The 122,518-nt window shown below is 45.0% G+C and overlaps 3 protein-coding genes across 10 annotated transcripts in view; 2 read left to right on the top strand and 1 right to left on the bottom strand.

Moving 5' to 3' along the window:
- Positions 1–1,169: 1,169 nt before the first annotated feature.
- Positions 1,170–45,166, bottom strand: HEPACAM (hepatic and glial cell adhesion molecule). Its single transcript, XM_028708188.2, has 7 exons — positions 45,019–45,166; positions 15,522–15,863; positions 13,890–14,171; positions 12,177–12,270; positions 10,016–10,089; positions 8,471–8,541; positions 1,170–5,755 (listed from the first exon to the last, which is right to left on the bottom strand). Exons 1-7 carry the CDS (start codon positions 45,104–45,106, stop codon positions 5,450–5,452), a joined length of 1,257 nt encoding a protein of 418 aa, XP_028564021.2. The 5' UTR covers positions 45,107–45,166; the 3' UTR covers positions 1,170–5,449.
- A 4,748-nt stretch (positions 45,167–49,914) lies between these two features.
- CCDC15 (coiled-coil domain containing 15) lies at positions 49,915–67,345 on the top strand. Of its 4 annotated transcripts, none has more exons than XM_028708183.2 (11): positions 49,915–50,062; positions 51,366–51,594; positions 52,503–52,652; positions 53,668–53,874; positions 55,605–55,721; positions 57,507–57,662; positions 59,234–59,338; positions 61,619–61,722; positions 63,568–63,834; positions 64,654–64,802; positions 66,243–67,345. In XM_028708183.2, the coding sequence occupies exons 2-11, from the start codon at positions 51,412–51,414 to the stop codon at positions 66,359–66,361; spliced, it is 1,557 nt and encodes a 518-aa protein (XP_028564016.2). In that variant the 5' UTR covers positions 49,915–50,062; positions 51,366–51,411; the 3' UTR covers positions 66,362–67,345. The 4 variants fall into 4 exon arrangements, with proteins under 4 accessions (XP_028564016.2, XP_028564019.2, XP_028564015.2 ...); XM_028708186.2 differs by lacking the exon at positions 49,915–50,062 and adding an exon at positions 50,069–50,188 and having other exon boundaries at positions 57,510–57,662; XM_028708182.2 differs by lacking the exon at positions 49,915–50,062 and adding an exon at positions 50,069–50,188.
- Positions 67,346–95,608: 28,263 nt separating this feature from the next.
- SLC37A2 (solute carrier family 37 member 2) overlaps positions 95,609–122,518 on the top strand; it is a 61,027-nt gene continuing 34,117 nt past the window's right edge. Inside the window, exons 1-4 of one of the 5 annotated variants that reach the window (XM_077919234.1) lie at positions 95,609–96,023; positions 116,624–116,705; positions 118,941–119,028; positions 121,051–121,129. In XM_077919234.1, the coding sequence (XP_077775360.1) occupies positions 95,965–96,023; positions 116,624–116,705; positions 118,941–119,028; positions 121,051–121,129 (308 nt within the window). In that variant the 5' untranslated portion in view covers positions 95,609–95,964. The remainder of the gene's footprint in view (positions 96,024–116,623; positions 116,706–118,940; positions 119,029–121,050; positions 121,130–122,518) is intronic. The other 4 variants (XM_077919232.1, XM_077919231.1, XR_013390801.1 and 1 more) reach the window with 4 other exon arrangements.

Below are 122,518 nucleotides of genomic sequence, written 5' to 3'. Positions count from 1 at the left end.
AGCTTCAGGAGCTTTCTTCAGCCCGAACATCACAGCGACCGATGGCAACCGACACCGGCACACTTAAGGATCCGCAGAGTTTGCACAACTTGCGTAACAGACCTCAGCAAGTCAGCATTTTGGCTAATCTACTTTATTTACATATAAACACACACGGAGCACTGCAACATGGCTCCCTCTCTCTCTAGCATCAGACAGCAAAGAGGAAAAGAACAAAGGACAATAGTCCCACTTCACGGAACACAGTAACACAAACATCCTGTCTCCGTCACTTCCCACTTGGTGGAGTCAAAACATATACCGTCATGTGAAAGACAACAACACCATGACTACAATCACGGAGCAGGAATTCTAACAGATATGTGCAAGGCACAGCTTGGCAAAAAGCTTTGACACCCCCTGGCCCATCTGCTCCTATAACTGTGAGCCGCTGATTCGTGGTAAGTGCCATGAATTTAGCACATACGAATGTATGAACAAAGCAAACATCCACTTATTCTAACATCCAGTTTCCCAGTGGCCAATCAGACACCTCCTGGGAAGCCTACAGCAACTAGTATTCAGAAGCATGCTGCCTTAATCCCTAGAAGTTGGACAGCCCTGCCCATTAATTTGTGCAACATTGCCACCTACTGTTGACCAGCGATGACTGTGGTGAATGGGCAAGTGTGTGTGTGTGTGTGTGTGTGTGTGTGTTCAGAGCAGAGAGAAATTGAGTGCTGCACAAACACACACATATGAGGGATAATATTTAATGCACCTGATAAAGAAGACTCAGGTTCACAAAATGGTTACACCACAATACAGGTGAAACTCGAAAATAGAATATCGTGGAAAAATTCATTTATTTCAGTAAAATTCAACCTAAAAGGTGAAACGCCATAATCATCACAATTATAACAAATAAAGGCTTGACATATCTTGCTTTACATGTCATGAGTCTATCTCATATACCGTATTTTTCGCCCTATAAGACGCACCAGACAACAAGACGCACCTAGTTTTTGGAGGAGGAAAACAAGAAAAAAAATATTCTGAATCTCAGAAGCCAGAACAGCAAGAGGGATCGCTGCGCAGTGAAAGCAGCAATCCCTCTTGCTGTTCTGGCTGCTGTGATAGCTGCGCAGCCTGCATTTGCTCCATACATTTCCCCTTACTTGTTAGGAGGGGAAAAGTGAGTCTTATAGAGCAAAAAATACGGTATTAGTTTCACCTTTTAAGTTGAATTACCGAAATAAATGAACTTTTCCACGATATTCTAATTTTTCGAGTTTCACCTGTACATTCGTTCACTTCTAAGGTGCCACAAAAGGTATCTATCTCCACAGTCAGAGGCAGCGATGCTTCTGAATATCAGTGGCTGGAAACTGCAGGAGGAAAGAGTGTTATTGTGTGCAGATCTTGTTTGCAGGTTTTCCAAGGCATCTGCTTGGCCACTGTGAGAACAGAATGCTGGAATAGATGGGCCATTGGCCTGATTCAGCAGGCTGTTCTTGTGTTCCTGATCTTCATACAGCAGATGGCTACCACTTTGGGATTTGGCACTTACTGCCAAGGCTCGCTAGCAGAGCAGTCCCTCAAACGAGGCAAAGGGAATTGCTTGACCTTTTCATTACATGCTGAAGTCGGCACAGATCGAATCAGCCTACAGTCTCGATACACCAACTACGTCATAAGGATACACTAGAGCCTTTTGCACCACAGGTCTGAAGGCAGCTGGTTTAGGCAACTTTCAGTGGGAAAATATGGACAATGGGGACAGGGTTAAGCATCTCTCTCTGCTGCTTTTACACTCCTGGTCGTAGCCTCCCAAGGTTACTTTTCAATTTTAATAAGTTTCTCAAGGAAAGGTTACATGCCTAGTTCGGCCCTTACAGCCACATCACACCAAGACAACTTAAGGATGGATAAACTGGGACATGTGCAGAGAAGGAGGACCAATATGATCATTGAAGCAGAAACCAAGCTTTTTGAGGAAAGGTTGAGGGAATTGAGTATGTTTAGCCAGTGTCAGGAGTGCGTGCAGGAGCCAGGCCCTGTGACCAGTAGGACTTTGCAGGACTGGGGCCTTCCTAAGCTTGTTCTGAAGAGGCAAGGTGCGACCGCACAGGTGAGGCCGATTGGTAACTCACAGCACCTGGTGGCAAGAGCCGGGAAGGGATATAAGGTCAGCATTTCCCTTCGGCTCTTTGCCACAGCAACACGTTCCCTGCCTTGGGCTCCTTGACTCCTTGATCTTCGGACCCTTGACTTCATGACTCCCTGCTTCCTGGCCCTCGGACCCCTGGCTTCTGGACTCTCATTCCTGCTTCCACCCTGCCATCTTGCCCCCAGCCCTGACGTCCTCAGACAGGACTTTGATTGCCCATAGACCGGACCGCGACAGCCTGGAAACGAGCAGAGTGAGAGCAGATACTACTATAGCCATCTTCAAGTATCTCAAGGGCTGTCACGTGGAAGATGGAGCAAGCTTGTTTTCTCGTGCTCTGGAGGTTAGGGCCCATACCAATGGATTCAAGTTCCAAGAAAGGAGTTTCTTACTTAACATCAGGGGAAACTTTCTGATAGTAAGAGTTGCTCAACAATGGAACAAACTCCCATGAGAGGTGGTGGAGGTTTTTAAGCAGAGGTTGGATGGTCACTGTCATGTATGATTCAGAGGTTCTTGCATTGCAGGGGTTGGCCTAGATGACCCTTGGGGTCCCTTCCAGCTCTACCATTCTGTGATTCAAAGACATTTCCCCTGTGTGCATCTTTCAGTCACAAAAATGAGATCTCACAGGCACTTTCTTCACTAAGGTTTAATGCAATGGACAACTTATTTCCATCTGACATAACACTGCAAAACCCATGTCTTCTTGATATTTCATTCAAGCTAATGCATGCCCTAGGGTGCTTCCTCCCAGAGTGGAGTTGGGGAAAATAAGCACTGCTGTGGGGTTTGCTACACCGACCACTGCATGGCTCTAGGATCAAACCTGCTCTTCATTCCTGCATCCCAGGCTTGCTAGCACAAACTGACTCCTGCAGAGCGATGCCTTCTTCCCCTTCACTACAGACAAACCCAAGGGTACCGTGAAATAGGTATAAACAGAGACCGGTTAGACAGTGGTGGCTGGTGCCCATTGGAGCTGATAGGGCAGAAGGCACAGAGCCCTATAGTGGGTGGATTCAGAGCCAAGGAGAGGCAGAGCCAAGTCATTCCAGATTTGTCTCTATTTTCCTCGCTGCTGAGTTCTGAGACTCATGGACTAGCCTGGATTTATTTGAGTACATGAAGCTGCCTGGAACTCTGTAAGCATTTAGCCTGGCATTACCTACCAGGGCTGGCATCAAGGCTCAGCACGCTCAGGCACCCCTTCCAGGGACCCACGGTGAAGGGTCTCAGCTCCTCTCTGCAGCCATCCAGCACAGAAATCAGCATGCACTGTGCTGTCCACACCGCGGGCATGCATGCACCCGCAAAAGTAAGCATTCACACATAGGCTGTCAAATAAAACTTCCTCACCCGCAGTCTGATGGGTGTGTGCACACACACACCCAGGCCATATACAGGCCACCACACTTTCAGAAATGCCCCTTATGTTGGACTATGACCAAGGGATTGCCACGTGGGGAGACCTTGCAGCGATGCACAGAGTGTCAGGCTAGGACTAGGCTTCAAATTTCCACTTAGAAATAAGGGTCAATGGCTAACCTCTGGGCCTGACTACCTCACAGGGTTGTTGTGAAGATGCTCTCCCAAGTTTTTTGGAAGCAAGGCAGGGGGTGGGGAGGATTTAAAAAAATGGCAAATATTAATACAAACATGATTTCAACCTGACAGCGTGGTGTAAAATCAACTACTTTTAAAAATAATATTTTACCTTTTGGAGTATGAGTAGAAAAATAGAAGCTGCCAGTTAGACTATTTGTCCCAGTTAGGCTGTTATTGCCTGCTCTAACTAGTCAGTGCCACCCCCTAGGCTGGATGTAAATAAGAATGTGGGTGAATGGGAACTGGCAGAGATTCTTAGGGCAGCACCAGGTTCTGTAGCCAAGTTCCTTCCCATCATCCGGCCCCTGATGCCTTAAAAAGAAACAAACAAACCTGGAGATGCCAGGGGTGGAATCTGGAACCTTCTGCATGCAGTCCATGTGCTTTTCCATTGAGCTATGATCACCTCCTGTTCAGTGCTTGTAAGGTATGACAAATACTTGGGATGTCCTGTGCAGAAGAACAACTGAGTGGGGATCTGTTTGAAGAGGCTTTGGAAAGCTGGGTACCTCTAGCCTACGGCCTGGGAACATTCTGAAATGTACTATGTTTCCTTAACATCCTTCTGAGAAAGGGTAGGACAAACTTAGAACTTGGAAGGTGTTCACATGCAAGTTTCACAGGGGACAGCGGCAATGGTTTGTAGCAGCCAGCCAGGGTTAGCAGCATGCCACCGGCTCGCAAGCAACTCATAATGAGCAGGAGCTCATAATGTCATGCAGGAATCTTACAAGGCTTAAAGAGGGATCCTAGCCTTGAAATGCAATTAGGTTTAACGTTAGGGCATCCCTGACTACACTGAAGGCCACAGATAGCCTTCGAGACATGTGACTTGTGGATACGTTCCCATTGGCTGCATTAGGGTAAGAAAAGTAAAGGACCCCTGGGCAGTTAAGTCCAGTCTAAGGTGACTATGGGGTTGCAGTGCTCATCTCACTTTCAGGCCAAGGGAGCCAGTGTTTGTCCACAGACAGCTTTCTGGGTCATGTGGCCAGCATGACTAAACCGCTTCTGGTGCAATGGGACACCGTGACATAAACCAGAGCGCTTGGAAACACAGTTTACCTTCCCACCACAGTGGTACCTATTTATCTACTTGCACCGGCATGCTTTTGAACTGCTAGGTAGGCAGGAGCTGGGACAGAGCAAGGGGAACTCATCCCGTTGTGTGGATTCGAACCGCCAACCTTCTGATCGACAAGCCCAAGAGGCTCAGTGGTTTAGACCACAGCGCCACCCATACCCCTTTACCTTTTACCTTGGCTGCATTATCACCACCCATACAAAAGTCTCCAAAGGCTTGGATGGAAACATCAGGCTTTAAAGCAATTAGTTGGGCATCGTTCCCAAAAGCAAAAGTTTTAGCGACACCAGTGTGCTAACTCCCCGGGTGCTACAAATAGCAAGTTAGTCCCTTTAAAACGTATGTATGGAAGCAGGAGCGTTGAAACTACTGTAAACCATTTAAAGTGGGTCCATCCAGCCTGTGGAACACTGCGTGATTCACTTTTTTACCTAAAAGCAGAGCCCGGGCATCTTCTTTTGAATAGGAAACATGCATTTGCGTGTGCAAAGAAACAAAACAACGCCCGGCGCAAACTCACTGCTACCCCAGGAAACATTCACAAGCACAGCAAGGCTTCCTCGCTGCACACACACAGAGACAAGACAGATGCACACTGCCGGCTGCCTTCAGGCATTGATTTCCACAGTGCTGGCCTCCCCCTGCTGATCTCGGATGATATGAACTCCAGCAGTCCGCACCAAGCGTGTGGTGTTTTGGGTGCGCCCTGGCGGGGTTGGGGACCTGGTAGGAGATATGTGTGTTCTGGAGGTGGCCGGAGACCTGGCTGGCGAGCGATGGTATCGGCGAGCAGACCGAACAGGGAGTCCAGGTGATCTTCCAGGAGGAGGGGGAGAGCTGGAGTAGCTGGGCGGCGAGGGCTCGGCAGCGTTTCGGGACTCGGTAAGGGATTCCTCTTCAGCTTCTGGAGAGTCCTTGGGGGAGCAAGTAAAAGCAAGCAGCCATGGTCAGAAGATGAGTGTAGTACCACAACATACTGCAATGAACTTCAAAAGCACTTTGGAACTGGGCCGGCCCTACCATCAGGCAGAGTGCTTCAGGAAGCAGATTTTGAGTGTCGTGAAAGAGCAGCAAAGTGTTAGTTATTTTACTTTGTTATTATGGTATTTTTACTGCCAGGGAAGGGGAGAGGTGGTTGTGCGACTATCTGCCTAAAGGCCCAAAATACTTTTTTTGGTTTTTTTAACGTGGTTTATTACGCACTTTGACTTGATAGGAGTATCATTTTCTGCTCCACCCCAGGCAGCAAAATGTCTTGGTTTAGCCCTGTATTCTTGTGCCTGGCCCCAGAGGGGGGGGGGGGGGTTGGGAGGGGGGACTGGGTGAGAGCCAGGAGGCTGAGAGGGGAGGTGTGCCAGAAGGAGAAGGATCTCGGTCTATATTTATTAGTAAATAATATTAATTGTTTTTACTGTGTGTTTTTTGTAGCATGTATTATTGCTCGTTGTTTTAGTTTGCTGTACACCACTTACAAAGATTTTCTTCTATATTAAGTGGTATAGGTAAAGGGTAAAGGGACCCCTGACCATTAGGTCCAGTCTCAGACAACTCTGGGGTTGTGGCGCTCATCTCGCTTTATTGGCCGAGGGAGCCGGCGTACAGCTTCCGGGTCATATGGCCAGCATGACTAAGCCACTTCTGGCGAACCAGAGCAGCGCACAGAAACGCCGTTTACCTTCCCGCCGGAGTGGTACCTATTTGTCTACTTGCACTTTGATGTGCTTTCGAACTGCTAGCTTGGCAGGAGCAGGGACTGAGCAATGGGAGCTCACCCCATCGCAGGGATTCGAACCGCCAACCTTCTGATCGGCAAGCTCTGTGCCCCAGAGGCACCATTCACCTGGGGAGCTTGTAGCCAGGGCTGCTGCAACAAACAGCTGTGCAAGCCTTTGGGAAGCAGAGACGTGAGAGGGCATCAGAGGAATAGAGGGAAGGAAAGAGGGACAGAGGCCTGTGTTGCCCACGGCACCTCTGACTATCTTTCAAGGCATCCCAGGGTGTCAAGGCACACTGGTTGAAAACCACTAGTGTATTGGTTAGGGCACTTGACTAGGGCTTGGGAAATAAGGGATGGAATTCCCACCCAGCTATGAAGTTCGCTGGGTGACCTTGGGCCAGTCGCAGTCTCCCAGCCTAAATTTCCAGGAGGAAATGTGTTAATGCCACCTTGATATCCTTGGAGGGAAGGTGGAGCAAATATGTAAATATAAATACTAGGACTCTGGGCAGGAAAAGCAGTAACTCCACGAGCTATTGAAAAATATTCTCTCCCCCCCCCCATAGTAATATTATTTATATAGTGGTTAGACCAGGGTAGTCCAATATGTGGCCCATGGGCTGTATGCAAAGCGTTGGGTTTTGGGAAGAAGAAGAGGAGGAGGAGGAGGAGGAGGAGTTTGGATTTGATATCCCGCTTTATCACTACCTGAAGGAGTCTCAAAGCAGCTAGCATTCTCCTTTCCCTTCCTCCCCCACAACAAACACTCTGTGAGGTGAGTGGGGCTGAGAGACTTCAAAGAAGTGTGACTAGCCCATGGTCACCCAGCAGCTGCATGTGGAGGAGCGGGGAATCAAACCCGGTTCACCAGATTACGAGTCTACCGCTCTTAACCACTACACCACACTGGCATGAGGATGCTGACAGGGTCCTAGAGTCCTCCCGTCTCCTTCCCAAAGCCTAGTTAGCACTTTCCTAGCTTGGGAAAGGAGGTGGGAGGGCTCTAGGATCCTGCCAAAGCCTCACGCCTCACTTAACCAGCTTTGGGAAAGCAGTGCAAGGACTGGAGGGAGGTATAAAATTTTGGCCACCCCCATGCAACATGGTAAGACATTGCAGAGCCCGCAGGTTTCGTGTCAATGTACTCCTGTGGCCCACTTTGCAGGAAAAGTTGGTCCGCTTTGACTTAGGCAATGTTACCACATGCACACACGTAACCATCGAGTGAAATATGTTACTATTATTCCAATTTTCTATGCGGCGCAGCAGCACAGGTTGTGGTCAGCCTGCGTTCAGCACAGTAGATGGCTGTAAAAATTGCTACCAGAAGATGTCGCTCATGAGTCGTGGGAAAGTAACAGGCAGCAATTTAGTGAATGGAAAGCCAGTTCCTAAGATTAAGGACACCCTATTCAAACAGACAGGCGTGCCAGAAAGTATACAGAGCTACTATAAAAATACGGACAGATGGAGAGCTATCCATGTACTGCAGGCAGGGTAGTGCCCAGAGGACCACAGGCTGTCACTTGTGCAAGAGAGAAATAACACAAATCCCATTTATCATAGATATATCAGTTGGTATTTTTAAAAAATAAATAAATAAATAACTTGTTCTCCACACATTCTAATCTCCCTTACAAGTCATTACTCTAGTATTTGCATTTATTTATTTTTTGTACACATTATTTGGGTGGACAACTATATTGCAAAACTGTGAATTTCAACGGACAAATGTGTTTGGGTTTATGTTTCATTTCAGAAAGTGTAAATTAGGTTGGTTCCCCCTTGAAATGTGAACTGAATCAATTTTCTCCCTCATCGTTACTTAGCATTTTGCCCTTTGGCCTGAAAGTTATTTAATTAGCAGAATACCAGGCTGAAGCATCCCCGAAGCATGACACTTGAAACTTACTTTGTCCTTCAAGATGTACAAAGCAACGGGATTCTTGCGCTCATGTTCTCCACTCCTGGGAACAATCTCCACTGCATTAAAGCGAGAATGGAAATGAGTTATTCCTTTTCAATCAAGTCTGAAAGGGGTTCTGCTATGCGAGTGAGCATGGGAGAAAGAGGCAGGCAGAAGAGCCTTGGTAGATTAAACCAAATGTTATTTATTTAGAGATTTATGGATCCCGTCTTTTGGACTGAGGAACTTTAAGAAGAGCCCTGCTGGATCAGACCAAAAGTCCAGCCCCTTGGTCCCGACAACGGGCAGCTAAATGCCTTCTCTTATTACGTGTTCCCCAACAACCAGAGGCACACTGTCTCCACTGAGGGAGACCCCATTTTTCAGCTGACATCGCTAAGATCCTTGCTAAGCCTGACCACCACTCCACTTACAAAGCGCTGCACACATGTGGCTGTGCAATGGGACAGCGGAGCTCTGATCTTGCTCCAGGAAGGAGCAAGTGGGAACTGAGTGCTTATGTAACAGTAGCAGCAGGCATAGCGTGATTGTTAACACCACCTGGGCTGCAAGATGCAGCCTCACTTTAAGGGCCCCATCCTGCGCCAGTAATCTCCCGCAGTAATGCAGCAGGAAAGTCTCTGGTCTGACCAGGTCTTTGGCCCTGTAGTCCTCCAAGGATGGTAATGCTACACCCTCGGGCATCTTGTGGACATGTTTCTGGGGCTGACCCTGCATGCCTTTTCAGCTCCTGAGTCCTCACCCCCTGAAAATGAGGAATATAACTTCAGCACTGGTGGGAGTTGGGGTCTGTGTTACATTCCTGCTTTAGCCTTTCAGTGTAGGTTCCCCATGATCTACGATACAATGGCACCTTGGTTCTCAAACTTAATCCAGTCCAGAAGTCTGTTCCAAAACCAAAGCGTTCCAAAACCAAGGTGCGCTTTCCCATAGAAAGTAATACAAAATGGATTAATCTGTTCCAGACTTCTAAAAACAACCCCTAACACAGCAATTTAACATGAATTTTACTATCTAACGAGTCCATTGATCCATAAAATGAAAGCAATAAACAATGTGCTACAGTCACACAATCAATCAATCAATCAGTAGCTGAACTGGGTTCCACACAGTCACAGAAACAAAGAAAGAGCCGCCCAAACAAAAATGCAAAATAAATAGCAAAAACAGACAGACCTCAGCGTAACACTCAAAACGGAAGTGTGGCACTCAAAATGGAAGTGTAGCACTCAAATCAGTAGCGTAACACTCAAAACGGAGCATGTTTGGCTTCTGAGAAAAGTTCGCAAACCGGAACACTTGCTTCCGGGTTTGCAGTGTTTGAGTACCAAGGCACTTGAGAACCAAGGTACCACTGTATTCCAAATTGCAAATTTGACCCCCTGGCTCCCAGATCGTGGCTGCTTTCAGACTACTGCCTACAACTTAGCATTGACAACAATAAACCCGGCTCAGCAAACAAAGCACTGCCAGCTCCTGGAAGACGCCAGCCCGAGAGTCAGAATTCAAACGCAGAGGTTCACGGTTTACCATCCTGCTTCAACTGTTCCTCATTCTGGTCCACATATTCAGAGGAGTTTTGCTTCTCCATTTTCCGTTTGTTTCTAAAACAAAACAAAAAAAGGCATAAGACCATAAGAAAGTGAGAAGAGCCTTCTGGATTAGGCCAATGGTCCATCTGGTCCAGCAGTCTGGGATAGCTCGGTTGTTAGAACCTATGACTCTTAATCTCAGGGTTGTGGGTTTGAGTCCCACATTGGGCAAAAGATTTCTGCATTGCAGGGGGTTGGACTAGATGACCCTCGTGGACCCTGCCAACTCTACAGTTCCATGATCCTATGATTCTATCCTGTTCTTACAATGGCCAACCATATGCCTGTGGGAAGCCCACAAGCTGCCCCTGAGAACCACAGTACCTGCAATTCTCAGCAACCGTATTCAGAAGCATATTCGTCTGAGAGTGGAAACTGAACATAACTGTTGTGGATGCAAAAGTTTGCATGAGTTTGCTCAGAGGCTCCCTCACAGCCCACTTGGAATGGAAGGGGGCCAGCCCTACTTGGTCCTGGCAGCCTGCAAATCAACCCCACATGTGATCCTCTCCTAGCAAAGGAGAGTTGCCCAAAAGTGAGTCGAACTGTCATGTTGTGCGGTAAATGCAAGGCGAGAAACAGGTCAGGTAAAACAAAGCCAGGCTGCTTTGTTAACACACTGTACTCTTCACAGAACCAGTCCGTGCACCTCCTCTTTACACCAACTGGGACGTAAGGGCCAAATGACATGGGCCACACATCTTTTCCCATCAGGAGCAACAGCAACAAAAGCTGCGAAGGGGGAAATGGTCAGAGTGAAAAGGGTTAAGAAAACCTCCACCACTCTAGTCTTCTGCTACAGGTGGAAATTTCTGCAGCTACATTTTGTAATGGAAAAAGAAAATTACGGGGGGGGGGGGATAACTATATACAACCGAGTATCAGTGCTCAAATCAGCTGCCCCAAACTCTCAACATTTTGTATCAGTTACTGTTTGCCGATCAGAAGGTCGGCGGTTCGAATCCCCGTGACGGGGTGAGCTCCCGTTGCTCGGTCCCAGCTCCTGCCAACCTAGCAGTTCGAAAGCACGTGAAAGTGCAAATAGATAAACAGGTACCGCTCTGGCGGGAAGGTAAACGGTGTTTCCGTGTGCTGCTCTGGTTCGCCAAAAGCGGCTTAGTCATGCTGGCCACATGACCCGGAAGCTGTACGCCGGCTCCCTAGCCAATAAAGCGAGATGAGCGCCGCAACCCCAGAGTCGGTCACGACTGGACCTAATGGTCAGGGGTCCCTTTACCTTTATCTTACTGTTTTTAAGAAAACGATGGAGAGGCATCATCACGTAAAAACTGCAGGAGCTGGGGGGGGGGCATAATTTGAGCACTGGTAAATGTCCTGGGTACATGTGCCCTCAAACACAGCTGTTCGTACAAGCTGTAAGGAATTTGCCAATGATAAGAGGACCAGCGGCTTGTAAGGACACTGTTTTAGCCAAGGCTGACTCAAACGCAACAAGCCCTCCATGGCACCAATTAGGCACCTTGCTCTAAACTACAATTTTCAACCACCTGCACTATACATTTAATGCAGTATGGCTGCCCTCAGAGAATCTTGGGGAAGTGTGGTATGTTAAGGGTGCTGAGACTCCCTGTTTACCCTCACAGAGCTACGATTCCCACAGCAGTTTAAGAATCCCTTTTCCCAGAGAACTTTGAGAATTGTAGCTCTCAGTCGAACTCTCATTTCATTTCACTTTTAATTTATGTACCTCCTTTCTATACAAAGAAACAACAAAATCACACACCTTATAACGATCTGATCCAATTCAAAAATGCCATAATAAAAACATCACTTTAAAATAAGCAACTTATATCAAATAAAGTAATATTCAATAATCCATTAGAATATAATCAGCACCCTCAGCAAACCACAGTTCCCAGGATTCTCTGGGGGGAGCCATGATGGTTTTAAACAGTATGATGCTGCTTTAAACATGTAGTGCAGCTGCGGCCTTTGTTACAGAGAGAGAATGCTACACAAATCTTTGGGGAGGGGGCACAGGGAACCCTGAAGGTGCCTTTTGGTGTTGATTTACCCCAAATAAGCATAGAACATTTCGTTCAGGTTACAAAACACACATATAATTTTAAACGTCATACTTCTTGGATGGTTTCCAACAGGCGCAGACGGTCACTAAGGTAACCAGAAGGAAAATTCCCCCGGTCGAAAGGATTATATAGAGGGAGCTCCTTCCTGCAGAGACACAAAAGACAAGGCAGATGTTAGAGCAAGTTTCACCTGTTTTGCTGGAGACCTGCAATGCAAGATTTGGAAACATGCCCATTTCAGCAGATGGCGGTGTTCATGTACTGTTTGGCTAGGAAAGCACAAACCAGGGAGGTTCATCTTTCTGTCCACATGCAGAGGGTCGCAAGGCCAGCTGACTAGCCCAGCTGGGTCGTCTCCTTCCAGCCGTCCCGCTGCGAAGACTCATCGGCCTCTGCTCCGATGTAAATCAGCAACCCAGGCTTCAAAGCCAGGGCACACTATCCCAGCAGATAGAAACTGTGCACACAGAATAGGTGTGAGGCTTGTGGAAGCATAATACAACTACGGATTTAGTAATCATAAATCAGGACAAAGAAACATGTCGTCTCTCTCTTTGTCTTCTCAGAGAGACAGGGAAAAGCAAAAGCTATACACACAACGGAAGTTCCCAGCAAGCTGTGCTGGTATGTAAACAGGCATGTGACATGCAACTGTTCCATGTCTGCAACTAAAGGTGGAATGGAATTTTCCAACACTTTCAGCATAAACTGAGTGGTATTTCTCCCCCACCCCTAGTTATAAGAAGCAGCACATAACACTTATTTTAACAGCAGTGAGAGAGTGTCAACTGCTCTTCCCACATCACCAAGGCAACGGGTCAAAAGGATGGGTAGATACCAAGAGAAAAGGGATTGGTTGTTAACCCTCTCTGGGAATTATAACACTGCAAGGGGAAGAAGGGGCCTCCTAACAACGCCCAGAAACCTTTACAGGTCCCAGGATTCTTTGGAAGAAGACATGGCTCTTTAAAGTGGAATGATACATGCTGCTTTAAATGTATAGTGCAGATGTCAATTAACTTCAATAGATCTACTCTAGCACTGGATAAAAACCTGAATAAAAAATCTGGAACACCCATAAATTTTCGGAAAGTAATGGAATGTTGGCTTCAGCAAGGCCAGGACATTTTCCGCCTTTGTTTCCAGTTCTGCTACATTTATTATTATTATTGATTTTATTTATTTATTTGGTTTTTCAAATTAAAATTTTACAGTCACATATCCAACTTACAATGTAAAAACAAGATTCCAAGGAATCTCTTGTACTTCCCTCCTCCCCTTTGTGGGTCCCATTGTTAATCATTTCCTCCTGCATCTTTTATGATAATCCAAAATCTTTTGCCTCTCCATTGTGTCCAAAATTCACCATTAAACTACAAGTGAAATTCCAATCCTACTAACTATTTTAACTGTTTGCAATGGTTTTTAAGATAAGTTATAAATTTCTCCCGTTCCTTATTAAAATTTTGGACTTCCTGGTTTCTGATTCTTCCAGTCATTTGGGCCATTTTGGCATAATCCATCAACTTGAGGGTTAGGGTTAGAGACTTTATCTTCTTTCCATCTCTGGGCCAATAACATCTGTGCAGCTGTGGTCGCATGCATAAACAGTTTTTTCTGCTCCCTTGTGATTTTGGCACTTAGAATTCCTAAAAGGAAGGCTTTGGGTTTTTTCACATGACAAGGTATATAATAATTAAGGCAGACCCAGTCTCTGGTTGTCCGTTCTGTGTACGGTATCTGCGTTGACCATACTGTACTTACTGTACACGGTAAGTTTTATGGGGATGCTGCGCCCGTTGCTGATGGGGTTCTCCACCAAACAACTGTAGGTGTCATCGTCAGACATCAGGACTCTGGTGATGGTCAGCACCTTCTGGTCATGGGAGAGGATCAGCCGGGAGTCATTGCTGAGGGGCTTGCTGTCCTTCAGCCATGTATAGCTGGGCTTGGTGCCATTTTCATGGGAGCAGTTCAGAGTGAAATATTCGCTGAGCTCCAGCACAGTGGAAGAGGCCAGGGCCACATGAGGCTTTGAAATTGGAACTAGGAAGACAAAGACAAAACAAGCAAAGATTAACAGTAAAGAGGAAGTGAAGAAAATGATAAAACTATGGAGCTGAAAAAGCCCTAGCTCTGATTGAGGCCAGCCTAACCTCCTTGTGGCCCGGGACATCCAAGTTGTTTTTGTTTGAAGACCGTAAGGTCCTCCATGGGACATACCAGGAGAGGTGGTCCCGTAGAAAGCAATGGAGTTATAGGAGAGGGCTACATGGCAAGCAAGGCAAGCCTAGAGAAAAGAAAAGAGCATTTGTCACATGATGGCTGTTGTGCTTTGAAAATGACACTGAAATCCAAGCCAGCTGGCATGAGACAATGCAGCACAGTGTCTCCAAGCTCTCCACTGGATTTGAACTTACAGGGTATATACAGGAGAAGGTTTCATTTATAGTAGCAACTGCGGACGATGTTTTGCAAAAGGTTTTCAGCAAGGCCCAAGCTTGGCATGAGGGAGATTTTTTTAAAATCCAATTCATGTTTGAAAGTGAACTTACCTGATTCTCATTTTCTGAAACGGGATGTGAACCGAAACTCAGCCATCCCTCTGAAATTCACACTTCTCTGAATTTTGAAATGCAGTCCTGCAGCCCACTAAGGCATGCAACAATGTGCACACACCAGGGTCAAATTTGTATATAAATTAGTGAAAATAACAAACAAAAACAGTGTACAAAAATTAGGAAAAAATGCCTTGCACAATTGTGCAGATTAGGCAAAACTGCATTAAAAATGTATGTATGAAAAGAAATTTGCACTGAAATGCTTCTGATTCTCTCTCTCTCTCCCTCTCTCTCCATGCAAATTGGTGGGGAAATGAATTTTAATATGTGGAAAAGGAGGAACTGAAATTGACAGATTTGCCCATTCCTAGTCCAAACCATGTGTTATTATATGTCGAAGCTGCATGAAAGTCTCTTTTCCCACACCAATAGAATAAATAAATACCTTTAACTAATGAACTTTTTACGGGACGTGGGTGGCTCTGTGGGTTAAACCACAGAGCCTAGGGCTTGCCGATCAAAAGGTCAGCGGTTCGAATCTCTGTGACAGAGTGAGCTCCCGTCGCTCGGTCCCAGCTCCTGCCAACCTAGCAGTTCGAAAGCATGCCAGTGCAAGTAGATAAATAGGTACCGCTCCGGCGGGAAGGTAAATGGCATTTCTGTGCACTACTCTGGTTCGCCAGAAGTGGCTTAGTCATGCTGGCCACATGAGCTGGAAGCTTTACACCGGCTCTCTCGGCCAATAAAGCCAGATGACGACTGGACCTAGTGGTCAGGGGTCCCTTTACCTTAATGAACTTTTTTTTAAAGTTCATTTTTTCTAAGGCTCACTTACCATCCACTGTAAGGTTGATGTTCATCTCCCCTGTAAAAGTGTCGTCCGTAATGGAGATTTCCACTTCATACGTCCCCTCGTCAGAGAGCTGCAGCTCGTTGATCAGCAAGGAGCCATTCTCAAAGATTCTAATCCGGTCCCTGTACTCTGGGCGCAGGTTACCTATGATCCCGGTGCCGATGGACTGGACCACCGTCACAGCCTTGTCACGCTTCACCTGCCATTTGATCACGGGTTTGTCGCGGCTGGTGCTGGTGTATTTCACGGAGAGCAGGGCAGACTTGCCAACAGTCCCGTGGATTAACAGCACCGGGCTGGTGATATTGACTCCTTCCAGCAGATCTAGCAAGAAGAAGAGGAAGAAGCAAAGGACACTCAGCATTAGCATTAAGGGGTAGAGATCACTTGGTGGTATGAGCATGGCTCTCTGGTGCTGGAAAAGCCAGAATTGGAAGCCGTCGGTTCGGCGATGAGAGTCCTCACCAGAGCTATAGGTTAGATAATAATACAGTGGTAGCTCGGGTTACCTACACTTCAGGTTACATACGCTTCAGGTTACAGACTCCGCTAACCCCGAAATAGTACCTCGGGTTAAGAACTTTGCTTCAGGATGAGAACAGAAATCGTGCTCCGGCGACGCGGCAGCAGCGGGAGGCCCCATTAGCTAAAATGGTGCTTCAGGTTAAGAACAGTTTCAGGTTAAGAACGGACCTCCGGAACAAATTAAGTGCGTAACCAGAGGTACCACTGTAATAATAATAATACAGTGGTACCTTGGGTTACATACGCTTCAGGTTACAGACACTTCAGGTTACAGACTCTGCTAACCCAGAAATAGTACCTCTGGTTAAGAACTTTGCTTCAGGATAAGAACAGAAATTGTGCTCCTGCGGCACAGCGGCAGCGGGAGGTCCCATTAGCTAAAGTGGTGCAGCGGCAGCAGGAGGCCCCATTAGCTAAAGTGGTCTTCAGGTTAAGAACAGTTTCAGGTTAAGAACGGACCTCCGGAACGAATTAAGTACGTAACCCGAGGTACCACTGTAACAACAACAACAATTTTATTTATATCCCGCCCTCCCCAGCCGAAGACAGGCTCAGAGTGGCTAACAACAATAAAAGTAACACAGCATTCTAAAATAATTTCTTTCTAAAATCAATTCAAAATCAGATTAATGGCAACCATTGGGCTAGAGTTCTGTGAGGATTACCAAAGGAGGGGGGGTCAGATTGTGCCTTGACCAAAGGCCTGGTGGAACAGCTCTGTCTTGCAGGCCCTGCGGAAAGATGTCAAGTCCTGCAGGGCCCTAGATCAGGTGTGGGCCCTCCACATCTTTTTTTAAATATGCAGATATAACAGAATGGGGTAGAGTCTGAGACCTCATCAGCTGACGTTAACAATAGAAATAGCCCATCAATTCTGGTGTGGATGTGATCATAATAATATCTGCAATATCCTATGGCTCTATGGGTGCCACCCTGAACCCTCGGATTGCACCTTTAAACAGTATTTATTTTTATTTATCACATATATCAGTGCTTTTTGTGACAGTATTCACTGCTATAGAGTCCCTCCAACCTTTTAATAAAGATTTTTACTGCCCATAGTAGAAGTGATCTTGTGCTGGCACCCATGGCACTTTGTTGTGAATCAACAAAGTCAACACTTCATTGTATGTCCAAGGAACTCAAGGTGGCGTTCATGGTCCTCCCACCCCCCATTTTATCACAACAACCCTGTGAGGTAGGTGAGGCTAAGAGGCAGTCATCTACCCAACAGCACCCAGTGAGCTTCACGGCTGAGTGAGGATTTCAAACGAGATCCTAGTTCGACACTCTAAGGGTGGATCTACACACAGGGGGAAAACGCTATGAATAAGTCATAAATTAAATCGCTATAACAAAAGGGGGGAACCGCATGTAAAATCGCATAGGAAAGTTTTGTGCTCTACAGCACCATCTGGTGTTCCATGTATATAACACATTTAAAACGCTATTTTTTGTTCATGTAGCTGGGTCCTAAGTCTGTTCTAACTACACCACACTGGCAAACTATTAAGTACTAAGCATTACTATGATTAATCAGTGGTGTCAAAACTTTTTTCACAGAGGGCCAGATCTGATGAAGTGAAGGGTTGAGAGCTTTTTTTAGGGTTGAAGTTGTTGAGGTTTTTTTAGGATTTTACCCCAGGAAATAAACTGCCACAGGGGCTGGATTAAACCCACTGGCGGGCTGGATTAGGCCCCCAAAATGGACTTTGGACATGCCTGGATTAGATGATCAAGTCTCTTGATGACCAACAGCAAACAATTACAACAAAAATAAAGACGGCGTTGATTTCCCCCCAAAAAACAACAACACACTTTTAATCGTCTAAATATTGGATTGAATTGACAAGAATAAGCGGCGGAGGCTGGACTGTGCTTGTAAGGACAGGACACAGTTAATTCACTGCGTCTGAGTACAACACAGCAGTCAAGCAGCTAATGCTCCCAGCCCTGGCTCTAAATGGCATGAGGCAAGGCGGATGGTGATCTAGGCCTCACAATGGTTAACTTGGAAACAACCTCAAATCCTTGCCCTGACATTTCACTGGGACCCAGGCAAGGCAGCGGAGGGAGGCACAGCTTGCGTGCCCTTTCCTCTCCTTAGCACCCAGGAGAGCAAGAATGTCTGAAGGACTGCTATGGCTTCACGTTGTTGATTCAGAAATGTGCTCCTGTGCATAGGAATGAACTCATCGGCATTTGGGCTAATGCCGGGGTGGTGCTGAAAAAACAAAGGAGAGCGCAGAAAGAAAGGTTTCAGTTTGCAAAAGGAGCAACTGATGCCAAAAAGGGGGTGAAACTTTTTTTAATTTTTTTTTAATTTTTATTGATATAGCAAGAAAAAAGAAAAAAACACAAATACCAAATTACACACAGGAATAACCATAGACACATAATTTTCTTAACAAACAATAAAACATATGTTGGTCTTAGCACTAAAAACCCAACCTCCCGTCTATTCCATATTTCGATTTCATATTACTTATTGTCAATGCACGTAAAGGTAAAGGTAAAGGTAAAGGTACCCCTGCCCGTACGGGCCAGTCTTGCCAGACTCTAGGGTTGTGCGCTCATCTCACTCTATAGGCCAGGAGCCAGCGCTGTCTGGAGACACCTCCGGGTCACGTGGCCAGCGTGACAAGCTGCATCTGGCGAGCCAGCGCAGCACACGGAATGCCGTTTACCTTCCCGCTGGTAAGCGGTCCCTATTTATCTACTTGCACCCGGGGGTGCTTTCGAACTGCTAGGTTGGCAGGCGCTGGGACCGAGCAACGGGAGCACACCCCGCCACGGGGATTCAAACTGCCGACCATGCGATCGGCAAGTCCTAGGCGCTGAGGTTTTACCCACAGCACCACCCACATCCCTTATTGTCAATGCACACTTTTATCATAATTAAACTCAGAAAGGGGTGAAACTTAATCAGAAGCAAGGGTGTAGAATCTCAGGTTGGAGGGTGGGGGGAATGTGGCCCCACAATACTCATTATGCAGGCCCACATCCTCCCCACAAGCCACACCCACTCTTCACACGCTCTCCACTACCCCTGCTTTTTACCCATGCTCTCCTTGATTATTTTTGCCCGGCAGGAAAGTGTGCATGAATTCTGACAATACTTGCTTGCCTGGATGGATAAGAAGATAGATAAGGAACTATAATCGTGTATAGCAGGCAAGGGGAGCATCCCCTCCAACATTTCTCCGATGAAAATAGGGGTGTCCTACTCCATAATAAGAATATCTATACATCGGACTGGGTTGCTACATAATAAAACATTAAAAAACCCTTCCCTATACAGGGCTGCCTTCAGATGTCTTCCAAAGGTTGCATTACAGTGGTACCTCGGGTTACAGACGCTTCAGGTTACAGACTCCGCTAACCCAGAAATAGTACCTCGGGTTAAGAACTTTGCTTCAGGATGAGAACAGAAATCGTGTTCTGGTGGCACGGCAGTAGCTGGAGGCCCCATTAGCTAAAGTGGTGCTTCAGGTTAAGAACAGTTTCAGGTTAAGAACAGACCTCTGGAACGAATTGGTACCACTGTATTACTTATCTCCTTGGCTCAGGGTTCACACCATACCTTCCAACATTTCTCCAATGAAAAAGGGGACGTCCAAAGGGAAAGCGGGACATTCTGGGATCAAATCAGAAACCGGGATGGCTTCTGTAAAATCCAGGACTTTCCCTGGAAAATAGGGACACTTGGGGGGTCTGGGGGAACCTTGGGATCTGGTGCAAAATGTGGCCTTCCAATCCCCTCTCTCTGGCCCTTGGTCCCCTTCCCAATTGCCACACGCCAGACTGGTTCTGCTCTCCTGGAGTATTTTCCCCTGGCTGGAATGTGTCCTTGAATGCTCTCAGTGACTCCTGCTTTGCCGGGAAGAAGGGTAGAGAAGGGTGTGTGAATCTTTACAGATACTAGTCTAATGCGCCTGTTTAAAAGGTAGTGCGCCACCCCCAATCTCTGCTGAGCAGCAGTAAGTTTCCAGGGGCTTCCAGGCACTCCCTATGTTTTCTGCTGGGCATTAAGGCACAGCAGAGCTTAGTGTCTTCAAAAATATATGGTTTATTGTGCATATATTTACACCCAGGTCTTGCGCAGAAAGAGTTCAGAGCATTACATCTCCAGAGGGGCTTGTTCCCCAGACCAGTGCAGCATTGGAGTCTGAGACATCCTGCCTGCCATCTCTATGATTCTGCCCCGGCCTGCCAAGGTGGTTCTGGCCTTCATGGCTGCTCATGGAGTTCTGCCCACTTCCTTTCTGCTTCACAAAAAAAGCCCTGCTCCGGGTAACTCCTTTCCATCTATCTGCTCATTCCTCTTACCCAGACCTCTGTTTTCCTAAAGGACATATTTTTCCTGTGTGATATCACGCTTCCCCATCACCTTGGTGGCCTCCTCCCAGCACCAACACAGCCTCCTGCCTGGTTGATGGTTAATGACTTGCGGGATTGTAATGAGCTCAGGGTTTCTAAATGGTGGTTCATTTCCACCAAGACACGCAGCCGAGACTTTAGTGTCTCTGCTAGTGGTATGAAAGGCTCATTCACAGGTATCTGAGTGAAAATACGTTTTGTGGACCTTAAAAGATTATTGGCCAGGACTTCCGGGACGCCGCGGCCGCGTGAAGGAGCGCGAGGCAACCCTCCGGGGAGGTCTCGAACAATACGGAGTCTTGGAGGGGTCACGAGGGCTCCGTGAACCCCGAAACCACAGGTGGAATATCCTGTGGGACGAGGTACCCAGCGTGGCTGCGTGTGCTCGCCCGTGTTGCCGGCGTTTAACAGGGCTGGAGCCGCAGCGTGAAGGGGAAGCAACAGACTCCATATTGTGAAGCCTCAGGCTCCGAGGGAAAGCGGCGGACCTCCAACAGCAGCAGAAAAGCTGGGAAATTGCTGCTGGCCATTGCGGAGAAGCAGTGGGAAATAACTGGATAATATTGAGAAACAAAGGAATAAAGACTAGAAAGATACTTTGTGGCAAGAACCCAGCGGAGACCAGACATAGATGAAAGGAGGAGGAATCCACCACCGGCGGTAAGGGGTAAAGAGAGTACAACAGAAGGCTGGTGGAGAAGAAAAGATCTGAAGCTTCACCGCTAAGTGAGAGTGGAGGAGAGACCTCAGACACGAAGTACAAGGAGTCAGAGGTAAAGTAACAACGAGATTTCTTGATGGACTAAAATATAGAGAAAAGAGAAGGAGCACCCCTAACATACTGGGACGGAGAATGTTATAACAGGTTGGGGGGGCTTCACAGACACACCTTTTGCTCTTAACTGCTCATAGCTGGATACAAACTTTCTTAAGGCGGTGTATAGGAGGGGAGTACTTTATCGACTGAGCGGAACCCAGGCTTTCACTCTAAATCATAATATTAATCACGTAGGGGGCAAAGGACAGAAACTGTAGAGAGAAAGTTTTTGTTTGGAATCTCTACGTGAGCGCTCTGCTGGAAGAAGCAGGGGAGGAAGCAAAACGGCCTGGGATTTAGTTCTGATACTCTGCTCTACAGCGTCCTTGATTTAAATGGAGTAACGCATGCGTTCTTTACCTCTATGATTTAAAGAGACATACCAAACTTCCGCTATATAGCGTTTGCAGGGGAAGAAGCAAACGGCTTGGGACTTAGTTTTGGTACTCTGCTTTACAGCGTCTTTGATTCAAATGGAGTAACGCCTTTGTCCTTTACCTCTGTGATTTAAAGGGACATACCAAACCTCCGCTATATAGCGTTTGCATTTGAAATTGAATAATGCCTTTGTCCTCCATTGACAGGATTTAAGGAGACACACCAAACCTTATACCAAACCTTTGAATAAGGGAAAACTGGGGAGGACTGAACCCAGCTTTCAACTTAAAGAGAACACGTTTTTTGCAGAAGTCTATTGTTTTCCTTGAACGTACCATTTTGCCTTTGTGGTTTGAGGCCCTCACTACATTTTCACTCCCAAGGTATTAAAGGCTAAAGTACGGGTTACCATCCAGTGGTAGTTCTATTCTAACACCACTTCCTCCATTCTATTGACTAAGTAGCTAAATCGTGGGTAAAGACTGTCTGTTATCTGGTTAACTAATCTTCTTGGAGTTAAAGGAGAAACAACCTCAAGCAGACAAGATGCCAAATGGATTGAAAAAGGGTCTGGCAACACCAGTGGAAAGGAGGCCATCAAGACAAGAAGAAGGCAAAGATACAAGAGAAATTAGAGACTATGATACCTTGATGGCAGAAATAAGAAAAGAATTTAAAAATAATGAACAATATATTGAAAAAAAGTTAATAGAAGTACAAAACATCATAGATAAGAAACTGGAGGGGGTGGTGGGAGAATTGACAGGAAAGGTTAAGGACCTATCGGTAAGAGCAAAAACCCTTGAGGACTCAATGAAAAGGGTGCAAAAAGATACGAAAGACAGTAAGAAGGAAGTGGACAGGATGAGAGTAGAAATTAAGGAACTAGGAAAGATACAGGAAGAATTGTTGGACAACATGGCTATGACACAGATGAGACAAAATCAAGCCAATTTAAAATTCAGAGGTATACCGGAAAAGCTAAATGAGAATATCAGGGCTAAAGTGGTGAAAGAATTGGCAACTTGGTTAGGCAGGAAGGAAGAAGAGATAAATCATCACTTGATAAACACTTTCCGAATAAGAGCAAAATCGGCTAAAGCCAAAGAAAAAAAATTGCCAGGAGATGTAATAGCCATGTTTAACTCTTTTGAGATAAGAAATGAAATACTGAAACAAAACTTCATCAAAAGGCTATATATCGAGGGAAACCTAATTATTATCTTTAAAGAGATTCCTTCGAGATTTCTTCGAAGGAGAGAGCCTTATAAAAAATTAACAAACCAATTGAAAAAAAACGGGATATTGTATAGATGGGAGTTCCCGGAAGGTATTTCATTCCACTTTAAGGAAAAAAGGTTCAAACTGTCCACTACTCTAGAACTGCAAAAATTTGCAAGGAGATATGAGAAGGATTTGGGAAAGATGATGGGGGGGAAGAGGTAGAGGAGCAGCAAGGGGAGGAGGGGGAGGGTGAAAGGAGCGAAGAAGAAGAAAGAAGGGAGAGCTCAGCAGAGGAAAAGGAAGAAGTAGAAGAAAGAGAACAGTAGACTCTATCGAGATTTGAGAAGCTAAAACTAGTTAACAGATGACCTTAAAAATACTAAACTGGAATGTGAATGGGTTGAACAATAAAAATAAAAGGAACCAGATTGTACATATACTATTAAAAAAGAATTGTGACCTAATTTGCCTACAAGAGACTCATGTAGCGAACAAACATAAGAGGGTATTGAAGAACAAGAAACTAGGAATGGATTTTGTAGCTTCGGACAAGGTAAAAAAAAGAGGGGTGGTTATATATATAAAGGAAAAACTCAATCCACAGTTATTGTACAAAGACGAAGAAGGAAGATTGATAGTAGTTCAGATGGTGTTTCATGGAGAAAAAATAATAGTAGTTGGAATATATGCACCAAATGACAAAAAGTCAGCCTTCTATTTAGAGTTAGACAATAAGTTGATGGAGTGGATGGATCAAAAAATAATATTGATGGGAGACTTTAATGGGGTGGTTTCCCCAAATTTAGATAGATTAACAAAATCCCAGGAGAAGAACCAAGGCAAGCTACCTCGATCTTTTTTTGATATGGTAAATAACCTAGGATTAAACGATGCATGGAGATATAAAAACCCCACGACAAAACAATATACTTTTTTCTCAAACCCAAATCAGAGCTGGGGGAGAATAGATAATATTTGGATATCGAAGGAATTGATACAGAATCTAGTTAAGTCTGAGATTCTCCCACGAACTATCTCTGACCATAATGCGGTCTTCATGGAATTAAGGGGTAAAGACCTCAAAACAGGAAGATGGAGAATGAATGAATTTTTATTTAATGACCAGAAGATTGTAAATAAGGCTATAGAAACTATAAACGATTACTTTAGATGGAACCTAAATGGGGAAACTGAAATAGGGACGGTATGGGACGCAGGAAAGGCTGTGATGAGGGGGTTCTTGATTCAGAAAAATAGCCAATTAAGGAAAGAAAAGGAGTTAAAGAAAGAACAGGTCCTAATACAAATTATGGAAAATGAAAGAAAATTAATTGACAACCCCAGTGATGAGACCGCAAAACAGAATTTAAAGATATTACAAGCCAAATTTTCCATGATAATTAATCAAGAAATAGAATGGAAAATTAAAATGATGAACCAGAGAAATTTTGAGTCAGCAAATAAGATAGGCAAGTATTTGGCGTGGCAAATAAGAGAAAGGAGGAAACAAAATACTATTAATAAGATAAGAGAGGGAGAAAGAATTGTGGAAGAACCAAAAGAAATAAAAAGGATATTTCAAAAATTTTACAAGGATTTATATAAAAAAGGAAAAGAAACAGAACAAGAAATAGACAGCTTCTTGCAAAAATACCACCTAAAACCAATTTTAAATGAAGAAAAAGAGACACTGGATCAGGCAATTACACAAGAGGAGATAGAGAAAGCTATTAGAAAGATGAAAAGTGGGAAAGCGCCGGGGCCGGATGGCCTTCCGGCAAAATACTATAAAACACTAAGCAACCAACTATCCCCAGTGTTAGGTGAGGTGATGAATAATATACTAAAAGAAGGAAGGATCCCCAATACCTGGAAGGAAGCATATATCACGTTAATCCCAAAAAAAGATGTTGATACCTTGGACGTCAAGAATTACAGGCCAATTTCATTATTAAATAACGATTATAAAATATTTGCACCTTCCCTTCAAAACTCCAAGTATTACCTGAATAGAAATCTTTATGGATTTCTAACAATCACTCCCAGATGACCCCAGATCTGTAACAGTACAAAGGTGAAATTTGCACTTAGGTAGAATTTAGTTTTTCCACCCACTTCTGCCTCTAGCCCCACATGTCACTGACATGCATGTGGCCCTTGGAAATCTGCCCAGGCCCTTGGGTGCCTTCCTTCTTCTTTGTTTCAACATTGGATGGAAACCAAATTAGTTGACTCTTCCTGCCATTGCTTCTGGCTCCACCTATGGTTAGCCTCCCTGCCTTACCTGCCCTACCTGGCAAAATGGGCACCAGCCACCACTAAGGTTCAGTGAATGCAGCCAGGGGCAAAAGAGGACACAGCAGACGCTCAGTATCAGACGAGCTGCTTCCAAAATGGCTTCAGCCTGCAGCCTGGGTGCTGAGGTCAAAACAAAACCAGTATTGATATGCAGTGGAGGGGAACATGAATCATCTGGGTGACAATTAACTGCTAGATTAGGAGCTGCGAGCAGAAGCACAAGAAAGAGCTTAAACAAGTCCCGAAGTCATGAGATCTATTAGTATGCAAACCTCTCTCTCGCTCTCTCTTTCCCTTCGCCTGATGCAAACAGAAGGGGAAACCCAGGGCTTTTCACCAGCCATAACTTGCCAAAACTCAGTTCCGGCACCTCCTACAGTTAAAAGGATTGGGAAGCAGGAGATGGTAGCAAGTCAGCCCTACTATTAGGCAGAGGGAGGTGGTTAACTCTGGTGGCATATGCTGGTTAGCATGGCAGCCATTCCTCTTGAGTCTCCTAAGATAGCATATCCTGCACCCTCAAAGCTAGCCTGCTGTCATTGGATGTGGTGGAAGGGCTTCCTGTTCCCAGTATTGAAGTAAGGTCCCATCCGCACTATACATTTAAACCAATATCATACCACTTTAACGCTTACGGCTTCCTCCAAAGCCACCTAATTAAGTTAATTAAGGGTGTGGTTAGAGTTGTATGGAGACCTCTGTTCCCTACACAGAGCTGCAATTTTCAAAGCAATTTAACAGTCCACCTGTCTTTCTCGGGGAACTCTGGGAATTGTAGCTCAGTGAGAGTGGGCAGTGTTAAAAACTCAGATATATAAGTTAGGCACCAAATGGCTCCTTAAACCAGGGCAGTGGCGTAGCGTGGGGGGTGCAGGGGGGGCTGGCCGCACCGGGCGCAACATCTGGGGTTAGGGCAAATCCACAGGTTAGGGGGCGCAAATCCACGGGTTAGGGGGCGCAAATTACTTGCCTTGCCCCGGGTGCTGACAACCCACGCTACGCCACTGAACCAGGGTGACAGTCACCGAAGCAGAATGCCTAGTTGCTATTTGGGGGCCAAGAGGATCAAAAGTCATTTTTTTAAATACGATTTTTGGGTTCCAGAAATTCATTCTGATTGGGCAGATAAAATATAATGGACAGAACTCTACAGGATGTGTTGCTAGCTGGGGGGTTTTCAGCCAGAGGGAGGGAGGTGTTCATTGTCAGTTCTGGCACCCTTTTTCCTACAAAAATAGCACTGGTTACTAGTTTGTGAAAACATGCACCTCCAGATGATGCAGACATCAGGCGCCATCCTGGTGCCTGGGCAACTTCTTCTCTTGGTCGCAAATGGCCAATCGCCAGGTGCAAAATGTGCCTGGCACCTGGCTAATTTTGAACGCTGAGAGTGGGTGAAGACTTCTTAATCCTTCCTGCCATTTCTTTGCTCCCCACCCCCCAGTCAGTTGGAATGCAATTGGCAGAGACATTTGTGCTATACAATTAATGCAGTATCCTATTGCTTTAAACAGTTTCTCTGCTACCAAGCTCAGCCTTCCAAGGCTGCTTTTCCTTAAAAAGATATAAATCACTGGGTTAAAGAGACACTGAACTCTCCATTCCCTGTCTAATTCGTAGCTAGGCAAACACTGGCCCTGTATTCACCTCCCAGCACCATGTACAAAGAAAGTGTGAGAACAGAAGCAAAGCCAAGGAAATGTGGTATACTGGGCATCAGGATGTTCTGTAAGGAGGGCTGCCAGGGAATGTCTGCCAAGCAACCATTGTGATCTCTGATCACCTGCAGAGAGTGCATCTTTGTTTTGCTTTTGGAGGATGTAGAGATACACCATCAACATGCAGAGCCAAGCAGATTCAGCCAGCCACACACGGTGCTCACATGCCACTGAACTGTTCCACCTCCAATGACATGCGGTTGGACTAGTTATGGTTGCTTTCGCAGTATCACAGCTGGAGAAGGGCTAGGTAAAATCACCCACAAATGTCTTCTACAATATGGTGCCAGAGGGCTGATTTGCTTCTTTTTGCCACCATCATGTATTTCAGCCCATTCTTCCATAACCAATTTTTGATGCTTTATGGTAAAGCTGGGCTGGTTTGCCAGGAGAAATCCCCACCCCAGAATACAGGGAGACAGCACACTGGTAGGAGAACATACCAGAGGTGTGCAATGGATTCAGAAGAATCTCAAGTCAAACTGGGCTGATTTGGAGAGATTCGGGAAGTTGGCTCCACGAGAATTGCTCTAAATTGAATCCAGGTTTTCTTGTAAGTGAAATGGAAATTTAGAGTCAAACAGAACTGCAAACGGCATGTCTGCAAAAACTCCAATCTCTCCCCCACCCCCCAGCTTTCATATAAGGAAAACACCAGGATGGGAAGAGAGCCCTTTGTGGCTGACAGGTCCTGTTTATAATAAGAAGGAATCACTTTACCTGGGCTTTTGGGAAGAGATGTTCAAGGAATGCAGGGTTGGAGACCTTCTGGCTGGCAGGCCAATCTTGGCCTACAAGGCCATTTCCCCAAAACCACAACAACCCACCTATCAGGTGACATCACAGATGACATCGTCTGATGGGCAAGACGACTCCACCTTGAATTTAAAAGCTTGGCAGGAGAGGTGCCCCAGCTGTTGGGACATCTTCGTAGCTTCCATTTGGCTATTAATCCTTTCCTTCACTCATGGGATTCTTGACTTCTGGACCTTGTGCTTGCTATTAACCTGAATAAATATCTTGACCTTACTTTCAAACAAGTGCTGCTGGCGTTGTTGTTTTTTTGGATGGAAGTACAACAGAGTCTCTGGGTGACTTTGGGCCGGTCATCACTCTCAGCCTAAATAAGCTCACAGTGTTGCTGCAAGGATTAAACAGGAAGAACAATTCCCATTGTCTTGAGCTCCTTGGCAGAAAGGTGGGATATAAATGTAATAAATAAGTTAAGGACATAAGAAGAGCCCTGCTTCATCAAAAGAAAGGTTGATCTTTTCCAGAATCACGTTTCCACATTGGCCAATCAGCTGTGGAATCAGGGTTTGAAGGCTCTCTACTCTTATTGCCTGGTATGGCCTTTCAAAGGCAGGCCTATTGGAATCAATGGAAGAACTCTGTCCTTCTTTTATTGTCGCATGAGATGTTACAGCAAATGTATCCATTTACTTCTGCAAAAGGTCAGAGGATCTATAGACTCTAATGCAATTACCTCTCAATCTTCTTTTTCAGCTGCGAATGCACCCCCTTCACACTCTGCATTAATGCAGCTTGCACTCTGAGGAGTCCCTTAGTCTCAGGCACTGGGTTTGTTTTTGTTTTCTTAAAGCTCTTCCCACCCCTATTATGGAAGTGTTGGCAGTGGCTATTAAGAAACTGCATTCAGTTTCCCCAGTAGAGCAGGCACAGAGTGTCTGTGGCCAGATCTAATTTATCAGAGTGGACATGATATTTAAACAATGCCACGCATTGGTTTCAGTTGTAAATTCTAGTTTTTACTTCCTGGGAAAAAAAACAGTTTCCAAGTTCTACCAGCTGCATATGTGAGGTAAAAACAACAAGCTTGAGGGGAGGGATGGTGTCATGAACCTTAAATTAATTACTTAAAATATATTGACTTGGGCCCCAAGGTAACTTAAAGAAGTTCATGGAAGGAATGTTTCCTGTCCTCCTTCCCTACCAGTGCCCAAAGGGCTTCTCTGAAGGGTCAGGGTCCTTCCTGAACAATGGTGGCTATTGGGAGATGGGGGAATTGCCTAAAACTGGGCCTTCCCCCAGCAGCAACCCCAGAGTTAGTTCTCTGCTGAGACAATATATCTTCATCACGTGTAATAGCTGGGAGAACAAAAGTCCACAAGGTTGACTGAGAGCTTTCCATGGTCCTGATTTCAGTCCATTAGCAGAACAGGATATACAGAATATCATATTGGGATATAGAAATGCTTCAGAGAAGATTAAAAATACTTTCCTGACCATGAACAACTCAGTGAACTGGAAGATCTAATAACAACAGGGAAGTTTATTGTTGCACCACAGTCCATGAGGATGGAAATCCAAGACTGTATCCACCAAGAACATGAAGTTCAAATGAAATCCAGCAAATAAGCCAAGCAGACACTCTTGAGTTATATCAAATTAACTTCTATTCAGAGCGAACACATTGAAATTAATGGGCCTGAGCAGCATTGGAAATGACATAAGGAGCAAACTCTTATACTGTGACAACGGCAGAAGAAACAGATCAAGTGAATGGGTTATCTTCAACAAAATGATACACAGGCTAAACCAATTGAAATAAACGGTATTAAGTTCCTTAAGTCCATTGATTTTAATGGGCCTGGTCTGATTATGACTGATATAGGGCATTGCCAATTGGAAGACCCCTCTAACCGCTACATCTTTACCCAACAGATCAGGAGTTGCGGACACTTTGGGGGCATTTGGAATTTTTAGAACGTGTCATGGCTGCCAGTCACAAAATGGCTGCTATGGAGGTGTGACTTAACACTAAATGACTGCTAAGTCTTAGAGAGGGGGAAAAGGAGACAGGACCACAGATTGGTATAGCTATGCCCCCTCTACAGTTGGGAGGGGAGAAATCACCTACATTAGCTATGACCATTGCTCACAGACAGAAGCTCTTTGCACATCACATCTGTTCTGAATCTGTTCTGGTGGCCAGTCCTGACATCCAATGAAATATGGGCATATTGAAAGGGAAGTGTTAAATGCAGGAGAGGCTGAGCCAGTGCAAGCAAACAAATATACAGATATCCTTCTTGCCTGGTACTGCCTATTGCATTTGCTCAACTGAAGAATAAATTTGTTTGCATTCCAGATGAACATTCACATTCCATTTCACATTTCACATTCCAGAGGAATGGCAATGAACCTAATTTAGGGTCACAGAATCCTAGTCATTCCATATATCTCACAGCTGTCCCCACATGACCATATTGTTGCCCCCAAGCAGTCAGGGAAGCCAAAAGAGAAGGATACCCTGCTAAGAAAATACTGAGGCAGAATAACCTATATACAGTGGTGCCTCGCAAGACGAAAATAATCCATTCCGCGAGTCTCTTCGTCTAGTGGTTTTTTCGTCTTGCGAAGCAACTCTATTAGCGGATTAGCGGATTAGCGCTATTAGCGGCTTAGCGGCTTAGCGGCTATTAAAGGCTTAGCGGCTAAAAGGCTATTAGCGGCTTAGCGGCTATTAAAGGCTTAGCGGCTTAGCGGCTAAAAGGCTATTAGCGGCTTAGCGGCTATTAAAGGCTTAGCGGCTTAGCGGCTAAAAGGCTATTAGCGGCTTAGCGGCTTAGAAAAAGGGGGGGAGCGAAAAAAATCGCAAGACTCGCAAGACGTTTCCGTCTTGCAAAGCAAGCCCATAGGGAAAATCGTCTTGCGAAGCACATCGAAAAACGGAAAACCCTTTCGTCTAGCGGGTTTTTCGTCTTGCAAGGCATTCGTCTTGCGGGGCACCACTGTAGCACACTTTTAAACAACATATCAACACCACTGATAGCTACTGAATATAGCCAAGAAGACAAAGCAGAACATGCATTCCAGCCCTAGAAAAAAACATTCATTTCAAAGTGGCCTGGTCTGGAAAACGTTGCTGTCTCAGATTACCAAAAGGTTATGAACACTTCTTTAATCTGTATCTGAAGAAATGCGCATGCACAAGAAAGCTTATACTAAGAAATAACTTAGTTGGTCTCTAAAGGGCTACTGGACAATTTTTTATATATATTTCAACTGCGTCAGACCAACACGGCTACCTACCTGAATCTGTAATCTGTGCAGTTTGCATTCAGAACTACCCAACTAACACATTCAGAACTAACACTTAATGGAGAAAAGACACGATGGAAACCAGCTACTGTAAAATGAAAACAAATGAAACACCCAGTTCATATTTGTTAGAGACTAAACATGGAACGCTTAGCAGAACTGATATTTTCTTCCTATTCCAGAGAAGCTACCTTTGCTAAATGCAAAAATAATATCTGCACACCCAGATCCATTTACAGTCATACCTCAGGTTACAGATGCTTCAGGTTGTGCGCTTTCGGGTTGTGCACCGCACTGAACCTGGAAGTACTGGAATGGGTTACTTCCGGGTTTCGGCACTCGCGCATGCGCAGAAGCACCGAATCACTTCCCGCATGTGTGCAGACGGGTTGTGAACACTGCGAGTTGCAAATGTGCCTCCCACACGGATCACATTCGCAACCCGAGCATCCACTGTAATGATCTTCCGGAATGCCGGTGTTTTGGCGTGGTGTCAAATCACATACCAGTAAATTCAGGTTGCACAACTAGAGCTGATTAGGCATCATGCAACAAACCCACTTCCTCAAAAGATCAGACTTTTTTGAGATATGGAAAGTGAAGGGGACATGTAATAGAAAATGCATCAGTCACAGCAGCTGCCCAAAGGCGCCAGATGCTGGTGCGAATCCTGCTTCGACCCCTTATGATGGTGATGAGAGAAGAATTGTCTGGGTGGTCTTGCCTCACACAGCAGGTGGGTTAGACTAGATGTTCCTTTTGGGGAACTCTTCCACTGCTTGGATACTGAGAAGAGAATCCAATGTATTATTTCCTTTAAACCGAGGGAGTGAGGGAATAAGTGTTGGCAAAGTGTTTAGGACGACTGTTTTGGAAGGCTGGCTTCTTCTTTCAGTACATTTTGTATCCTGAGCCTAGTAACTCCCTGCAGGAAGAGGGAAGGTGGGGGCAGGCTGGTCTCCTAGGCACCAGCTCCCGCTTATGGGGGGCAGAAATGAGACTGCCAGGAGCCGAGGACAAAGCTTGCGGTTGTTGGGCTTTAGTTCCTTCCTGGCCCAAGTTTAAAAGCCTGCAGTGTAAGGAAGATCAGCATTTGTGATTCACCAGGCTGCATCAAGGACCTGGCAAATGTAATAATCAGCAGCTGGACAAAGGCAGCGGAGACAGCTGAGCCTCCCCAGACCCCCGAGAGTGGCACTTCTTGCCTGGCACAGCCTGAGCAAACCCCCAGAAGAGACCTTCATTATTGCCTTCTCCTTAGAAACGCACCTGATTTGCTTTGCTTTTTGCTTTTATCCCCCATTCTCAGCGAGGGAGGCAATTGTACATTTTTGGACTCTCGGGGCCACTTAACGCACCGTCTCGGACCCTCAAGTTGATATCGCCCTTCGGATGTGGTGCCAGAGGGGAGTGAGGGGGCAAAAAGCCCTCTGGACAAGGAGAGATGGAGGATCAATTCTGGTTTCTTTTCCTTTCTCATGTTGCCCACCTTAAATTCAGAGCTCCACATTGCCACATCACTCTGTGATTTTCTTTTTTAAGCCCTCCTGAAAATTTGCCAGTGTTTCAATGCACATTTCTCCTAATGCACTCGTTTTTGTATGCAGTTTTGCCTAGTCTTGTCATGCCCAGGGGTGCCAAGTTGAATAAAATATGGCGGGGAGCCCCGCCCCACATAATCAATCACATGATGCAGTGCATGCACACAATTTGAATGGCAATGCCTGAATTCAATGGTGAGGATCCACCCTCCAGGTTGATACATGATGAAGAACCCCTGGGACTCTAAGAGGAGGAAGGGGTGGAGCCACCCTACCTAGGGTCCCTTGCATCCTTGGCAAGGAGGTGTAGTAATAATAATAATAATAATAATAATAATAATAATAATAATAATTTATTTATACCCCACCCATCTGGCCGGGTTTCCCCAGCCACTCTGGGTGGCTTCCAACAAAACACTAAAATGCAATAACCTATTAAACATTAAAAGCTTCCCTGAACAGGGCTGCCTTCAGATGTCTTCTTAAAGTCTGGTAGTTGTTTTTCTCTTTGACATCTGGTGGGAGGGCGTTCCACAGGGCGGGTGCCACTACTGAGAAGGCCTTCTTCCTGGTTCCCTGTAACTTGGCTTCTCTCAGTGAGGGAACCGCCAGAAGACCCTCGGTGCTGGACCTCAGTGTCCAGGCAGAACGATGGGGGTGGTGACGCTCCTTCAGGTATACTGGACTGAGGTCGTTTAGGGCTTTAAATGTCAGCACCAACACTTTGAATTGTGCTCAGAAATGTACTGGGAGACAGTGTAGATCTTTCAAGATTGGTGTTATATGGTCTCGGCGGCCACTCCCAGTCACCAGTCTAGCTGCCGTATTCTGGATTAGTTGTAGTTTCCAGGTCACCTTCAAAGGTAGCCCCACGTAGAGCGCATTGCAGTAGTCCAAGCAGGAGATAACTAGAGCATGCACCACTCTGGTGAGACAGTCTACAGGCCGGTAGGTTCTCAGCCTGCGTACCAGATGGAGCTGGTAGACAGCTGCCCTGGACACAGAATTAACTTGCACCTCCATGGACAGCTGTGAGTCCAAAACGACTCCCAGGCTGCACACCTGGTCCTTCAGGCGCACAGTTACCCCATTCAGGACCAGGGAGTCCTCCACACCCACACGCCTCCTGTCCCCCCAAAACAGTACTTCTGTCTTGTCAGGATTCAATCTCAATCTGTTAGCCACCATGTATCAGTACCGTATTTTTCGTCCCATAGGACGCTCCTTCCCATAGGACGCACCTAGTTTTTTTGGGGGGAAATAAAGGGAAAAAATTTGTCCTTTATTTCCCCCCCAAAAGCAGGTCGGGGAAACCGAACCAGGTCGAGGAACAGCGGGGTGGCGGCGCTGCGCCTCCCTGCTGTCCCTCGAGCTTGTGGGGCTGGCCGATGTCTGCCCGGCATGAGGGGCGCTCTGCTTCAGGGCGCCCTGCCCGCTGGGCGGCAGGCTGCTATCCACAGCGTGGGGAGCCCTGCGGGGAACTCCTGCAGGGCTCCCCACACTGTGGGTGTCTGCCTGGCGCGAGGGGTGCTCTGCTTCAGGGCGCCTCGCCCGCCGGGCGGCAGGCTGCTATCCGCAGCGTGGGGAGCCCTGCGGGACCTCCTGCAGGGCTGCCTAGGCTGCAGATGTGTTCCCGAAGCGCTGGGCGCTCTGCTTTCAGGGTGCCCGACACTCCGGGAAGCAGGCTGCTATCCGCAGCCTAGACAGCCCTGCGGGAACTCCTGCAGGGGTGCCTAGGCTGCGGATGTCTTCCTGAAGCCTGGAGAGCGAGAGGGGTCAGTGCGCACCGACCCCTCTCGCTCTCCAAGCTTCAGCGAAAGCCTGCATTCGCCCCATAGGACGCACCCAGATTTCCCCTTCATTTTTGGAGGGGGAAAAGTGTGTCCTATAGCGCGAAAAATACGGTATATTCACAGAACAGCAGCTGGATAAACTTCCCAGATACAGTATTAACAACCTACAAATGCCTAGGTGAACTAATGAGTCTTTGGCAAACATAGAAAGTACATCAGTGTTGGTGCTTGCCTTATTTTGGAAAAGGCAGTTCCATATGCTGGACACCACAAGGGAAAGGCCCTCGCCTTTCTTGTAGTGAGCAGGTGGCAGCACAACCTCTGGGGCCTCATCCAAGGATCTTGGCATCCAGAAGGAGGAGTTCCTTCAGGTATTGAAAACTAACTAACTAACAAAATCAGTAGGACTTACTCCCCCAAAACGAATGTTTATAAAATATTTTTTTCCAAAAAAAAATATATTTTATTTTTATTTTTACAAAAATGCATATATTAGGGGAAAGTGTGCATAACATTCAATATGTAGGTGGAAATAACACACAAAATGCATTATAGCATGACAAATTGCTTGCAAAAAATCTGAACATTAGTCAACTGCACACAAAACTGTTTATTCGGAGAAACGTGTACTGCGGAATCTTCAGGAGAATTTTTTTAAAAATTCAAAAATTGCTGAAGACATGTGGAGAACTGAATTAAGAACTGGGAAAAATAATCTGTAAAGACACCTAGGCACTCTGAAAGCAAATCAGGATGAATGCTCAGAGTCATACAAGTGCCCCATAAGCAAAGACTGGGCATAATCTAGCCCATGGGTAGGCAAACTAAGGCCCCGGGGGCCAGATCCAGCCCAATCGCCTTCTAAATCCGGACAGCAGAGGCTCCGGGAATCAGTGTGTTTTTACATGAGTAGAATGTGTCCTTTTATTTAAAAGGCATCTCTGGGTTATTTGTGGGGCCTGCCTGGTGTTTTTACATGAGTAGAACGTGTCCTTTTATTTAAAATGTATCTCTGGGTTATTTGTGGGGCATAGGAATTCGTTCATTATTATTTTTTCAAAATATAGTCCGGCCCCCCACAAGATCTGAGGGACAGTGGACTGGCCCCCTGCTGAAAAAGTTTGCTGACCCCTCAATTCTAGCCACTGAGTAAGCTTTGTGCAAGCAAATTAGGATGAACGCTTTAAACAGTGTCCCTCCAAAGTTGATTTTGCATTGGGAGGAAACCTCCCGTGAGTATCCATCATGCTATTTCTCCAGTTATGAGTGCATTTTAAAGTCCTGGATATATCAACCTCTGGGTGCCTTTGTAGGCATCAGGCAAGCTTTCCAAGAAAGAGAGTTCTGTAAGGTAGGGTTGCAACCACTAAAAAGTCTCTCTCCAGTCACCACCTAAGGTGTATTAAGATTGACTTGTTTTGCTGTACTGTATTCCTTTTCTTGCCTGGACTTAATGACTGTCAATCATCATAGAACACCCTGGAAGCCATCTGGCTGAAGGCCAGAATTTGTTTTCTAGGCTGATTAAATAATTGCACCAGAAGCACAGTCCCACAGTTCTTAAAATGCATGTGCAGTCAAATTGGAGTCTTGCCTTATCATTTCCCAGCCTTAACTCTTCCACCAAATGCCCTCCATAAATATAATCCATGAGCTGCAAATTAGATGATGGCAAATGTCTGTTTTCCAAATCTGTGTGCAACGAACTGCCACCCCAGTGGATGAATGGCTCTATTCAGCAAGAAGGCATTCCACTGCATATGTCTTTACCGCGGGTCCAAGGGTTCTTAATACTGAGTGGCAGCCATAACGCATCCAGCCGCACCTATTCATGACTTCATGGGAACGAACAAGCAAGGCTAGCACCTTGAATAGCAAATGGCCAGGCGTTACCTAGGTAACCATAAGCTCTGGAAGGCGGAACATGTCATAAACTGGTTTTGGAAAACAGCATATAGCAGAGCTTAGAAAAGGGAAATGATTGACTGATTGACAAGTCCTGAAACAAAGGCGTCCATCTGCAGTTATCAAACAAGTTTGAAGTGGGGACTATTGAGCATGAGTTGAAATCTGCAATATGTTTGCGAATCAAATTAGGAAAAATAAGTTGCAATTATGAATTAATTCACACTGGGTTGAATGGCATGACTTAGCCTATTACGATTTAACATTTATATAGCACCTAAAAGTTCTAAGTGGGACACGGGTGGCACTGTGGATTTAACCACAGAGCCTAGGACTTGCCGATCAGAAAGTTGGTGGTTCGAATCCCCGCAACGGGGTGAGCTCCCATTGCTCGGTCCCTGCTCCTACCAACCTAGCAGTTCGAAAGCACATCAAAGTGCAAGTAGATAAATAGGTACCGCTCAGGCAGGAAGGTAAACGACGTTTCCGTGCGCTGCTCTGGTTCACCAGAAGCGGCTTAGTCATGCACATGACCCGGAAGCTATACGCCGGCTACCTCAGCCAATAAAGCGAGATGAACGCCGCAACCCCATGACCCCACAACTGGACCTAATGGTCAGGGGTCCCTTTACCCTTTACCTTTAAAAGTTCTAAGTACTGCACATATTTAAAAGCTATGACAGTCTCTGTCTGCCAGCTTGCAGTATGATAGGCAAGAGAGGGAGGGATGAAATGAGGAGAGAATGGGAAAGCAAATATTAGAGAAGCTGGTCCTTCAGCAGCTAATGAATGGGGTCAAGTTGGTCTCCTCTGTGTCCTGACGATCTTTCTGCAAAGTAAGGGATGCAACCTCTCAGTGTCCTGCCTGGTGGCAGAGGTCAGGTTACGCCTCCCTTTGATTCTAGAAGATAAAGGATTCCTGACAACTAGGGAACCAGCACAGTAGACAGAGTTCAACTAGATTATTTTATTATGGGAAAGAGGGTGGTTTTTTAAAGAGAGGGGATTAAAATGGTATGTACTCTATGCCAGCTGGGACTGATGGGAATTGGAGTTCAACAAGATTTGTAAGGTCGAAGGTTCGTCACTCATTTCAGATTGCCCAAGGCCAAACAATGGGTAATGGTATTATTCAGGTGTGTGTGTTTTCAGGGGGAACTCACAGGAACTCAGTTCCAGCACCTCTCTGGTGGGTGCCACTGCCATTCTAAGAGGACGAGGGAGGTGTTCATAGTGAGTTCTGGTACCTCTAGAAAAATAGCACTGGTAGGACTTGAACCCACATCTCCCAGTCTCAAGTCAAACTTGCTAGTCCCTGCATGGATAAAAGTAATAGCAGAACCAGCTCTCAGATGCTGTTTGGTATTCACAGGAAGAGCTGCGAAGGAAAATTATTGTTGTTCTTGTTGTTGTTACCCCACCCACGTGGCTGGGTTTTCCAAGCCACTCTGGGCGGCTTCCAACGAAAGATTAAAAATACATTAAAACATCAGTCATTAAAAACTTCTTGAACTATTGCTTGAACTATTGATGTACAGTGGTACCTTGGGTTACATACGCTTCAGGTTACATACGCTTCAGGTTACAGCCTCTGCTAACCCAGAAATAGTACCTCGGGTTAAGAACTTTGCTTCAGGATGAGAACAGAAATCATGCAGCAGTGGGCAACAGCAGCAGGAGGCCCCATTAGCTAAAGTGGTGCTTCAGGTTAAGAACAGTTTCAGGTTAAGAACAGACCTCCGGAACGAATTAAGTACTTAACCCGAGGTACCACTGTATTGCATTTGGTATTAATGTATTGCATAGGCTGCTTGACATACTACAAAATTCCTGCACAAATCGCACTTCGGTGTAAAAACGAACACGATACCAGCTTTCAGATCAGGATGTATATGATGACTGCATTGTATACTGCATACATGCTAGCAAACTGCCTCGCCCATGTCGCAACACCGCACAACATGTAAATGGACACATCACCACAATGTGATGGTTATGTTGCAATCGAGCTGCAGATTTCTCAACTGTTGTGTACAGAAGCACCATCTGCTTAGGGATTCTGAACTATGTAACACGGCCCCCTGAGTAAGTGTGCATTTAGAGCCACTTTCAGATCAAAGCAGGCATGAAAGTCTTGCGTGCCTCTAGAGAAACACTTCTTCATTCAGCTTTGTCCAGCTTCAAAGCCAGGGACACAGTGTTCCAAGTATGCTTGCAGCAGAACTGAAGAAGGTCGGGTGGGGGGGGGGGATGCATACAGTCTTAAGCAGCGAGGGGGGAAATAGCACAAGTGATACATAGTTCTAAGAGGAGCACATTCAAAGGTAAATGAGTGGGTGGAAAATGGGGACATATCCCAGGCTCTGAGCAATATGTGGATTTCATCATACTCTCTCTGTTTCCCTGGATAATATATTCCCTTATAATATATTTATTATCAGGCCACAATTGTAGCACTCAATCTCATCTTACTGGTATAATGAGGAACTATGGTGGGAGCCAGGATGGCAGGGGTAGTGAATTAATTCCCCAACTCCCCATGGGCCACCTTTGACAGGTGGGCAGACCTACACACCTGACATTGTTCAAAAGGACTTCCTGTAACTGCCAATATGCTGTAACTGGTACAACAAGGTGTTTTGAATTCTGTTTCCATGTGCACCTTGAATCCAAGGAAAGAATAGCTTTGTTGTTTTTTAAAAAATCTTTATTTATACAACAACAAAAGCACACACAAAAAGCACAAATACAAAATTACACACAAATTACAAAAATAACCATAGACACATAATTTTCTTGGCAAACAATAAAACATCTATTGGTCTTAACACTAAAGACCCAACTTCCCGTCTATTCCATATTTCAAATTCATATTACTTATTGCCAATACACATTTTCATAATTAAACTTATTCTCAATAAATCTAATTTCTTCTATCTACCTAGCAACTATTACTGAAGTTCCTCGAATGCTGCAACAGAATTTAAACTACTATATTTATTTTTCAGATATTCTTTAAAAACCTCCCATTTAGAAACAAATTCCTGTTTTGATTTATTCTTTATCTTTTCTGATAAACCATCTAATTCGGCATATTCTGTCAGCTTTTGGATCCAATCTTGTATAGAGGGGATTTCATTACTCTTCCATTTTGCTGCGATCAAAACTCTTGCTGCCGCCGTCGCATATAAAAAGATACCCTTCCTCTTTTGTGGAATATCCAAATCTGTTATTCCCAGGAGGTAGGCCTCTGGTTTTTTATTGAAAGAGATCTTTAGCATTTTTTGCAGTTCATGCAGAACTGCAGAAAGAATAGCTTTGAAGGTGATCAGTGCTGATTAAAAACCCCTGCAGCCGTCACTGCTGCAGGCGACCTGAGTAGGGCTTGTTGACAGGTGGTATCAGTGAGCCCCGCTAGCAAAGGAACAATTAGGAGCTCATTTGAAGCTGCAAGTGGCTCCTTTATAGCCACTTCCTTATCTGTTCCACACCTGACATCATATATGATGTCCGTCATGTGGCAGGTGGCCCTGGTATGCGGAAAATGGCCTTGTTGGGCCAAACTGGGGCTTCTGCTGGGGGGGGTGGTCTCCACTTATATTGCAGGCTTCCTCAACCTCGGCCCCCCAGATGTTTTGAGACTACAATTCCCATCATCTCTGACCACCGGTCCTGCTAGCTAGGGATCATGGGAGTTGTAGGCCAAAAGCATCTGGAGGGCCGAGGTTGAGGAAGCCTGTTCTATGGTTTATAGAAGAGGGAGGTGTTTTTGGCACTGAAGGCCAAAGCCCAAATTGTGGAGTGGAGGGAAAATAAGTCTGATTTTGGCATGCATCATCTGCATGAGGGAATTCTCCTTCATCCAACCAATGCTGGCAAAATGCTCCCAGAGCAAGGTATGCCCTCACTGCCCAGGGCACGCCTTATTCGTGAGCAGTCCAGAGGTTTGAGCAGCAGTTTCAGTGAAACCTCTAATTTAGCAGTGATTTCAATGGAATCCACTTCTGAGCAAGGCTCTCCAGTTGATGGGTGGTGAGAGGGCACCTTGCTCCAAGCAAAGGAGCAACTGAGTGCTCACTTTAAGCTTCCATTTGTTGCTTTGAAGCCACGGCTGTACCCATCCCTATACCTGTGGGACAGGTGGACATGGTTTGGAGAGAACTGCCTCTCCGGCACAGTTTGGCCCATGGGTCAGAGGTTCTCCACTTCTGGCTCGTAGTCTGAAAATGGTCCAACAGACTGATCTGATGCAAGTTGGACCAGGTAACCCTTGGGGTCCCTTTCAACCGTACAAAATTCTATGGAACTTGGCTTTGTAAAAGAGGTAGGTTTGAGGACACTCGATGCCAAATTTGGATAGAATAGAAAGGAAAATATTTATATTTGAATGAGTTAAATGTGTGATAGGTGACTTCTGAAAGTTGACAGGTGACATGTGTTTTTCTTTCATAGTCTTCACTGGAGTGGTTTTTGAGGAAATATCTTTGTTTATATTGCATATTTTAGGAAGCTGTTCGTTGTGTTAGCTCAAGAGGGGCATCTAATATGTGCCATTGCTCAAGTGTTGTGTAACATGTTTGTAGCCAGTGTTAGCTAGTGGGATTTCAAATGGATGTAGGTTGGAAAAATCACAGTGGGGTTATGGTAGGAATAAAAAAAGGACCTTATTAGATGAGGAGATGAGAGGTACATGAAAATGATCACAAATCAGGCCTAAGTTTTAAAGGGCTTACAGTCCTGGTAGCCCAAGATGTTTAGAAGTAATGTATGAAAGGAGATGGTGGGAAATAATCACAGGAGATGATTAAAAATCATTTGATTGGAATGAGGGAAGGGAAACTAATTTCTGATGGGCAGCTTTTGAATACACGAAAGACTTTGGGGAGGGGATGGGGAAAGGATATTTATGGGGCTTGAAAAACATAGTAGCTTCATTTGTATAGACTCTATATATCTATTCCAGTGAACAGACAAATCTGGAACTTAGGTCCACACCTCTACCACTGAGAGACATCCACCTCCAAGCGGGTAGTGAAACTGGGACTAACCACAGGTTATCAATATTGCCTGCATAACACATCTGTTATCACCCTTAACTGTTGCAGTGCCTTAACATTTTGAGTGAATATGGAAAGACCTTAACACAAGTTAAACCACAAGGCTTTTTTGTAAAATGAATACATTACCATTTATATCACTCCAATTACCGTATTTTTCACTCTATAAGACGCACCCGAACATAAGGCACACCTAGTTTTAGAGGAGGAAAACAAGAGAAAAATATTCTGAATCTGCGCAGCGCCTCTCCAGCAAAGTGGGAGGAGAAATGGAAGGGCCTCCATTTCTCCTCCTGCTTCGCTGAAGGGGTGCTGCACAGCTTTCCCTTTCTGCGCAGCACCTCTTCAGCACTGAAGAGGTGCTGCGCAGCTCTCCCTCTCTGCACAGCGCCTCTACAGCGAAGTGAAATCAGAACAGCAAGAGGGATCGCTGTGCAGCGAAAGCAGCGATCCCTCTTGCTGTTCTGGCTTCTGGGATAACCGCGATAGCTGCGCAGCCTGAATTCGCTCCATAAGACGCACACACATTTCCCCTTACCTTTTAGGAGGGAAAAGGTGCGGCTTATAGAGTGAAAAATACGGTATATTAAGACATAGGTTCATAACAACATTTTGTGGGGAAAGCAGAAATTTGTAAAGAAGATAAGATGGGGAAAGCCATGTTGCATGGGAAGTTTCAAGCCACGTCACTGCAAACTCTGCACTGCACTGCACATTCATGTGCACTGCACATTCCTTTGGAAGGAAGTTGCACTGTGTCCAATGAGCAGTCCTGCCCAGGCTGTCTAAAGCTACAAGATTAAATGCATTTACTAGGTCAGGTATGGATGGGGAACTTGTGGCCCTCCAGATATTGTGGGACTCCAACTCTCTTCAGTCCCATCCAGAATGGCCGATGATCATGTATTATGGGATTTGTAGTCCAACAACATCTGGAGGGCCATAGGTTGCTCATCCCTGTTAGAGAGTGAACCCTGCTGAATATACCACAATTTGCTGCTGAGTAGAATTGCAGTGGTGGTTTTGTAGGTTGTTGTTGTTGTTGTTGTTGTTGTTGTTATTTGTTTACGTAACTGCAAAATGAGTCATTCCCTACCTCTTAAGTGACATATGCTTCTGGTATCACAGATCTGGTTGTTGTTGTTTTTGCATTGTTTCAAGTCACTTTCTCTCTATTTTTTTGCACTCAAGCCATGCTAGCTGAAGAATTACAAAGTTCTATGTATAATAGGAACATTGATCCAGTAACAAAACAAGAAGGCTAGTGTTTCACCAGTCACAAAACATACAATCAGACAATCTGTGTGAGAATTAGGTACAAAATTCAAAACCCATCAGAACCTCATACATGCAGTTAGATCTGGCAGCCATTCAAGCAGATACAGGAATACCTCTGGTTACATACTTAATTAGTTCCGGAGGTCCGTTCTTAACCTGAAACCTGAGGTACCACTTTAGCTAATGAGGTCTCCAGCTGCCGCCACGCCACTGGAGCACGATTTCTGTTCTCATCCTGAAGCAAAGTTCTTAACCCGAGGTACTATTTCTGGGTTAGCAGAGTCTGTAACCTGAAGCGTCTGTAACCTGAAGCATATGTAACCCGAGGTACCACTGTATAATAGGAGGATACAGTCCACACGAAGTATGCATTAACCAATGGTCTAGTACAAGAGCCCATGGCACAAGCAGCAGTGAAAACAACAGGACAGCTTCCTAAATCATAATCATGGCAATGGCAACCTGAGGGGAAGCTCCCTAACTCTACTGGAGGTGTGCAATAGATTTTATGTAGTCGTTTAGGGATGTGCAATCCCTATCTACATGTAAGCTTCATATACATTCAAGTTCTGAGCACATCACTTGGAAGAAACAAGGCTTTATTCAGTTCCACACAGGTGAAATGTGTATTTCAACCACTGCACAACAGGAAGGCATGCAGGCACCCCATCACTTAACAGTGTGAACAGGACATATTACATTCTGGGCATAAGCTAGCAAGAGGTCACAACTAACAATATAATACTATACATGCTGAGTCAGAAGCAGATCTAAAGGAGTTCAATAACCCTTACACTCAAGTACAATGGTATAGGATTGCAGCTGAAGTCACAGTGGAATAAATGGAAACTAAGGTTCCAATTCTGTGTGCCCCTTAAAGGTAAAGGGTAAAGGGACCCCTGACCATTAGGTCTAGTCGTGACCAACTCTGGGGTTGCGGCGCTCATCTCGCTTTATTGGCCGAGGGAGCCGGCGTACAGCTTCCGTGTCATGTGGCCAGCATGACTAAGCCGCTTCTGGCGAACCAGAGCAGCGCACGAAACGCCGTTTACCTTCCCGCCGGAGTGGTACCTATTTATCTATTTGCACTTTGACGTGCTTTCGAACTGCTAGGTTGGCAGGAGAAGGGACCGAGCAACGGGAGCTCACCCCGTCATGGGGATTCAAACCGCCGACCTTCTGATCGGCTAGTCCTAGGCTCTGTGGTTTAACCCACAGCGCCACCCGTGTCCCTTACTTGAATGTAAACATGCATAGGCTTGCATTGTTATGACAGTAACACAGCTAAGTCCCACTCCATGGTTTTCAATGGCAACAACATCAGAACTAACTTAATGAAATGGTCAAAAGATTCCTGCATTGCAGGGGGTTGGACTAAAGGACCTTCATGGTTCCTTCCAACTCTCCAATTCTATGATATCAGAACTAACTTATTGAAATATGCCCCGTATGTTTAGGATCAGGCTAATGGAAATTAACATATTATCAAGGCATTTATTTACTGATTGAGAGGTTGTAAAACAATTGACACATATGTCCTTCCAATAACCTCAAAAGGCAAGTCAGTTATTTCCCCTGAATTGAAGATATGGGGGAGAGGAGTAAAACTGAATGAATCACCTGCTGAATTCATAGCAGTGCTGAATTTCGAACTGAGAACTTCCTAGTTTGTAGCTACAGTCTCTTTGTCACTGTGGCAAGATCCACACCATACATTTAAAGTATGCACATTTAAAATACATGACTTCCTTCAAAGAATGCTGGAATTGTAGCTGGCTAAGGGTACTGGGAATTGTTGCTCTGTAGGGGGGGGGGGACTACAGTTCCCAAGATTATTTGGAGGAAGTCATGTGCTTGAAATATGCATTTAAATGTATGGCATAGATCTTCCATACATCACACTGATTTTGTTGTTGTTGCATAAATGGAAGTTAAATAAGGTCCACAGCATATCTGGAAAAACATTTCTAAAAAAACCACAAAGACACAATTTGCTTTCTGAGCCCACACAATATATTCAGCCTAAGCTAAAATTGAGGACGGAGGGTTCAAAACATAGGCTCTCTATGACATTTTGTCTGAGCATTACAGTATTTTTCAGAGAAGCACTGTTGGAACTGGGTTCTCTCTGCCACAAACATGCCACAGCAAAGTTGTTGTTGTTTAAAAAAATAAAAGTCGTCCAATTCAGAGGGCACATGGTTCAAAGTGCTGCCCCAATTTTAGAGATGCACAGTTCAGTAATCTCCTCTGTAAAGAATGCTTTGATGAAGTCTTTTCTCACGACACTGAAATGCGAGGGAAGAAATCGTTCCCCCAGTGCCAGAGACCCTGTTATGTGAGGCAACAAAAAGGTGTTCAGGGCTGTCACTTGACTGACTCTCACCTCTGTGCCTGGGCATTCAGCACCTCTGAACCAAACCCTTATCCCCTCACAAGAGCATCCACCAAACCGCACAGCCCTTTCCCCCAAAGGCTTTCAAGAGTGCTGCTCTCCTACCTGTGTAGTTGATTATAAGAAGGCAAGCTACGTGCACAAAACCCGACACGCTGAGAACTCTGGACAAGACTTCTCTTTCTCTCTTCATTTTGGGTTTGGTTTTAGGTCCTTCTCGCACACAATTAGCATGATTTGTCCACTCTGGGCACGTCCCTTAGTACCGCTTGGAGTTGTTCTGCCACCACTGAACTCTGCCAAGTCCTCTTTCAATAGACAGAGCCTCTGTGTGTTGTTGTGGGGTGTTGGTTCCCCCCCCTCCCCCTTTTCTTCTCTTTTGGTCAGACCTGATGTTTTCCAGTTTCGTGAGCCTTACATCCTCGGTTTCAAGGGATTAGCTGACCATGCATTAAAAAACAACAACACATGACCAATATTCCCAAACTTGCGAAGATAATATCGCAGCAAAAGCCTGATTTGTTTTTCAGAGTTTCTTGGAACAAGGAGGTGGCTCAGAATTTCAGATCACTGTCTGCAGCCTCACTCCCACAGTTCCTAGGGAGCTTGACACATGCCACGCTGTACCCACAACTCTCTGAAATGCACGTTCTGGCAGGCAACAGAGGGGAATTCTGGGAGCCATTTGCATGCCCCGGCCTTGAAAAGGTACTCTGTGAGATTGTGCTCCTTGTGGCAGCAGTTCTATGTAGCTTCCTGGACTTTGGCTATTAGCTGGCAAATCAGCCCCAAGGAGTCGCATCAGTTGGCAGGCTGGAGGGAAGATTTCTGGAGCGGTTGTGATACAGGCAGGATAGCTTCCCAGCAATGGATCCAGCAAAGGCTTGTTAGACCAATAGTCTTTGCCCTGTTCAAATTAGGGAGCCACTCTTAGTTCAAAAACACTGGTTTTTCATTTATTGGTAAGACATACATTCCACCTTTCAACTGAATGATCTTCATGGTGGCTTACATTGCAATAAAACACACATGCCAAAAACACAAAAACATCACATACCCCAAACCGAAAGCCACACAGCCTAGCAACCCTTAATGCTGGCCAATGGATGTGTTTATTCTGTAGATTTCTACTCCACCTTTCAGTCAAATGATTCGCAAGAGGATGGGTCATAGTACAATGATAGAGCACAAGGCTGTCAGAAAATTATACCAGAAACAAAAATGGGAGCAGAAATCCCCACAATCTACATGTTCGTCCAACATAGCAGGAACAGAAATCACACAAGTGAATATGAGTTGTGTTTGCTAGTGTTGCTGTTTTAGTCTGCAAAGTTATTTTCTGCATTTTTTTTTTTTTAATTCTCTTCTACTGAAATGCATTGCAATGAATTAAGTAACTGATTACATAAGTTTCAACCAATGAGTATAGCGAGACAAATAAGATAGGTTTTAGCAGAAACCAAACTGTAGTGGAACAGAAACAATACAGAATGTGACCATGTTAAGCTTCCACAGTTACTGTGTCAAAACTCTACTTTGAGCTTCAGCATTGGCTCTGCTGTCCTCCCTACACCCTCTTAACTAGGACAGCATTCCAGGCTTGAAGTACCAATTAGTCTCCTTTTGTCATCCCAAATCTTCTGAACAAGGCTGTGTACACATTCCCCTTTACTCAGTATCCTGTGCGCCCCCACTGCTAGCTTGTTAAGGGGTGCACACACAGTCTTAGCCACAATCTATACCTACACAATGTTGGTCACAATGTGTCTATCCTATCATTTCTTATGAGATACTGTACTGTCTCCCCCCCCTTCCAAACCACACTCGATCCAAACTGAGAAAAATAGCAACCTAGCTGTGTTTTAAGCTGGTAATGTGTACAGAGCCTCAGACACAGTCACCAGGCACAGCCAATAGCAGAAATTAACTAAACACTTTCATTCCAGCTCTGTTGTCGTCGATAAAATTCATTATTTACTATCAAGTGGAACATGCCAATTGTTCCAAAAAGGCTGATTAAAGTAAGAAGCGGTGGTCCCCGAAATGCTCATTTGATCCTGTTTATTGTCTGTGTCTTCCAAATGCTAGCAATTAAAACCCTTTGCTTTGAATCTATCCACAGGGCCAGGGACTTTGGAGGCTGGTGAGTGCATTTCAGTGTGTTTTGAGCTATTCCTGTGAAATATTTCTTTTCCAAGGAGCGGGTGGGGTTTTTCCCCCCTCCCATAAGTATTCCCGTTCTGTTTTTAAATTGAAACAGCTAATCTCTCCACACTCTTTTCTGCTGCTGGAGTTCTTGGCCTCCATACAGTGCAAAGTCACAAACAAAAGCTTTGTTTTCAGCAAGGCAAGCCAATATATTGCTGAATGCTGCAGGCCTTTGTTCCAGCTGGCCTGTCTACCCTTTTGGTGACGTTTTGCTTATATAGTCAGATAAAACCCTCATGCTATCAGAGATGAGAAGGACCACCAGAAATACTGTAACTGTGATGCATCCTTGTAGCAGAGGTGGTGTTGACGTGAAGGCATCCATTCTGACAGCCCCCAAAGGAGAGCCCAAAAATTCAGGCAGCTGTGTTGATCCATTATCACACACCCACACAAAAGAACAGTAGTAAATAGCACAATACCCAGTTTATTAGGACCAGCATGACTGCAACCTTATGCATAGTTTCCTAGGACTAGCAGGCTCCATAGAACTTAATGTTGACTAGATAGCTTTTACTTGTAAAACACATTGAACCTTAACAAAAGAACTTTAGCCAGCTGAAATTCAGCCTTTGGCATTTAATTAGAAATGCAAGCGATTCATAGCAAAACTCAAATCTTTCAGAGCCTGTCTACCTTTTCAACGACGTGTTGGTGATATGGTCAGATGAGTTTGGATGATTATTTTGGAGCCTTTTATAGATACTTCAAGACATCTTAATGCATGGAGAATAGCAGCTAATCCCAAGCCTAATAAGAGCAAATGTGCCTGCTGGCCACACCTCTCTGGAAGCATTAATGTTCACCTGCACACCTGTAGGATATTTTTCCATTAAGCATAGCCACTGGACATCAGTATTGGGAAGCGTTGCCAGTAGCCACAGTCCTGGTCCCTTCCCTATAGGGAAGTCCCTGCACCCGTCATGTCTAACATCTTTTTGCTGAATTGTTGTGAGCTGTTTCGATGGCAAAGCTTGGCTGAAAAGCAAGATATACCGTATTTTTCGCTCTATAAGACGCACCAGACCACAAGACGCACCTAGTTTTTGGAGGAGGAAAAGAAGAAAAAAAAATATTCTGAATCTCAGAAGCCAGAACAGAAAGAGGGATCGCTGCGCAGTGAAAGCAGCAATCCCTCTTGCTGTGCTGGCTTCTGGGATAGCTGCGCAGCCTGCATTTGCTCCATAAGATGCACACACATTTCCCCTTACGTTTTAGGAGGGGAAAAGTGAGTCTTATAGAGCAAAATACGGTACATAAAATGGAATAAGCAAATAAATGGAGGATAGAACCAATGATCCAGCCCTACCCTCCATGCATTGATTCTGTTGTTGTTGTTGTTTAGTCGTGTCCGACTCTTCGTGACTCCATGGACCAGAGCACGCCAGGCACTCCTGTCTTCCACTGCCTCCCTCACTTTGGTCAAACTCATGTTTGTAGTTTTGAGAACACTGTCCAACCATCTCATCCTCTGTCATCCCCTTCTCCTTGTGCCCTCAATCCTTCCCAACATCAGGGTCTTTTCCAGGGAGTCTTCTCTTCTCATGAGGTGGCCAAAGTATTGGAGCCTCAGCTTCAGGGTCTGTCCTTCCAGTGAGCCTTCAGGGCTGATTTCCTTAAGAATGGATAGGTTTGTTCTTCTTGCAGTCCATGGGACTCTCAAGAGTCTCCTCCAGCACCATAATTCAAAAGCATCAATTCTTTGGCGATCAGCCTTCTTTATGGTCCAGCTCTCACTTCCATACATCACTACTGGGAAAACCATAGATTTAACTATACGGACCTTTGTTGGCAAGGTGTTGTCTCTGCTTTTTAAGATGCTGTAATTTGAACCAGAGCCAAGACCCAGAACACTCTTTTCAAGTGTTAGGAGAGCCAATGTGGTGTAGTGTAGCAAGGGACTAGGAGTGGGGAAACCAAAGTTCAAACTCTCCCTCTTCCATAAAGTTCACTGGGGGGCTTTCGCAATGGCAGTCTCAACCTGATGAAGCCCACAAGGTTGTTGTGAAAACAGAATGGGTGGAGGGGAAGCCAGCATGCCACCTGGAGCCTGCTGGAGAAAGCCTGAGCTCTAGTAAGTCCAGCAGAGGTGAGTCTGGAACCTTTGTCACACAGCTTTTAGCAAACGCCGAAGACGCACCTCTTCGTCCTGGCCTTTGGCACTTGGAATGTATTTTTCTACAACCCACCTTATTTCTGTGACTGCAAGTTGCTTTAAATTCTTTTTAATATTGTGTTTTAACTGTTCTGCAAGCTGCCCTTCAACCTTTGGGTAAATAGTAGGTAATAATAATAAATGTAACACATAAAGCTCTGCTCCAATAACAAAAGTGCCTCTGAGCACGTGCAAACTTCTTTTCTGTCAGGCTCCTAAAATTTATTATTATTTATTAAATTTGTATACCGCCCTATACCCATCGATCTCAGGGCAGTTCACAACATGTCCACCACTAGACAAATATATAAATAAATAAAGTAAGTAAGTAAGTATTGGTATGGTAAGCCGTCCTGAAAACGGAACAGCCCGTGCCAACTTTCCTCCACCATGCAACAAGCAAAGCCCCAAGGCACCTCACACTGAAGGACCAAGTGCCAGACGGTGGCGACCACCCCTTAAGGGGCGTGGCCAATTCTAAAGAGGCGCGTCGACATTCCAAAGTTCTAAAAAGGGGCGCGTCGCAAACTATGACGTCAGAGCCTCTTCTGCTTCCGGATTGGTTGCCTGTAAAAGCGGCAGGCGGGGCCAGAACGCTGCCGGGACGGAAGCGGCGTTTTTAAAAAAGGACGGTTTGGGAGGGGAAGAAGAAGGCACGGAGTTCTGGCAGCCCGCTTCCGGTTGGGGAAGAGTTTTGCTCGGGGCCGGCCGGAAGGAGAGACGAGGCCTGAAGCGGTTGCCATGGCGACAGCCGCCGCCCGTCGCGGCGGGCGTCCCTGAAGGCAGGTACGCGGGTGGGGACGGAGGGAGTTGCTATGACAACGGCGGAGGCAGTTTTCCGGGATGCTGTGGGGAGAAGCGGAGGGGCGCAAAACGTCCCGCAAGAAGCCTCGGTCCCCGGAGGAAGTTCTGGTAACGCGATTTCCTTGGAGATGGGAAGTGCTTAAAGCTTCTTTTTTCCTTCTTTTTTTTAAAAAAAGAAAAGTTAAAGCAGTTTTGTACATAAAGGTGTTGAAAGCATAGGCTTAACCCTGGTAGACATAAGGACCCTGTTTTAGTTCCATTCTGTGGATAAGTTCCTAGTGTTGTTGAAGCCTCCGCCAAAGGAAGCAGGAGTAAGCTAACGTGCCTTTTCCCCTCCCATTTTCGTATTTTCCCTTTTGTGATCTAGCTACAGTAGTTGGCAACCCCAGCAGCAGACCAGCCTTACCTCTAAATGTTGCCTGGCATCACGAAAAGCTCTTAGGAACTTTTTGGGGGAGAAGAAATCAACTCATTTTTTTTTAGTTTTGATATTTTACAGAGGTAGGAAGCCAAACATGTAAAAAGCAGGGTTCTATATAAGAGGGTTTAAGCATAAGTGTGCACGAATTGAGGTTATTAAAAAGGGTTTTTTTATTTAAGGTAGCAAAATTACCTTGTCTCTTAGGGAGAGCTGTCCACTTCTTGTGCTTGCTCCTATAAGCTCTTCCTTTAACAGCAGTTTGATCTTCAGTAAGGATCAGGTGAACTCGACCCCACATTGCTTAGTGATTGTAGTTAACTTGTTTATAAACTTATACTTTGTTCATAAACAATTGCATATAAGTTGCTTAAATGAAAATCTGGAGAAGCTTCACCAGTTTATTTTTTGACGATCAAAACTCTGTTAAAGAAACACAAGCTGGGCTAGGCTGGGGGGTTTTTTCTTCATGCCAGTTGGTGACCCCAGTTGAGGGATGAAGAATGCATGACCTTCTAGACCGTTTTAGGTACGTCCAATATAGGCACGACTGCACACTCACACATTGCTCCAAAGATGGAAGTGACCTGAAAATGTCACAAAAGGGGCAGGGCAGGGATGGAACGGGGTGTTTGCAGGCTTTTTCAATGGGTGACCCGGGACGTGACCCCCCTTCCATGCAAATGGGGAGTTGCGTATATAAAACTGCCATGGTCTCTGGGTTTGGTGGTAGTTGAAAGTCCAACAACATATGGCGGGCCACAGGACTATCTCCCCTGCCCTATTTGAACATCTTAAGTTTGACTTGGTAGTGGTGTCTTAGTGCAACTAGAAACTGATCTTGAGCCCAATCTTGTATTTCAACAGAGACTCTTTCCAGACGTCCCTGATTTGAAGTTACTCTGTTGCTGAGATGCTACCTTCCAAGAAGCAGCAGCAGCAGCATCCCTGGAGATCTACTGAGGAAAAAGTGAGGCCTCAGTCAGCAGCAGTGAACTGGAACGTGTTAGCTGAGAGGACGCAGTGTGTGGTAGCTGTTGGAGCTTGGGTGGAGAGTGCCCAAGATGATGCAGAGCAAGAAGAGAACACAGTTTTTGTAAGTACTAAGAAAGGAAACCCCATATGCAACAGTATTTTTGAACTTTCCAAAGCATCATTTTCTGAAAGACGATATTTTCTACTGAGCAGGATCAGTGGTCCATCTAGCCCAATGCTATCTTCTCCAGCTGGCAAACTCTCTAGAACTGCTGCTGGTGGGGGTGTTGAATGAGGAACTACAGATTGTCAGGATTGTATTTGCTATCTGAGAATGTTAACAAAGCCTCATATTTGTAATATAATTTGTAATGTCTCTGTTTGTTTTTGTTTTTTTAAAAAAACTTTTCTTGAAATCTAGGTTATATAATTATGTTACAAACCCAGCTTCTCTTCTTTCATAACTTGTGTATCCTATGTTGTTGGTGATATGCCATTCCCTTTCTGAATAACTTTCATAAACAAGAGGCAGGCATATTTGAGTCTCGGGTGATCTTGGTCTCCCTTTAAATACGCACACGCACAAACACACAAATCCTACTGTCTGCCAGTGGCCTGGTTTACATGTAATGCTAAGCCAAACCATTGCTTAGTATGAACAAGCAAGAGCAAAAATTGTGACTTCTTCACTCTTTCCCTGGCCATGCTACTGCAGCTAAGCCATAGATTGCCTTAGCATTAACATGGGATCTGGGCCAGTGTATTAAAAGTTCCAAGCAAGACTGAATTCTTGGGATCTAGTGACATTTAAGGAATACCTAATCTGTGCAAGGTGATGCTAAGACTGCATTTTTTGTTAAAACCGTAAGAAGTGCATTGTGGGATCAGACCAATTTCTATCTAGTTCAGCATTATTTGCAAGAATCCCACCAACTAGATGCTCTGTGCAAAATTGGCTAGTGGTTCACGGATGAACTTCAGTTTACCTTCCACCCACTCTTGGTTTCAACAATCTTCAATCTTCTTTAGACTGCAGCAGCTCAAATTGAAGAAGCATACAAAGAACAAAGAAAAGAAAAAGAGAGGCTTCTGAAATGCTTTCAAGAGGAGGTGAAGCACAGGGTGAACCAGCACATCAAGATGAGGAGAAAACACCAGCTTCAGAAGTCCTATGAAGCAGTAAGACAGTGTCTCCTTATATCTGCTTCTTTAGTTAACTACACACGTAGGCTCTTTCCTTGCAAGTAACATTGTTTTATAAGTAGAAGCTCATGTGCAATGGAAAAGAGTATGAATTTGGTTTTAGGATTTGTGGTGATAACTTGCATCATGATGTTCCAAGCTGTGGCGTTCCATTAATCTAGGACCCATAGCCCCTGACATCAGGGGAGTGCAACCTTTTTTACTGTCAAGGACCACGTTCCCTCAGGTGTCATCTATCGAGGGCTGTATGGCATTGCTGATGAGAGGAGCCAGAGACAAAAGTGTTCTGGATTAAATAATCCAGAATAAAGACTACCCTGAATGGAATCATTCATAAATGAGGACAAGGAGGGTTTTTATAAAAGTACAGCAAACTAATGCCGCTACTGGTCAGAAAAGCAAGTAGAAGTAATTTATTTCTGGCTTCCAGACAATTTTTTCTCCAAGCCATGTAGTCAGTACAAAGTTAAATATAAATAACTTATAGAAAATAAATAAAATAAAGTGCTGTTCTTCCAAATGGTTCCAAAACAGCATAGGAAGAGGTGGAAAACATTTTTAAAGGTCAAGAAAAATAAGGAGCAAACAGGAAGGGATTTTTATGGCATGAAATAATGGGACAGCTTCAGGGAGTATTGGAGACCACATAAAAAGACTTTGGGGATACAGGTTGCCCCTGTGCAGACCTGCTCAGCTTCAGCATTTTTTGGCCTCATTTGCCTTCAGACCACACCTTGGAACATCTCTCAAGTATGCTCACTTCTGCTTTCCCATATTACTTTATCACCAGATAGGAAAATAACAAGTTGATATCAGTCTTAGAATCACTAGAATCCACTGTAAATAAAAAAGATAAAGATGTATGACCTCTGAGGTCAGTTTTATCACTTCAAACCCTTTAAATGACTATCATTCCTCATAACAGCAGTAAGCTAGGATGTGTCTACCGTCTTCTTATTACTCTATTGTTCTTTACCTTTTTCTTCTGCAGGCTCTTAAAGAAAGCTCTGTTGTGATAGGATTTTCAGATTCTGCATTACAATTGACCCCCAAGAAAAGCACGTGTCTGTACAGACATAACACCGATTCTGCTATCTGTAGTACTGGTAATAAAATCAACTCTATGCAGAGGCCTGATTACGAGGGGGACTTGGAAGAAAAGGTCCTAAATGTTCAGTTTTCAGAGCATGCTAAAACTGTGAGTGTTTTCTCGCCATATCAACCATTCGCTCTGTTGAGTTTTGTGGGCATTTTAACCTTAAGTCTCATTGCTATATGATGCCTCAGATCTTAAGTATCTGATAAATAGTCAGCAAATGTATTTTACTGATGCAAAACTGATATATACACAACTTTTATTTGCACCTGAATAATAATAATAATAATAATAATAATAATAATAATAATAATAATAATAATAATAATTTTATTATTTATACAATGCCCCTCTGGCTGGATTTCCCCAGCCACTCTGGGCGGCTTACAACATATCTAAAAACATAATAAAAACACCAGTCCTTAAAAATGTCATGTTTGTTCTGATTTTTGCCCAGAATGTGAGATATATGCAGAAATACTTTTATTGCTCAGGGAAAACAATTCATACTTGCTACAGACACATGAAGTACAGGATCTTGGCTTTTGTGGCTACAGGATACATGATTGAAAACATTCAAAATGATATTAAAGTTATGGTAGAGATAACCCTAAGCAGAGATTCACATACGTACGTACTGTGCTACTTACCCACTGATGAGCACATTTACATGAGTCAATACATATTGTGTAGCACTGATAATGCACCATGAGAAGAAAGCCTTATCAGTGCTTTCATAGCATGTTATTGGGGTTCTGCAGTTCACTGCAAGACAAAGATCCATTAGGGAGTAGAACATGGGGTCCTTGGTTGCGGACTTTAATACTTGTAGCGTGCTGCTCAGAGACGCCTGCTTGAATCTGTTCCAGAATTATTTTAATGCTTGTCCCCCAAACACCATTTTTTACACAGACCTTCCAAGCTGTACAGCAAGCTCAAATCTGCAAGTACATATTTTCTATCTAGCTCTTCTTGACTTAACAAAACAAAATACTAAATCTTCATTAGGCTGCTGAAAAAACAAATAGCACTTCTAAAAATCAATACTTTCTATTATTAGGCCATCTGTTTTTGAATAAGATAAAAATAAAAGAGCAGTCTAGTAGCAGCCTGCTTATAATTCTCGATTATGTGAGTAGTATTTTTAATAATAATAATAATAATAATTAATTTATTATTTATACCCCACCCATATGGGGGGCTTCCAACCGAATATTAAAAACAATACAGCGTCAGACATTAAAAACTTCCTTAAACAGGGCCGTCTTCAGTTGTCTTTTAAAAGTAAAATAGTTGATTATTTCTTTGACATCTGATGGGAGGGCGTTCCACAGGGCAGGCGCCACTACCGAGAAGGCCCTCTGCCTGGTTCCCTGTAACCTCACTTCTTGCAGTGAGGAAACCGCCAGAAGGCCCTTGGCGCTGGACCTCAGTGTCCAGGCTGGACGATGGGGGTGGAGACACTCCTTCAGGTATACAGGACCGAGGCCGTTTAGGGCTTTAAAGGTCAGCACCAACACTTTGAATTGTGCTCAGAAGTGTACTGGGAGCCAATGAAGATCTTTCAGGACCGGTGTAATATGGTCTCGACGTCCACTCCCAGTCACCAGTCTAGCTGCCACATTCTGAATTAATTGCAGTTTCCGAGTCACCTTCAAAGGTAGCCCCACGTAGAGCGCATTGCAGTAGTCCAAGCGGGAAATAACTAGAGCATGCACCACTCTGGCAAGACAGTCTGTGGGCAGGTAGGGTCTCAGCCTGCGTACCAGATGGAGCTGGTAGACAGCTGCCCTGGCCACAGAATTAACCTGCGCCTGTTTTCTGTTTCATAGGTAAGAAAAACTGTGCAACAGGTCCGTCACAGGCTGGCTTCCCGGAAATCTGTGTCAGAAAGTGATCCTGCTCCTGAACTTCCAGGAGGTGCTTGGGAGAGCCGTCTGAGCGTACAGGTGACAACTAGAGAAAATACTCTCTATTTTGGTACATTTTGCAATATTGTCTTTACCTACTTGGCTATCTGTGAAGCATGATTGAGGCTGCAGTCCTTTATACAATTACCTGGGAGTAATTGTAAATAGACAAGTATAGGTAATCTCTGAATTTCAACTTACCAGTTTTATTTTTCAGTTCCTGCTCTATGCTTCTGGGTTCTCTGCCATGCTAATCTTCTCCAGTGCCCTCAGACATACCAATAGAGGAACCTGATTTTGTGATAAATGAAGAATGAGTTGGATTCTACCACTTCTGAATCTTTAGCATAACTATGCATTAAGATCATAGGGCCAGTATTTCTAAAGCCTTATGTAGCTTTCCTAACACTAATAAACTTTCTGTTTAAAAACATAATTGTTCATAATCTCAAAGTAATACCAGCCCAGAGGACAAGGAGTGCAGGTTTTCATTCAGACCAAGAGATGTATTTAAAGTTTGCTATTGGGTGACTTTAGCTAGGTGAGTTCACACAGTCCAATTAATGTGATACCAAATGTGTGTTTAGCCTTATCTCCTATTAGGTAATTGCCTGAAGTGATGAGAACATGATCTTATGATAGCTTATCTAGCTGTTTACAACATCAAGCAATCAGGTGAAAGTTGTAGCTCTTATGTGGGCAACTTGCCCTGTTAAGAGCGATGTTTTGCCATTTTGTGAAAATGTCTGTGTGGCAGTGGCATGACCCAACTTAGGCAATGCCAAATCCCTATGAATTAGAAGGGAAATTCATCTGTGATTTAAGGCACAGCATGGGCGAAAAAGGTGAATTAAACCATATTTTTTTACCAGCAAGCAGGTTTTTTAATGGCAGCTTTCTCCTGTAGCATTATTTCCCCTTCAGAGTTCAGCTGGGGTGGGGGGATTTTTGGAGGCGGGGCAAATGATTTACGTGTCCCTGACATATGGATCTGCCAGTATCCTGGTCCAGTTCATATACCACATTAAACAAACCAAGCCAGTCTGGCTTGTTGGGTCATCTGAATTGGAATTAGTGGTTGATTTCCTTGGATTCTGGCTTGCTTCATCTGTGGCACAGCAGGAGCAGGGGAGAGTACTGCAATTATTATTATTATTATTATTATTATTATTATTATTATTATTATTATTAATTATTATTATTATTATTATTATTATTATTATTATTATTATTTATACCCCGCCCTTCTGGCTCAGTCTCCCCAGCCACTCTGGGCAGCTCCCAATCAAATGTTAAAAACAGTACAGCATTAAATATTAAAAACTTCCCTGAACAGGGCTGCCTTCAGATGTCTTTTAAAGATAGGATAGCTGCTTATTTCCTTCACATCTGAAGGGAGGGTGTTCCACAGGGTGGGTGCCACTACAGAGAAGGCCCTCTGTCTGATTCCCTGTGAGCTCACTTCTCGCAATGAGGGAACCACCAGAAGGCCCTCGGCACTGGATCTCAGCGTCCAGGCTGAAAGATGGGGGTGGAGACGTAGGAACATTTTGAGCATGCTGCTCGCTCACTACACTATGGTTTAATGTGACATGTGAACCACGCTTCTGTGTCTCAAGACTGGGGCAGGATTTCTGAAGAGTAAACCATCTCCCCTGTTTGGTTTGTGTATTTATTTTGAATATTACATGTACCAATTTTCAAATAAAAACTCTCTTAAGCGGCTAATGCAGTGCAAAATGACTTACACGTTTCAGTAAAGCCATTCAGTCTTGGCAGGCTCATGTAACAGGCTTTTGAAATAAGGTCTTCTACTTTGTTTAGAAGCCAGCATCTCCCAAGACAATTCCAGGCAATGCAGAAGAGGGTGACAGAGGCGAGTTTCTTCTTGTGGGACACCACGACCTTCCAGCTGAACTTCAAGGGCAGGAACAAGGACAGCAGAACAAAGACTCATACTATACAGTGCAGTTTCAGAAAGTAAGATTTCTCCAATGCCGGTCTTGCAGCTGATGTTAGCTGTACTAGTTCTGTGTTCAGAAGAGGCACTTGTTTTAGAAGAATATCGCCCTTGCTGTTCTCCTATTTCCTTGTGTGAGAGGCTGTGACATTGAAGGAGAGGAAGAAAATTGAACTCGTTCTCATGGCATGCATGAGACTTCCTATGTCTTCCTAGCTGCTTGCTTTCCTATAGTTTGCTAAACTAATTTTGAACCGCTCTTTATTGCAGGGATGAGGAACCTGTGGCCATCCTGGTGTAGCTTGATTCCACCTCCCATCAGCCCCAGCCAGCATGGCTCATAGAAAGGGATGCTGGGGGTTGGAGTCCCAACATCTGGAGGACACAAGTTTCTCACCCCTGCTTTATAGGACAGTGTAACAATAAAAACCCTGAAATATTGGGTTGGGTATATACTGTGGGATATACTAGAGCAGTCAACTACAACATTTTCTTGCTGCCTAGAATGGACACACAGGGGAATGTGGCTCCAGACAGGGAGGACATCCTGTCATACCTGCTCTGGAGCTTCTTCTCCCTATGTCTGACCAGGTAGATAGGCGTGACCCTAGCTGACCAGATAAAAGGGTTGGCCATGCAACCATCTCTCTTTGGGACTCTTATTCTCTTACTCTTGGACTCTCAGCCAGCGTATGGCTCAACCTTCACATAGAATGGGAGCCCACAAGCCAAAAGTCTGAGATGTAGTTCAGACTTCTTTTCACTGTAACTACAAGAAAAAGCCTGTCTTCAGATTACTACCGTGAACTAAATGTAAGAAAAACTTTATTCTTATTTTTAAAAAATACTGTGTTGTATTATTATTATTTTAAGAGGGAAATAAAGGGGAAACTTACCAGGAACAATCCAGACTGGACAAGCCAGACTGAATTGCTTAATTAAAGGATTCTAACGAATCTTCAACTTGCTTCCAATAAGTTGCAAAGGGAATGTGCTCTGCTGCTTACTCACTAGCACGAGTGAGGAGGGATAATATCAAAACAATATATCCTCTCCCACCTTCCTTAACATTCCCACATATACTTGATACATTGCAATGGTTCTTTAAACATTTACAGTCTACTAAACTATGTTTATTATATTAATGCCCCATTCTTTTATGGGATGCTCATGAAATGGACCAATAAGATTCATGCCTTCTTCCAGACTACTTACTGGACTCAAAAAAACCTAAAATACTGCACCAGAAATTTAAAATGTTACATCAAACATGGGATATGTTTTTCCCCAAAGCTGAACAGTTTTAAGTCCCATTGACATCCATGAGAAAATTAAGCAGATGCATGAACCTTTCCAGTGCTTTGCTGTGGATGGATCGTGTCCATTGCTGGGTTTTATATCAATATCTATCTATATAAATACAAAGTCTAAAAGAGAAGAAGGGCTATATGTTAAAACTTCAGAGGAAGCCTTTTATGTATTTTAATATTTTGTTGGTATAAACAAATTATTATTATTATTATTTATTTATTATTTATTGTATTTGTGTCAAAAGGTGAGAAGTTAGCTACTTGCTCTGATTTCCTTGTAGGTTAATAATGAGATACTGAAAAGTACCTATCCCACAGCTGGCAATGAACCTCGAGATGCCAGGATACTCTGGCCTGGAACAGAGAAAGAAGAATCAAAGAAGCAGGTATATAGTCTTGTATTCACCTTGCAAATGAATTTTCATGAGGAAACAATGGAAGGCTGTGGTGACGGCAGTTGTGATCCTCTGCCTCTCTGCTTACGTTTTAAGGGATATGGGATATTTTAATGCCGAGAGTCAATTGTGTGCGTATGCACACACACACATGCCATCATTATAAAAATATGACTGCCACTGGTTATAGCTGGGCAGAGAAATCCAGCCCCCCAATTTACTGTACTGGGAGGAGATGGAGGCATCCCTCTGCTTGCCTTTTAGGCAGGGGAGGTCTATTAATGGCAGGGGAGAGTCCCATTGTGCCCCCAGCCCAAAGGCAGAAGCTTGTTGCTGCGGTAGCAAGCGGGAACCACTGAAATGGGGTGTTTTTGGGGAGCAGATCTGGGCCAACACACATTCTGTTGGATTCAGAAATGTTCTAGCTGCTCTCAGGTAATGGTAGACAGCCCAATCTGTGTCTCTCTGCTGCACCAGCCTGGGAGCTGGCTTAGCAAAGAGACATCCCCCCCCCCTCCTTTCCTCTCTCTCCCCCAGCCTTCCTATCGGTGGGCTTTGGGTGGTGATGTGGCTATGCTGCTTCATTAAGCCCTGCTGCCACATCATAAATTATAGGGACTTAGGCCTAGGATGGTGCTAAAGAGGTGTAAGTAGGGGAAAAGGGAGGGGCAAGAACACTTCTGCTATTTTCTAGTAGCTGGTTAGCGGACAAATGGTAAAATTTCCTAGCTGGATTCACTATAATAAATCTCTAGTGCTGCCAGAATTCAAACATGGAGTTGCTTAAGTGCTGCCTCCTGTACTTAACATACCAAAACCTTTTAAAAGGCAGTTTTGGTACTACCTCTTTTATAAAACATCTCCAGAGCAGGCAATATAAATAAATAGAGATGCATTTCTGGATCGGGACTTTGAGTGAGATATGAGCAACTGGCAGAGTGTGAGTTCTTTAAAACCCAAGGGTAAAACTGAGAATAAACCAGGCATTAGAATGTTACACTTTCATAAATGGGGAGTCACAGCAAAATACGGAGTTGTGATTTAAATGCTGGCCAGCAGAGGGAAACCTGGTTCAGGAGGTCTTTGTGTCTTGTAACTGGACCACTTCAATAAATTGTAATAACTTGACTGTAGTTGCAGAATGCTGCCACTTTATTGAGCTCTGTAAATACACTTGTGGGGACAAGCACCAAAAAATTTTTATTAAGCAATAAGAGTATGTAGTATGCTAGATCTTGTACAGTAAAAGCCCTGGCAGCCGCTTCTATAGATTGGCATTTTGCACTTTTAAGATCCTGGGGTAATTGCAATATGTACTCCTAAATTCTAGATTATTTAATCCAGAAAAAGTGAATCCCTGCTTTCTGGAATCTCGGTTTTGTTTGTTAAAGTAATGATAGAGTACCCGGTGCTTCCTTGTCACTGCGAAAATGAAGGAACAAACACAGTTCCCGCTAGCAGATGGGCAATCTAGTACAGTGGTACCTCGGGTTAAGTACTTAATTCCTTCCAGAGGTCCGTTCTTAACCTGAAACTGTTCTTAACCTGAAGCACCACTTTAGCTAATGGGGCCTCCTGCTGCCGCCACGCCGCCGGAGCACGATTTCTCTTCTCATCCTGAAGCAAAGTTCTTAACCCGAGGTACAGTGGTTCCCCGCAAGACGAATGCCTCGCAAGACGAAAAACTCGCTAGACGAAAGGGTTTTCCGTTTTTTGAGTCGTTCCGCAAGACAAATTTCCCTATGGGCTTGCTTCGCAAGACGAAACGTCTTGCGAGTTCTTGCGAGTTTGTTTCCTTTTTCTTAAAGCCGCTAAGCCGTTAATAGCCGCTAAGCCGCTAATAGCCGTGCTTCGCAAGACGAAAAAACCGCAAGACGAAGAGACTCGCGGAACGGATTAATTTCGTCTTGCGAGGCACCACTGTACTATTTCTGGGTTAGCAGAGTCTGTAACCTGAAGCGTATGTAACCTGCAGCGTATGTAACCTGAGGTACCACTGTAGATGTGACTCGAAAGCACAAAGAGAAAGGGAGGACACTGTGAAAATAAGTGCATTAAAAAGAATGAATTCTTCACTGATGTAAACGTTCTGTGAGTAGACGGAATAGCTACTCACGGAGCGAATTCAGGCAGAGAGGGAGCTAAATGGCAGTGAGGCCAAGCCTCTCTCTTGGTTGCAGCCAGGTGGAATGGTTACTAATAGTTCTCTGTAAAGCAGCTGGAGCATGTGCCGTGACCACTACTGCTCTGAAATGCATCTTTTTTCTGTAGCGCCAAGGCCAGTACCTGAGATACAGGCGCCTCTTCATGGATATTGAAAGAGAACAAGTAAAGGAGCAGCAAAGGCAGAAGGAGTGGCAGAGAAAAATGGAGAAGTACGTGTTCTACACATGACCATCTTTTTGCTCTCAGTTTATTAGGGCCATATCATGGCAGCCATGAAGTCACTGGAAACCATAAACCTATTTTTGCTGTTAAGATAAAAAGGGTGAAAGTGCCAAAAGATAAAATAATTTTTATAATTAATTGGGGCCTCTTCAAATGCATCCAGGTGGATTCCTTCAGTCTCCTCATAGTATAGAGATCGCTCAAGGAAAATGCACCTTGAGGCAGCTGTGTTTTCGAAAACACGTGAAGAATCTTGTATTTCCACGACAGAGTTATGTTTATTTGTTTCAGTTTGCTAACTGGGTGGGGAGGAGTTAGTTATCTTGTTTTTAATTATTTAGGATAAGGTTGGCCTGCCATTACTCCCATGGCTTTTATAGATGAAAATTTTACTATGATGCAGTAAAGTTCGTTCAAATATTGAATATTAAGGAAATTGCTGCAGTGGGGAGAGAAGTGTCAAATGAGATTATTTTCCTTCAGCAGCATGGCTTTGTTAAGTAAATATTTTTACTTTCTTGTGCCTTTCCTCTCTTATTTGAATAGCTTTGATTTGGCAAGTTGGCAGCGGAGGGACCCTGCTCATTCAGACAAAGGTCCATATAGTTCAGCCTGCTGTTTTCAGTCACCATCCAGGTGTCTGTGGGAAGTCCACAAGCAGGGCATTAGGCCTCATCCACTTGTCCCCAGCAGACTGCTTCTGAATGTGGAAGTTTCATTTAGCACTTATGGATAATAACTGCTTTGATGGAGCTTTTAAAGCTGTTTATAATTTAAAGTGAATAAAGAAGTAGTAGCAGAACACCCTGCTATGGGAGATTACATTGCCTCCCTGTTTGCAAGTAATCCAGCTTGCTTGAAAATGTTTGTTTTTCAGTCACCTTTTGGGGGTTTTTGGCATAGGTTTTTTGAGGGTTATTTGTCACTGGTGATTTATTGAAGATACGCATAATATAAATGTTATTTATGAATTAAACAAATAATTAGTTCAAAAATCGACTTGTGCAGGTTTATTGATATTACTTGCTTATTGCTCTTTCTCAGGATTCAAAAACATCACAGTCAACCTTAAACCAGTCCTGTAAGGTTAGACCAGAATTTCCCAAACTTAGGTCTCTAGCTGTTTTTGGACTACAACTCACATCATCCATAGCTGGCAGGACCAGTGGCCAGGGATGATGGGAATTGTAGTCCAAAAACAGCTAGAGACCCATGTTTGGGAAACCCTGGGTTAGACCAATAGTCTTCCTATTTTGCAGATTTTAGGTGCTCTGTGTGTGTCTTTCCTAAGACCGCCTAGTGAGTTCATGGCTAAGTTTTGAAGCAAGGACTTGGTCACTCCTGGATCCTACCATACACGGCCCATGTTTTTGCTCTGGAGTACACCTGGTAGAGGTTGAATGTAGACAGGCAAAGTAAGAAGATGGTAGTAACATGTAATGTGTCATGCAGCTCACAGTACAGAAACACATTAGGGACAGTTAATTTTGTTAGAGATTACCAAGCCTGGACCATGCTGGAGCCAAAGGAAAGTCTGATTGAATTTTAACCAGTGTTTGCCATCTTATAATTATTCCACACAGGAATATAACAGCAGAACTGAGAATGTTGTTCTAATTCAGGCATCCCCAAACTCGGCCCTCCAGATGTTTTTGGGCCTACAACTCCCATCATCCTTAGCTAACAGGACCAGTGGTCAGGGGTGATGGGAATTGTAGTCCCAAAACATCTGGAGGGCCGAGTTTGGGGGTGCCTGTTCTAATTCTTATGCCTGCGCTATATAGCGTGTGATCTTGTGAAAGAATAAATAGAATTACACTTCTTGCCCATAGAATAAAGAAGGAAAAGGAGCTTCGACGACATGCAGAGGAACAGAGGATGCAGGAGAGACAGAGAGTACAAGAGAGGCACTATGACAATGAACCGAGGATACAGGAGACATACCAGGCAGGGGAACTGAAGATACAAGAGAGGGCCTCCCAAGGAGATGTTAATGCCAAAGGGAAAGCTTATGAAAAACTGGAACATCTTAAACTAGGGGATATGCTGGAGAAGAAAAAGGTAGCGGAAAGGCAACAGAGAAATAAAGAATATTCAAGGTGAGCTGAAATATTCGAGGGGAGCTTTGTTTCTCTTCCTAAAATCCCAGATGCAGCAACTGAGAGCACATTCTACAAACCAAATGCCCATCGAGTTCAGCATCTCTTTTCCCACAATGGCAAACCAGTACACTGTGCTGACAAGAACCCTTCCCTCCCTTGTTTGTCCCCAGCAGCTATATTCAGAGGGAGGCCATACTGACAAGGATCACCACCAGCAAAGATAGCTGAACTCCAGTAGACCCCAGGTGTTCCTGAGAGCTAGGTACTATGTGGTCAGTCACACTGCAACATCAGCCAACATCCCCGCAAGTCATCAGAGCAATTGCAGCAGCTCTTGGCAGCCAGCAAAGCCACTGCAACGGCTGTGGCCAATCGCAGCCAACCACCAAAGTCAGTGGTGGTTACAGGGCCATGTGGCCATATGAGTCAATGCAGTGCTCAAGGACTGCAATGAACCCAGGTGCCTGCTCCCCATATTCATTTGGGCAACCTAATTGCAAGGCCTAATAATTGGCCGGTCCATAAGGGATTCATATGCCATCAGTCACCAACACACATACAAAACACCCATTAGGGAGGTTAGGCTGTCCTCATCCTTGAATACCCTTAGGCGGGCAGTGAAAGCATTTTTATTACAGTCCTGCATTAAAGATTGAGTATTTTGACACGGCTCTTTTTCTTTAATGCATCAATCCTGTTATTGTTTAAACTGGCTTTGCTTTGTGTTGGTAAACCACTTTGGGGGCCCTTTTCAGGGCCAAAAGTCTGTTTTTAATAGACGAAAGTAAGGGTGTTTTTGTGTGCGTTTTGTTTCAGATATGTAGAAGCATTACGAGCCCAGATGCGAGAGAAGATCAAAATGTATAATATCAGCTTGCCTCTGCTGTGCTTCTGTGGGACAGATTTCTGGGACTCTCACCCTGATAGCTGCGCCAACAATTGTGTGTTCTACAAAAATCACAAAGGTACAAGGTTTTCTGACATCCTTTATCACTGGCATCTGTTGCTCCTCCCGGCAGCTGTTTAGCATTGCTCATGTGGAAGAGGATACCAGCGTATTTTGAAACACCTAGTGCCTAGCAGAGTAGGTTGCAGTCTCATGAAAGACAGAAATGGCGGTGGATTTTTAATCAGACACCAGCTGGAATTTAATCTGAAGGACTCTGCTTAAGCATCCATCCCATGGCATTTTCTTTTCAACTATCCTTTTCTCTTTGTAGTTTCCGTATAGGGAATACTTTGGGGTATTCCATTAGCCCTGCTCAAGCTACAGAACATCTTAGTTCTGTGAGTAGAAGGGCTTTGAGACTAGTCTGCAGCGGCTGGTAAGCAACTAATGTTGCCATTCACATTGTTTTTACTAGTAAGCCTGTGGTTGGACATATACAGTGGTAACTCGGTTTTCAAACATCTCCATTTACAAACGTTTTGGTTTTTGAATGCTGTAAACCCTGAAGTAAATGCTTTGGTTTTCAAACACTTTTCGGAAGTCAAACATGCCATGCGGCTTCCATATTGAGTTTTCCGTAAATAAATGCTTTGGTTTCCAAATGTTTTGGAGCTCAAACGGGTCTTCCAGAACAGATTACGTTCAAAAATCGAGTTACCACTGTACCAGATCCACAAATATGCATTCTAAGCCAAGACTCTTCTACCAAGGTTGCAATGTAGCAGCGCTTGCGTATGCCTTTTAGCTTGTTCTAAAACTTTAAACTATTTCCCCAAGCTGTTGTCTTCCTAGCAACTGCATCTCTGAGCAGTCATGCTAAAAACTTGCCTGCTGCTCAGTGGCGCTGTAACAGTTCCTATGGATCCTGTGAATGTTCTTCACATTGGGAGGCACATCTTGGTCAAAAGCAAAGGGTTGTCTTTGCTCAATTCCTTATTCAGCAAGTAGCTGTAGAACAATACCGATTCTGAGTTAACTGTATCCAAGTTAACAACATTTACAGAAGAGCAGCCCTGGAGAATTAGAGCAAAGGTCCCTTTAGCATCCTGTTCTTCGCAGTGCCTAACAGCTGCATCTGTTTAACCACAAGCAGGATATGAAGGCCACAACACTTCTCCATAGTTGCCTGCTAGCAACTTGTATCTATCTAGTGGCATTTAGTATAGCCATTTTTTCCAGACCTACCCTCCATGAACTTACCTAAAGCCCTCGATAAGCCAGTGGTCACATCTTGTGGCAATGAACTCCTCAAATCATGGATTGCGTGAAAAAATATTTCTGTAGGTACTGAATCCATGTCCTATATTGTGGGAGAGGGTATAGAAGTTATCTATCATCACACTACGTATAATTTTAGAAACCTCTTCTCGTGCTTTCTCCATCACCTGCTCCCCACCTCTTCTTTCTTTTTCCCAAGCTTATACCAAAAGCTAATTTTCTTCCATTATTTTTTCAGCTTATGCTCAGGCTTTGCAATCTGTCATCTCATCTTGCAATGTTATTGATGGGGGTTCAAACACAAGACTTACTGCTCATACATTTGCTACCGTACATGCTCGTGCTAAGAATTCCTGAAAGAGGACTTCGGAATTGGTTCTACCCAACGCCCTGACAGTTCAGTCAAGTTGCCTGCAAGTAGGTGATTGGCATGCAAGTCTCGCCGCCTCCTGGAGTGTGCCCCAGGTCCTAATAAAAATAAATTGGAAAGGAGTTCTGCCCCAAGGTACTTCCTTTCCATTCTTGTGCCAATACTGTGTGTTTATCTCGTCCTATAAGTTACTAATATGTCAAACACTAAAACCTCATGCATGGAACATATGATGGACTAAGAGGACTTGGCTCAGCCAAACCCAGACCTGCGTACTTCTGCATACAAGCATATGCAAGAGTAACTTATTGTACTCCATGGTTCAAGCTTTGCTTTTGATGCTGAGTGAGAGGCTCTGAGGAGAAGCTGTATCTATTTTCTGTCCATTTTACAAGGCTTGCCTCTTCTTTCTTGCTTTTTTCTTAAAAAAGAAAAACTCCAGGCTTTCAGAATGCATATTGTGAAACCGCAATATGCAGAAAGTTTCTAAGAGAGGGTGATCATTCCAAAAGGATAGTTGGTGCTGATAGCGATGATGCTTAGCAATGTTTAGATCTGATGAATAAAGAATTTCTGCAAATGTGAATTTTGTGAAAGTATGTGATTCAACATGTTTCTGAAGGTGCTGTTATACCAGAATTTCTATTTGAGTCCATGGTTTAGAAACTAAGAGGGCAGGTAAGAGTCTTGAAATAGTACAACTTCCTTTCCCTTTTTGATAAGTTGAATCCCTATTTCGGGCAGGAACACTTCTGGACACATTCTGCTTCTCAAACTCTTCTACGAAGTGAAACTTTGAAGTCAAGCCTTTATTTGTTGCTTGCAAAATAAAATTGTTATGAGATGCCAGGTTGTTTTAATTCATTACCTTCCCAACTGTAAATATTAGTATTTGTAACAAGGAGCATTCTTTATCTTGCAGGATGATAGTACTCTGGTGCTGACCCATTCCAATAAAAATATTTCCATTTCCCCCCCCCCCCTTGGTGTCTACTATCGACTGTCCCTTTCGGTCCCTTCTCTGCTGTGACACAACAACCACATATGCAGTGATATGTGAGGAGTACAGAGTTGTTTTTTGGGGGGATTGTCATTTTTCCACAATATGTGAATGACTAAGAATAGGGCTTTTTTTCAGGTGCCATATAACTTGCTATTCTACTCCCAGAATTATAGTGTTTGTGTTTGTGTTTGGTGCCCCCTTACAGTATGTCCAGTTTGGATTCCAGACTTGTTCTATTCAGTGTGGTAGTTCAATGGCTCCCATAACTACTCTGGACACATCTACAATAGGTGTGTGATGATTGTCTTCAGGGGCAAAAAACCTTCTTTGTTGTCAGCTGGTTGCAGAAAGACAGCCATTAGATTTGGCCATGGATTATGCTTTGCAGAAGTAAAGTAATGTATTTTATAAAGATTATGCTTTACAGAAGTAATGTATTTTAGAAAGATGGGTTTGTTTGTTTATATTGTCACCTTTATTTTATATTGTTGTACTTTATATTTCCATCTTGATCACAAAATCAAACTGCAATGCCACTTTTCTAAACTTAAACTGTGCCCTTGATGTGGGTGAAGCCTAGACATGCAAATAATAGCAGTAAATCTGTGGTTCAAACAATTACACTTCAGCTAAAAAAAAATAGCAGTAACATGAATGTTACATCAGCATTCTCTTGCATCATAACTTAGCCCTTTCCTTTTGCTTACTATGATCTGAATTATCTTGGATTTTTTTAAAAAAAGAAAATGGGTGAGAGATGGAGCCTTCCATTTACTACATCTTTTTAATATTCTCATCAGTACAGTCATACCTCTGGTTACAGACGCTTCAGGTTGCGTTTTTTCAGGTTACATGCCGCTGAAACCCGGAAGTACCGGAACGGGTTACATCTGGGTTTCGGCGGTCGCGCATGCGCAGAAGCGTAATATTGCGCTTTGCGCATGCACAGAAGCGCCGAATTGCAACCCGCACGTGCGCAGACGCACTGCTACAGGTTGCGAACGTGCATCCCGCACAGATCACGTTCTCGCTGAGAGTTGCCGTGGCTGATGTGTTGGGGTCAGAAATGAATATGAGTGTACAATCCTATGATTATGATTAAATGGTCGCAGCCTGGTCTTCTGTGCCCACTTCGTCAACAGAGTGGGGGAAAGGAGATTTTGTAGTCCTGCAGATATTGGGACGCGTCAGCCCCAGCCAATATCACCAAACTGCCGGGGATCTGGGCAATATACTTCAACAGCATTTGGAATACCACAGGTTCCCCGTTTCTGTTTTACCTACAGCACTTCAGGATCTAGCTGAATCCAAAGTCTGGATTCAGATGTGGCCATCCTTAACCTTGGCCCATGGTAAAATGCTTAGATTCTGGTTGAGTATTTCTTGATAGCTACGCTAAAGCGATAAGTGTAGGAAAATCAAAGTTACCTTGAGGACATGGGGACCATGTCGGTTAAACCAGGTGAAGACTATCAGATAGATGTACTAAAAAGGCTACATGGCAACAGATGGCACATAGGATGTGCCTGCATAGTGTAATGAGCCATCTAATAACCTGCACTGCCAGCAAATATGGCTTCGTAAATGTTTAGGATTGAGGTATATGGAAAGTTCATGCTACAGGGTGTGGGATTTATTGCCCGAGCGTGGTTTTTCCAAGAAATTAGCCTCTCCCCTGTCTCAACTTACCTGAGATAACCTTGCTGGGTGGGGCCTGTGTTTTTCTCCATCTGTGTAGATGGTCGCTTGATTTGCACGTAGTTGACACTGGTAAAAGTTAGACCTTAAACTGCTGGTGAGAATTCGCCTACTATGCAGCAAATCCAACAAGAAGGCCCGTTTCTTCTGCACTTGTTTTCTTTCTGGTGGAGAGGCGATTGTTTTGAACCCTACAGCTCTCGTTGGATCGTCCTCTGTATCTGCTGCAACCAGCCACAATAAAAGCGGTTCAGAGAAATGGCAAAAAGTGCTGGTGGGACCAATTTAGATTTACCTTTTTGGAGTGTTTGAATGGTGGCAGCTGCGACTAGCAGGGCGTTTGCACAGCTTATCCTAGTGATTTGACTTGCGGTGATTCTTGAAGGACACAAATTTGACTATAATTGTACATAGCTCTAGTTACATCTAGATTGGAGTTCTGTTGCTTACTTTACATGGGGCCACTGCCTGAAAAGTGTTCAGAAACTTCTACACTGTGAGCTCTGACCAGAGACAGAGGGCAGGGATTTGGCACATGTTGTTTATTTCTGTTTCTGTAGCTCCCAGTCCATTTCCAGGCCCAACTTAACCCCATTTTAAAGCTTTTCATCCAGTAGGAAAAGCTTGTCAAAACAATTCAATGTAGGTCTAACTCAATTTCCCCTTCCGGTAGTGTCAACTGGAATAAAATATTGTGGGGGCCCAGGTAAGCCTCGCCCTGTGTAATCAATCACATGATGCAGTGCACGCACACCATTTGAACGGGAATGCCCATCAACTTTGTGGGGAGTGGCCCCCTCAAATATTTTTTGTGGGGGCTGGAGCCGCCACGGCCCCTAAGAGTTGGCTCCTATGTCCCCTTCCCCTCTGTTACATTAAAATGTGTTTTCAAGTTAGCAAGCTGGTATATATTTTTAAATATACTGTATATATATTTGCAGGAAACAGACAAAAGTATATGTGGTAAACAGCTGCAGGAGGACATGAGCTGGGAACAAATAGACTAGACTATTAAAACATTGGGGAGTGAAGGGGACAGAAACCACAGTCGTACCTTGGATCCTGAACGCTCTGGAATTCGGACATTTTGTCTCCCGAACGCAGCAAACCCTGGAAGTGATTGTACTGGTTTGCAAGTGTTCTTTTGGAACCCGAACCCTGCAGCCAATAAGAAGCTGTGGTTTGGTTTTTGAACGTTTTGGAAGTCAAACAGACTTCCGGAACAGATTCTGTTTCACTTCCAAGGTACGACTGTATTGCTATGAAACTCACATTACATTGGAAGCTGTTAAATATGTCACAAACACCCAAAAAAGTGTTCAGCTACTATAGAGCTTGGGGAAACAGAGCATCTGCTTTGCATGGTGAAGATCCCAGATTCAATCCTTGCCATCTCCAGGTCAGACTGGTAATACATCTGAATGAAATCCAGGAAAGCCACTACCAATTATTGCAGACAATACTGAGCTGTCTGAACCCAGGAAGCTTTCTGTGCTCTTAAAACTTCAGGGACCGTCTCTCAGACACATAAGTTTTGACATTCAAGCTTGTAGTACCACTGTTATTTTATTTCCCCCTGCTACATCTGTAGGTCTGTGTTCTTATTTTGAAATAGTGAAGTAAAAAGGTAAAGGATTGGGCTGATACCTGAGGCCAAAAAAATAAAATTAAAGAAGTGCCTGTAATTCTGGGAATGTGAAATCCAAACTCGAGGGATAACTCTGCTAAAGCAAACATGAGTTTTGCAGTGGCTTTATGACTAACAGATTTAATGCGACAAACATTTACAAACAAGCGCCTGCTTTCTCTGATTAAATGATGGTTTGGGGAAGAAATGGGGGGGGGGGTGCAGCAATAAATAAATATTTTTAAATCTTATTTTACACACAAGGCAAAAAGATGGAGGCCTTGTGTGGAGAAGCTTAGATCACCAAGGATGAGTGGTCATCTGGCAGGTTGTGGGGGAAAGCAAAGTCTTTCCAGTATCCTCTTTCAAATGCTACTTCTAATAGTTACAGCAAGCACCAAGAGGCAGCCGGAAAGCTGTGTCAGCAGGATCTAACAAGTTTTTTTAATACTTTCCTGTAACTGGGTTGAACGTGGTGCATTTGGTCACCCTAAGTTTCCACTGTGGGGAAGAAAGGCGAGGTGGAAATTGGATTACAAGATAAATATGATTGCTCCCACAGATCATTGGCCTCGTCATGGTTCTTGTTGAACGCACTTCTTTTTGTTGAACACTCTTCTTTTAGTCTCCCTGTCGTTGGTACTAAACAGTAACCGCCTTTCCCCATATATATACCCACTAGACCTCAGTCTGCAGAATTACAGGTGCCGACATAATACTCATTCCGCGCTTGTACGAAATCGTTCTTTCTTTTTGGCAGTAACACTTCGGAACTTCCTGCTTATTGACACCAGGCAGGCAAGTTTGCTGTATTCCTTTTGTTGCCTGCTTAAACCATTTTTGTTTAAGTTACATATGCTTCATTTCTTTTTAGCTACTGTTGATTTTAATCATTTTCTGAACATATTTAAATAATAATAATAATAATAATAATAATAATAATTTATTTATTTATTTACTTCCCACCCTCCCCAGCCAAAGCCGGGCTCAGAGCGGCTAACAACTGTAAAACTAACATTTTACATAAAATCACAGTCAATTATTTGAAATACATTCTAAGATCAATTCATTCTAAAATCAATTCAAAATGCCCGTTTTTAACTGTTTTTATCAATCATGTTAACCTTTTCATATGTTTGAAAACGGCTGACGGGTTTTTGCACAGCCAAGCAGTATATAAATGTTGTTCAATAAAAGGAATCCCACTTTTCTCAATGGTGGTTTTCTCCTTGCTTAAAAATGGGAGAAGGGGGGAAAACTTGCTCTTTCCTTAACTAGCTATGCTGATAGGGACTTTCCAAGGCACCATTATTAAGAGTCCAGAGGGGTGGTATAGATCCTTTGACACTAATCAAGATGCAATATTTTCTCGTAGCACTTTCTTAAGTTTGATTTTCTGTCGCTCTGCTCCCGTGTGTTCTGCCCGACGCTAACCAACAAATCATTTATCTCTTTAATAGGGCTGTGGGTGCCATTTATTAGCCGATAACTCTTGAGCGATTTGCGTCAGCAAGAGCAACAAATTGCTAATAAAGTGCGTAAGACGTGCAGAGAGGATTCTTTTTAAAAAAACAAATGTGGGGGCTATGCTACCTGGGCAAGTCACTCTCCCCCACAATCACAAGATAACAAAGAAATGAACTTTAGTTCCCAGCTAGAACACTGGATCAGGTTTTAAAGAAAGGTACTGACAAGGTCACCCGTGTTACAATTCCCAGAGTTTTCCTGCATAGAACTAGGGTTGTTTGAGAGTGGCTCGGGGTTTATCAACAGTTCCTCTCATCACCTAGGAAAAGCCACTCTCTAGAGCTCAATTGGAGCAAACGTCCATTGGAGTTTTCTGCAGACTGTCGTTTGTTCCTATTCAGCAATGAGCAGCGGGTTTTCCCCGGGGAAGTGGCAGGATGAAAGAAAACCTCTCTGATCCATGCCTAGAAATCATGGGGTAAACAGAAGAAATTGCATATCAAACCCAAGTGTGGATGAGTGTATTGTCTGCACTGACTGGTCCTCTAGGTTTTCAGACACTGATCTCTCCCATCCCTGCCTGGAGATGCTGGGGATTGTACCTGGGACCTTCTCCATACAAAGCAGATGCTCTGCCACTGAGCCATAGTCCTTCCCTACCTTTCTGAGCTCCAGGTCTTTTCTGCTGGACCCCAGATCTCCTGCATTCTCTCTCCCCTTTTAATTTTATTTTAAACCACAATTATTATCACTATAAAAGGGACGCGGGTGGCGCTGTGGGTTGAACCACAGAGCCTAGGACTTGCCGTACAGAAGGTCGGTGGTTCGAATCTCCGCAATGGGTGAGCTCCTGTTGCTCAGTCCCTGCTCCTGCCAACCTAGCAGTTCGAAAGCACGTCAAAGTGCAAGTAGATAAATAAGTACAGCTCCAGCGGGAAGGTAAACTGCGTTTCCGTGCGCTGCTCTGGTTCGCCAGAAGCGGCTTAGTCATGCTGGCCACATGACCTGGAAGCCGTACGCTGCCTCCCTCGGCCAATAAAGCGAGATGAGAGCCGCAACCCCAGAGTCGGCCATGACTGGACCTAATGGTCAGGGGTCCCTTTGCCTTTATTATCACTATGCCATTCTGGAAAGCTCAGGGCTAGATGGATCCCAGTCACCAACCATATTTAACTAGCTCAGGGAGCTAAGATTGTAATATCTACATATAAATTAGCGTATGCAATTTATATGCAATTCATTTAAAGTGTATAGAAGCGCCTCTGCTGAAAAGGAATTTCAAACATAAAAGTATCGCTGCTAAGCAGAGGTTGGGTGGCTATCTGTCATGGATGATTTAGCTGAGATTCCTGCATTGCAGGGGGTTGGACTAGATGACCCTTGGGGTCCTTTCCAACTCTGATTCTATGTTTCATCCTAACAGGCCCTTGTGGGGAAGATCTTGCTCAGATTAAGCCACTCAGTCAAAACTCATTGTGATAATTGTTGATGGTTTTTACGGTGGGTTGCTTTTCTTGTGGTTCTTGCCACTTAGAACAGCTTCTGCTCTGGGCGGCGGGGGGGGGGGGGGACGGGACGGGACAGGATATGAGTTTTTTTATAAAAAATAAACAACTTTTAAAATATCTCCCCAAGTGGCATTTGTGTTTGTTTTCTACCAGTCACCAAGCAGCCACCAGGAGGCATCGCTTAACAAGAGCAAAATGGCAAAGAGAAGGGTTGCTTCTCCTTGCAACGGGTACATAGCTTCTCTGTAAGCTGCCTCTGTTCTTTGAATCTCACCAGAAGAAAACTAAATGCTTTTCTTTTTCTTTTAATCTCACAACTTCAATGGTTATTTTTAATAAGGATGAGGAGGATATTAATAAATCGCCTTTCACTGAAATGTCAAGGTGATTGTCAAGCATACAATAGAAGCAATTAAATATAGGTTTCTGAGCAATTGAAACAAACACCCATGAAAAGTTTATTGGAACAAGAGTATCTTCAATTGTTTCTGGAAAGTACAAATAGTGGGTGTTACCACTATATGATGTCATGAGGGTAATAATAATAATAATAATAATTTATTATTTATATCCCACCCATCCGGCTGGATTTCCCCAGCCACTCTGAGCGGCTTCCAACAGAACACTAAAATCCAATAATCTATCAACCATTAAAAGCTTCCCTAAACAGGGCTGCCTTCAGATGTCTTCTAAAAGTTTGGTAGTTGTTGTTCTCTTTGACATCTGGTGGGAGGGCGTTCTGCAGGGTGGGTGCCACCACCGAGAAGGCCCTCTGCCAGGCTCCCTGTAACTTGGCTTCTCGTAGTGAGGGAACCGCCAGAAGGCCCGTGGCGCTGGATCTCAATGTCCGGGCAGAACGATGGGGGTGGAGATGCTCCTTCAGGTATACAGGACCAAGGCCGTTTAGGGCTTTAAGGGTCAGCACCAACACTTTGAATTGTGCTTGGAAACGTATTGGGAGCCAGTGTAGGTCTTTCAAGACCAGTGTTATGTGGTCTCGGTGGCTGCTTGCTCTGCACATACTGTTGGACTTCAGCTTCCATCATCCCAGGCCATTGGCCATGCTGGTTCAGGCTGGTGAGTGGTGCGTCTGCCACAGAAAAAAATAAAAATAAGAATGCCTTAATCCAGGACCAGAGGTGCCTGTGATGATCTACCCTACAAATGCAATTTGCAATCCATGGAACTCACCCAACTTGATGCTCCACTATGCCCACGTAAGAGCATAAGGTCTCTGTCTCTCAGCATCTGCCCACCTGACTACCAAATAGGAGTCATACCAAATCCTCCTTTCCAGATCTGGCCAGTGACCCCGCTATTTGAGCCAATCTAAAAACATGGGAAGAAACGAGACCGAAGCACAAGTCACCAGGAAAGAATGAAGGATGGACAGACAGTTGCTGGGTAATGGCTGAAGAGAACTGACTAGGGATTGCCTGCCTAACAGCAGACAAAGGAGACCCAGATGGAACAGGCTGAAAAATTAATGTTTGGCTCTAGCGTCCCAAAGAATCTGTACTTGTATTGACTACCAAAATTAATACATACAAGGGGGGAATGTGCAGCAAAATATTGCATTCCCCATGACCCACTCTCAACTCAGTCACGTTTTACAACTTTTTGCTCCTGTGAGAGCTAGTAAATTCTGAATTACAGAAAGCATGGGGCAAAGAGTGGCTGTTAAGATGATAAACTTTACAGAGTAAACATTGTTGCAATGGGATGTTTAAATCAGCTCTTTAAATTTTCAAGGCCTTTGCCTCTGAGGAGATTTTCCACCATCTGACAACATCGCAAAGGCACCAAATGTTTTTTTCTCAACACTCCATTTTCAAAAACCAATTTATTATCCTCTATCCTATTTGTTTAGAGAAAAGGTGAAATGTTTTCTGCCCTTCTTCTTCTTCTTCTTCTTCTGGGTGCTTCCTAGGTTGGGTTAGAGCCCTGAATTTTTGGGTTGTTTTTTTTAAAATTATTAACAATTTCAACATAACATATTTTCAAAACAAATCATCTTCACTATTTCCCCCCTTTTCCCTCCCCCTCCCCAAAGAACCAACCAACCCTCCCTCCCTCCCTTCCTCCCAAGACTTCCCTCAGCTCCTCTCTCTGATATCTCAACTCATGTTATTCTCTGCATACTGTAAAATTGTATACTGTATATCCTTTTATTATCTGTCTACTATATTAACCCTCAATAAATTTTTCCTCATTTTTCCATCCTTGTGCTATCAAGACTCTTGCCGCTGTTGTCGCATACACAAATAAGTTCTTTATTTTCCTTGGCAGGTTTTGTCCCACAATCCCTAACAGAAATGCTTCTGGTTTTTTTATAAATGTCATTTTAAACATTTTCTTCAATTCATTATATATCACTTCCCAGAATTTTTTAATTTCTCTACATTCCCACCACATATGGTAAAAGGTCTCTTCCTTTTCTTTACATTCCCAACATATATATGACCCAGGTTAGAGCCCTGAGTTGGTCTTTGCATGTGTGCATGTGCACACACACAAAGTTCACTATCCATTTAAAAACCACAATTTTTGGAGTTCCTTCAAATTGCCAGGCAATGCCAGGCAACATAGGAGCCAACTCCTAGGGGCCAAGGTCCCTTTGACACCTCCCTCCAAGGTTGATGGGCATTGCCATTCAAATGGTGTGTATGTGCCATGTCATGTGATTGATTATGTAGGGAGGGACTTTCCTGCCCCCCCCCCATCTTTTCTTCCATTTGGCACCCCTGCCAGGCACTTCTTGCTAGTCAGTCCAGTACAGTTCTAGTGGACCACATGGGTGAAGAGGAGGAGCTTTCCCCATTGCATATGAGTGTGTATCTTCCCTAGTTTTAGATGGCTCAGCTGTTTCTTGCACGCTTTGCCAGCAGAGGTACACTCTTAAAATACAAGGAGTGGACATATGCAACCATATACAGTACTGCTGTTTACCTCCACTTTTTATCTGGAGCAGGTACAGAAGCGGGGAACGACAACAACCAACTATCCATAGGATGAAGACCGTGTGATGCCTCACATGTGTCAAACTTCTGCAGAATATATGAGAGAGTAGGAGAGAAAGCACATCGCCAAGCTACCGAAACACACTTGCAGACATTTTACGAGTTTGGTCTCATTTGGCCTTCGCTGGACAGAAACACAGTCACGTTTCACCACTTTTTGCTACCATGAGAGCTAGTAAATTCTGAGTTATGGAAGGCGTGGGGCAGAATAGCTGTTATGATAATACACAAGTACTCTTACTTTACTTGTTACAATGGGATGTTTAGATGATCCACCAGCTATTTAAATTTTCAAGACCTTTGCCCCTGAGGAGACATTGACAATATCACACAAGCACCAAATGATTCCCACCCCGACTCCATTTTCAGAAACCAATGTATTGTCCTTTGTCCTACTTATTTAGAGATATATGGAGTGTGTGTGTGTGTGTGTGTGTGTGTGTGTGTGTGTGTGTGTTTGTGTGTGTCCCCAGGGTAATTCACCTGGCACCTTCATCATACACATTTAGGTGCCAAGCAAAAACATTCCATTTTAACCAGGACTTTGGTTGATTTAATTGACACCCTATGCACTTTTAAAATGTTTTTTTGGGGGGTGGGGTATTGGGTTGTTGTTCTTTTTAATTTGATTAAGTGTTTTGTGGTTTTATATTTTGATTTTATTCTGTGAAACAGCCTGAGAACGGCAAGTATAGGGCAGTATAGAAATCCAATACATAATAAAATAATAATGTATACGTTGAATTTTTTTGTGGTGCTATTTTTGAAATTCATGTTATTAAGGAACACAGTTGTTCTGCTATCTGTCTGACAGCACCTGCACTTTGGAACTCCCTGCCGATTGAAAATCAAGCAGGAACCTTCACTGTACTATTTTCAAGGCCTCCTAAAAACACTCTTGTTTAGACAAACCTACCAGGATGCTTAGAAAGCTGAGGTAACGTTTTAATATTTTAAAGCACGGTCATGATTTTATTGTGTGTGTTTTTTTTGTAAACTGCTTCCTTTAATATGGAACAGTGTATAAATCTTATGAAATAAATAAAACAAAATTGTGGCAACAATGTTTGTTTCAGTATTCACCAATTAAGATTCCGATTGATTCTTCCTCATATTGGACTGCAGCTGGGCTTTCTCATACCCTCCAATGTTCCTCAGATGAAAATAGGGAAATTTCTCACTCCCCTACCCCACTGACCCACTTTGACCCCACCATTTTTATGTCACACACACACACACACACACACACACACACACACACACCCCACAGAACATCTCCTATCAGCTCACATGCCCTCCACTGTCCCGAGAGAACCCATTAATCCCAATTTTATTTTATTTTATTCTTTGGTAGATTTACAGAAAGCAAAACACACACCAATAAATACGTTTTTGAAAGGGGTAAGATTAGACGCAGACACACAAAGCATTTTATTTCATTTTTAATTGAGACTCCTTGCGCTTCGCTTCTTCCCGCCCAGGGTGGCCCTGCCCTCTGCCTGCCCCTCAGAGCTGTTGCGCCACAAGGGGCTGGGCACCAGCAGTGGGAGCCCCTCCTCCTCTTTGCCCGCTCTCCAGCAGCCACGATGAGCTGCCCAAGGGAGGAGGCTGGCAGCAGCAGCCATGGAGAGACAACAGGAGGCTCCCTCACAGCAGCACCAGCAGCTGCTCCCATCATCGTTGCTCAGGACAAGCGCCTGTTCATCCCCTCCCTGGGCTCAGTGGCAGTAGCAGGAGAAACAGAGATATTCCAGGATCAAATCAGAAACTGGGGTGTCTTTTGTAATTCTGGGACTGTCCTTGGAAAATCAGGAGACTCGGAGGGTAACCTTTCTTCTGCTTGTAAAAAGGTAAAGGACCCCTGACAGTTAAGTCTAGTCACAGACGACTTGCGAGTTGTGGCACTCATCTCACTTTACAGGCCGAGGGAGGCGGCGTTTGAGCCAGTCTAAAGCATGGGAAGAAACGAGACCGAAGCACAACTCACTGGGAAAGAATGAAGGATGGACAGACAGTTGTCGGGTAATGGCTGAAGAGAACTGACTAGGGATTGCCTGCCTAACAGCAGACAAAGGAGACCCAGATGGAACAGGCTGAAAAATTAATGTTTGGCTCTAGCGTCCCAAAGAAGCTGTACTTGTATTGACTACCAAAATCAATACATACAAGGGAGGGGGGATGTGCAGCAAAATATTGCATTCCCCATGACCCACTCTCAACAAGGTCACGTTTCACAACTTTTTGCTCCTGTGAGAGCTAGTAAATTCTGAGTTACAGAAAGCATGGGGTTGTTAAGATAATACACAAGTACTCTTACTTTACAGAGTAAACACTGTTGCAATGGGATGTTTCTATGATCCAACAGCTCTTTAAATTTTCAAGGCCTTTGTCCCTGAGGAGCCCCTGAGGGCAGCTATTTACCCATCCATTTCCTCTGCTTTCCTTCTTATATATTTCTTCCTTTTTGGTGAGGTGAAACATCATTGCTGCAAATTCTGCTGAAATCCAGCTACATGCTTCTGTGCATCAATGCACAGCCTAGAGAGTTAAAACTTCAAATACTGCAGCCTAAAAAAAAGGCACTTTCCATTCATAGATCAATATATAAAAGCCATTTCAACTGCACACCAATGACAGGAATATTGTGCTTGGTTTTGGAACAGTCCTCCTCAATGTGGTGCTCTCCAGATGTTGTTGAACCACAGCACCTATGATTGGGACCGATAGGTGTTGTAGTCAGAAACATCTGGAGGGCACCAGGTTGGGGGAGGCTGTCCCCTCAGACAATGATGGGGCTTTCTGGGATATGGCAAAGCATGGGTGAGGTATGCTTGAACGTCTCCAGAAATTATGAACGGGCAAAATCAACCATCTTCTGAAATACAGGGACTAGAGCAGAATATTTATTACAATGTACAGGTGAAACTCGGAAAATTAGAATATTGTGGAAAAGTTCATTTATTTCAGTAATTCAACTTAAAAGGTGAAATTAATATATGAGATAGACTCATGACATGCAAAGCAAGATATGTCAAGACTTACTTTGTTATAATTGTGATATTATGGGGTACAGCTAATGATTAATATGTTTTTATTGTATTCCATGCTGAAAAGTTTCAATAAAAATAAATTTAGAAACTGGCAAAATGAGCGTCTCATCAGAATGCACCCTAATCCAGACACACATGTAGTGGTCCTTTGGTCTGGTCAGCAGAAGCTAGAATCAAACATAGTGGCAGCAGTCTTGCTGCAACCCACATGGCGTGGCCTTGCAACCCACCCACTGGTTGAAGACCTGGAATGAGTAGCTATGCTGGGCCAGAGTTGCAGTATAGGACCTTTCTGTTGGGGTGCTTTGGCAGCAATGCACATAGGTGTGCTATTGGGACAGGAAAATTGGCACGCCACTGCCTCACTGAAGTCCAAGCGCCACCCTGGCAATTGCTCCTGCAGTCCAATAAGGACAACTTTATGTTCTATGTTTATTTTCTTGTTTAAAGAAACAACATGGCCATAAAATTTTATTGTTGCTTAACGATTTGTCTGAATGTTCTTGGTGGCTTGAGATATGAGAATTAAATTGTTTTCTGTATAAACCTAACTCTGCACTGACTGAAGCTGGCACTCCTCTCCGGAACACCGTGAAATTATATACATATATTTGTATTGCTGATTTCACGTATTTTGATAAATTTTAGGTCAACTTGGTTTATTTTGTTTTATTGATCCGTAAAAAAATACTTCATGTTGTTTCCTGTAAATGGCTTGGGGATGTTTTATTATTAAGTGGTATATAAATCCTATAGGTAAAAAGTAAAGGATCCCTGGATGGTTACGTCTGGTCAAAGGTGACTATGGGGTTGCGGCACTCATCTTGCTTTCAGGCCGAGGGAGATGGTGTTTGTCCACAGACAGCTTTCTGGGTCATGTGGCCAGCATGACTAAACGGCTACTGGTGCAATGGAAACCAGAGTGCATGGAAATGCCATTTACTGCCACAGAGGTACCTATTTATCTACTTGCACTGGTGTGCTTTCGAACTGCTAGGTTGGCAGGAGCTGGGACAGAGCAATGGGAGCAGGGATTTGAACTGTCAACCTTCTGAATGGCAAGCCCCAGAAGCTCAGTGGTTTAGACCACAGCGCCACCCGTGTCCCTCTAAAATAAAGTATTTCATTGTTACAATGATTCCAGGTTGAGGTGGAGGAGAAGAAAACCCATACCCGTAAGCAAGTTTCAGAAAGTATAGCCCCTGTATGATGCAATCACCCATGGGCATCTAGAGATATTTGCTAAGACAGTAAGGACCACTGGCTATGCTGGGATAACTCCCATCATCCCTGACCATTGCCTGGTGGGAGCTGGAGCTCTACAGATATCACTAGGCTCCCAAGTTCTTCATCTCTCTTCTATTGAGGGTACGTTTGGGGTCCTGTAGTGTTCATCTACTTCCAGAGCCAGGGTTCCCTGCCTTTCTACAATAAATGTCATTTCACTCCAAGTCTTTGAGGGTTTCAATCCACCCTGTTGCCATTTTTCATCCTTCATTAATTTCCCTGAAAAAAGCCCATGTCGTTCCCATGCAAGCACATTAGGGGAAATGTAAACACGTTGGTTGGCATCCAGCTAAGTCACGCTCAGAGTAAATCCATTGAAATCAAGTTACTTAAATTCACTGACTGGAATAAACAGATATTGCCGGTCTTATTTTGTGCGCTTATCGTTCGTTCCTATTGCAATGAAGTTGTCCTGGCTTCCTTGTTGTTTAACATGGAATGTTGGAAGTCTGCTCCTCTATCAATGAAATTATAGCTCCTATCTTATCAAACAGATTTCTTTTCTATTGGTGCCTTAAAGTGCAGCTGTAAGCATGATACTGAACTCTACAGCTATGCAGCCAACCTTTAGCGTCACACCCTGCTTGCTGTTCTATTTGATTATTATTATTCTTAAGGTTTTGCTCTGTAATCACCACTTCCGGAATTCCAGCGTAACTTGAAGAATTTCGAAAGGTCATTCAGAAATTGGGAACACAAGCTGTCTCCTTTTACTTACATCATTTTTATTTCCCCCCTGTTCCCAATACATGTCCGAAGGGGCATTTGTGTTCATCAGTAAAACGATGTCCAAAAAGCAATTTTGATGGCAAAAGTGATTGCAAAATAATATTTTTGTCTTACTATTTTGAGAGGATAGGTGGGTTTAATCAGGTGGCAGTGGTTTTGTTTTATGTTGTTTTGCAGGCTATCTGCTTTGGAAAAGTGGAGGTGTGGGTAGAAAAATTTAAAATAAATGAGTAAAAAGAAGAAATAACTTGCCATTGTTTTCAGGCAGCATTGGAATGATGTGCGTTTGTGTTCATTGAGTTTTTTTAAAAAATCACATAGAAAGAAGCTTGATGCAGTCAAAAAGTTTATTTTTTGTGCAATATTATCAACTAACACAGGGACACGGGTGGCGCTGTGGGTAAAAGCCTCAGCGCCTAGGGCTTGCCGATCGAAAGGTCGGCGGTTCGAATCCCCGCGACGGGGTGCGCTCCCGTTGCTCGGTCCCAGCGCCTGCCAACCTAGCAGTTCAAAAGCACCCCCGGGTGCAAGTAGATAAATAGGGACAGCTTACTGGCGGGAAGGTAAACGGCGTTTCCGTGTGTGGCTCTGGCTCGCCAGAGCAGCGATGTCACGCTGGCCACGTGACCCGGAAGTGTCTCCGGACAGCGCTGGCCCCCGGCCTCTTAAGTGAAATGGGCGCACAACCCTAGAGTCTGTCAAGACTGGCCCGTACGGGCAGGGGTACCTTTACCTTTACCTTTATCAACTAACACAAATGCAAATTAATATACCACAACAAATAATTAAATAATAATGATTATGATTTTCAGTTATGTACATTTCAATAGTTTTACAATCATTCTGACATTTCACAACTCGACTTCCTTCCTCCTCTTTCTGTGGTTCCTTAAATTTATTTTTACGTTTCCTGCATATTAACTTAACTTATTCTTTTATTCATCTTCTTTAAATATATACATAGTGGTACCCCTGGTTAAGCACTTAATTTGTTCCGGAGGTCTGTTCTTAACCTGAAACTGTTATTAATCTGAGGTACCACTTTAGCTAATGGGGCCTCCCACTGCCGCCGCCGCGCGATTTCTGTTCTCATCCTGAAGCAAAATTCTTAACCCGAGATACTATTTCTGGGTTAGCGGAGTCTGTAACCCGAAGCGTTTGTAACATGAGGTACCACTGCACTTATGAAACTGCAGGTTATTACAATAATCCTGCCAATGTCCTTATCTGTTTACAGTTTTTTTGTTAATATTCAGTAAACCATTTCCATTCTTTTAGACACAACAAATAATTCTGATTCCATCATAAAATTGTTATAGGAGATCCATATTTTTGTTTTTGAAGTGTGGTCTATGTGCACAGCAGTAACAGAGAAAAGGTGTGAGTAAATGGAAGCAACTAAATGGATTGCAAACTCCACTGTGCTCTGTACAGAAACTGAACAATAGGGGGTTTCTAAGAAAAGAGAGAAACAACCTCAGTAACAAATCCAAGAAACAGGGAGTAAATACCAATAATAATAATAATAATAATAATAATAATAATAATAATAATAATATATTTATACCCCACCATCTGGCTGGGCTTCCCCAGCCACTCTGGGTGGCTTCCAACAAAATATTAAAATACAGTAATGCATCAAACATTAAAAGCTTCCCTATATGAATGGGAGTTTTCCTTCCAATGATCCATCCCACCCTACTGTACTTACTTACTTAAAAAATAAATAAATCACTATTCACCCAATTTCTAATTGCCAATGCAATCTCTTTGCAGCCCGTGTGTGTTTTCTACAAGAGGCTCTCAAAAAGGCTATCCAGGAGGCAGGTCGGTAGTGAGGAAGCCTCTTACTAGTACACCAGGGTAGGAAGAATTGGTGCAGAATGACTAAAATGAAGGCAGCCTTATATGTTTATAATGTTCTTTTATGCCATTCCATTACTGAGACAACAAAACAATTTTTTCTTTGTGCTTGTCCGCTCCCCAGTGCTTTTAAATGCATCAATCAATACTCTGGAAGGTAGGAACACTTTTCCTTCTTACTGAACCTTCGGGCATAATATGTTCTGCACAGATTTCCCTACATCTTCACAAATATAAGGGCTGGTGATTCTCGTTCTCTTTCCTGGAAACTCGGGGAAGGGACCCGAAACAAATTTGAGGGGCCTCCCTCTGCTAAGAAAGTGCCCTTTCATCAGGGCCACCCTAGAAAACTAGTTTAGATTAAGTGAGGGCCATTATTAGCAAGCCAGCATGGTGTGTAGTGGTTTGTGTTAGGACCTGGATTCAAATCCTCGGCTATGAAGTTCAGTGTCAAATATTCGGCCAGTTGCCACCGCTTTCAGCCTTACAGAATTGTAAGGGGTTGGGGAGAGAACCGTGTTATGTACTGAAGTTCTCACCCTGAGCCAGCAGGGGGATATTGTAGATAGTTTTCACTCAGGTCCGCATATGCAAATAAGGAATTGGAAGTGACGTTCAGTGATTGGACAGCTACAGAAAGTTGTTACTGTTGCTTTGTAGTTGAACGCTATATAAGCAGGCTGGCTGAACCCTTCAGCCCAGTTCTGTTCTGCCCTGTGAATAAACAAGAGCTGTCTGAAGAATCACTGTGTCGCCTGATATGTTCACCCACAACTTAACAAACCGGGTTCATCACTCTGATCTACCTGCAGGGAGAATTTAGATGAAAATAGTTACTCGACATGCAAACGGTTCTGGTCCTCCATCTCCAGCACCTAAATTTTGTTAAATTAGATTTGCAAGCACTACTTTAAGGGCTGGGACGAACTTTACGTCCTTGTAAAAGCAGGAGTGCAAAAGCACGTGAGGCACAGCTGAAGACAGGAGGAGACTTCAAGCCATGCCTGGGAGGGGCCTCTGTTGGTGGAGGTGATACAGCAATGTTCCTATTGCTTAATAACCCTTTGCTCCGTAATTGAACTCTGCTCTTTGCCCCATAGTTACTTAATAGGGTTCTTTTTTATGAGTATCTTATCAAAACCTTTTGGGAGGAAACTAGGGGCATGTTAAAGAAGAGCCCTGCAAGGCAAAGGCCTATCAGGTCCAGTTTCCTGTTCCCACAGGGACCAACCATGTGCATGTAATAGCAACTAGGATATGCATGTAATAGCAACTAGTATTCAGAGGAAGACGGTCTCGGTTGCTGGAAAAATATATATAGCTATCACTCATGATAGCCATCGATAGCCCTGTCCTCTACGGATATCTCTAATCCATTTTTAAGCCATCCCTGGCTTAAAAGGAAGTCATAAAGGTGACCAGTTTACCTTCAAAGCTATGATATTAGTGGGAAAGCTTTAGGTTGAAAAGACAGAGAAAAATGGACAGTAGAGGCATGGAATATTTATTTGTTTGAACTTATTCAGTCGGACATTGTTGCAGTCATGTCACAGGAAACAACGTGGAAGGTCAAGTCCACCACGATAAGGAACAGATGGAATCCCTATCTTCAATGGATAAAAACGACTGGAGGAAAAGACATTCGGTGGAAACTAAAGACGCTAGGCCCATGGCTGAGGATAATAGTTTGAACCCTTCCAATGGATATGGGGGGGAGGAGGGAGGAAAAGGAAAAAATTGTACGGGAAATTTAAAATTGGAAGGAGATAATATAATGTATGTAGAAAACCCAAACTTGAAAATAAAAAATAAAAATAAAAAGGGGAAAAAAGGAAGTCAAAAATAGGCTGTGACAACAGGGCCGGGCTCTGGGGGTTAGTAGTGGACCCCCTACTTGGGTGGTGACCTCATCAGATGCCCAGCAAATACCCATCCTGATACTGGCTTTTCCTCCAGCTCTCAACTTGTTTCAGTCCACGTTTGGTTCTCACCTGTCTTCAAGTTCCTGTCTCTCCCATCTCACCAGAAGATGCCACAGTTAGAGGCAGGGTTGTTTTTTTCAGCCGGAACTCTCTGGAACTCAGTTCCGGCACATCTGAGGTGGGCTCCATTGCCATTCTAAGAGAATGAGGGAGGTGTTCGTGGTGAGTTCCATCACCTCTTTCTCTAGAAAAAAATACCTCTGGTTTGAGGTAGGAGAGCACTATGTCCTTAGATGCTCTCAAATGACATCTTGGTAATCTATATGCTGACTTAAATGTTTATGTACATTTAATGAACTCTTAATTGTTATTTATTGATTTTAGTGTTCTGCCACAGTGATGTTATATATCTTATTTTGCATTGTTATCGTATGAACTGTATTTGGCCTTTGATTTTTGTGTGAACAGCTCTGAGCGCAGATTTTCTTGTGGAAAACATGGCACATAAATAAAAGGACAGAGGCAATGTCCTAGCCTCCTTCCACGCTCCCAAGGGATTCTGCCTGTAAAATTCATTTGCTAGGATATAATAATAATAATATAATTTGTTATTTATAACCCACCCATCTGGCTGGGTTTCCCCAGCCACTCTGGGCGGCTTCCAACAAAATATTAAAATACAATAGTCCTTCAGATATTAAAACCTTTCCTAAATGGGGCTGCCTTCAGATGTCTCCTAAAAGTCTGGTAGTTGTATTTTCCGTTGACATCTGATGGGAGGGCATTCCACAGGGTGGGCGAGGGAACCACCAGAAGGCCATCAGTGTCTGGACTGAATGATGGGGGTAGAGACGCTCCTTCAGGTATACTGGGTCGAGGCCATTTAGGGCTTTAAAGGTCAGCACCAACACTTTGAATTGTGCTTGGAAACGTACTGGGAGCCAATGAAGATATTTCAAGACCAGTGTTATATGGTCTTGATGGCCACTCCCAGTCACCAGTCTAGCTGCCGCATTCTGAATTGATTGCAGTTTCCGAGTCACCTTCAAAGGTAGCCCCATGTAGAGTGCATTGCAGTAGTCCAAGCGGGAAGTAACTAGAGCATGCACCACTCTGGTGAGACAGTCTGCAGGCAGATAGGGTCTCAGCCTGCGCACCAGATGGAGCTGGTAGACAGCTGCCCTGGACACAGAATTGACCTGTGCCTCCATGGACAGCTGCAAGTCCAAAATGACTCCCAGGCTGCGCACCTGGTCCTTCAGGGGCACAGTTACCCCATTCAGGACCAGGGAGTCCTCCGCACCTGCCTGCCTCCTGTCCCCCCAAAACAGTACTTCTGTCTTGTCAGGATTCAACCTCAATCTGTTAGCTGCCATCCATCCTCCAACCGCCTCCAGGCACTCACACAGGACATTCACTGCCTTCACTGGTTCTGATTTAAAAGAGAGGTAGAACTGGGTGTCATCTGCATACTGGTGAACACCCAGCCCAAACCCCCTGGTGATCTCTCCCAGCAGCTTCATGTAGGTTCATCTTGCCAGATTTTTATACAGCTACCTATATTTTCTAATTGTCTTTTTCTGTTTTAACCATAACAGGAGACAGCGTCTGCCCCAGGCCCACGCCCATGGGTGGGTTGGGACACAGGACACACAAGTGAATGCAATGCTACCACACCTGTGGGGCATGACCTGTTCTTGTTTTTTTTTGTGGAGACATGCACACTTTCTCTTCTCCAGCAGTTTTTTTGTTCCACCTGTAGTTTGGAGTGATACCAGAATCAGCAGAGAGTCAAAAATACATCCTGTGGTTCTACTAAACAGCTTTTAATGGCAGTTACATAACTTTAACTCTGTGTGAGAAGTTTTCTTCCAACCCAGCCCATTTGATTGAGCAACACCGGCACTTTAAAAAATCAACATCATCCTACTGTGTTATGGCAGTACTTGAGGCAGTGCTGATAAAAGGCAGCTACCAGTTCCGTTGGACATGAGCCAGTTCCTATCCCAAAGGCACTTGAGTCGCCCTCAAATGCATCTTGTGAAGCCAGCCTATGATGAAAGAGCAAGACTTGCATTAGCTAGTATGCCAGTTCAGTATCTCCTTTACATACATGGTGTCAGGGACAGGGCAGAGGAGGAATGGTGGAGACCTGACCCTTCTAGAGAAGAAGACAGTTCAGAATTACAACAGGGGTTTGAGGGAGATCACAGCTCAGGCGAAGATTGGGGGGGGGGGAGTTGGGAAGTAATGGGAGAGGAGGAGAAGGCAGAGTTGGAGCAGCTGGCTGACACGTTAGCACTAGAGAGCCAGTGTGGTGTAGTGGTTAAGAGCAGTGGACTCGTAATCTGGTGAACCGGGTTCAATTCCCCACTCCTCCACATGCAGCTGTTGGGTGACCTTGGGCTAGTCACACTTCTCTGAAGTCTCTCAGCCCCACTCACCTCACAGAGTGTTGTGGGGGAGGAAAGGAAAGGAGAATGTTAGCCGCTTTGAGACTCCTTTGGGTAGTGATAAAGTGGGATATCAAATCCAAACTTTTCTAGAAGCATTCCAGACCCACCATGTCCCAGAACCCGGCGAGCCTCAAAAGTAGGAGAGCAAAAGGCTCAGAAGCAAAGGGCCCTCAGTGACAGCTGTAGAAGGGATGACAAATGACGAAGTGGAAGAGAAGGGGAGATTTACTCGGGGCAATGCCATTATTCTAAGAGGCTGCATTCCCAAGCCTCTCTCTGTAAATATTGAATAAAAGCAGTTGGTAAGGACTTTTCCCTGTCTTACCCCTTCCTGGCAACGTGCCGTGGGGGTTGGTTCCTTGACCGCCTGACAATTGCCATGGCTTGGAGGGTGTCAGAGAGTTGGAGAGGTCCTTGTATGTCTCTGTCTGTCTATCTGTCTGTCTTTCTCTCTCTCTCTCTCTCTCTCTCCCTCTCTCTCTCTCTCTCTCTCTCACACACACACACACACACACACACCGCTTGATGCAGGCATCCTGAAGCAAGAGGACTCCCAAGAGTTTGTTGTTCTGCGTGTGCTTTAAAACTTCCAGTGAGGAACTGTCTACCACCTCTCCAGCTCATCGCTTCCATTGCAGAACTGCTTGCAGATTTCTGTATATGCCTTTGCTTTCTCACGGTTTTATAAGTATTATTGTATCAACCTCTGACAAGCAATTTAAAGATGGCTAAAACTGCAACAAGGGACGCGGGTGGCGCTGTGGGTAAAAGCCTCAGCGCCTAGGGCTTGCCGATCGAAAGGTTGGTGGTTCAAATCCCCGCGGCAGGGTGCGCTCCCGTTGTTCGGTCCCAGCGCCTGCCAACCTAGCAGTTCAAAAGCACCCCCGGGTGCAAGTAGATAAATAGGGACCGCTTACCAGCGGGAAGGTAAACGGCGTTCCGTGTGCTGCGCTGGCTCGCCAGATGCAGCTTTGTCACGCTGGCCACATGACCCGGAAGTGTCTCCGGACAGCGCTGGCCCCCGGCCTCTCGAGTGAGATGGGTGCACAACCCCAGAGTCTGTCAAGACTGGCCCGTACGGGCAGGGGTACCTTTACCTTTACCTTAAAACTGCAACAGACACGCACACATCAAAATGTATGGGTATTTTAAATCCACAGGAAGTGTTTGTATGTTATAGTATCTACCTCCAAAGAGGACACAGACATAATCATAGGAATGGGTGAATCTGTTCGTTTTGGTCCTCTTGGTTTCTCGTTTTTCCTATCTTAAATTGAGATCCCCACATTTCTGCAGCAGTTTCCAGGTTGTTGTTGCTTTGAAGAAATCCACCAACATTCCAGAATGATTCTCTCCTAACAAACACATTTGTAATGCAATTTTGACAAATATATGTATGGTTGCAAGCAATTTCCCCCAACTGAATGCATTCTCATACGTTAGCTTTGCTAGTATATGCACGGCCCAAAACAGGATTTGCACCCCTACAAAGAGAAAAGTGTACCTCCAATTTCCATTAAAAGTTCCATAAAATCAGCATATGTGTGCAAATTTATAAATAATCACCATAATTTAAATATAAATTCAATACACCTCCCCATAGCAGGGAAGACAGCATGTGAGAGGTTTGGCTGCTCAGTCTGCTGAGCAGGTACTGCTAACAACTGATGAGCCACTTGCAAGGTTCCTACTTTCCCTTTTGGTGGTTCCTTATTATTAAACCAGACTTGGTCTAGACAGCCCACAAACACAGGACACCTCCCAGCCTGGGACAGACTTCTGCAAAGCAGGACATGTGTGTGTAAGGACCAGCTGTGCTTAGGGTAAACTAGTGACCATTCACAGCCACAGTACTTGAGTTCCTAACTCTGTTGTGCTGCATTACCTTGCATAGCAATCCCAGTCACAACCAGTTTTCTCTCCCACAGTGCAAAGGTGGGGAACCGCTGTACTTCCATACACCTGAAACCAGCCAAGGCGAAGCTGATTTCAGCATCTGATAGAGCAGGGATGTGTCAAGGAAAAAGAAAAAGAAAGCACCGTTTTGCATACACCGTTTTGCACATGCTAATTTACATGTATGGTGGCAAACTGAGAAATGCTATAATTTAAATTGGCATTCATATCAACATAGGGGTGAAGACCATGAGCAGGTTGCCTCTGTGCCTCCCCTATCTACTATCCGCTGGTGAGCAACTTCAGGGCCTCTACTGATCCTTTCAATGGTTCTGTACAGTGGTACCTCGGGTTAAGTACTTAATTCGTTCCGGAGGTCCGTTCTTAACCTGAAACTGTTCTTAACATGAAGCACCACTTTAGCTAATGGGGCCTCCTGCTGCTGCCGCGCCACAGGAGCACGATTTCTGTTCTCATCCTGAAGCAAAGTTCTTAACCCGAGGTACTATTTCTGGCTTAGTGGAGTGTGTAACCTGAAGCGTATGTAATCTGAGGTACCACTGTATCTTTAAATGAGATTTAGATCAGGCAGCTGTTCAACAGCAACAACAATTTATTATTTATACCCTACCCATCTGGCTGGGTTTCCCCAGCCACTCTGGGCAGCTCCCAAGACAATATTAAAAACACAACAAAACATCAAACATTAAAAACCTCCCTAAACAGGGCTGCCTCCAGATGTCTTCTAAAAGTCAGATAGTTGTTTATTTCCTTGACATCTGATGGGAGGGCGTTCCAGAGGGTGGACGCAAGGACCGAGAAGGTCCTCTGCCTGGCTCCCTGGTTCCCTGGGAGCTGGACCTCAATGTCCGGGCTGAACGAAGGGGGTGGAGACGCTCCTTCAGGTATACTGGGCCTTGGCCATTTAGGGCTTTAAAGGTCAGCACCAACACTTTGAATTGTGCTCAGAAACATACTGGGAGCCAATGTAGGTCTTCCAGGACCAGTGTTATATGGTCTCGGTGGCCGAGTCTAGCTGCTGCATTCTGGATTAGTTGTAGTTTCCGGGTCACCTTCAAAGGTAGCCCCACATAGAGCGCATCGCAGTAGTCCAAGCGGGACCGTTCTCCAACACTCTTCAAACAATGCTATCTATAAAGTTGGGTGCATGGTCACCCTATCCAGTGCTAGCAAATATAAGACATACCAAATGTCTTCCATTGTCTTCACCATCCATACTGATGATCAAAATGGGGTACCACTATTCAGAACACAGATATGGTGTTTGGTGATCTCTGTGCAGCAGCATAAACTTCTTTCAGCTCCAGCTGCAGGTCCTCCAAGGTGGCCACAGAGCAATAGTGTCCTTTATTCCCACCTTCCTACAGAACAGGACAAATATTTGCAGATAGCTTATCAAGAACAGAATGGAGAGCACCCGTTTTATCTTTGGATAATGTTATCAAGATTCAAATGGAGTGTCTATTGGAATAACAGAGAAGATGTCAGGACACTGGAAGAAGCATGTCAATTAAGGATATAAATACTGGAAAAGAAATAGAATACCAAAGCAATTCTTTCCCAAAAAAAGGGGGGGTTTCAAGATGGGTGGTGGCAGCATGGCTATCTCCCAAAGCTGCACATAAATTACAGCAGCTCCTGTAACATTCATTTTCAGGGATATAAAGTTGGATGAACTATTATGGATCTCTGAATCTAGAACAAAGAATTCTTAAATCCATGTCTATCATTATGGGAGTGGGGGAGGTAAGGCCAGCAAATAATTACAATATTCTGATATGACAGCATTGTGAATCAGGGATTATTTGCTTGAGTGTTATGCATTGCTTATTATAATAATAAAACAGTAAGATAAGTTCTCACTAGGCATATGCATAATGCATTATATTTGCAAATATATTTTACTGCTGATTTTATAGTGGTCTTCATATATACATGCATGAAATCAGGAGGCATTTCTATGCAAGGCTGAAAAGTAGGGAAGGGTCAGAACTCAGTAGTAGAACCTCTATCTGTCTTGCATGCAGAAGGGTCCCAGCTTGAAATCCTGCCATCTTCTTATTTGGCAATCTCATAGCCGAGTAATATTGTCCTCCATGAACACGGTTTTAACAGTGAGCCGAGGCTAATTCTGGATCCACATGGTCCTTCCACAGTGGGGACATAGGTTTCTGGGCGGTAGTTGATCACGGTGAGGATTTACCAAGCATGCTGTCCTCTTAGCATGATTCTCCCTTTCGTCTTGAGTTCAAGCATCTTCAAAGCCCATGACACCTTTGGTAGAGGCTGTTGCGTGGCGAGTTCCCGCCTCCCCCCAGAATGAAATAAAGACACGACACACCGAGTATAAGGTTAATGGGCGAAATACAGGATTACAGGATTGAGCGGTATTGGCTTAGGCATTGGTCCTATCAACTAGCCGGCTTCAGCCCGATTGCCTGAAGACCGGCAAGGGTTAACCACCAGTAGAGGGAGTCCTGCTGAGGCACGTCAACTAGGAGCTCCCCCGGGGTCACTGTTCGGGGGCGTGCCTTTGGCCCACACCTCCATAGGCTTCAGACAGGGCAACGTCCCCCGGAGTCCTTTATCAGACTACCCTTTGCTGTGGGGGGAGGCGATGGCGCTTCCTCCCCCCCTTCACATACACTTAACCCTCCCTAACCAATGACTAACCGCCCAAACCGCGGAGTTGTGACGAGTTGCTACGAGGTAAGCGAAAAACCAAATGACCTAAAATTTGCCAATTTGGGAAAAAATCCTACCAGGCCCTGTGCGGCGACCAATCAAAGTCCATAGCAATGTCAGGGAGCCTGCCTAAAGGGAGGGAGGGTGGGAAATGGAGACAACTGGCACGGTGAAAAGAGGGCGAGCCTCGGCCGTGCAGGCCCTAAATAGGGCAGGCCACCCGTTTGTGTTTCTGGTGAAAAAATAAGGATGTGCTCACACTAGAACAAAGTAAAGTTGCCCCCCCCATGTGTTTCACAGCTTTTTCCTAGCTGTTTTCATAAATATGTCTTCAAGGACTGCCTCTCTCCATAGGAACCTACCCGGACCCTGAGATCATCATCTTTGTGTGCCTCCTCCACAAGAGGTCCAGAGGGTGGCAACACGAGAATGGGCCTTTTCTGTGGTGGCTCCATTTGTGGAATGCTCTCCCCAGAAAAGTTCGTCTGGTACCTTCATTATACACGTTGAGGCGCCAGGCAAAAACGTTCCTCTTTAACCAGGCCTTTGGCCGATTGACATCCGATGCTCTCTTAAATGTGTTGTGGAAGGGGAGAGGGGTTATTGGTTTGGTTTTTTGTTCGTATTTTTTATTATGTATTTGGTGGTTTTTAATATTGTAATCATATATTTTGAACTGCCCTGAGATCTACGGGTATAGGTAAAGGTAAAGGTACCCCTGCCCGAACAGGCCAGTCTTGACAGACTCTGGGGTTGTGCGCCCATCTCACTCAAGAGGCCGGGGGCCAGCGCTGTCCGGAGACACTTCTGGGTCACGTGGCCAGCGTGACAAAGCTGCATCTGGCGAGCCAGCGCAGCACACGGAACGCCGTTTACCTTCCCGCTGGTAAGCAGTCCCTATTTATCTACTTGCACCCGGGGGTGCTTTTGAACTGCTAGGTTGGCAGGCACTGGGACCGAGTGACGGGAGCGCACCCCGCCACGGGGATTCGAACCGCCGACCTTTCGATCGGCAAGTCCTAGGCGCTGAGGCTTTTACCCACAGTGCCACCCGCGTCCCGCTACGGGTATAGGGCGGTATAAAAATTTAATAAATAAATAGATAAAAATAAAATAAACATTTCAGAATCGTTTCTGTTTGTGTGCACACCAGGGGGTGCTGACAGGCAAGAATGCTTTTAGCATGTGCAAGGCTCTTCACCTACTGGCTAGAGATGGGTTGCCATATGTCCTCTTTCTCGTGGGTATGGAAAATGAGAGTTGTCATAGCGACCCATGGTTAAAAGTATAAGTCGCAAAACAACAACAAACCTCTGGTTACGTGAAACATATTCAATAAACACACAAGACGTAACCGGCCATGCGTTTGAAAAAATAATATATACTATTCATTGTATTGAATTGTAGATTTCAACAGAAGCGGTTCATAAAATTCAACAAAGAAAGTAGAAGACCCAGTGGATCAGTTCATTCTCTAATCAGTTTATGCATAAAGTCCATATATGTGAAAGTGTCTATTCCACCTGTCTGTTCATAGAGTCCAGCAATCTACACGAAAGGTTGTTGCAGTTCCACAGAATCCTTTCGCAGAATCTAAGACAAGGATTTCCGGAATATTAGCCTTGTTTCACTGTCCTAGGCTTCATCAGTAGTACAGACTCATATATGATATCACAGGGCAGTGGATCTTATAGCATAGTAGTATCACATAGTAGTTTCACATATATTGACCTTATGCATAAACTGATTCAATACAATGAATAGTATATATTATTTTTTCAAACGTACAGCCGGTTACATCTTGTGTGTTTATTAAAAGTCAAAGTCGGCAAATGTGTCCTCTTTTCTGCTCTTCAAAAAAGGCAACCCTCCTATGGGTGCAGAGATGGTTTGATAAACAATGCATCAAACAGTAGCGTTACACTGCTTGACACCTCAAATCACCCAGACCCTGTGCTTGTCACCTGAGGCTCTTCTCTAAGTCCCCATTCCTCAGAGGTTCCAAGTTTGACAACATAAGAACAGGCCTTTTCTGTCGTGGCTTCCCATCTGTGGAATGCTCTCCCCAGAGAGACTGGGTAAGAGTCGTTCCCCAGTGGAATGGGCTCCTTCAGGAAGTGGAGGGTTCTCCTTCATTGGAGGTTGGGTGGTCATCTGCAAAAGTGGATCTAGGGGAGCGTAACCAATTGGGTCACCCTGGGTGGAGATCTTCTGGGGTGCTGCAGCAAACACCGCAACTATGAAGTCCAATGGAGCGTGAGAAGGAGGTGGGGAGGCACCGGACGTTTGCATCACTGAGGGCACCACTGAAATTCGAGATGCTAATCTTTTGAATTATGGTGCTGGGGGAGACTCTTGAGAGTCCCATGGACTGCAAGAAGATCAAACCTATCCATTCTGAAGGAAATCAGCCCTGAGTGCTCACTGGAAGGACAGATCCTGAAGCTGAGGCTCCAATACTTTGAAGAGAAGACTCCCTGGAAAAGACCCTGATGTTGGGAAAGATTGAGGGCACAAGGAGAAGGGAACGACAGAGGACGAAATGGTTGGATAGTGTTCTCAAAGCTACCAGCATGAGTTTGACCAAACTGCGGGAGGCAGTGGAAGACAGGAGTGCCTGGCGTGCTCTGGTCCATGGGGTCAATAACGACTAAACGACTAAACAACAACAAGGTTTGACCATACCATCTTGTCAGGGATTCTTTAGCTGCGTTGCCTGCATTGAAGGGGGTTCGACTTCCTTCCAACTCTACAATTCTATGATCCTACGAACAAATTCCTAAGCAGACAAAACGAGAACAAGCGTGTTGCGCTGCAGGCAAAATTAGATTGCTTAGCAAATGAAGCAAGGAATAAAAGTTGCCAGCGTCGATTTCTGACGATGAGGACAACACCAAAAAAGGCTTTCCCTTTTCCGAGGCAAGGCGGCTGGTGGTGCTCAAAAGCATCTCAGCAGCGTGAAAACCTGACAGCCATTCCCGGGGGCGCAGTTGCCGCCTCCCCGCCTTGGCTCTGCGCTCGGGCGCGCAGCATGTGATTCCGGGCCGGCCGGAGCCAGGGGAGGGGCTGCCGGGGCGGCCTCTTCCTTCTCCCGCTTAGCCCTGCCCGCGCCGGGGCGGGGAGGCTGCCTGAATCACGGGCATCATGTGCCCGATGCCCGGGCTCCAGCGGGGCATTTAAATGCCAGCGGGCGCCGGGCCCGGAGCAGCGCCAGCTTCCGCCACCATCTCCGCCGCCGGCCCGAAGCAGACGCCCGGCCTGATCCATCTCGCCCGGAGAGAGACGACTGCGCGCTCCTCGCCCGGGTCCTGCTTCGCCTCCCTCGCCGCGCTGTGCGCCCTCGCCGAGACCGCTCGCCATGAGAGCCATCCCCGCGCCCGGGATCCGCTTCCTGCGCTCCTTCTCCAGGGACAGCTGGTAAGAAAGGGCGATCCGGGCCTCGCCTCGCCGGGCCGGGCTGACTGCTGCTTGGGGCGCCCTCGGGGCCGGCGACGCGACGCGGCGCGCCTAGGCTTGGCTTGGCGAGGTCCCCTGTCTGCTCCGGCGAGGGCGCTTTCCCTGATCCTCTCTCGCCTCCTTCGATTGGCTCACCGACGGAGGGTGGAGAGAGAGGGGGCTTTATTTTGCAGCTGGGGTGACAACCCCACCCCCATGGGTTAGGGGATCTGGGTTTAGGCTTGGAATCGAGCCGGCCTGGAGAAGGGGGGGGAAAGAGTGTTTGCTGCATCCTCCTCCAGATTCGAGGGTTTGGTTTTTGCTCTCTTTCTTTTCCCTTTTGTGTGTGTGTGTGTGTGTGTGTGTGTGTGTGTGTGTGTGTGTGTGGCGGTGGTAGTTTATCTCTAACTGGTGGGAAAAAGAGCACGCTGACTCAGAGAAACAAAGCCCAGCTGTGTGTAGAGAAATGCCGCAGAGAGGCTTCTGGCTGGCTGCAGCTCAGCGGCGCGCAGCACGTGCCCTGCATGCAAAAATACTTCAGGGTTCAGCGCCAGCATCTCCAGGTAGCGTTTGGAAAGGACAGGCGGTGCAGACAATAGCGAGCGAGATGGGGCCTGGCTGGGTTCATTTGCAGACACACAAGCCTCTCTTTTCCCTCAAAAGAATTCTGGGTGCTGCTGTTTACCCCTCACAGAGTGGCAATGCACAGGCAGATGCTGGTGATAAGGTTTACCTGTCTGTTTTTACTCTATTTTGTTCGTTCCAGAATTTGAACAGCTCTGCAATAAATAAGTGTGTGTGTAGAGAGAGAGAGAGAATGCAGTGTAAGAAAATAGAAGATAATGTTAAGAACATTATGTTAAGAACATCAAACTGGCAGGAATTAAAAACTGCAGGAATAAAATGGAGTAATAACTTGGAGCGGCTTGAGGGGAAAGAAGCGTTTTCAACCAACAGCCCAAAACATAATGTTGGGGCTTGCATTCTTTCTAGAAAGAGAATTTTGGAGAACTGGTGCCACAGTGCTGAAAGCAAGATTGCAGTGCACTTGGTGGCACATTTATTTGTTCTGTAAAGTGGGCTGCTAAAGTGGATGAGTTACAGCCACTACGGCTCACCTGCCTCACAAGGTTGTTGGAAGAAGGAACACCCTGTATGCTGCCTTGAGCTCCCTGGGGTATAAATAAATATAAATGATTTGTGGGCAGAGAGATAGGAAACCTGTGGGGCCCCCCAGATGTTGTTGGACTATAACTCCCATCATCCCTGACCACTGGCTATGCGGGGATGGGAGTTGTAGTCTAGCAAATCCCAGGTACCCCAACATGTTAGACTGGCTTTTGTAGGAAAGATATGCTATGAAGATACTAAAATCTGGAAGACTTCTGCTTGAGGGTTTTCCATTTGCAATCCAAATGGGGTTTCCATTCCTCTGCAACATTTTTCCAGATATGTTTCTCCACAGGGATTTTTCTAAAGTAGATGCAAAACGTAGTATTGGAACCAGCCCAGAGTTGTGACAGAGTTAATTTTGGAAGCATTTAGATCCACAATCCTAAATTATTATTCTCTCAACTCACATCCACCTTAAAACTGAGCGGTGTGCTGCTGTTACTCCATCCATTTACGATTCAAAGTTATCATTTTGCAGATTGGTCCGTGTTCTATCAGTTTCTTGCTGGTTTCAGAAGTACTTTGTCAAAAGCCTCTCATTTCTAGTTTATACGGAGTACCCAGGGCTTGCATTTTCACTTTTTCGTAATTTATTTTCCGTATTTATAGATGGCTTTTTGAGGCTGCCCCTCTCACGGTAGCTCCCAGCATGCTAAAAACAATCTAAGTAATAAAAACATAACAATAAAAAACACAACAACCAACCTAACAATCCTCAAAGCAATTTTATAAACAACATCAGTAGACTCAAATACTACAAGTGTAAAAGCAAACAGAAAAAAATTGGGAACAGAAAAATACCAACATAAAAATCAATTTAAAGCCTTTTGGGGTTTTTTTTTTGTTTTTTAAAAAAATCTTAAGTAGGGAGTTCCATGGGCATGGGGCAATCACGAAAAAGGCCCTGTCTTCTGTGGCAGCCATTATAATGCTTCATGTCAAACCAACAAACAGGGCCTCAGAGGCTAAGCCTAAGATTCAGGCAGGTTTATACAAATAGTCCTTCAAGTATTTTAAGGCAGGGTTGGGGGACCTGTGGTTGTCCTGATGTTGTTGGACTACAACTCACTTTCATCACCAACCATTGGTAATGCTGACAGGGGCTAATGGAAGCTAATGGATTATTGTAACTCGCTCTATGTGGGGCTGCCCTTGAGACTGACCCAGAAACTCCAGCGGGTGCAGAATGCTGCAGCGAGACTCCTTACGAGGTCTTCGCTGCGAGATCACATTCACCCGGTGCTATACCAGCTGCACTGGCTCCCGGTGGAGTACAGGATCAGGTTTAAGGTGCTGGTTTTAACCTTTAAAGCCCTATACGGCCTAGGACCCTCGTACCTACGGGATCGCCTCTCCTGGTATGCCCCACAGAGAAACTTACAGTCTTCAAATAAAAACATCTTGAAGGTCCCAGGTCACAGAGAAGTTAGGCTGGCCTCAACTAGAGCCAGGGCTTTTTCGGCTGTGGCTCCGATCTGGTGGAACACTCTGTCACAAGAGACCAGGGCCCTGCAGGACTTGACATCTTTCCGCAGGGCCTGCAAGACAGAGCTGTTCCACCAGGCCTTTGGCCAGGGCACAGCCTGACTCCCTCCCTCAGCAATCTTCGCGGAGCTCTGGCCCAATGGTTGCCAGTGGCTTGAATTAATTAATTTTATAATGAATGATTTTAGAATGTTGTTTATGCTGTACTTTTGTACTGTTTTATTGTTGTTAGCCGCCCTGAGCCCGGCTTCTGCTGGGGAGGGCGGGATATAAATAAAATTTATTATTATTATTATTATTATTAGTCTAGCCACATCTGGAGAGCCACAGGTTCTCTGTTCCTGGTTTAGAGCTTTGAACCATCATCACTTTAAGTTGGGCCCAGAACTGAAGGAGCTGATGCAAAGTAAACTTTGCCTGCTGTGCTTGAGTCAGCTACATTTTATCTCGCTCACGCAGGTGTTGAAAGGAAAATAAGTTCAGGCTGATTGTATGGGACTGGAAGAGGCTCTTGTGTTTACCTGGCTTCACTTAATCTTAAGAGGATATCACATCACCTGCAAGAGACTATCTAAATCTCAGTTTAATTACTCCAAGCCGCAGGGGTTATACTGCCTTTCTTGGGAAGCAGTTGCAGACATTTCCTAACAGAAATTACACTTCGATCGTTTGAGGTCCAATTGCTACACTGTGTGACCCACATGATTCAGTTTTCAGTCGTGTGTTTGCAACACTGAATAGTCCCACCCCCACATGTTTCTGTATGCCATTGTTCAGTAATCAGGTCATCTCACTGCAGCGCCGTTTTACAAAATGAATAGAATAAGCTTCCAATGAATATACACAAGCAGAACACTTTGGGACTAGCCAAGGCATTTTGCATCCTTTTGGGGTTGTTGTTTTTGTTAAGTACGTAACTTTCTTCTAATTTCTACGTGGATATTCATTTCTTGATGCTTGCAGGGTCAAAGCAGTAACTTGCATTTGTGAACGAATCTCTGCAGGTGAAACACACCCGACTCCGTCCATTCCATACCAGACACGGTTTTTATGTGGGGGTTTTCTGCATGCTAATCTGCAAGAAAGCAAGTTGTGTTGCGTTCGAATGCTAGCCCCCAGTTGGGGTGGCCCTGTGCCTTACCTTACAGAGGATAGTCCTTTACCTTTATCTGAAGGGCTGTTAGAGGGAAGTCCTCTATTTGAATTTTTCATCAGGTCCTCATCTGGTTTAAAGATAACACATCGCAAGGAGGACGGGCTCTTTAAATTGCCCATCTACAATCAGCAGCTGGACACCAGACTGAGCAGAAACATGGATCACCTAATCCCAGCCTCCCCTGCTTTTCAATTCAGATTATTCCTCTCTAAATTTGCATCTAAAAGGGACATGGGTGGCACTGTGGTCTAAACCACAGAGCCTAGGGCTTGCCGACCAGAAGGTCAGCGGTTCGAATCCCCGTGGCGGGGTGCGCTCCCGTTGTTCGGTCCCAGTGCCTGCCAACCTAGCAGTTCGAAAGCACTTCAAAGTGCAAGTAGATAAATAGGTACCATTCTGGCGGGAAGGTAAACAGCGTTTCCGTGTGCTGCTCTGGTTCGCCAGAAGCGGCTTAGTCATGCTGGCCACATGACCCGGAAGCTGTACACCGGCTCCCTTGGCCAATAAAGCGAGATGAGCTCCGCAACCCCAGAGTTGTCTGCAACAGGACCTAACGGTCAGGGTTCCCTTTACCTTTAAATTTGCATCTATATGTATACATTAGCATGTGCAGGTTTTATGGAAATTAGTGCCCTCTTTCCTCTCTTGTTCAGCAATGTAAAAGCAGCTGCCCATGCCCTGAACTGCACTTGTGGTTGATTCCAGCAGTCTTCAAGTTAGTCAAGAATATAAGAGGAGCTTGTTGGGTCAGGCTAGTGACCCATCTAATCTGGCATTCTTCATCACACTGGCCAACCAGATGCCTGCAGGATTCAGGCACAAGAGCCCTTTCCCATCTTGTGACTCCCAACAACTGGCATTCAGAAGCATTCCTGCCTCTCTCTGACTGCGGAGGCAGAGCAGATTCATCCTGGCTAGTGAGGGGACGCAGGTGGCACTGTGGTCTAAAGCACTGAGCCTCTTGGGCTTGTTGATCGGAAGGTCGGCGGTTCAAATCCCCCCCCCCCCGACGGAGTGAGCTCTCGTTGCTCTTCCTCCACCAACACTAAATGATTCTTTTTTTAAAAAAAAAAAAGAAGTCATTGGTAGAAACAATCAAGTTAAGAGGGAAAGACTCCCTTAAGTAAATTATTCTTTGCTGCTTTTGCAAAAGTAAAGCTATTCCAAATCTTGGGTGCTTCACACTCCATGGTTCTGGCAGCAGAGAAATCGCGGGTGGTGCTGTGGTCTAAACCTCTGAGCCTCTTGGGCTTGCTGATCGGAAGATCAGCGGTTCGAATCCCCGCAATGGGGCGAGCTCCCGTTGCTTTGTCCCAGCTCCTGCCAACCTAGCAGTTCGAAAGCAAGCCAGTGCAAGTAGATAAATAGGTACCGTTCCGGCGGGAAGGTAAATGGTGCTTCTGTGTGCTTTGGTTTCTGTCACGGCTAGGCAATGGTTGCTCAGAGTTGGGTTCACCACCAGAGGATTCCTCCAATTGTACATGAGAAATAAAGAACTTACTTTAATGTGGAGGAATGAAATGGACCAGTAGCTTTGATGACCGACTAGCCTGGCTCTATTTCTCTGCAGTTTATCATGTATGGCCAGCTTTGCTTTTCCTAGTCCAGACCTTCTCAATTATCCTGGGCTGTGGCTCCTTGGAGACCTGACCTGCTTTGCATCTTCCCATTAACCTACTGCCCTATTTAGAGGGAGGGAAGCCTTGAGTGTGACGCAGTTAGCTTGGTGGCTTAAGGGCCCACTCATCTGCCTAATTATGAGCCTAATTATGCCACTACCTATAAGGAAGCAGGCACAATAGAGGACAGGCCTCCTTCCTTTTAGCAGCTGGGTACACAAGAGGTTTCGTTTTGTACAGGAGAGGGTTGGTGGCTTGGTAGGTGCAACCTGTCATCCAGGGATGACTTTAAAAGGCACCTGCTGACAGCAGACCTGTTCACTCAAGCTCCTAAGAACATTGTGCCTAAACTAGATGTGATGTTGGGGTCGGTCCATCATTAGATCTCCAGTGGCTTCTCTATTCTTTAAAAGCAACCTCCAGGACTTTGAAGAGGGGGCATTGGATTTGGAGATTTGCTGCTAGAGGAGGGGAGATTAACTCTCCCTGCGATAGTCCTCCACATGCAGCTGCTGGGTGACCTTGGGCCAGTCACACTTCTCTGAAGTCTCTCAACCCCACTCACCTCACAGAGTGTTTGTTGTGGGGGAGGAAGGGAAAGGAGAATGTTAGCCACTTTGAGACCCCTTAAAGGTAACGGGTAAATGGACCACTGACCGTTAGGTCCAGTCTCGGACGACTCTGGGGTTGCGGTGCTCATCTTGCTTTACTGGCCGAGGGAGCTGGCGTACAGCTTCCGGGTTATGTGGCCAGCATGACTAAGCCGCTTCTGGCGAACCAGAGCAGCACACGGAAACACTGCTTATCTTCCCGCCGGAGCACTTTGACGTGCTTTCGAACTGTTAGGTTGGCAGGAGCTGGGACTGAGCAATGGGAGCTCACTCCGTCGCGGGGATTTGAACTGCTGACCTTCTGATCAGCAAGCCCTAGGCTCTGTGGTTTAACTCACAGCGCCACCCACGTCCCTTTTTTGAGACTCCTTAGGGTAGTGATAAAGCAGGATATCAAATCCAAATTCTTCTTCTTCTTCTTCTTCTTCTTCTTCTTCTTCTTCTTCTTCTTCTTCTTCTGTGGCCCTCCAGGCTGCAGCTCCCATCATCCCTGACCACTGACCACCTTGTTGGCTGGGGCTGATGCAAGTTCCCTGACATCTGGAGGTCCGCAGGCCATTTAGATAGGTTCCCATTTAAATGTGAACTGAATCAGATTTCACCCCCACCCCTCCTGTAACCCAGTGTCTGACGAAGCCGTTTCCATAGATGGCACCTCACTGAATCACAGGCTTCCAAAAAAATAGTCATAGCTGGATAAGTTTCCATGTTCTTTCTGAAGTTGGGCTCTTGATGAGTCGCAATCAAGAAGCATTTGGGGGGGGGGGGGTTGGAATTATGTTATGCATCATGATTTTTGCAAATGATGCTGGAGGAGAAGAGGAATATTTTGTGAGTGCAGAAGTCAGCTGAGGGCAGGTGGATAAAAATCAAGAATTATTTTAAAAAATAAAAAAATCATATTTTTTATTTAAATCAGATTTTTTAATTTAAATCGATTTTTTTAATTTAAATCGATTTTTTTAAAATTTAAATTGGATTTTTAAAATAAAATGCTTTTGGAGGAAAATATCTTTCTAAAGATAGTTTTCTATTTATGTTACATTATAGTCCAAAGGCCATCAGGAAATAAGGATTTGTTTTAAGTTTTTCCTGTGTGCTGAAAATCAGTCTAAGGTTGTTTTTATTTTTGTTTTAAAAAATGTTTAACCACATCAGTTAACAAACATGGATACATATGCTATAATGTTATTGTTTTAGTTAAATAAATTGTTATTAAGGAAATGTTTATTTTTCTCCTTCGAATAAAGTACACCAGAAAAGTTGTCCAAATATAAACAGTTAACTTATTAAACCTCACAATAATTTCATAATTATCTGCCTATGTATTTCTAATAATATAACCAAATCAGTAATTTTTATTATAACTGTAAAAACTACTCTGAAAATTTATTATTTCAAAAATGAAACCTTCATCTGGTTGTAAATATTAAGATTATACCAGCAGGAATGTCTTTCTGTAAAAAAAGAGCTTTTCCCACGTCACTCCCCTTTGACTATCAACATCTGTGACGCCTCTTGGTTAAACATCCACAGACTTATTGCTCTGCCTTAATCCCCAGCGATTTGTTAGCCTCTGAAGGTGTGCGGGGAGTCCCTTTGCAAGGAAGGCTCAGACACAGGATCAGGGAACCTGTGTTTCTCCAGATGTTGTGCATCTCCCACTCCCATCAGCCCCAGCCATCATTGGCCAAGGATGATGCGAACTGGAGCCCAGCAACATCTGGAGGACCACAAGTTCCCCATCACTGCTCCAAACTCTCTCTCTCTCTGTGTGTGTGTGTGTCTGTCTCCTCCTACTTATTGCTCACATCTGGTTCCCTGTAAGGTCAGCAGTCCAACATGCAGTTGGAGAAAAACAAATACGATGGATAAGTCTTTATAGTTGGGTGGTGATGAGGGAAAGCAGGTAGGGTAACTGACAAGGATGTGCAGGAATGTTCCTTAGAGCGGATCACACTGTACCTTTTTTCTCCCACGCTTTCAACTGTTGGATTAAGCATGCTCCCCGTTTATCTGTATGTAGATGCTTGATAAGCATAGGGGAAGGTCAAGTCCTGGTCAGCCTCTAGCATGGAAGGGAGGAAGGAAGGAAGGAGCACATTGCTCAGTGCCAGAGGGCATGGTTTGCAATGTGCAGGGTCCTTTGTTTAGCCAGTTGCATCTTGAAGGAGGGAAGAGGAAGACCTAAACACCGAGAGAACCGCTGCTGGGCAGGGTAATGTGCTGAGCTACATGGACCAGTGGGCGGAAGCATCTTCCTAGGAAAGCAAGGGGTGTGTAGAGTACCGTATTTTTCGCTCTATAGGACGCACTTTTCCCCCTTCAAAAATGAAGGGGAAATGTGTGTGCGTCCTATGGAGCGAAGACGCCATAGCCCTGCGACCCTCTCCCGGCTGGAGAGGTGACGCGCGCCTATGGCAGGAGCCTCCATAGGCGCGCGTCACCTCTCCAGCCAGGAGAGCGCGCGTGGGGCTAAAGCAGCCCCCCGCGACCCTCTCCTGGCTGGAGAGGTGACGCGTGCCTATGGCAGCAGCCTCTCTGCTGCGCCTTTCCGCTGCTCCCTGACCTGCTCTTTGGGGCTGGTGGTGGGCTTCCCCCCGCCAGCCCCAAAGAGCAGGTTGAAAGGAACCTGAAGCCTGGAGAGCGAGAGGGGTCGGTGCGCACCGACCCCTCTCGCTCTCCAGGCTTCCAAGGTAGCCGCCTGAACGCACCTTAAACGCACCTTGTTTTAGAGCGGGAAAACAAGAGGGGGAAAATTCTCCCACTCTCTGCGCAGCGCCTCCTGCCGCTTCACTGAAGGGGCACTGGGCAGAGAGCGGAAGAATTTTCCCCCCTTGTTCTCCCCCCTCTAAAACAAGGTGCGTCCTATAGTCCGGTGCGTCCTATGGTGCGAAAAATACGGTAATTGCTCTTCTTATAATAAATTCTAAGTAGACTATGGTTACCAGATTTTTTTCCAATGAATCCGGGGACACTATTATTATTTTTTTGAAGCTGAGTAGCAACAGGGAGTGAGTAGTGGGGATGGTGAGGCGAAAGACCCTGGGCCCAAGCACACATGCATGTTGTATAAAGGTGCAAAGCCCTTCTTTCACACCCTGTGAAACATAAATGTGAAGAGTTTTTAAAAAACTGGGCAACGCCCGCGACGCCCAAGCCTCCCCCATCAGTCAAAACAAAGGGGGAAGGGGGCAGGAGATCTGTAATGCCGGAAGTGGCAGTCATCTTCATCATCATCATTTTTAATTTGTATACTGTCTTTCTATCTTACAATACTCAAGGCAGTTTACAAGCGGAAGAAACAAGAAATGTACATCTTATAACAATCTGATGCGATACAAAAATGTGATAACAAAACATAACTTTAAAATAGGCAACCTACATTAAAAAAAATCAACAATCATTAGAATAGTATTAAACAATAATAATAACAAAAAAGTTAAACAGAAATCCACTCAACAGCTACAATAAATAATTTCTAAACTGTAATCAATAAAACAACAGCGAGCCACAGTACATAAAATAATACAATACAAATTGAGAAGCAGAGACTAGAGGGGGGGGGGCAAGGCAGGTGGAAGGAGGCCTTGCCTGATGGAGTCTCTCCCCTCACAGTGCTTGCTGCTCACTTGCACACAAGACACATCATATGGGGACTTCCGGAGAGGAAAAATGGCAGGCGCCACAGCAGCAAGCAGCTCCTGAAGCCAGCCAGAGCCAACTGCGCTACCAGGCTGGCTCTGGGCTGCTGAGGCTGCAGCTGCCACGTTTCCTGGGGACAGATTTGCAAATCCGGTGTGCTGGTCCCATGGTTTAACCGAGAGGCGAGGTCCTAGTCCAGTCCGTGGTCAAAGGTGCACAAGAAGGCAGTCCATAGAAGCTGTAGCTGGGTGTAGGGCAGGGAGTCGGGTGAAGTCAGGAACAGGCTTGCAAGCAGGGAACCAGGGCAGGTCAGGAGCTCAGGCAGGAAAGCAGGACAGGCATCAGGCAGGAACTGGCAATCAGCAATGTTGCTCCCGCAACTTGGGACTGGGGCTGGCTGGCTTTTATCTGCCCCGAGGCATGAGGCAGCCCCGATCCTCAGGTGACTCGCCTCTCCTGGCCTGGAGGTAAGCACTCCTTCCTCCTGCGGGAACTTAGTTCCCTCTGCCTCTCTGCCCTGAGCCTCTGCAGCTCAGGAGAGGCTGGAGGGTTACTGGACCCAGAGGCAACCTCAGCTTCCTCTGACGGGGCTGAGAGTGGAGCACCTGCAGGCAATGGGTCCTCCATCACCTCAGGAGCCAGAGCAGACTCAGCTGATGCCTGCACCTGAGGACCCAGAACAGGTGAAGACCCTTCAGGCTCATGCCCCAGCCCCGGCTCAGCTGGTTCTGGAGGCGAGGAATCCTGTGCAGGCTGGGATTCCTCAGCTTCAGCATCCAAATCTGAATCCCAGGCCATCACAGGCAGGGACTGTCCTTGGGAACCGGGGACGTCTGATAACCCTAAAGTAGACCAATCCAGTGCAGCCGTGCATGGGCTGTTTCAATGCTGAGTTATCATTGGGGATTGGGGGTGCGCGGTTGAGCCCCAGCTGTATTTCCTGTCCAGCTGTCGCTGCAACAGCTTAGAAGAGTGCTATGAACCTAACTGTAGCTGAGCATGATGCTGTAGCATCACATTGATCATGAAACTCCCTCCTCACCTTGCCAATGTGCAGTCCTGTTGGGGGTGATGCCAAACAGAGGAGGTTGCTCCTTTGGGGTTTATACTTGTTTCGTTATTTTGCATATTTCTTTCTTTTTTAAAAAATCATCTTTATTGGTTTTTCAGTTACATACTCCACATACACATATTGTATTACATTTTACATTTATACTTGCTCTTGAGAGCTGACTTCCCTCCTTCCTTCCTTCTGGCTTTTTTTGTATCGCATCTGACATTTTCACATTGTTTTTATCCATTTTGCATATTATTGTTCTTCTTCCATATTTGTCCATAGAGTATTTGTACACAAATCCTTCTATTTACACAATTCTTGTTGTCTATCTATATTCATTTGCAACTACTATTAGTTACATTAGTCATGTTATACATTTTGCTTCTTCTTATTTTTATTATCCAGTACATTTCTTTGTATTTCACATTATGAGGTTTATTTCAGTTCTACTGGTTTCATTATTTCACCTTATCTTTCCTATATACAACATAATTTTTTTCCATTCTTTTTGAAATGTTTCATCGCCCTGTTGTCTAATTTTCACTGTTAATTTAGCTAATTAGAAGAAGCAGTATTTTGCATGTTTCTTATATGATTGCTGTCCAGAAGAGTTGGATTTTGGGGCATTACCACCACATGTGGAGGTATGTGTCTGTGGAGGTGCATCCTCTCCAGCATTTTGGTGAGGTTCTTAGGCATATTAGCACTGGTGATACCCAGATGCCCTGGCTAACACACCACCAACTACAGTGGTGCCCCGCAAGACGAATGCCTTGCAAGACGGAAAACCTGCTAGACGAAAGGGTTTTCCGTTTTGGAGGTGCTTTGCAAAACGAATTTCCTATGAGCTTGCTTCGCAAGACGAAAATGTCTTGCGAGTTCCTGCAGGGGTTTTTTCCTCCCCCCCCCCTTTTCCCCAAGCCGCTAAGCCGCTTATCAGCTGATCCGCTAAGCCGCTTAACAGCTGATCGCTAAGCCGCTTATCAGCTGATCCGCTAAGCCGCTTAACAGCTGATCCGCTAAGCCGCTTAACAGCTGATCGCTAAGCCGCTTATCAGCTGATCCGCTAAGCCGCTAAGCCGCTTACCAGCTGATCCGCTAAGCTGCTTAACAGCTGAGCCGCTAAGCCGCTAAGCCGCTTATCAGCTGATCCGCTAAGCTGCTTAACAGCTGATCCGCTAAGCCGCTAAGCCGCTTATCAGCTGATCCGCTGAGCCCGCTAAGCCGCTAATAGCGCTAATCTGCTAAGCCGCTAATGGGCTTGCTTCGCAAGACGAAAAAACCGCAAGACGAAGAGACTTGCAGAACGGATTCTTTTCGTCTTGCAAGGCACCACTGTACATGCCCCCCGTTGGGGTTTTTGAGGGCAGTTATCTTTGGATGGGCTAGCAGGCTCCTAGGTGAGAGATTGGGGATGGGGGTACTGATGTGAGTAAATGTGGCTTCCCAACGAGAGATTGAATGCTACAAAGCAGCCTCTGTGTTGTGAGAGCAAGAATGTCATTGTGGGTGTTTGCTGATTGCGCTGCTTTATGTAATTTTGGCTGGTCACATTTATTGTACAGTACTTTTTTACCATCCTTTGGTGGTGGGGAGGAGGTGCTTACCTGGCCTTCTGGCAGGTGAGTTGCAGCTGCTTACTGGGAGCAGTGCAAATGCACTAGCAGGAAGCCCAGATGGGGTCCTCTAATGTTTCTAAAGACTAGGCAGGTCTCACGACCAAATCACCTATTCCCCTCCTGGTTAGCAGCCAGGAGGTCAAACCCACCTTGACACCTGCTGCTGCTGTGTAGTCTGATTTTTTTTGGGGGGGGGGGCTTTATATAAACAAACCATATGATAATTTTTTAATTTAATTTAATTTAATAATTTAATTTAATTTAATTTAATTTAATATTTAATTTAATTTAATTTAATTTAATTTAATTTATATACCGCCCTATACCCGTAGGTTTCATGAAAGTTAACAGGATAAAATCAGAAGATAAAACCAGATCATAACAACTTTCTCCTGCTCTTCGTTGCTTCTCTTTTTCTGTCTCTTTCAGCTCCTTTTTGCCTATTCAGTTTTGGCTAATTTTAAAGCAGAAGTGAAACTGGCCGTGAAAAGAAAGAAGAAGAAAAAGAAGTAGTTTCTTACTTCCTGAGGAGGATGAAATAGCAGCAGCGTGGCACTCTGTGCATGCAGGGAGTCTAGCTTTGTCAACAATTGCCACACAGTCTGTTGTGTCTAGGACAGACAGGAGAGGAACAAGGATACAGTGACAGATCCTCCCGCCTCAGCAGTGACTAAATGGATGTAGTTGACATAAGTGATCTCTATGATCCCCTGATTCAAAAAACAAAACATATAGATGGGAAAAGAAAAGAAAAATCCTTGGAGGGGGCTTGAGATGTCTATTTGCCTATTACTAAGTGAAAATGCTGATTAGTGAATGTAATCCACCAAATATGTCTCTTCGAACTCTTTTGGCAACGTGCTGTTACACCAGAGGTGGGGAAGCTGTAGCCCTTCCGAGATAGACTCCAATTCCCATCAGTCCCAGCCAGCATGGACAATGGTTAGGGATGAGGGGAGTTGGAGTCCAACAAGGTCTAGAGGGCCTCAGATTCCCCATCCCTGTGCTATTTATTTATTTATTTATTTATTTATTTATTTATTTATTCATTTTTAAAAAATATACCACCTTTATCTTCCAAGGTTCTCCTCCAGGGCCGTCTTACCCATAGGCATGAGGGGTGCGGGGCACCCGGGCGCCAGGCTCTCAGGGGTGCCAGGCCGAGAGTCCAGGGCCTGAGAGTTGAGTCTGGTGGGCTCTTCTGCTGCGGGCAGCTCTGCACCGCAAGTTTGGGGGTGACCGAGCCAGCGGGCGCCCTCCTGCACACCTGGGACTGGGCAACTGAGGTGGGAGGTGCTGGGCGGATCTTTCCACCTCAGCGCCACATATGCTTAGGACAGCCCTGTTCTCCTCCTCCCCATTTCATCTCCACAAACAACCCTGTGAGGTAGATTAGGCTAAGAGAAGGCGACTGACTCCAAGTGAGCTTCATGGCTGAGTGGGGATTCGAACCTTGCTCTCCCAGGCCCTAGTCCAGGCTTCCTCAAACTCGGCCCTCCAGATGTTTTTGGCCTACAACTCTCATGATCCCTAGCTAGCAGGACCAGTGGTCAGGGATGATGGGAACTGTAGTCTCAAAACATCTGGAGGGCCAAGTCTGAGGAAGCCTGCCCTAGTCCAGCACCCTAACCACTTACGCCACACTAGCTCCCAGAACGTTTCTGAGCACAATTCATAGTTGGTGCTGACCTTTAAAGCCCTAAACGGACTTGGTCCTGTATACCTGAAAGAGTGTCTCCACCCCCATCGTTCTGCACGGACACTGAGGTCCAGCGCTGAGGGCCTTCTGGCGGTTCCCTTGCTGCGAGAAGCCAAGTTACAGGGAACCAGACAGAGGGCCTTCTCGGTAGTGGCACCCGCCCTGTGGAACGCCCTCCCAGCAGATGTCAAGGCAATAAACAACTATTTTACTTTTAAAAGACAACTGAAGGTGGCCCTGTTTAGGGAAGTTTTTAATGTCTGATGCTGCATTGTTTTTAATATTCAGTTGGAAGCCACCTAGAGTGGCTAGGGAAACCCAGCCAGATGGGCGGGGTATAAATAATACATTATTATTATTATTATTATTATTATTATTATTATTAAGCAGATTATGTAGGTACTGCCTTATTTTGACTTCATGAGAACCTAAGAAGACTCCCACTGGATCATAGCAAGGACCTGTCTGGTCTGGCCTTCTGTTCTCACAATGGCTGGCCAGATATCTATGGGAAGGAAGACCACAAGAAAGACTGGTATTCAGAGTCACACCGCTTTTGATGCCGGAGCTATTATATAGACCTGGAGGCATTGGGAACCTTGCAGTCCGTGAATGTAGCCAACCCACTGTCCAAGTTAGTAGTCATCACTATGTGAAGAAGCCCTTCCTTTTGTCTGTCCTGGATCTCCAAACATTCATCATCATTGAATGAATGAAAGCTCCTGTCCTTCTTTCCACTTTGAAGGCATTTGTTACAGAATCTGGCGAAGGACATACCACCTTTGTGCTAACCGTTCCTCCTGATCCTGTGTAGTTCTTTGCTTCCCCTTGTAGTTCTTTGCTTCGCTTCCCTGAGCAGGCTGCCTCTCTTGAGCTTGAAAGGCAAAATGAGTGAGTCTGTGGCTTCTGCTCCTCACCGCAGGCTGAGTAGAGCTGTCCTCACATGGTTGAGTTTCCACCGCTGATCCCATGTGATTAGGAAAACATGCTTTTCCCCATCGCTACTCACTCACTTTGGAGAATGGAAATAGGCCGATGTTATTTCCATTAACAAAAAAGGAACCAGCAGCAGGCTGGCTGACTATGTCTAATATTTTCTCACACCTGCGGCTCACATTCTTCACTTCTCACCTCATTCCTTTAGCGGCATAACTAGGAACAAATCCAATTGAACTCGGCTACATAGGGAGCTGCCATACGGAGTCAGACCATGAGCCCATCCGTATTGCCTGCATGGACTGGCAGCAGCTCTCCAGGATTCCAGGCAGTGGCCTCGCCCATTCCTACTTGGAAATGCTGGGTGTAAATGCACAGTGTATACTTTATCACTGAGCTTTGATTCCTTTCCTGAAAGGAAGATTCTAGTCCTCAAGGTTCTGTATAATGAGCTGTTTAAATGGGAACATAGGGAGCTTCCTGATATTGATTTGGATCATTGGTCCATCTAGGTCAGTGTTTTGTACACTGATTGGCAGCTGGTCTCCAGAGTTTTAGGCAGCTAAATCAAAATGTACTTACAGATAGACAGACAGACAGACAGACAGATAGATAGATAGATAGATAGATAGATGATAGATAGATAGGATAGATGATAGATAGATAGATAGATAGATAGATAGATAGATAGATAGATTAGATAGATAGATGATAGATAGATAGATAGATAGATAGATAGATAGATAGATAGATAGATGATAGGAGGGCATGGCCTGCCACACTCCTTTGCCATGCAAATATGATGTGATGTGTTGCCATGGGAACTAAATAGTGAGGTCTTTGCTTCTCCATGTAGGACTATTTGGGGGAATATTCTGTACAGTGGTACCTCGGGTTACAGATGCTTCAGGTTACAGACGCTTCAGGTTACAGACTCCGCTAACCCAGAAATAGTACCTCGGGTTAAGAACTTTGCTTCAGGATGAGAACAGAAATCGTGCTCCAGTGGCGCGGCAGCAGCGGGAGGCCCCATTGGCTAAAGAGGTGCTTCAGATTAAGAACAGTTTCAGGTTAAGAACGGACCTCCAGAACGAATTAAGTACGTAACCAGAGATACCACTGTATAGGAAGAACCATCAGCAAAGGAGGCAAACACTTTGACTAAGGAAGATATAATCCAAACAGAAAAGGCAGAGAGAGCCAAGGTTTTGGATTTATAGCATATTGGGGCCTCTTTCTAGAGATCTGCTTTGAAAGCAGTGGCTTTTGGTTCTTGTTGGGAGTGTCTCAGTTGTGCCTCCACCTACATTTGGCCAATATTCTGTAGGCAACGATTACAAAACACCATTAAGCCTCTGCTTTCCTTGGTATTTTCCATCCTCGGGGGTGACCTTGATTACTGGGACAGTTCCTGAGCAGTTTTCTTAAGTGCTGCATAAAATGTTTGGAAGCAGCAGTCAAGGAAGTGTTTGGATGCAAAACATTGTCCTGCCCTCTCTCAGGAAACCACAAGACAAAACAGGGAGGTTCTGCTGGCGTGGCTGATACTGGACAGCCCCCGATTCCTACATTCTAAAAGCAGAGGGAATTTCCCCATGCAAACAGCTTATGTCTGCCCCAAAGAAAAACACATTTGACCCTTGCAGAACAATGTTAGCAAATCTGCAATGGAACTTCCTGGACCTCAGAAGTCTACCTGTAAGGATGACATGTCTGGATCACTGGGGGAAAAGGCTGCAGATAAGGGGGGAACGCCAAGGAAGGTGGAGGAAGCTGCCGTCTAAAAAGATGAATGAGACCTTTGGAATATTTGCTGGGGTCGTTTTCAAGCAGGAATGTTTTGAGTGAAAGTATTTTTTATTTTTATTTTTGTAAAAGGCTGGAATAGGTTCTAATATGTCCGGGTGTGGTGGCTACATCACTGGGGTGATGGCCAGAACCAATCGCATGGAATAATAATAATAATAATAATAATAATAATAATAATAATAATAATAATTTATTACTTATACCCCGCCCATCTGGCTGGGTTTCCCCAGCCACCCTGGGCCGCTTCCAACAAAGTATTAAAATACAGTGGTCTGTTAAACATTAAAAGCTTCCCTAAACAGGGCTGCCTTCAGATGTTTTCTAAAACTCTGCTAGTTGTTCTTCTCTTTGACATATGGTGGGAGGGCTTTCCACAGGGTGGGTGCCACTACCGAGAAGACCCCCTGCCTGGTTCCCTGTTACTTGGCTTCTCTCAGTGAGGGAACCGCCAGAAGGCCCTTGGCGCTGGACCTCAGTGTCCGGGCAGAACGATGGTGAAGGAGATGCTCCTTCAGGTATACTGGGCTGAGGCCATTTAGGGCTTTCAAGGTCAGCATTGACACTTTGAATTGTGCTCGGAAACGTACTGGGAGACAATGTAGATCTTTCAAAACCGGTGTTATGTGGGCTCGTTGGCCACTCCCAGTCACCAGTCTGGCTGCCGCATTCTGGATTAGTTGTAGATTCTAGGTCACCTTCAAAGGTAGCCCCACGTAGAGTGCATTGCAGTAGTCCAAGCGGGAGTTAACTACAGCATGCACCACTCTGGAGAGACAGTCTGCGGGCAGGTAGGGTCTCAGCCTGCGTACCAGATGGAGCTGGTAGACAGCTGCCCTGGACACAGAATTGACCTGTGCCTCCATGGACAACTGTGAGTCCAGAATGACTCCCAGGCTGTGTTCCTAGTCCTTCAGGGACACAGTTACCCCATTCAGGACCAGGGAGTCCTCCATACCTGACTGCCCCCTGTCCCCCAAGAACAGTACTTCTGTCTTGTCAGGATTCAACCTCAATCTGTTAGCCGCCATCCATCCTCCAGCCACCTCCAGACTCTCACACAGGACATTCACCGCCTTCACTGGTTCTGATTTGAAAGTGATGTAGAGCTAGGAATCATCCACATATTGCGGATTCATTACAGTTTACTTGGAAATGTCTTAGGAAACTGCTTTGTCCCAAGCCAGCCTCTTTATCCATTTAGCCCTAGTGCTGGGATAGAATCACAGATCTGTAGAGTTGGAAGGGACCCTGAGGGCTATCTAGACTAACCCCCTGCAATGTAGGAATCTTTTGCCCAGTGCTACGACACTGAGATTAAGAATCTCATGTTCTACTGACTGAGCCGGTACTCTGCCACTGAGCTACAGCGCCATCCCTTAAACCAGGGGTCAGCAAACTTTTTCAGCAGTCCACTGTCCCTCAGACCTTGTGGGGGGCCAGACTATATGAACAAATTCCTATGCCCCACAAATAACCCAGAGATGCATTTTAAATAAAAGCACACATTCTACTCATGTAAAAACACACAGATTCCTGGACCGTCCGTGGGTCGGATTGAGATGGCGATTGGGCTGCATCCGGCCCCCGGGCCTTAGTTTGCCTACCCATGCCTTGCCAGTGGTATCCAAACTTTTTTCAAAGAGGGCCAGATTTGATGAAGTGAAGAGCCATGAGGGCCAACCAAAGTTGTTAACCTTTTTTTTAGGATTGAAGTTTTTGACCTTTTTTATGATTTTACCCCAAAGTTGTTGAGCTTATTTTTTAGGGTTGATGTTTATGATTTTACCCCAGGAAATAAACTGCCACAGGGGCTGGATTAAACCAACCAGCAGGCCGGATTAGGCCCCCAAAATGGATTTTGGACATGCCTTCCTTATACTGAATCAGAACCATTGGACTGCCAACTCCAGCATTGTCTCCTCTGGGGATGGGGAGCAAACTCCTGTCCTGATGTCAGCCAGAGGTGAAGGTGCGGGTATGAACTGGCCTTGGCTTTACACAACAGAAGAGCGAACTGCAACCAGCAATGATAAAAAGGATGCAATGATTTATGCAGCCAGCTCTCCAAGGATGACATAAAAAGGATGAGTCAGGTGACCTTGCTGGCTCTTGCTCAATTTATTCCAGCCTCTGTTTCACCTCTTGAAGGTGAAGAAGATCAGAGGCTGGAGGGACTTTGCGGCATGCAGTTCCGTGGTAACGGATGATGTAAATTCTCTGCCCACTTGCTGGCTGGCTTTCACAAACTATGCCTTCCTCTGCATTCCTCAGAAGTAAATTTTGATGAATTCGACAGGGCCTATTCCTATGCAAGTGTGTAGGGTTGCAACCCAAGTGGATGATAAACATGCATATAGTGTATATATCAGAAGAAAGAAACATTCCCCTGGTTTTTATAAAATGCACTTAGTACTGCTGGTTTAATTTTTAATTTTAAAGGATTAATACTAGTGGCCTGTTTTTGGAAATCTGATAGAACTGTTTGGGAAGAAGGAAACTTACATTTTAACCTGGAAACCCTTCATATTTTAATGTTGTCTTCTGGGTAGAAATTGAGCTATTTCCCCCCTCTGTAGTGCTGGAATTCTATTTCTAATAATATAATAAAATTGTAAGGATGTTGTCACTGCAGTTTGGCAATTTGTAAAGGCGTGGGGAAGGGGGTTTACTGAGGTGAAAAGGGAAGGTAGTAGCTGGGGCTGGTGAGCAAAGCGAGCAGAAAAGGTGGCCCCTATTTTTGCAGTAGTGGCAAATCATGTGATCTTTTCCGTGTGGTCATGTGATCTTTTTCCCGTAGCCTTTGGCTTATGCCATTAAGCTCTTTGGATCAAGAACCTGCCCTATTGCACTTAGTAATGCACCATGCAGTGATGGTTGTAACAACAGAACAACAGGCTTTTTAGGATTGTAGCACCTGTCCTTTTGAACGCCTTCCCCAGAGTTAGGCACCGACCCTGCTGTCTTTTCAGTACCTGCTTGAAGAACTTTTTCACACAGCCTTTCATGAAGTTGAAATTGTTCTCAGTCTGCATCTGCACTGGAATTGTTTTAAATATGTTTGTATTATTAAAGGTAAAGGGACCCCTGACTATTAGGTCTAGTCGTGGCCGACTCTGGGGTTGCGGCGCTCATCTCCCTTTATTGGCCGAGGGAGCTGGCGTACAGCTTCCGGGTCATGTGGCCAGCATGGCTAAGCCGCTTCTGGCAAACCAGAGCAGCGCATGGAAACGCCGTTTACCTTCCCGCCGGAGCGGTACCTATTTATCTACTTGCACTTTGACGTGCTTTTGAACTGCTAGGTTGGCAGGAGCAGGGACTGAGCAACGGGAGCTCACCCCGTCGCAGGGATTCGAACCGCCGACCTTCTGATCGGCACGTCCTAGGTTCTGTGGTTTAACCACAGCGCCACCCGCGTCCCTGTTTGTATTATTACCACATGCCATTTGCTGCCCTGGGCTCCTTTGGGAAGAACGGCAGGATATAAATTTAATAATAATGAAATAAGCAGTAGGATTTTCTTTTGATACACGGTGCCCTTGGATGTAGAGTTAAAGCATACCAGTTTCTGTAGCTTAAATGGGGAGTAAAATGACCTCCCAGCTTTGGTTCTCTTCCCCCCAGAGGATGTGGTAGACATTTATTTTTCTGCAGACTGCTCAAGCAAGCTGGTGAGACTTCAGCTGTCAGCCTTCAGAGATAACAGTTAAAGCTTATCACTGTTTTCCATCTTTCTCGCTCTTTGCTCTGTCTTTCATGTGTGTCTTCTTTTCTAGGTACCGGGGATTAATTCTTGTGTTGACGTTCCTGTGTTACACCACTTTCCATCTCTCACGGAAGCCCATCAGTATAGTAAAGGTACGTAGCATCGGTCCCCAGGGGTGAGGGGCTATCTTTGGACGCAAGGGGAGGGCATGCAATCCTATACAGGTTTTCCTGGGAACAAGCCCCATTGAATTTTAGTGAGATCCACTTCCAAGTAAACATTCACTGGCTTCAGCTGTAAGCAGGCATATTTGAACTTGCCCCTTCCTCCACTTCCCTCCTGTTCCTCTGGTGTATCTCTGTAATGTTTTCTAGATTGTAAGCCCCTGGGGGCAGGGACCTGTTCTCTTGTGCCCTTTAAAATTGCATCAGTACTGATGGTGCTATATGAAACCACCATGCATGAGAACTTGGTGTATGGCCTGTCCCTTTTTATATATTAGTTTTTATTAGTTTTCCAAATTTTAACAAGTCGATCCAAATTATTTAAATGTAATACAATTTTTTTAAAAAATTGGTTTCCCGCTCCTGTTACAAGCATATGTCCATTGCTTCCTGATGTTGCCACTTCATTCTTCTTCTTTAATTGCCTTCTCATCCTTCTATTAATTTTAATCCATTTTCATAGCTGGCCTTTCTTGTTTCTATGGAATCAGCACCTTTGTTGTTTGCCAGAATGTATAAAAATCCATTTTCACGTGTGTCTCCCTTCTGGCACTGTGCGTAAAGATAATATATTGGGTGTATGGCCTGTCCCAAGGGTGCCAAGTTGAATAAAATATTGAGGGGAGGGGAAGCTAAGCCCACCCCACGTAATCACAAGATGCACACATACTGTTTGAATGGCAATGCCCCCTCAAATATTTTATTGGGGGTCCAAAGGGACCACAGCCCCTAGGAATTGGCTCCCATCTCCTGTCATGGGAGGAGTTTCATTCCCTTTGAAGGAACAGGTTCGGAGTACATTTCTGAGCACAATTCAAAGCTTTGGTGCTGACCTTTAAAGCCCTAAATGGCCTCGGTCCTGTATACCTGAAGGAGCGTCTCCACCCCCATTGTTCTGCCTGGACACTGAGGTCCAGCGCCGAGGGCCTTCTGGCAGTTCCCTCATTGTGAGAAGTGAGGTTACAGGGAACCAGACAGAGGGTCTTCTTGGTAGTGGCACCTGCCCTGTGGAACGCCCTCCCTTCACATGTGAAGGAAATAAGCAGCTATCCTATCTTTAAAAGACATCTGAAGGCAGCCCTGTTTAGGGAAGTTTTTAATATTTAATGCTGTACTGTTTTTAATACTCGATTGGGAGCCGCCCAGAGTGGCTGGGGAAACTCAGCCAGATGGGTGGGGTATAAATAATAATTTTTTTTAAAAAAGAGTCTCAGCGACCTCCTGGATTCCAACTTGCCACTAGAATCTTGAGTGGCTTTTGTAGGTAGGAATGCTTAAGCCCAGTTTAGACTGCTTAGCTAGGGCCAATCCTGGCCTCAATTGTCCATGCTCCAGTGACCTCCCATCTGACTACTGCAATGGGCAGGGCTGCCCTTGAAGATATTCTGGAGGCTACAGCTAGGGCAGCATGGTTTTATGGTCATTTTTCAATTGTTCCATTTCCTGCCGATTGTTTCTATGTACACCTCTTAGAAATGTGAATCATTAGGCGGTATAGAAATGTCTTAAGTAAGTACATGACTGCTAGGCTGGTTAGTGGGGCAGCCCGATGGGGCCATGTGTTTCTGATCCCAAAACCTCTGTCAGTGAGCTACCAGACCAAATTCAAGGCATTGGTGCTAATCTTTAAAGCCCTTAATGGCCTGGGACCAAGGACCTAAAAGTGTGCCATCCCCACTTTTCGCAACCCCTATGTTTGGCAAGTGAAACCTTGTTGGCAGTGCCACCACCAGAGGCTGCCCAGTTGGCATTGACCTATGACAGGTCCTTTTCAGTGGTGGCTCCCCATTTCTAGGATGTCCCCCTCGGTGAGGTGCATCTGTCTCCCTCATTATTGACTTCCAGGAGATATTTTAAAACATCCCTATTTACCCAGGCATTTGGTGGCTGAAGCATGCCGCTCCTGGCAGCCCCGAAATCACCTGTGGAGAGAATGCTTTGAAACTGTGTTTGCGGTTGTTTTAAATTAATAGAATCATAGAATTGATGAGTTGGAAGGGACCACAAGTATTGTCAGGTCCAAGCCCCCTGAAATGCAGAAATATTTTGCCCAATGTTTTTCTCACCCTGGGCGATTTGGGGAGAATGTAAATTTAATGAATGAATAAAGAATCTCTGACTCATGCGCCTGTTCTCTCTCTGTGTGTGTTTCCCCCCCCCCAGAGTGAACTGCATTATAACTGTTCTTCGCGGGGACCCAATCCGCACAATGAATCAAACAGCACTACGTGGTGTGACTGGAAGCCTTTTGGTAAGGCTGCATTGGTTTTCTGCTGTATCTTTCCCCAGAAGAGCAAACACCCTCTCTTGGCCTTCCTAAAGTGATGGAGGACAGGGCAAAATTGTGTAGCATACAGCGCTGTAAGGTAGGGAAGGACCATAGGTCCATGGCAGAGCAATTGCTTTGCAGGTAAAGAGTTGTGGGGTCAGTTCCTGACACCTCCAGGTAGGACTGGCAAAGCTTCGAGAGTCAGGGTAGTACAGACAGTATTCAGCTCAATGGACCGATGGTCTGAGCTTGGTAGAAAACAACTTTCTGTGTTGGTGGATAAGGAAAAGCTATTTGTGACTTCCGCAACTTGGACATGTGGCTTTCAGAATTGTCATCTGGAAAACAGCAGGAGTGTTGTTCCTTCTTTGACTCTCCTGCTTTCCACAGACTCTTGAGTTGTGGGCTGTATCCAGAGTCCTTTTCCTGGAAACCTCAGGTGACTAGGCAGCCTTTATGGCCAACTTAGGCTCTCTGATCCCAACTGATTCGTATGCAATAACCGGAACGGGATGCCTCGAGAGCCAACAGTTTATTCTGATGTGATTAGCAAGCTTGGCGTATCTTATCTGCCTTTGTTTGCAATGTCGTTGTGGAGCCTCATTAGCAGATTGGTTGCAGGTTGGTTCCCACTGTGCAGTCAGGCTTTACACAGATATATTTCTACAGTGCAATTTCAGGGTAAACTGTACCTTTACAGAGCTGCGTAGGCAAAAAGACACAGGTCCCCGTCTGCAAGGAGCTTACAGCTTGGAATAGGCAATAGGTGAAACAGCAGTGGGAGGGAGGGAGAGTTGGGAAACTGCCTCAAGCTGTCTTTCACCATGTGCCCATTTGACCCAGTACTGTCCATTATTATTATTTCTTGATTTTATATACTGCTCTATACCCAGCTGACAGTGGCTTTCAGGCCAAGGTCTTTCGCAGAGATTTACTGGATCCAAAGCATGTGCTCTTAAGTGCAGGCAAATGCAGTCATGCATGGGTCCAGGTTATACTGAGAATGGGGAATTAAAAAGGAAAACGAACAGCCACATGGACAAGGTGCATTTTGAAGGAGGGGAGAAAGGTGCTGCCGTCTATATGCTTGGAAGAGAAGTTCCATCTATAGGATGCAGCAAGGAGAATGGGCTGCAAGGGAGGCTCGTCTGTACAACAGCCCTGCGAGGGAGGCTCCCCGTGTTCCCATTCTGCAGCCGCAACCTTGATGCATGCATGGCTGCGTTTGCCTGCACTTAAGAGCACACGCTTTGCATCCAGAAAAGAAATGGAGAGGTGGAACACACACATGTGTCTGACATTTTAAAAAAGCCTGTGCTATAGCCCTGCTGGGGACACGGGTGGCACTGTGGGTTAAACCACAGAGCCTAGGACTTGCCGATCAGAAGGTCGGTGGTTCAAATCTCCGCAACGGGGTGAGCTCCCATTGCTCCGTCCCTGCTCCTTCCAACCTAGCAGTTCGAAAGCACGTCAAAGCGCAAGTAGATAAATAGGTACCACTCTGGTGGGAAGGTAAACGGCATTTCTGTGCGCTGCTTTGGTTCACCAGAAGTGGCTTAGTCATGCTGGCCACATGACCCGGAAGCTGTACGCCGGCTCCCTCGGCCAATAAAGTGAGATGAGCGCTGCAACCCCAGAGTCGGCCATGACTGGACCTAATGGTTAGGGGTCCCTTTACCTTTACCTTATAGCCCTGCTGGGACTGTACCGCTTCATAGTGCAGCTAAGAGAACAGTACACAGGAGTTGACCTGGAAACCTTGAAAGTAGGAAATTCGTAAGACCAAAACAGACAAAATGTCTGTGTAATATTCTGCTCCAAAATTTTGTGTGGCTGATCAGCAGCCAGGAACTGCTCTTCCTTGCCCACTGCAAAAATGAAAAAAAAGGGTGGGGGGTGGGGAGCCAGCTGCCTCAATACAGGAACCTGTGTGAGCTTGATATTTCTTTTGCCCAGTGGGGTACGGCTGCCACTGAACTTAACCCATACTGCTGCTTCTTTCAGATCAGGACAACTACAAAGAACTCTTTGGAGCCCTGGATAATGCGTTCCTGGTTGCCTACGCTATAGGAATGTACATCAGGTATGTACTCAGAAAGGAAAGAAATGACACATTTACTTGTTTATTTCTGTTATATACCACCTTGATCTTCCAAGGAGCTCAAGGGGGTGTACATGGGGCTCCTTCTCCCCATTTCACCCTCACAACAACTCTTTGAGTTGGTTAGGCCAAGAAATGGTGACGGGCCCAAGGTTGCCCAGTGAGATTCATGGCTGAGTGGGAAATTGAACCCTGATCTCCCAACACTCTAACAACCATTACGCCGCCCTGGGTCTCTGGTGTGCACTGAGTTTGTATAGATCTACAGTTGAAGTCAGAGGGACGCGGGTGGCGCTGTGGGTTAAAGCACAGAGCCTAGGACTTGCCGATCAGAAGGTCGGCCATTCAAATCCCCGCGACGGGGTGAACTCCCATTGCTCGGTCCCTGCTCCTGCCAACCTAGCAGTTCGAAAGCACGTCAAAATGCAAGGAGATAAATAGGTACTACTCCAGCGGGAAGGTAAACGGCGTTTCTGTGTGCTGCTCTGGTTCGCCAGGAGCAGCTTAGTCATGCTGGCCACATGACCCGAAAGCTGGCTCCCTCGGCCAATAAAGCAAGATGAGCGCGCAACCCCAGAGTTGGTCATGACTGGACCTAATGGTCAGGGGTCCCTTTACCTTACAGTTAAAGTCATGAGCATGCCTGCTTAAAAGGCTCTGTTGGTTCCATAGGACGCATTCCTTAATGCTGCAATCTTGTGAACATTTAATAGGGAGTGATTCCCACTGAACGCAGTGGGATTCAGTCCCCATCTACACTGTGCATTTAAAGCAGTATCATGCCGCTATAAAGAACCATGGATTCCCCCAAAGAATCCTGGGAACTGTAGTTTGTTAAGGGCAATGGGAATTGTTAGGAGACATGTGTCTTACGCCTCCAGAGAGGGGGAAATAGGAGTCAGATCTAGCAAGGCAATCCTTGCGATCTTAATTTCACCAGCTCCTTCAGTGGCATTTGCAATGTAGATTTGGTCTTGGTTTACCTACACCACAGGTGGGGGACCTTTTTCCTTAGCCCAAGGGGCCACATTCTAGTGGCGGGCAGTGCCAAAGACAAATGCGTGCTGAGCAATGAACATTGACCTTTGCTACAGTGGGTTAGTTTTTACAAACATGCAGAGTTCTCTCTCCTCTCTCCTGGCAAGCTGGAAGCATGGTCAGAGTTGAAGGACATAGTCCAGCCAGGCAAAAAAATAACCACTCAAGGAGAATGCAAAGCAGGGCTAGTGGTTTGGGAGGGGGCGTGGTCTGATGAGATCCCCAAGGGCCAGGCAGAGAGGCCTGAAGGGCCGGATATGGCCCCAGCCTGTTTCTCATCCACAGGCCCTGCCTGTGACCAACCAGCGGCTTATGGACTTCAGTATCCCGGCT

This window comes from Podarcis muralis, chromosome 15 (genome assembly GCF_964188315.1).
Source record: "Podarcis muralis chromosome 15, rPodMur119.hap1.1, whole genome shotgun sequence".
NCBI classification, from domain to species: domain Eukaryota; kingdom Metazoa; phylum Chordata; class Lepidosauria; order Squamata; family Lacertidae; genus Podarcis; species Podarcis muralis.
Note: the sequence above shows the minus strand (reverse complement) of the source record. Positions and strands in the feature narration are given on the sequence as shown.

Bases quoted from the DNA above. Each gene is read 5' to 3' on its own strand.
- CCDC15 (XM_028708183.2), top strand. From the start codon at position 51,412: ATGCTACCTTCCAAGAAGCAGCAGCAGCAGCATCCCTGGAGATCTACT. The intron at 57,663-59,233 runs GTAAGATTTCTC...ATTTCCTTGTAG, and splicing joins ATACAGTGCAGTTTCAGAAA to GTTAATAATGAGATACTGAA. The intron at 63,835-64,653 runs GTGAGCTGAAAT...GTTTTGTTTCAG, and splicing joins AGAAATAAAGAATATTCAAG to ATATGTAGAAGCATTACGAG.
- HEPACAM (XM_028708188.2), bottom strand. From the start codon at position 45,106: ATGAAGAGAGAAAGAGAAGTCTTGTCCAGAGTTCTCAGCGTGTCGGGT. The intron at 15,864-45,018 runs GTAGGAGAGCAG...TCTTCTTGCTAG, and splicing joins TCTTATAATCAACTACACAG to ATCTGCTGGAAGGAGTCAAT. The intron at 10,090-12,176 runs GTATGACGTTTA...GTTTTGTTTTAG, and splicing joins TGTTGGAAACCATCCAAGAA to AAACAAACGGAAAATGGAGA.